The sequence below is a fragment of the Staurois parvus genome, unplaced genomic scaffold, assembly GCF_062004578.1.
Source record: "Staurois parvus isolate SC_StPar_1 unplaced genomic scaffold, SC_StPar_1.0 ptg000025l, whole genome shotgun sequence".
NCBI lineage: Eukaryota > Metazoa > Chordata > Amphibia > Anura > Ranidae > Staurois > Staurois parvus.
This window is the reverse complement of record NW_028317821.1, coordinates 10394100-10537917: the sequence shown is the minus strand read 5'-3', so window position 1 is coordinate 10537917 and position 143818 is coordinate 10394100.

Sequence of the window (143818 nt, the reverse complement as noted above, 5' to 3'; positions counted from 1 at the left end):
CGGCTGGTTCCTCACATAGGTCAATCTCCGTTTGAGGCCGATTCTTCTAGTGGGCTGGAAGAGTTGGAAATCTACTGCTGTCCCGTCTGCGTGCACTATCTCGACTGTAAAACGGGGAAAAAGGTATACCCCTTTACGGAGGACAGACAGCAGGACCTTTTTCACCAGAGCATCATCTGCATAGTGAGGTCGATCCTTCTAGTGGGCTGGAAGAGTTTGAACTCTGTACTGCTGTCTCGTCTGTGTGCGCTGTCTCGACTGTAAAACGGGGAAGAAGGTATACCCCTTTACGGAGGACAGACAGCAGGACCTTTTTGACCAGAGCATCATCAGTATAGTGAATGTGCGTTTACTGGGTGGGTCTGTAGTGAAGTCTTTAGTGTGGGGTCTGTACTGGGTATGTCAATTGAAAGGTCTGTACTGAAGTGGACTGCCCAGGGTGGATGTGTACTGTGGAGGTTTAAACTGAGGGGGGCTCTACTTGGCTTTTTTGTACTGGGAAATCTGTATTGTGGATGTGTACTGAGAGGGGATTGTACTGAAGGAGTGCTTACTGAGGAGGGTCTGTGCAAGAATGTCTTTACTGAGGAGTGTCTATACTTTGGGGGAGGGGGGGTTACTGGAGTATCAGTACTGAGGGGTATTTGTAGTGGTGGTTACTGGGGGTCTATACTAATGGAGGAGTTCTGTGATTGGGAAGAATCTATACAAGGTGGGCTTTTTTGCATAGTCTAGGTCAGTAGCCACAAGTGCACCTGTAGCTCTTCTAAAGCTTGTGCCTATCTGCCCTATATCCACTAGAGCATTATTATTTTTCAGAGTAGAGTAGGGCCTGGCCAGAAAGGGATTACTTTGACGCAGTTGGCCAGCTTAAACATGTATTGAAATACATGTGAACTAAAAATCCCTGTTGAAAGTTTTTTTAGAAAGGGTGCAGAGCAGTGGGCACAGGGTTCATTCAGAATTTCTAGTCCTTACTGAGGGGGGTCTGCATTGGAATGTGTTTACTGAGGGGAGTCTATATTTTGTGGCATCTGTACTGGGATGTCTGCTATGAGGGTTTTTTTTACTGGGGGTCTGTGCAAGTGGAGTTGTCTGTACTGGGAGTCCTGCACAGGATGATTCTCTGCTGGGAGTGTCTATTCTTAGAATGTCTGCACAGGGGCGTGTCCATAGTTAACTGCATTGAAGCACGCTACCATACTTTGCAGAGCACTGTGTTGGCAAATTATTAAGCATTTAATATCTTTGATGTGAAAGTCTTACGGAGCTTTTATACTTTTCCCACACCCCCTAGACGTTGCATCCTTCACGGCTGGTTCCTCACATAGGTCAATCTCCGTTTGAGGCCGATTCTTCTAGTGGGCTGGAAGAGTTGGAAATCTACTGCTGTCCCGTCTGCGTGCACTATCTCGACTGTAAAACGGGGAAAAAGGTATACCCCTTTACGGAGGACAGACAGCAGAACCTTTTTCACCAGAGCATCATCTGCATAGTGAGGTCGATCCTTCTAGTGGGCTGGAAGAGTTGGAACTCTGTACTGCTGTCCCGTCTGTGTGCGCTGTCTCGACTGTAAAACGGGGAAGAAGGTATACCCCTTTACGGAGGACAGACAGCAGGATCTTTTTGACCAGAGCATCATCAGTATAGTGAATGTGCGTTTACTGAGGCTTGTCTTTACTGGGTGGGTCTGTAGTGAAGTCTTTAGTGTGGGGTCTGTACTGGGTATGTCAATTGAAAGGTCTGTACTTAAGTGGACTGCCCAGGGTGGATGTGTACTGTGGAGGTTTAAACTGATGGGGGCTCTACTTGGCTTTTTTGTACTGGGAAATCTGTATTGTGGATGTGTACTGAGAGGGGACTGTACTGAAGGAGTGCTTACTGAAGAGGGTCTGTGCAAGGATGTCTTTACTGAGGAGTGTCTATACTTTGGGGGAGGGGGGGTTACTGGAGTATCAGTACTGAGGGGTATTTGTAGTGGTGGTTACTGGGGGTCTATACTAATGGAGGAGTTCTGTGATTGGGAAGAATCTATACAAGGTGGGCCTTTTTTGCATAGTCTAGGTCAGTAGCCAGAAGTGCACCTGTAGCTCTTCTACAGCTTGTGCCTATCTGCCCTATATCCACTAAAGCATTATTATTTTTCAGAGTAGAGTAGGGCCTGGCCAGAAAGGGATTACTTTGACGCAGTTGGCCAGCTTAAACATGTATTGAAATACATGTGAACTAAAAATCCCGGTTGAACGTTTTTTTTAGAAAGGGTGCAGAGCAGTGGGCACAGGGTTCATTCAGAATTTCTAGTCCTTACTGAGGGGGGTCTGCATTGGAATGTGTTTACTGAGGGGAGTCTATATTTTGTGGCATCTGTACTGGGATGTCTGCTATGAGGGTTTTTTTTACTGGGGGTCTGTGCAAGTGGAGGTGTCTGTACTGGGAGTCCTGCACAGGATGATTCTCTGCTGGGAGTGTCTATTCTTAGAATGTCTGCACAGGGGCGTGTCCATAGTTAACTGCATTGAAGCATGCTACCATACTTTGCAGAGCACTGTGTTGGCAAATTATTAAGCATTTAATATCTTTGATGTGAAAGTCTTACGGAGCTTTTATACTGTTCCCTCACCCCCTAGACGTTGCATCCTTCACGGCTGGTTCCTCACATAGGTCAATCTCCGTTTGAGGCCGATTCTTCTAGTGGGCTGGAAGAGTTGGAAATCTACTGCTGTCCCGTCTGCGTGCACTATCTCGACTGTAAAACGGGGAAAAAGGTATACCCTTTAACGGAGGACAGACAGCAGGACCTTTTTCACCAGAGGATCATCTGCATAGTGAGGTCGATCCTTCTAGTGGGCTGGAAGAGTTGGAACTCTGTACTGCTGTCCCGTCTGTGTGCGCTGTCTCGACTGTAAAACGGGGAAGAAGGTATACCCCTTTACGGAGGACAGACAGCAGGACCTTTTTGACCAGAGCATCATCAGTATAGTGAATGTGCATTTACTGAGGCTTGTCTTTACTGGGTGGGTCTGTAGTGAAGTCTTTAGTGTGGGGTCTGTACTGGGTATGTCAATTGAAAGGTCTGTACTGAAGTGGACTGCCCAGGGTGGATGTGTACTGTGGAGGTTTAAACTGAGGGGGGCTCTACTTGGCTTTTTTGTACTGGGAAATCTGTATTGTGGATGTGTACTGAGAGGGGATTGTACTGAAGGAGTGCTTACTGAGGAGGGTCTGTGCAAGGATGTCTTTACTGAGGAGTGTCTATACTTTGGGGGAGGGGGGGTTACTGGAGTATCAGTACTGAGGGGTATTTGTAGTGGTGGTTACTGGGGGTCTATACTAATGGAGGAGTTCTGTGATTGGGAAGAATCTATACAAGGTGGGCTTTTTTGCATAGTCTAGGTCAGTAGCCACAAGTGCACCTGTAGCTCTTCTAAAGCTTGTGCCTATCTGCCCTATATCCACTAGAGCATTATTATTTTTCAGAGTAGAGTAGGGCCTGGCCAGAAAGGGATTACTTTGACGCAGTTGGCCAGCTTAAACATGTATTGAAATACATGTGAACTAAAAATCCCTGTTGAAAGTTTTTTTAGAAAGGGTGCAGAGCAGTGGGCACAGGGTTCATTCAGAATTTCTAGTCCTTACTGAGGGGGGTCTGCATTGGAATGTGTTTACTGAGGGGAGTCTATATTTTGTGGCATCTGTACTGGGATGTCTGCTATGAGGGTTTTTTTTTACTGGGGGTCTGTGCAAGTGGAGTTGTCTGTACTGGGAGTCCTGCACAGGATGATTCTCTGCTGGGAGTGTCTATTCTTAGAATGTCTGCACAGGGGCGTGTCCATAGTTAACTGCATTGAAGCACGCTACCATACTTTGCAGAGCACTGTGTTGGCAAATTATTAAGCATTTAATATCTTTGATGTGAAAGTCTTACGGAGCTTTTATACTGTTCCCTCACCCCCTAGACGTTGCATCCTTCACGGCTGGTTCCTCACATAGGTCAATCTCCGTTTGAGGCCGATTCTTCTAGTGGGCTGGAAGAGTTGGAAATCTACTGCTGTCCCGTCTGCGTGCACTATCTCGACAGTAAAACGGGGAAAAAGGTATACCCCTTTACGGAGGACAGACAGCAGGACCTTTTTCACCAGAGCATCATCTGCATAGTGAGGTCGATCCTTCTAGTGGGCTGGAAGAGTTGGAACTCTGTACTGCTGTCCCGTCTGTGTGCGCTGTCTCGACTGTAAAACGGGGAAGAAGGTATACCCCTTTACGGAGGACAGACAGCAGGACCTTTTTGACCAGAGCATCATCAGTATAGTGAATGTGCGTTTACTGAGGCTTGTCTTTACTGGGTGGGTCTGTAGTGAAGTCTTTAGTGTGGGGTCTGTACTGGGTATGTCAATTGAAAGGTCTGTACTGAAGTGGACTGCCCAGGGTGGATGTGTACTGTGGAGGTTTAAACTGAAGGGGGCTCTACTTGGCTTTTTTGTACTGGGAAATCTGTATTGTGGATGTGTACTGAGAGGGGATTGTACTGAAGGAGTGCTTACTGAGGAGGGTCTGTGCAAGGATGTCTTTACTGAGGAGTGTCCATACTTTGGGGGAGGGGGGGTTACTGGAGTATCAGTACTGAGGTGTATTTGTAGTGGTGGTTACTGGGGGTCTATACTAATGGAGGAGTTCTGTGATTGGGAAGAACCTATACAAGGTGGTCCTTTTTTGCATAGTCTAGGTCAGTAGCCAGAAGTGCACCTGTTGCTCTTTTACAACTTGTGCCTATCTGCCCTATATCCACTAGAGCATTATTATTTTTCAGAGTAGAGTAGGGCCTGGCCAGAAAGGGATTACTTTGACGCAGTTGGCCAGCTTAAACATGTATTGAAATACATGTGAACTAAAAATCCCGGTTAAACATTTTTTTTAGAAAGGGTGCAGAGCAGTGGGCACAGGGTTCATTCAGAACTTCTAGTCCTTGCTGAGGGGGGTCTGCATTGGAATGTGTTTACTGAGGGGAGTCTATATTTTGTGGCATCTGTACTGGGATGTCTGCTATGAGGGTTTTTTTTACTGGGGGTCTGTGCAAGTGGAGGTGTCTGTACTGGGAGTCCTGCACAGGATGATTCTCTGCTGGGAGTGTCTATTCTTAGAATGTCTGCACAGGGGCGTGTCCATAGTTAACTGCATTGAAGCATGCTACCATACTTTGCAGAGCACTGTGTTGGCAAATTATTAAGCATTTAATATCTTTGATGTGAAAGTCTTACGGAGCTTTTATACTTTTCCCTCACCCCCTAGACGTTGCATCCTTCACGGCTGGTTCCTCACATAGGTCAATCTCCGTTTGAGGCCGATTCTTCTAGTGGGCTGGAAGAGTTGGAAATCTACTGCTGTCCCGTCTGCGTGCACTATCTCGACTGTAAAACGGGGAAAAAGGTATACCCCTTTACGGAGGACAGACAGCAGAACCTTTTTCACCAGAGCATCATCTGCATAGTGAGGTCGATCCTTCTAGTGGGCTGGAAGAGTTGGAACTCTGTACTGCTGTCCCGTCTGTGTGCGCTGTCTCGACTGTAAAACGGGGAAGAAGGTATACCCCTTTACGGAGGACAGACAGCAGGACCTTTTTGACCAGAGCATCATCAGTATAGTGAATGTGCGTTTACTGGGTGGGTCTGTAGTGAAGTCTTTAGTGTGGGGTCTGTACTGGGTATATCAATTGAAAGGTCTGTACTTAAGTGGACTGCCCAGGGTGGATGTGTACTGTGGAGGTTTAAACTGAGGGGGGCTCTACTTGGCTTTTTTGTACTGGGAAATCTGTATTGTGGATGTGTACTGAGAGGGGACTGTACTGAAGGAGTGCTTACTGAGGAGGGTCTGTGCAAGGATGTCTTTACTGAGGAGTGTCTATACTTTGGGGGAGGGGGGGTTACTGGAGTATCAGTACTGAGGGGTATTTGTAGTGGTGGTTACTGGGGGTCTATACTAATGGAGGAGTTCTGTGATTGGGAAGAATCTATACAAGGTGGGCCTTTTTTGCATAGTCTAGGTCAGTAGCCAGAAGTGCACCTGTTGCTCTTTTACAACTTGTGCCTATCTGCCCTATATCCACTAGAGCGTTATTATTTTTCAGAGTAGAGTAGGGCCTGGCCAGAAAGGGATTACTTTGACGCAGTTGGCCAGCTTAAACATGTATTGAAATACATGTGAACTAAAAATCCCGGTTAAACGTTTTTTTTAGAAAGGGTGCAGAGCAGTGGGCACAGGGTTCATTCAGAACTTCTAGTCCTTGCTGAGGGGGGTCTGCATTGGAATGTGTTTACTGAGGGGAGTCTATATTTTGTGGCATCTGTACTGGGATGTCTGCTATGAGGGTTTTTTTTACTGGGGGTCTGTGCAAGTGGAGGTGTCTGTACTGGGAGTCCTGCACAGGATGATTCTCTGCTGGGAGTGTCTATTCTTAGAATGTCTGCACAGGGGCGTGTCCATAGTTAACTGCATTGAAGCATGCTACCATACTTTGCAGAGCACTGTGTTGGCAAATTATTAAGCATTTAATATCTTTGATGTGAAAGTCTTACGGAGCTTTTATACTGTTCCCTCACCCCCTAGACGTTGCATCCTTCACGGCTGGTTCCTCACATAGGTCAATCTCCGTTTGAGGCCGATTCTTCTAGTGGGCTGGAAGAGTTGGAAATCTACTGCTGTCCCGTCTGCGTGCACTATCTCGACTGTAAAACGGGGAAAAAGGTATACCCCTTTACGGAGGACAGACAGCAGGACCTTTTTCACCAGAGCATCATCTGCATAGTGAGGTCGATCCTTCTAGTGGGCTGGAAGAGTTTGAACTCTGTACTGCTGTCTCGTCTGTGTGCGCTGTCTCGACTGTAAAACGGGGAAGAAGGTATACCCCTTTACGGAGGACAGACAGCAGGACCTTTTTGACCAGAGCATCATCAGTATAGTGAATGTGCGTTTACTGGGTGGGTCTGTAGTGAAGTCTTTAGTGTGGGGTCTGTACTGGGTATGTCAATTGAAAGGTCTGTACTGAAGTGGACTGCCCAGGGTGGATGTGTACTGTGGAGGTTTAAACTGAGGGGGGCTCTACTTGGCTTTTTTGTACTGGGAAATCTGTATTGTGGATGTGTACTGAGAGGGGATTGTACTGAAGGAGTGCTTACTGAGGAGGGTCTGTGCAAGAATGTCTTTACTGAGGAGTGTCTATACTTTGGGGGAGGGGGGGTTACTGGAGTATCAGTACTGAGGGGTATTTGTAGTGGTGGTTACTGGGGGTCTATACTAATGGAGGAGTTCTGTGATTGGGAAGAATCTATACAAGGTGGGCTTTTTTGCATAGTCTAGGTCAGTAGCCACAAGTGCACCTGTAGCTCTTCTAAAGCTTGTGCCTATCTGCCCTATATCCACTAGAGCATTATTATTTTTCAGAGTAGAGTAGGGCCTGGCCAGAAAGGGATTACTTTGACGCAGTTGGCCAGCTTAAACATGTATTGAAATACATGTGAACTAAAAATCCCTGTTGAAAGTTTTTTTAGAAAGGGTGCAGAGCAGTGGGCACAGGGTTCATTCAGAATTTCTAGTCCTTACTGAGGGGGGTCTGCATTGGAATGTGTTTACTGAGGGGAGTCTATATTTTGTGGCATCTGTACTGGGATGTCTGCTATGAGGGTTTTTTTTACTGGGGGTCTGTGCAAGTGGAGTTGTCTGTACTGGGAGTCCTGCACAGGATGATTCTCTGCTGGGAGTGTCTATTCTTAGAATGTCTGCACAGGGGCGTGTCCATAGTTAACTGCATTGAAGCACGCTACCATACTTTGCAGAGCACTGTGTTGGCAAATTATTAAGCATTTAATATCTTTGATGTGAAAGTCTTACGGAGCTTTTATACTTTTCCCACACCCCCTAGACGTTGCATCCTTCACGGCTGGTTCCTCACATAGGTCAATCTCCGTTTGAGGCCGATTCTTCTAGTGGGCTGGAAGAGTTGGAAATCTACTGCTGTCCCGTCTGCGTGCACTATCTCGACTGTAAAACGGGGAAAAAGGTATACCCCTTTACGGAGGACAGACAGCAGAACCTTTTTCACCAGAGCATCATCTGCATAGTGAGGTCGATCCTTCTAGTGGGCTGGAAGAGTTGGAACTCTGTACTGCTGTCCCGTCTGTGTGCGCTGTCTCGACTGTAAAACGGGGAAGAAGGTATACCCCTTTACGGAGGACAGACAGCAGGATCTTTTTGACCAGAGCATCATCAGTATAGTGAATGTGCGTTTACTGAGGCTTGTCTTTACTGGGTGGGTCTGTAGTGAAGTCTTTAGTGTGGGGTCTGTACTGGGTATGTCAATTGAAAGGTCTGTACTTAAGTGGACTGCCCAGGGTGGATGTGTACTGTGGAGGTTTAAACTGAGGGGGGCTCTACTTGGCTTTTTTGTACTGGGAAATCTGTATTGTGGATGTGTACTGAGAGGGGACTGTACTGAAGGAGTGCTTACTGAAGAGGGTCTGTGCAAGGATGTCTTTACTGAGGAGTGTCTATACTTTGGGGGAGGGGGGGTTACTGGAGTATCAGTACTGAGGGGTATTTGTAGTGGTGGTTACTGGGGGTCTATACTAATGGAGGAGTTCTGTGATTGGGAAGAATCTATACAAGGTGGGCCTTTTTTGCATAGTCTAGGTCAGTAGCCAGAAGTGCACCTGTAGCTCTTCTACAGCTTGTGCCTATCTGCCCTATATCCACTAAAGCATTATTATTTTTCAGAGTAGAGTAGGGCCTGGCCAGAAAGGGATTACTTTGACGCAGTTGGCCAGCTTAAACATGTATTGAAATACATGTGAACTAAAAATCCCGGTTGAACGTTTTTTTTAGAAAGGGTGCAGAGCAGTGGGCACAGGGTTCATTCAGAATTTCTAGTCCTTACTGAGGGGGGTCTGCATTGGAATGTGTTTACTGAGGGGAGTCTATATTTTGTGGCATCTGTACTGGGATGTCTGCTATGAGGGTTTTTTTTACTGGGGGTCTGTGCAAGTGGAGGTGTCTGTACTGGGAGTCCTGCACAGGATGATTCTCTGCTGGGAGTGTCTATTCTTAGAATGTCTGCACAGGGGCGTGTCCATAGTTAACTGCATTGAAGCATGCTACCATACTTTGCAGAGCACTGTGTTGGCAAATTATTAAGCATTTAATATCTTTGATGTGAAAGTCTTACGGAGCTTTTATACTGTTCCCTCACCCCCTAGACGTTGCATCCTTCACGGCTGGTTCCTCACATAGGTCAATCTCCGTTTGAGGCCGATTCTTCTAGTGGGCTGGAAGAGTTGGAAATCTACTGCTGTCCCGTCTGCGTGCACTATCTCGACTGTAAAACGGGGAAAAAGGTATACCCCTTTACGGAGGACAGACAGCAGGACCTTTTTCACCAGAGGATCATCTGCATAGTGAGGTCGATCCTTCTAGTGGGCTGGAAGAGTTGGAACTCTGTACTGCTGTCCCGTCTGTGTGCGCTGTCTCGACTGTAAAACGGGGAAGAAGGTATACCCCTTTACGGAGGACAGACAGCAGGACCTTTTTGACCAGAGCATCATCAGTATAGTGAATGTGCATTTACTGAGGCTTGTCTTTACTGGGTGGGTCTGTAGTGAAGTCTTTAGTGTGGGGTCTGTACTGGGTATGTCAATTGAAAGGTCTGTACTGAAGTGGACTGCCCAGGGTGGATGTGTACTGTGGAGGTTTAAACTGAGGGGGGCTCTACTTGGCTTTTTTGTACTGGGAAATCTGTATTGTGGATGTGTACTGAGAGGGGATTGTACTGAAGGAGTGCTTACTGAGGAGGGTCTGTGCAAGGATGTCTTTACTGAGGAGTGTCTATACTTTGGGGGAGGGGGGGTTACTGGAGTATCAGTACTGAGGGGTATTTGTAGTGGTGGTTACTGGGGGTCTATACTAATGGAGGAGTTCTGTGATTGGGAAGAATCTATACAAGGTGGGCTTTTTTGCATAGTCTAGGTCAGTAGCCACAAGTGCACCTGTAGCTCTTCTAAAGCTTGTGCCTATCTGCCCTATATCCACTAGAGCATTATTATTTTTCAGAGTAGAGTAGGGCCTGGCCAGAAAGGGATTACTTTGACGCAGTTGGCCAGCTTAAACATGTATTGAAATACATGTGAACTAAAAATCCCTGTTGAAAGTTTTTTTAGAAAGGGTGCAGAGCAGTGGGCACAGGGTTCATTCAGAATTTCTAGTCCTTACTGAGGGGGGTCTGCATTGGAATGTGTTTACTGAGGGGAGTCTATATTTTGTGGCATCTGTACTGGGATGTCTGCTATGAGGGTTTTTTTTACTGGGGGTCTGTGCAAGTGGAGTTGTCTGTACTGGGAGTCCTGCACAGGATGATTCTCTGCTGGGAGTGTCTATTCTTAGAATGTCTGCACAGGGGCGTGTCCATAGTTAACTGCATTGAAGCACGCTACCATACTTTGCAGAGCACTGTGTTGGCAAATTATTAAGCATTTAATATCTTTGATGTGAAAGTCTTACGGAGCTTTTATACTGTTCCCTCACCCCCTAGACGTTGCATCCTTCACGGCTGGTTCCTCACATAGGTCAATCTCCGTTTGAGGCCGATTCTTCTAGTGGGCTGGAAGAGTTGGAAATCTACTGCTGTCCCGTCTGCGTGCACTATCTCGACAGTAAAACGGGGAAAAAGGTATACCCCTTTACGGAGGACAGACAGCAGGACCTTTTTCACCAGAGCATCATCTGCATAGTGAGGTCGATCCTTCTAGTGGGCTGGAAGAGTTGGAACTCTGTACTGCTGTCCCGTCTGTGTGCGCTGTCTCGACTGTAAAACGGGGAAGAAGGTATACCCCTTTACGGAGGACAGACAGCAGGACCTTTTTGACCAGAGCATCATCAGTATAGTGAATGTGCGTTTACTGAGGCTTGTCTTTACTGGGTGGGTCTGTAGTGAAGTCTTTAGTGTGGGGTCTGTACTGGGTATGTCAATTGAAAGGTCTGTACTGAAGTGGACTGCCCAGGGTGGATGTGTACTGTGGAGGTTTAAACTGAGGGGGGCTCTACTTGGCTTTTTTGTACTGGGAAATCTGTATTGTGGATGTGTACTGAGAGGGGACTGTACTGAAGGAGTGCTTACTGAGGAGGGTCTGTGCAAGGATGTCTTTACTGAGGAGTGTCTATACTTTGGGGGAGGGGGGTTACTGGAGTATCAGTACTGAGGGGTATTTGTAGTGGTGGTTACTGGGGGTCTATACTAATGGAGGAGTTCTGTGATTGGGAAGAATCTATACAAGGTGGGCCTTTTTTGCATAGTCTAGGTCAGTAGCCAGAAGTGCACCTGTAGCTCTTCTACAGCTTGTGCCTATCTGCCCTATATCCACTAGAGCATTATTATTTTTCAGAGTAGAGTAGGGCCTGGCCAGAAAGGGATTACTTTGACGCAGTTGGCCAGCTTAAACATGTATTGAAATACACGTGAACTAAAAATCCCTGTTTAAAATTTTTTTAGAAAGGGTGCAGAGCAGTGGGCACAGGGTTCATTCAGAATTTCTAGCCCTTGCTGAGGGGGGTCTGCATTGGAATGTGTTTACTGAGGGGAGTCTATATTTTGTGGCATCTGTACTGGGATGTCTGCTATGAGGATTTTTTTTACTGGGGGTCTGTGCAAGTGGAGGTGTCTGTACTGGGAGTCCTGCACAGGATGATTCTCTGCTGGGAGTGTCTATTCTTAGAATGTCTGCACAGGGGCGTGTCCATAGTTAACTGCATTGAAGCACGCTACCATACTTTGCAGAGCACTGTGTTGGCAAATTATTAAGCATTTAATATCTTTGATGTGAAAGTCTTACGGAGCTTTTATACTGTTCCCTCACCCCCTAGACGTTGCATCCTTCACGGCTGGTTCCTCACATAGGTCAATCTCCGTTTGAGGCCGATTCTTCTAGTGGGCTGGAAGAGTTGGAAATCTACTGCTGTCCCGTCTGCGTGCACTATCTCGACTGTAAAACGGGGAAAAAGGTATACCCCTTTACGGAGGACAGACAGCAGAACCTTTTTCACCAGAGCATCATCTGCATAGTGAGGTCGATCCTTCTAGTGGGCTGGAAGAGTTGGAACTCTGTACTGCTGTCCCGTCTGTGTGCGCTGTCTCGACTGTAAAACGGGGAAGAAGGTATACCCCTTTACGGAGGACAGACAGCAGGACCTTTTTGACCAGAGCATCATCAGTATAGTGAATGTGCGTTTACTGAGGCTTGTCTTTACTGGGTGGGTCTGTAGTGAAGTCTTTAGTGTGGGGTCTGTACTGGGTATGTCAATTGAAAGGTCTGTACTGAAGTGGACTGCCCAGGGTGGATGTGTACTGTGGAGGTTTAAACTGAGGGGGGCTCTACTTGGCTTTTTTGTACTGGGAAATCTGTATTGTGGATGTGTACTGAGAGGGGACTGTACTGAAGGAGTGCTTACTGAGGAGGGTCTGTGCAAGGATGTCTTTACTGAGGAGTGTCTATACTTTGGGGGAGGGGGGGTTACTGGAGTATCAGTACTGAGGGGTATTTGTAGTGGTGGTTACTGGGGGTCTATACTAATGGAGGAGTTCTGTGATTGGGAAGAATCTATACAAGGTGGGCCTTTTTTGCATAGTCTAGGTCAGTAGCCAGAAGTGCACCTGTAGCTCTTCTACAGCTTGTGCCTATCTGCCCTATATCCACTAGAGCATTATTATTTTTCAGAGTAGAGTAGGGCCTGGCCAGAAAGGGATTACTTTGACGCAGTTGGCCAGCTTAAACATGTATTGAAATACATGTGAACTAAAAATCCCTGTTAAAAAGTTTTTTTTAGAAAGGGTGCAGAGCAGTGGGCACAGGGTTCATTCAGAATTTCTAGTCCTTACTGAGGGGGGTCTGCATTGGAATGTGTTTACTGAGGGGAGTCTATATTTTGTGGCATCTGTACTGGGATGTCTGCTATGAGGGGTTTTTTTTACTGGGGGTCTGTGCAAGTGGAGGTGTCTGTACTGGGAGTCCTGCACAGGATGATTCTCTGCTGGGAGTGTCTATTCTTAGAATGTCTGCACAGGGGCGTGTCCATAGTTAACTGCATTGAAGCACGCTACCATACTTTGCAGAGCACTGTGTTGGCAAATTATTAAGCATTTAATATCTTTGATGTGAAAGTCTTACGGAGCTTTTATACTGTTCCCTCACCCCCTAGACGTTGCATCCTTCACGGCTGGTTCCTCACATAGGTCAATCTCCGTTTGAGGCCGATTCTTCTAGTGGGCTGGAAGAGTTGGAAATCTACTGCTGTCCCGTCTGCGTGCACTATCTCGACTGTAAAACGGGGAAAAAGGTATACCCCTTTACGGAGGACAGACAGCAGGACCTTTTTCACCAGAGCATCATCTGCATAGTGAGGTCGATCCTTCTAGTGGGCTGGAAGAGTTGGAACTCTGTACTGCTGTCCCGTCTGTGTGCGCTGTCTCGACTGTAAAACGGGGAAGAAGGTATACCCCTTTACGGAGGACAGACAGCAGGACCTTTTTGACCAGAGCATCATCAGTATAGTGAATGTGCGTTTACTGAGGCTTGTCTTTACTGGGTGGGTCTGTAGTGAAGTCTTTAGTGTGGGGTCTGTACTGGGTATGTCAATTGAAAGGTCTGTACTGAAGTGGACTGCCCAGGGTGGATGTGTACTGTGGAGGTTTAAACTGAGGGGGGCTCTACTTGGCTTTTTTGTACTGGGAAATCTGTATTGTGGATGTGTACTGAGAGGGGACTGTACTGAAGGAGTGCTTACTGAGGAGGGTCTGTGCAAGGATGTCTTTACTGAGGAGTGTCTATACTTTGGGGGAGGGGGGGTTACTGGAGTATCAGTACTGAGGGGTATTTGTAGTGGTGGTTACTGGGGGTCTATACTAATGGAGGAGTTCTGTGATTGGGAAGAATCTATACAAGGTGGGCCTTTTTTGCATAGTCTAGGTCAGTAGCCAGAAGTGCACCTGTAGCTCTTCTACAGCTTGTGCCTATCTGCCCTATATCCACTAGAGCATTATTATTTTTCAGAGTAGAGTAGGGTCTGGCCAGAAAGGGATTGCTTTGACGCAGTTGGCCAGCTTAAACATGTATTGAAATACATGTGAACTAAAAATCCCGGTTGAACGTTTTTTTTAGAAAGGGTGCAGAGCAGTGGGCACAGGGTTCATTCAGAATTTCTAGTCCTTGCTGAGGGGGGTCTGCATTGGAATGTGTTTACTGAGGGGAGTCTATATTTTGTGGCATCTGTACTGGGATGTCTGCTATGAGGGTTTTTTTTTCTGGGGGTCTGTGCAAGTGGAGGTGTCTGTACTGGGAGTCCTGCACAGGATGATTCTCTGCTGGGAGTGTCTATTCTTAGAATGTCTGCACAGGGGCGTGTCCATAGTTAACTGCATTGAAGCATGCTACCATACTTTGCAGAGCACTGTGTTGGCAAATTATTAAGCATTTAATATCTTTGATGTGAAAGTCTTACGGAGCTTTTATACTATTCCCTCACCCCCTAGACGTTGCATCCTTCACGGCTGGTTCCTCACATAGGTCAATCTCCGTTTGAGGCCGATTCTTCTAGTGGGCTGGAAGAGTTGGAAATCTACTGCTGTCCCGTCTGCGTGCACTATCTCGACTGTAAAACGGGGAAGAAGGTATACCCCTTTACGGAGGACAGACAGCAGGACCTTTTTCACCAGAGCATCATTTGCATAGTGAGGTCGATCCTTCTAGTGGGCTGGAAGAGTTGGAACTCTGTACTGCTGTCCCGTCTGTGTGCGCTGTCTCGACTGTAAAACGGGCAAGAAAATATACCCCTTTACGGAGGACAGACAGCAGGACCTTTTTGACCAGAGCATCATCAGTATAGTGAATGTGCGTTTACTGAGGCTTGTCTTTACTGGGTGGGTCTGTAGTGAAGTCTTTAGTGTGGGGTCTGTACTGGGTATGTCAATTGAAAGGTCTGTACTGAAGTGGACTGCCCAGGGTGGATGTGTACTGTGGAGGTTTAAACTGAGGGGGGCTCTACTTGGCTTTTTTGTACTGGGAAATCTGTATTGTGGATGTGTACTGAGAGGGGACTGTACTGAAGGAGTGCTTACTGAGGAGGGTCTGTGCAAGGATGTCTTTACTGAGGAGTGTCTATACTTTGGGGGAGGGGGGTTACTGGAGTATCAGTACTGAGGGGTATTTGTAGTGGTGGTTACTGGGGGTCGATACTAATGGAGGAGTTCTGTGATTGGGAAGAATCTATACAAGGTGGGCCTTTTTTGCATAGTCTAGGTCAGTAGCCAGAAGTGCACCTGTAGCTCTTCTACAGCTTGTGCCTATCTGCCCTATATCCACTAGAGCATTATTATTTTTCATAGTAGAGTAGGGCCTGGCCAGAAAGGGATTACTTTGACGCAGTTGGCCAGCTTAAACATGTATTGAAATACATGTGAACTAAAAATCCCTGTTGAAAGTTTTTTTAGAAAGGGTGCAGAGCAGTGGGCACAGGGTTCATTCAGAATTTCTAGTCCTTGCTGAGGGGGGTCTGCATTGGAATGTGTTTACTGAGGGGAGTCTATATTTTGTGGCATCTGTACTGGGATGTCTGCTATGAGGGTTTTTTTTACTGGGGGTCTGTGCAAGTGGAGGTGTCTGTACTGGGAGTCCTGCACAGGATGATTCTCTGCTGGGAGTGTCTATTCTTAGAATGTCTGCACAGGGGCGTGTCCATAATTAACTGCATTGAAGCACGCTACCATACTTTGCAGAGCACTGTGTTGGCAAATTATTAAGCATTTAATATCTTTGATGTGAAAGTCTTACGGAGCTTTTATACTGTTCCCTCACCCCCTAGACGTTGCATCCTTCACGGCTGGTTCCTCACATAGGTCAATCTCCGTTTGAGGCCGATTCTTCTAGTGGGCTGGAAGAGTTGGAAATCTACTGCTGTCCCGTCTGCGTGCACTATCTCGACTGTAAAATGGGGAAAAAGGTATACCCCTTTACGGAGGACAGACAGCAGAACCTTTTTCACCAGAGCATCATCTGCATAGTGAGGCCGATTCTTCTAGTGGGCTGGAAGAGTTGGAAATCTACTGCTGTCCCGTCTGCGTGCACTATCTCGACTGTAAAACGGGGAAAAAGGTATACCTCTTTACGGAGGAAAGACAGCAGGACCTTTTTCACCAGAGCATCATCTGCATAGTGAGGTCGATCCTTCTAGTGGGCTGGAAGAGTTGGAACTCTGTACTGCTGTCCCGTCTGTGTGCGCTGTCTCGACTGTAAAACGGGGAAGAAGGTATACCCCTTTACGGAGGACAGACAGCAGGACCTTTTTGACCAGAGCATCATCAGTATAGTGAATGTGCGTTTACTGAGGCTTGTCTTTACTGGGTGGGTCTGTAGTGAAGTCTTTAGTGTGGGGTCTGTACTGGGTATGTCAATTGAAAGGTCTGTACTGAAGTGGACTGCCCAGGGTGGATGTGTACTGTGGAGGTTTAAACTGAGGGGGGCTCTACTTGGCTTTTTTGTACTGGGAAATCTGTATTGTGGATGTGTACTGAGAGGGGATTGTACTGAAGGAGTGCTTACTGAGGAGGGTCTGTGCAAGGATGTCTTTACTGAGGAGTGTCTATACTTTGGGGGAGGGGGGGTTACTGGAGTATCAGTACTGAGGGGTATTTGTAGTGGTGGTTACTGGGGGTCTATACTAATGGAGGAGTTCTGTGATTGGGAAGAACCTATACAAGGTGGTCCTTTTTTGCATAGTCTAGGTCAGTAGCCAGAAGTGCACCTGTTGCTCTTTTACAACTTGTGCCTATCTGCCCTATATCCACTAGAGCATTAATTTTTTTCAGAGTAGAGTAGGGCCTGGCCAGAAAGGGATTACTTTGACGCAGTTGGCCAGCTTAAACATGTATTGAAATACATGTGAACTAAAAATCCCTGTTGAAAGTTTTTTTTAGAAAGGGTGCAGAGCAGTGGGCACAGGGTTCATTCAGAATTTCTAGTCCTTGCTGAGGGGGGTCTGCATTGGAATGTGTTTACTGAGGGGAGTCTATATTTTGTGGCATCTGTACTGGGATGTCTGCTATGAGGGTTTTTTTTACTGGGGGTCTGTGCAAGTGGAGGTGTCTCTACTGGGAGTCCTGCACAGGATGATTCTCTGCTGGGAGTGTCTATTCTTAGAATGTCTGCACAGGGGCGTGTCCATAGTTAACTGCATTGAAGCATGCTACCATACTTTGCAGAGCACTGTGTTGGCAAATTATTAAGCATTTAATATCTTTGATGTGAAAGTCTTACGGAGCTTTTATACTGTTCCCTCACCCCCTAGACGTTGCATCCTTCACGGCTGGTTCCTCACATAGGTCAATCTCCGTTTGAGGCCGATTCTTCTAGTGGGCTGGAAGAGTTGGAAATCTACTGCTGTCCCGTCTGCGTGCACTATCTCGACTGTAAAACGGGGAAAAAGGTATACCCCTTTACGGAGGACAGACAGCAGAACCTTTTTCACCAGAGCATCATCTGCATAGTGAGGTCGATCCTTCTAGTGGGCTGGAAGAGTTGGAACTCTGTACTGCTGTCCCGTCTGTGTGCGCTGTCTCGACTGTAAAACGGGGAAGAAGGTATACCCCTTTACGGAGGACAGACAGCAGGACCTTTTTGACCAGAGCATCATCAGTATAGTGAATGTGCGTTTACTGAGGCTTGTCTTTACTGGGTGGGTCTGTAGTGAAGTCTTTAGTGTGGGGTCTGTACTGGGTATGTCAATTGAAAGGTCTGTACTGAAGTGGACTGCCCAGGGTGGATGTGTACTGTGGAGGTTTAAACTGAGGGGGGCTCTACTTGGCTTTTTTGTACTGGGAAATCTGTATTGTGGATGTGTACTGAGAGGGGACTGTACTGAAGGAGTGCTTACTGAGGAGGGTCTGTGCAAGGATGTCTTTACTGAGGAGTGTCTATACTTTGGGGGAGGGGGGGTATTTGTAGTGGTGGTTACTGGGGGTCTATACTAATGGAGGAGTTCTGTGATTGGGAAGAATCTATACAAGGTGGGCCTTTTTTGCATAGTCTAGGTCAGTAGCCAGAAGTGCACCTGTAGCTCTTTTACAGCTTGTGCCTATCTGCCCTATATCCACTAGAGCATTATTATTTTTCAGAGTAGAGTAGGGCCTGGCCAGAAAGGGATTACTTTGACGCAGTTGGCCAGCTTAAACATGTATTGAAATACATGTGAACTAAAAATCCCTGTTAAAAAGTTTTTTTTAGAAAGGGTGCAGAGCAGTGGGCACAGGGTTCATTCAGAATTTCTAGTCCTTACTGAGGGGGGTCTGCATTGGAATGTGTTTACTGAGGGGAGTCTATATTTTGTGGCATCTGTACTGGGATGTCTGCTATGAGGGTTTTTTTTTACTGGGGGTCTGTGCAAGTGGAGGTGTCTGTACTGGGAGTCCTGCACAGGATGATTCTCTGCTGGGAGTGTCTATTCTTAGAGTGTCTGCACAGGGGCGTGTCCATAGTTAACTGCATTGAAGCACGCTACCATACTTTGCAGAGCACTGTGTTGGCAAATTATTAAGCATTTAAAATCTTTGATGTGAAAGTCTTACGGAGCTTTTATACTTTTCCCACACCCCCTAGACGTTGCATCCTTCACGGCTGGTTCCTCACAAAGGTCAATCTCCGTTTGAGGCCGATTCTTCTAGTGGGCTGGAAGAGTTGGAAATCTACTGCTGTCCCGTCTGCGTGCACTATCTCGACTGTAAAACGGGGAAAAAGGTATACCCCTTTACGGAGGACAGACAGCAGAACCTTTTTCACCAGAGCATCATCTGCATAGTGAGGCCGATTCTTCTAGTGGGCTGGAAGAGTTGGAAATCTACTGCTGTCCCGTCTGCGTGCACTATCTCGACTGTAAAACGGGGAAAAAGGTATACCCCTTTACGGAGGACAGACAGCAGAACCTTTTTCACCAGAGCATCATCTGCATAGTGAGGTCGATCCTTCTAGTGGGCTGGAAGAGTTGGAACTCTGTACTGCTGTCCCGTCTGTGTGCGCTGTCTCGACTGTAAAACGGGGAAGAAGGTATACCCCTTTACGGAGGACAGACAGCAGGACCTTTTTGACCAGAGCATCATCAGTATAGTGAATGTGCGTTTACTGAGGCTTGTCTTTACTGGGTGGGTCTGTAGTGAAGTCTTTAGTGTGGGGTCTGTACTGGGTATGTCAATTGAAAGGTCTGTACTGAAGTGGACTGCCCAGGGTGGATGTGTACTGTGGAGGTTTAAACTGAGGGGGGCTCTACTTGGCTTTTTTGTACTGGGAAATCTGTATTGTGGATGTGTACTGAGAGGGGATTGTACTGAAGGAGTGCTTACTGAGGAGGGTCTGTGCAAGGATGTCTTTACTGAGGAGTGTCTATACTTTGGGGGAGGGGGGTTACTGGAGTATCAGTACTGAGGGGTATTTGTAGTGGTGGTTACTGGGGGTCTATACTAATGGAGGAGTTCTGTGATTGGGAAGAATCTATACAAGGTGGGCCTTTTTTGCATAGTCTAGGTCAGTAGCCAGAAGTGCACCTGTAGCTCTTCTAAAGCTTGTGCCTATCTGCCCTATATCCACTAGAGCATTATTATTTTTCAGAGTAGAGTAGGGCCTGGCCAGAAAGGGATTACTTTGACGCAGTTGGCCAGCTTAAACATGTATTGAAATACATGTGAACTAAAAATCCCTGTTAAAAAGTTTTTTTTAGAAAGGGTGCAGAGCAGTGGGCACAGGGTTCATTCAGAATTTCTAGTCCTTACTGAGGGGGGTCTGCATTGGAATGTGCTTACTGAGGGGAGTCTATATTTTGTGGCATCTGTACTGGGATGTCTGCTATGAGGGGTTTTTTTTACTGGGGGTCTGTGCAAGTGGAGGTGTCTGTACTGGGAGTCCTGCACAGGATGATTCTCTGCTGGGAGTGTCTATTCTTAGAATGTCTGCACAGGGGCGTGTCCATAGTTAACTGCATTGAAGCACGCTACCATACTTTGCAGAGCACTGTGTTGGCAAATTATTAAGCATTTAATATCTTTGATGTGAAAGTCTTACGGAGCTTTTATACTGTTCCCTCACCCCCTAGACGTTGCATCCTTCACGGCTGGTTCCTCACATAGGTCAATCTCCGTTTGAGGCCGATTCTTCTAGTGGGCTGGAAGAGTTGGAAATCTACTGCTGTCCCGTTTGCGTGCACTATCTCGACTGTAAAACGGGGAAAAAGGTATACCCCTTTACGGAGGACAGACAGCAGAACCTTTTTCACCAGAGCATCATCTGCATAGTGAGGTCGATCCTTCTAGTGGGCTGGAAGAGTTGGAACTCTGTACTGCTGTCCCGTCTGTGTGCGCTGTCTCGACTGTAAAACGGGCAAGAAAATATACCCCTTTACGGAGGACAGACAGCAGGACCTTTTTGACCAGAGCATCATCAGTATAGTGAATGTGCGTTTACTGAGGCTTGTCTTTACTGGGTGGGTCTGTAGTGAAGTCTTTAGTGTGGGGTCTGTACTGGGTATGTCAATTGAAAGGTCTGTACTGAAGTGGATTGCCCAGGGTGGATGTGTACTGTGGAGGTTTAAACTGAGGGGGGCTCTACTTGGCTTTTTTGTACTGGGAAATCTGTATTGTGGATGTGTACTGAGAGGGGACTGTACTGAAGGAGTGCTTACTGAGGAGGGTCTGTGCAAGGATGTCTTTACTGAGGAGTGTCTATACTTTGGGGGAGGGGGGGTTACTGGAGTATCAGTACTGAGGGGTATTTGTAGTGGTGGTTACTGGGGGTCTATACTAATGGAGGAGTTCTGTGATTGGGAAGAATCTATACAAGGTGGGCCTTTTTTGCATAGTCTAGGTAAGTAGCCAGAAGTGCACCTGTTGCTCTTCTAAAGCTTGTGCCTATCTGCCCTATATCCACTAGAGCATTATTATTTTTCAGAGTAGAGTAGGGCCTGGCCAGAAAGGGATTACTTTGACGCAGTTGGCCAGCTTAAACATGTATTGAAATATATGTGAACTAAAAATCCCTGTTGAAAGTTTTTTTAGAAAGGGTGCAGAGCAGTGGGGACAGGGTTCATTCAGAATTTCTAGTCCTTGCTGAGGGGGTTCTGCATTGGAATGTGTTTACTGAGGGGAGTCTATATTTTGTGGCATCTGTACTGGGATATCTGCTATGAGGGTTTTTTTTTACTGGGGGTCTGTGCAAGTGGAGGTGTCTGTACTGGGAGTCCTGCACAGGATGATTCTCTGCTGGGAGTGTCTATTCTTAGAATGTCTGCACAGGGGCGTGTCCATAGTTAACTGCATTGAAGCACGCTACCATACTTTGCAGAGCACTGTGTTGACAAATTATTAAGCATTTAATATCTTTGATGTGAAAGTCTTACGGAGCTTTTACACTTTTCCCACACCCCCTAGACGTTGCATCCTTCACGGCTGGTTCCTCACATAGGTCAATCTCCGTTTGAGGCCGATTCTTCTAGTGGGCTGGAAGAGTTGGAAATCTACTGCTGTCCCGTCTGCGTGCACTATCTCGACTGTAAAACGGGGAAAAAGGTATACCCCTTTACGGAGGACAGACAGCAGGACCTTTTTCACCAGAGCATCATCTGCATAGTGAGGTCGATCCTTCTAGTGGGCTGGAAGAGTTTGAACTCTGTACTGCTGTCCCGTCTGTGTGCGCTGTCTCGACTGTAAAACGGGGAAGAAGGTATACCCCTTTACGGAGGACAGACAGCAGGACCTTTTTGACCAGAGCATCATCAGTATAGTGAATGTGCGTTTACTGAGGCTTGTCTTTACTGGGTGGGTCTGTAGTAAAGTTTTTAGTGTGGGGTCTGTACTGGGTATGTCAATTGAAAGGTCTGTACTGAAGTGGACTGCCCAGGGTGGATGTGTACTGTGGAGGTTTAAACTGAGAGGGGCTCTACTTGGCTTTTTTGTACTGGGAAATCTGTATTGTGGATGTGTACTGAGAGGGGACTGTACTGAAGGAGTGCTTACTGAGGAGGGTCTGTGCAAGGATGTCTTTACTGAGGAATGTCTATACTTTGGGGGAGGGGGGGTTACTGGAGTATCAGTACTGAGGGGTATTTGTAGTGGTGGTTACTGGGGGTCTATACTAATGGAGGAGTTCTGTGATTGGGAAGAACCTATACAAGGTGGTCCTTTTTTGCATAGTCTAGGTCAGTAGCCAGAAGTGCACCTGTTGCTCTTTTACAACTTGTGCCTATCTGCCCTATATCCACTAGAGCGTTATTATTTTTCAGAGTAGAGTAGGGCCTGGCCAGAAAGGGATTACTTTGACGCAGTTGGCCAGCTTAAACATGTATTGAAATACATGTGAACTAAAAATCCCGGTTAAACGTTTTTTTTAGAAAGGGTGCAGAGCAGTGGGCACAGGGTTCATTCAGAACTTCTAATCCTTGCTGAGGGGGGTCTGCATTGGAATGTGTTTACTGAGGGGAGTCTATATTTTGTGGCATCTGTACTGGGATGTCTGCTATGAGGGTTTTTTTTACTGGGGGTCTGTGCAAGTGGAGGTGTCTGCACTGGGAGTCCTGCACAGGATGATTCTCTGCTGGGAGTGTCTATTCTTAGAATGTCTGCACAGGGGCGTGTCCATAGTTAACTGCATTGAAGCATGCTACCATACTTTGCAGAGCACTGTGTTGGCAAATTATTAAGCATTTAATATCTTTGATGTGAAAGTCTTACGGAGCTTTTATACTGTTCCCTCACCCCCTAGACGTTGCATCCTTCACGGCTGGTTCCTCACATAGGTCAATCTCCGTTTGAGGCCGATTCTTCTAGTGGGCTGGAAGAGTTGGAAATCTACTGCTGTCCCGTCTGCGTGCACTATCTCGACTGTAAAACGGGGAAAAAGGTATACCCCTTTACGGAGGACAGACAGCAGAACCTTTTTCACCAGAGCATCATCTGCATAGTGAGGTCGATCCTTCTAGTGGGCTGGAAGAGTTGGAACTCTGTACTGCTGTCCCGTCTGTGTGCGCTGTCTCGACTGTAAAACGGGGAAGAAGGTATACCCCTTTACGGAGGACAGACAGCAGGACCTTTTTGACCAGAGCATCATCAGTATAGTGAATGTGCGTTTACTGGGTGGGTCTGTAGTGAAGTCTTTAGTGTGGGGTCTGTACTGGGTATATCAATTGAAAGGTCTGTACTTAAGTGGACTGCCCAGGGTGGATGTGTACTGTGGAGGTTTAAACTGAGGGGGGCTCTACTTGGCTTTTTTGTACTGGGAAATCTGTATTGTGGATGTGTACTGAGAGGGGACTGTACTGAAGGAGTGCTTACTGAGGAGGGTCTGTGCAAGGATGTCTTTACTGAGGAGTGTCTATACTTTGGGGGAGGGGGGGTTACTGGAGTATCAGTACTGAGGGGTATTTGTAGTGGTGGTTACTGGGGGTCTATACTAATGGAGGAGTTCTGTGATTGGGAAGAATCTATACAAGGTGGGCCTTTTTTGCATAGACTAGGTCAGTAGCCAGAAGTGCACCTGTTGCTCTTTTACAACTTGTGCCTATCTGCCCTATATCCACTAGAGCGTTATTATTTTTCAGAGTAGAGTAGGGCCTGGCCAGAAAGGGATTACTTTGACGCAGTTGGCCAGCTTAAACATGTATTGAAATACATGTGAACTAAAAATCCCGGTTAAACGTTTTTTTTAGAAAGGGTGCAGAGCAGTGGGCACAGGGTTCATTCAGAACTTCTAGTCCTTGCTGAGGGGGGTCTGCATTGGAATGTGTTTACTGAGGGGAGTCTATATTTTGTGGCATCTGTACTGGGATGTCTGCTATGAGGGTTTTTTTTACTGGGGGTCTGTGCAAGTGGAGGTGTCTGTACTGGGAGTCCTGCACAGGATGATTCTCTGATGGGAGTGTCTATTCTTAGAATGTCTGCACAGGGGCGTGTCCATAGTTAACTGCATTGAAGCATGCTACCATACTTTGCAGAGCACTGTGTTGGCAAATTATTAAGCATTTAATATCTTTGATGTGAAAGTCTTACGGAGCTTTTATACTGTTCCCTCACCCCCTAGACGTTGCATCCTTCACGGCTGGTTCCTCACATAGGTCAATCTCCGTTTGAGGCCGATTCTTCTAGTGGGCTGGAAGAGTTGGAAATCTACTGCTGTCCCGTCTGCGTGCACTATCTCGACTGTAAAACGGGGAAAAAGGTATACCCCTTTACGGAGGACAGACAGCAGGACCTTTTTCACCAGAGCATCATCTGCATAGTGAGGTCGATCCTTCTAGTGGGCTGGAAGAGTTTGAACTCTGTACTGCTGTCTCGTCTGTGTGCGCTGTCTCGACTGTAAAACGGGGAAGAAGGTATACCCCTTTACGGAGGACAGACAGCAGGACCTTTTTGACCAGAGCATCATCAGTATAGTGAATGTGCGTTTACTGAGGCTTGTCTTTACTGGGTGGGTCTGTAGTGAAGTCTTTAGTGTGGGGTCTGTACTGGGTATGTCAATTGAAAGGTCTGTACTGAAGTGGACTGCCCAGGGTGGATGTGTACTGTGGAGGTTTAAACTGAGGGGGGCTCTACTTGGCTTTTTTGTACTGGGAAATCTGTATTGTGGATGTGTACTGAGAGGGGATTGTACTGAAGGAGTGCTTACTGAGGAGGGTCTGTGCAAGGATGTCTTTACTGAGCAGTGTCTATACTTTGGGGGAGGGGGGTTACTGGAGTATCAGTACTGAGGGGTATTTGTAGTGGTGGTTACTGGGGGTCTATACTAATGGAGGAGTTCTGTGATTGGGAAGAATCTATACAAGGTGGGCCTTTTTTGCATAGTCTAGGTCAGTAGCCAGAAGTGCACCTGTAGCTCTTCTACAGCTTGTGCCTATCTGCCCTATATCCACTAAAGCATTATTATTTTTCAGAGTAGAGTAGGGCCTGGCCAGAAAGGGATTACTTTGACGCAGTTGGCCAGCTTAAACATGTATTGAAATACATGTGAACTAAAAATCCCGGTTGAACGTTTTTTTTAGAAAGGGTGCAGAGCAGTGGGCACAGGGTTCATTCAGAATTTCTAGTCCTTGCTGAGGGGGGTCTGCATTGGAATGTGTTTACTGAGGGGAGTCTATATTTTGTGGCATCTCTACTGGGATGTCTGCTATGAGGGTTTTTTTTACTGGGGGTCTGTGCAAGTGGAGGTGTCTGTACTGGGAGTCCTGCACAGGATGATTCTCTGCTGGGAGTGTCTATTCTTAGAATGTCTGCACAGGGGCGTGTCCATAGTTAACTGCATTGAAGCATGCTACCATACTTTGCAGAGCACTGTGTTGGCAAATTATTAAGCATTTAATATCTTTGATGTGAAAGTCTTACGGAGCTTTTATACTGTTCCCTCACCCCCTAGACGTTGCATCCTTCACGGCTGGTTCCTCACATAGGTCAATCTCCGTTTGAGGCCGATTCTTCTAGTGGGCTGGAAGAGTTGGAAATCTACTGCTGTCCCGTCTGCGTGCACTATCTCGACTGTAAAACGGGGAAAAAGGTATACCCCTTTACGGAGGACAGACAGCAGGACCTTTTTCACAAGAGGATCATCTGCATAGTGAGGTCGATCCTTCTAGTGGGCTGGAAGAGTTGGATCTCTGTACTGCTGTCCCGTCTGTGTGCGCTGTCTCGACTGTAAAACTGGGAAGAAGGTATACCCCTTTACGGAGGACAGACAGCAGGACCTTTTTGACCAGAGCATCATCAGTATAGTGAATGTGCGTTTACTGAGGCTTGTCTTTACTGGGTGGGTCTGTAGTGAAGTCTTTAGTGTGGGGTCTGTACTGGGTATGTCAATTGAAAGGTCTGTACTGAAGTGGACTGCCCAGGGTGGATGTGTACTGTGGAGGTTTAAACTGAGGGGGGCTCTACTTGGCTTTTTTGTACTGGGAAACCTGTATTGTGGATGTGTACTGAGAGGGGATTGTACTGAAGGAGTGCTTACTGAGGAGGGTCTGTGCAAGGATGTCTTTACTGAGGAGTGTCTATACTTTGGGGGAGGGGGGGTTACTGGAGTATCAGTACTGAGGGGTATTTGTAGTGGTGGTTACTGGGGGTCTATACTAATGGAGGAGTTCTGTGATTGGGAAGAACCTATACAAGGTGGTCCTTTTTTGCATAGTCTAGGTCAGTAGCCAGAAGTGCACCTGTTGCTCTTTTACAACTTGTGCCTATCTGCCCTATATCCACTAGAGCATTATTATTTTTCAGAGTAGAGTAGGGCCTGGCCAGAAAGGGATTACTTTGACGCAGTTGGCCAGCTTAAACATGTATTGAAATACATGTGAACTAAAAATCCCGGTTGACCGTTTTTTTTAGAAAGGGTGCAGAGCAGTGGGCACAGGGTTCATTCAGAATTTCTAGTCCTTGCTGAGGGGGGTCTGCATTGGAATGTGTTTACTGAGGGGAGTCTATATTTTGTGGCATCTGTACTGGGATGTCTGCTATGAGGGTTTTTTTTACTGGGGGTCTGTGCAAGTGGAGGTGTCTGTACTGGGAGTCCTGCACAGGATGATTCTCTGCTGGGAGTGTCTATTCTTAGAATGTCTGCACAGGGGCGTGTCCATAGTTAACTGCATTGAAGCATGCTACCATACTTTGCAGAGCACTGTGTTGGCAAATTATTAAGCATTTAATATCTTTGATGTGAAAGTCTTACGGAGCTTTTATACTGTTCCCTCACCCCCTAGACGTTGCATCCTTCACGGCTGGTTCCTCACATAGGTCAATCTCCGTTTGAGGCCGATTCTTCTAGTGGGCTGGAAGAGTTGGAAATCTACTGCTGTCCCGTCTGCGTGCACTATCTCGACTGTAAAACGGGGAAAAAGGTATACCCCTTTACGGAGGACAGACAGCAGGACCTTTTTCACCAGAGGATCATCTGCATAGTGAGGTCGATCCTTCTAGTGGGCTGGAAGAGTTGGATCTCTGTACTGCTGTCCCGTCTGTGTGCGCTGTCTCGACTGTAAAACTGGGAAGAAGGTATACCCCTTTACGGAGGACAGACAGCAGGACCTTTTTGACCAGAGCATCATCAGTATAGTGAATGTGCGTTTACTGAGGCTTGTCTTTACTGGGTGGGTCTGTAGTGAAGTCTTTAGTGTGGGGTCTGTACTGGGTATATAAATTGAAAGGTCTGTACTTAAGTGGACTGCCCAGGGTGGATGTGTACTGTGGAGGTTTAAACTGAGGGGGGCTCTACTTGGCTTTTTTGTACTGGGAAATCTGTATTGTGGATGTGTACTGAGAGGGGACTGTACTGAAGGAGTGCTTACTGAGGAGGGTCTGTGCAAGGATGTCTTTACTGAGGAGTGTCTATACTTTGGGGGAGGGGGGGTTACTGGAGTATCAGTACTGAGGGGTATTTGTAGTGGTGGTTACTGGGGGTCTATACTAATGGAGGAGTTCTGTGATTGGGAAGAATCTATACAAGGTGGGCCTTTTTTGCATAGTCTAGGTCAGTAGCCAGAAGTGCACCTGTAGCTCTTCTACAGCTTGTGCCTATCTGCCCTATATCCACTAAAGCATTATTATTTTTCAGAGTAGAGTAGGGCCTGGCCAGAAAGGGATTACTTTGACGCAGTTGGCCAGCTTAAACATGTATTGAAATACATGTGAACTAAAAATCCCGGTTGAACGTTTTTTTTAGAAAGGGTGCAGAGCAGTGGGCACAGGGTTCATTCAGAATTTCTAGTCCTTGCTGAGGGGGGTCTGCATTGGAATGTGTTTACTGAGGGGAGTCTATATTTTGTGGCATCTGTACTGGGATGTCTGCTATGAGGGTTTTTTTTACTGGGGGTCTGTGCAAGTGGAGGTGTCTGTACTGGGAGTCCTGCACAGGATGATTCTCTGCTGGGAGTGTCTATTCTTAGAATGTCTGCACAGGGGCGTGTCCATAGTTAACTGCATTGAAGCATGCTACCATACTTTGCAGAGCACTGTGTTGGCAAATTATTAAGCATTTAATATCTTTGATGTGAAAGTCTTACGGAGCTTTTATACTGTTCCCTCACCCCCTAGACGTTGCATCCTTCACGGCTGCTTCCTCACATAGGTCAATCTCCGTTTGAGGCCGATTCTTCTAGTGGGCTGGAAGAGTTGGAAATCTACTGCTGTCCCGTCTGCGTGCACTATCTCGACTGTAAAACGGGGAAAAAGGTATACCCCTTTACGGAGGACAGACAGCAGGACCTTTTTCACCAGAGGATCATCTGCATAGTGAGGTCGATCCTTCTAGTGGGCTGGAAGAGTTGGATCTCTGTACTGCTGTCCCGTCTGTGTGCGCTGTCTCGACTGTAAAACTGGGAAGAAGGTATACCCCTTTACGGAGGACAGACAGCAGGACCTTTTTGACCAGAGCATCATCAGTATAGTGAATGTGCGTTTACTGAGGCTTGTCTTTACTGGGTGGGTCTGTAGTGAAGTCTTTAGTGTGGGGTCTGTACTGGGTATGTCAATTGAAAGGTCTGTACTGAAGTGGACTGCCCAGGGTGGATGTGTACTGTGGAGGTTTAAACTGAGGGGGGCTCTACTTGGCTTTTTTGTACTGGGAAACCTGTATTGTGGATGTGTACTGAGAGGGGATTGTACTGAAGGAGTGCTTACTGAGGAGGGTCTGTGCAAGGATGTCTTTACTGAGGAGTGTCTATACTTTGGGGGAGGGGGGGTTACTGGAGTATCAGTACTGAGGGGTATTTGTAGTGGTGGTTACTGGGGGTCTATACTAATGGAGGAGTTCTGTGATTGGGAAGAATCTATACAAGGTGGGCCTTTTTTGCATAGTCTAGGTCAGTAGCCACAAGTGCACCTGTAGCTCTTCTAAAGCTTGTGCCTATCTGCCCTATATCCACTAGAGCATTATTATTTTTCAGAGTAGAGTAGGGCCTGGCCAGAAAGGGATTACTTTGACGCAGTTGGCCAGCTTAAACATGTATTGAAATACATGTGAACTAAAAATCCCTGTTGAAAGTTTTTTTTAGAAAGGGTGCAGAGCAGTGGGCACAGGGTTCATTCAGAATTTCTAGTCCTTACTGAGGGGGGTCTGCATTGGAATGTGTTTACTGAGGGGAGTCTATATTTTGTGGCATCTGTACTGGGATGTCTGCTATGAGGGTTTTTTTTACTGGGGGTCTGTGCAAGTGGAGTTGTCTGTACTGGGAGTCCTGCACAGGATGATTCTCTGCTGGGAGTGTCTATTCTTAGAATGTCTGCACAGGGGCGTGTCCATAGTTAACTGCATTGAAGCACGCTACCATACTTTGCAGAGCACTGTGTTGGCAAATTATTAAGCATTTAATATCTTTGATGTGAAAGTCTTACGGAGCTTTTATACTTTTCCCACACCCCCTAGACGTTGCATCCTTCACGGCTGGTTCCTCACATAGGTCAATCTCCGTTTGAGGCCGATTCTTCTAGTGGGCTGGAAGAGTTGGAAATCTACTGCTGTCCCGTCTGCGTGCACTATCTCGACTGTAAAACGGGGAAAAAGGTATACCCCTTTACGGAGGACAGACAGCAGAACCTTTTTCACCAGAGCATCATCTGCATAGTGAGGTCGATCCTTCTAGTGGGCTGGAAGAGTTGGAACTCTGTACTGCTGTCCCGTCTGTGTGCGCTGTCTCGACTGTAAAACGGGGAAGAAGGTATACCCCTTTACGGAGGACAGACAGCAGGACCTTTTTGACCAGAGCATCATCAGTATAGTGAATGTGCGTTTACTGAGGCTTGTCTTTACTGGGTGGGTCTGTAGTGAAGTCTTTAGTGTGGGGTCTGTACTGGGTATGTCAATTGAAAGGTCTGTACTGAAGTGGACTGCCCAGGGTGGATGTGTACTGTGGAGGTTTAAACTGAGGGGGGCTCTACTTGGCTTTTTTGTACTGGGAAATCTGTATTGTGGATGTGTACTGAGAGGGGATTGTACTGAAGGAGTGCTTACTGAGGAGGGTCTGTGCAAGGATGTCTTTACTGAGGAGTGTCTATACTTTGGGGGAGGGGGGGTTACTGGAGTATCAGTACTGAGGGGTATTTGTAGTGGTGGTTACTGGGGGTCTATACTAATGGAGGAGTTCTGTGATTGGGAAGAATCTATACAAGGTGGGCCTTTTTTGCATAGTCTAGGTCAGTAGCCACAAGTGCACCTGTAGCTCTTCTAAAGCTTGTGCCTATCTGCCCTATATCCACTAGAGCATTATTATTTTTCAGAGTAGAGTAGGGCCTGGCCAGAAAGGGATTACTTTGACGCAGTTGGCCAGCTTAAACATGTATTGAAATACATGTGAACTAAAAATCCCTGTTGAAAGTTTTTTTTAGAAAGGGTGCAGAGCAGTGGGCACAGGGTTCATTCAGAATTTCTAGTCCTTACTGAGGGGGGTCTGCATTGGAATGTGTTTACTGAGGGGAGTCTATATTTTGTGGCATCTGTACTGGGATGTCTGCTATGAGGGTTTTTTTTACTGGGGGTCTGTGCAAGTGGAGTTGTCTGTACTGGGAGTCCTGCACAGGATGATTCTCTGCTGGGAGTGTCTATTCTTAGAATGTCTGCACAGGGGCGTGTCCATAGTTAACTGCATTGAAGCACGCTACCATACTTTGCAGAGCACTGTGTTGGCAAATTATTAAGCATTTAATATCTTTGATGTGAAAGTCTTACGGAGCTTTTATACTTTTCCCACACCCCCTAGACGTTGCATCCTTCACGGCTGGTTCCTCACATAGGTCAATCTCCGTTTGAGGCCGATTCTTCTAGTGGGCTGGAAGAGTTGGAAATCTACTGCTGTCCCGTCTGCGTGCACTATCTCGACTGTAAAACGGGGAAAAAGGTATACCCCTTTACGGAGGACAGACAGCAGAACCTTTTTCACCAGAGCATCATCTGCATAGTGAGGTCGATCCTTCTAGTGGGCTGGAAGAGTTGGAACTCTGTACTGCTGTCCCGTCTGTGTGCGCTGTCTCGACTGTAAAACGGGGAAGAAGGTATACCCCTTTACGGAGGACAGACAGCAGGACCTTTTTGACCAGAGCATCATCAGTATAGTGAATGTGCGTTTACTGGGTGGGTCTGTAGTGAAGTCTTTAGTGTGGGGTCTGTACTGGGTATATCAATTGAAAGGTCTGTACTTAAGTGGACTGCCCAGGGTGGATGTGTACTGTGGAGGTTTAAACTGAGGGGGGCTCTACTTGGCTTTTTTGTACTGGGAAATCTGTATTGTGGATGTGTACTGAGAGGGGACTGTACTGAAGGAGTGCTTACTGAGGAGGGTCTGTGCAAGGATGTCTTTACTGAGGAGTGTCTATACTTTGGGGGAGGGGGGGTTACTGGAGTATCAGTACTGAGGGGTATTTGTAGTGGTGGTTACTGGGGGTCTATACTAATGGAGGAGTTCTGTGATTGGGAAGAATCTATACAAGGTGGGCCTTTTTTGCATAGTCTAGGTCAGTAGCCACAAGTGCACCTGTAGCTCTTCTAAAGCTTGTGCCTATCTGCCCTATATCCACTAGAGCATTATTATTTTTCAGAGTAGAGTAGGGCCTGGCCAGAAAGGGATTACTTTGACGCAGTTGGCCAGCTTAAACATGTATTGAAATACATGTGAACTAAAAATCCCTGTTGAAAGTTTTTTTTAGAAAGGGTGCAGAGCAGTGGGCACAGGGTTCATTCAGAATTTCTAGTCCTTACTGAGGGGGGTCTGCATTGGAATGTGTTTACTGAGGGGAGTCTATATTTTGTGGCATCTGTACTGGGATGTCTGCTATGAGGGTTTTTTTACTGGGGGTCTGTGCAAGTGGAGTTGTCTATACTGGGAGTCCTGCACAGGATGATTCTCTGCTGGGAGTGTCTATTCTTAGAATGTCTGCACAGGGGCGTGTCCATAGTTAACTGCATTGAAGCATGCTACCATACTTTGCAGAGCACTGTGTTGGCAAATTATTAAGCATTTAATATCTTTGATGTGAAAGTCTTACGGAGCTTTTATACTTTTCCCACACCCCCTAGACGTTGCATCCTTCACGGCTGGTTCCTCACATAGGTCAATCTCCGTTTGAGGCCGATTCTTCTAGTGGGCTGGAAGAGTTGGAAATCTACTGCTGTCCCGTCTGCGTGCACTATCTCGACTGTAAAACGGGGAAAAAGGTATACCCCTTTACGGAGGACAGACAGCAGAACCTTTTTCACCAGAGCATCATCTGCATAGTGAGGTCGATCCTTCTAGTGGGCTGGAAGAGTTGGAACTCTGTACTGCTGTCCCGTCTGTGTGCGCTGTCTCGACTGTAAAACGGGGAAGAAGGTATACCCCTTTACGGAGGACAGACAGCAGGACCTTTTTGACCAGAGCATCATCAGTATAGTGAATGTGCGTTTACTGGGTGGGTCTGTAGTGAAGTCTTTAGTGTGGGGTCTGTACTGGGTATATCAATTGAAAGGTCTGTACTTAAGTGGACTGCCCAGGGTGGATGTGTACTGTGGAGGTTTAAACTGAGGGGGGCTCTACTTGGCTTTTTTGTACTGGGAAATCTGTATTGTGGATGTGTACTGAGAGGGGACTGTACTGAAGGAGTGCTTACTGAGGAGGGTCTGTGCAAGGATGTCTTTACTGAGGAGTGTCTATACTTTGGGGGAGGGGGGGTTACTGGAGTATCAGTACTGAGGGGTATTTGTAGTGGTGGTTACTGGGGGTCTATACTAATGGAGGAGTTCTGTGATTGGGAAGAATCTATACAAGGTGGGCCTTTTTTGCATAGTCTAGGTCAGTAGCCAGAAGTGCACCTGTTGCTCTTTTACAACTTGTGCCTATCTGCCCTATATCCACTAGAGCGTTATTATTTTTCAGAGTAGAGTAGGGCCTGGCCAGAAAGAGATTACTTTGACGCAGTTGGCCAGCTTAAACATGTATTGAAATACATGTGAACTAAAAATCCCGGTTAAACGTTTTTTTTAGAAAGGGTGCAGAGCAGTGGGCACAGGGTTCATTCAGAACTTCTAGTCCTTGCTGAGGGGGGTCTGCATTGGAATGTGTTTACTGAGGGGAGTCTATATTTTGTGGCATCTGTACTGGGATGTCTGCTATGAGGGTTTTTTTTACTGGGGGTCTGTGCAAGTGGAGGTGTCTGTACTGGGAGTCCTGCACAGGATGATTCTCTGCTGGGAGTGTCTATTCTTAGAATGTCTGCACAGGGGCGTGTCCATAGTTAACTGCATTGAAGCATGCTACCATACTTTGCAGAGCACTGTGTTGGCAAATTATTAAGCATTTAATATCTTTGATGTGAAAGTCTTACGGAGCTTTTATACTGTTCCCTCACCCCCTAGACGTTGCATCCTTCACGGCTGGTTCCTCACATAGGTCAATCTCCGTTTGAGGCCGATTCTTCTAGTGGGCTGGAAGAGTTGGAAATCTACTGCTGTCCCGTCTGCGTGCACTATCTCGACTGTAAAACGGGGAAAAAGGTATACCCCTTTACGGAGGACAGACAGCAGGACCTTTTTCACCAGAGCATCATCTGCATAGTGAGGTCGATCCTTCTAGTGGGCTGGAAGAGTTTGAACTCTGTACTGCTGTCTCGTCTGTGTGCGCTGTCTCGACTGTAAAACGGGGAAGAAGGTATACCCCTTTACGGAGGACAGACAGCAGGACCTTTTTGACCAGAGCATCATCAGTATAGTGAATGTGCGTTTACTGGGTGGGTCTGTAGTGAAGTCTTTAGTGTGGGGTCTGTACTGGGTATGTCAATTGAAAGGTCTGTACTGAAGTGGACTGCCCAGGGTGGATGTGTACTGTGGAGGTTTAAACTGAGGGGGGCTCTACTTGGCTTTTTTGTACTGGGAAATCTGTATTGTGGATGTGTACTGAGAGGGGATTGTACTGAAGGAGTGCTTACTGAGGAGGGTCTGTGCAAGGATGTCTTTACTGAGGAGTGTCTATACTTTGGGGGAGGGGGGGTTACTGAAGTATCAGTACTGAGGGGTATTTGTAGTGGTGGTTACTGGGGGTCTATACTAATGGAGGAGTTCTGTGATTGGGAAGAATCTATACAAGGTGGGCCTTTTTTGCATAGTCTAGGTCAGTAGCCACAAGTGCACCTGTAGCTCTTCTAAAGCTTGTGCCTATCTGCCCTATATCCACTAGAGCATTATTATTTTTCAGAGTAGAGTAGGGCCTGGCCAGAAAAGGATTACTTTGACGCAGTTGGCCAGCTTAAACATGTATTGAAATACATGTGAACTAAAAATCCCTGTTGAAAGTTTTTTTTAGAAAGGGTGCAGAGCAGTGGGCACAGGGTTCATTCAGAATTTCTAGTCCTTACTGAGGGGGGTCTGCATTGGAATGTGTTTACTGAGGGGAGTCTATATTTTGTGGCATCTGTACTGGGATGTCTGCTATGAGGGTTTTTTTACTGGGGGTCTGTGCAAGTGGAGTTGTCTGTACTGGGAGTCCTGCACAGGATGATTCTCTGCTGGGAGTGTCTATTCTTAGAATGTCTGCACAGGGGCGTGTCCATAGTTAACTGCATTGAAGCACGCTACCATACTTTGCAGAGCACTGTGTTGGCATATTATTAAGCATTTAATATCTTTGATGTGAAAGTTTTACAGAGCTTTTATACTTTTCCCACACCCCCTAGACGTTGCATCCTTCACGGCTGGTTCCTCACATAGGTCAATCTCCGTTTGAGGCCGATTCTTCTAGTGGGCTGGAAGAGTTGGAAATCTACTGCTGTCCCGTCTGCGTGCACTATCTCGACTGTAAAACGGGGAAAAAGGTATACCCCTTTACGGAGGACAGACAGCAGAACCTTTTTCACCAGAGCATCATCTGCATAGTGAGGTCGATCCTTCTAGTGGGCTGGAAGAGTTGGAACTCTGTACTGCTGTCCCGTCTGTGTGCGCTGTCTCGACTGTAAAACGGGGAAGAAGGTATACCCCTTTACGGAGGACAGACAGCAGGACCTTTTTGACCAGAGCATCATCAGTATAGTGAATGTGCGTTTACTGAGGCTTGTCTTTACTGGGTGGGTCTGTAGTGAAGTCTTTAGTGTGGGGTCTGTACTGGGTATGTCAATTGAAAGGTCTGTACTGAAGTGGACTGCCCAGGGTGGATGTGTACTGTGGAGGTTTAAACTGAGGGGGGCTCTACTTGGCTTTTTTGTACTGGGAAATCTGTATTGTGGATGTGTACTGAGAGGGGATTGTACTGAAGGAGTGCTTACTGAGGAGGGTCTGTGCAAGGATGTCTTTACTGAGGAGTGTCTATACTTTGGGGGAGGGGGGTTACTGGAGTATCAGTACTGAGGGGTATTTGTAGTGGTGGTTACTGGGGGTCTATACTAATGGAGGAGTTCTGTGATTGGGAAGAATCTATACAAGGTGGGCCTTTTTTGCATAGTCTAGGTCAGTAGCCAGAAGTGCACCTGTAGCTCTTCTACAGCTTGTGCCTATCTGCCCTATATCCACTAAAGCATTATTATTTTTCAGAGTAGAGTAGGGCCTGGCCAGAAAGGGATTACTTTGACGCAGTTGGCCAGCTTAAACATGTATTGAAATACATGTGAACTAAAAATCCCGGTTGAACGTTTTTTTTAAAAAGGGTGCAGAGCAGTGGGCACAGGGTTCATTCAGAATTTCTAGTCCTTGCTGAGGGGGGTCTGCATTGGAATGTGTTTACTGAGGGGAGTCTATATTTTGTGGCATCTGTACTGGGATGTCTGCTATGAGGGTTTTTTTTACTGGGGGTCTGTGCAAGTGGAGGTGTCTGTACTGGGAGTCCTGCACAGGATGATTCTCTGCTGGGAGTGTCTATTCTTAGAATGTCTGCACAGGGGCGTGTCCATAGTTAACTGCATTGAAGCATGCTACCATACTTTGCAGAGCACTGTGTTGGCAAATTATTAAGCATTTAATATCTTTGATGTGAAAGTCTTACGGAGCTTTTATACTGTTCCCTCACCCCCTAGACGTTGCATCCTTCACGGCTGGTTCCTCACATAGGTCAATCTCCGTTTGAGGCCGATTCTTCTAGTGGGCTGGAAGAGTTGGAAATCTACTGCTGTCCCGTCTGCGTGCACTATCTCGACTGTAAAACGGGGAAAAAGGTATACCCCTTTACGGAGGACAGACAGCAGGACCTTTTTCACCAGAGGATCATCTGCATAGTGAGGTCGATCCTTCTAGTGGGCTGGAAGAGTTGGATCTCTGTACTGCTGTCCCGTCTGTGTGCGCTGTCTCGACTGTAAAACTGGGAAGAAGGTATACCCCTTTACGGAGGACAGACAGCAGGACCTTTTTGACCAGAGCATCATCAGTATAGTGAATGTGCGTTTACTGAGGCTTGTCTTTACTGGGTGGGTCTGTAGTGAAGTCTTTAGTGTGGGGTCTGTACTGGGTATGTCAATTGAAAGGTCTGTACTGAAGTGGACTGCCCAGGGTGGATGTGTACTGTGGAGGTTTAAACTGAGGGGGGCTCTACTTGGCTTTTTTGTACTGGGAAATCTGTATTGTGGATGTGTACTGAGAGGGGATTGTACTGAAGGAGTGCTTACTGAGGAGGGTCTGTGCAAGGATGTCTTTACTGAGGAGTGTCTATACTTTGGGGGAGGGGGGGTTACTGGAGTATCAGTACTGAGGGGTATTTGTAGTGGTGGTTACTGGGGGTCTATACTAATGGAGGAGTTCTGTGATTGGGAAGAACCTATACAAGGTGGTCCTTTTTTGCATAGTCTAGGTCAGTAGCCAGAAGTGCACCTGTTGCTCTTTTACAACTTGTGCCTATCTGCCCTATATCCACTAGAGCATTATTATTTTTCAGAGTAGAGTAGGGCCTGGCCAGAAAGGGATTACTTTGACGCAGTTGGCCAGCTTAAACATGTATTGAAATACATGTGAACTAAAAATCCCGGTTAAACGTTTTTTTTAGAAAGGGTGCAGAGCAGTGGGCACAGGGTTCATTCAGAACTTCTAGTCCTTGCTGAGGGGGGTCTGCATTGGAATGTGTTTACTGAGGGGAGTCTATATTTTGTGGCATCTGTACTGGGATGTCTGTTATGAGGGTTTTTTTACTGGGGGTCTGTGCAAGTGGAGGTGTCTGTACTGGGAGTCCTGCACAGGATGATTCTCTGCTGGGAGTGTCTATTCTTAGAATGTCTGCACAGGGGCGTGTCCATAGTTAACTGCATTGAAGCATGCTACCATACTTTGCAGAGCACTGTGTTGGCAAATTATTAAGCATTTAATATCTTTGATGTGAAAGTCTTACGGAGCTTTTATACTGTTCCCTCACCCCCTAGACGTTGCATCCTTCACGGCTGGTTCCTCACATAGGTCAATCTCCGTTTGAGGCCGATTCTTCTAGTGGGCTGGAAGAGTTGGAAATCTACTGCTGTCCCGTCTGCGTGCACTATCTCGACTGTAAAACGGGGAAAAAGGTATACCCCTTTACGGAGGACAGACAGCAGAACCTTTTTCACCAGAGCATCATCTGCATAGTGAGGTCGATCCTTCTAGTGGGCTGGAAGAGTTGGAACTCTGTACTGCTGTCCCGTCTGTGTGCGCTGTCTCGACTGTAAAACGGGGAAGAAGGTATACCCCTTTACGGAGGACAGACAGCAGGACCTTTTTGACCAGAGCATCATCAGTATAGTGAATGTGCGTTTACTGGGTGGGTCTGTAGTGAAGTCTTTAGTGTGGGGTCTGTACTGGGTATATCAATTGAAAGGTCTGTACTTAAGTGGACTGCCCAGGGTGGATGTGTACTGTGGAGGTTTAAACTGAGGGGGGCTCTACTTGGCTTTTTTGTACTGGGAAATCTGTATTGTGGATGTGTACTGAGAGGGGACTGTACTGAAGGAGTGCTTACTGAGGAGGGTCTGTGCAAGGATGTCTTTACTGAGGAGTGTCTATACTTTGGGGGAGGGGGGGTTACTGGAGTATCAGTACTGAGGGGTATTTGTAGTGGTGGTTACTGGGGGTCTATACTAATGGAGGAGTTCTGTGATTGGGAAGAATCTATACAAGGTGGGCCTTTTTTGCATAGTCTAGGTCAGTAGCCAGAAGTGCACCTGTTGCTCTTTTACAACTTGTGCCTATCTGCCCTATATCCACTAGAGCGTTATTATTTTTCAGAGTAGAGTAGGGCCTGGCCAGAAAGGGATTACTTTGACGCAGTTGGCCAGCTTAAACATGTATTGAAATACATGTGAACTAAAAATCCCGGTTAAACGTTTTTTTTAGAAAGGGTGCAGAGCAGTGGGCACAGGGTTCATTCAGAACTTCTAGTCCTTGCTGAGGGGGGTCTGCATTGGAATGTGTTTACTGAGGGGAGTCTATATTTTGTGGCATCTGTACTGGGATGTCTGCTATGAGGGTTTTTTTTACTGGGGGTCTGTGCAAGTGGAGGTGTCTGTACTGGGAGTCCTGCACAGGATGATTCTCTGCTGGGAGTGTCTATTCTTAGAATGTCTGCACAGGGGCGTGTCCATAGTTAACTGCATTGAAGCATGCTACCATACTTTGCAGAGCACTGTGTTGGCAAATTATTAAGCATTTAATATCTTTGATGTGAAAGTCTTATGGAGCTTTTATACTGTTCCCTCACCCCCTAGACGTTGCATCCTTCACGGCTGGTTCCTCACATAGGTCAATCTCCGTTTGAGGCCGATTCTTCTAGTGGGCTGGAAGAGTTGGAAATCTACTGCTGTCCCGTCTGCGTGCACTATCTCGACTGTAAAACGGGGAAAAAGGTATACCCCTTTACGGAGGACAGACAGCAGGACCTTTTTCACCAGAGCATCATCTGCATAGTGAGGTCGATCCTTCTAGTGGGCTGGAAGAGTTTGAACTCTGTACTGCTGTCTCGTCTGTGTGCGCTGTCTCGACTGTAAAACGGGGAAGAAGGTATACCCCTTTACGGAGGACAGACAGCAGGACCTTTTTGACCAGAGCATCATCAGTATAGTGAATGTGCGTTTACTGGGTGGGTCTGTAGTGAAGTCTTTAGTGTGGGGTCTGTACTGGGTATGTCAATTGAAAGGTCTGTACTGAAGTGGACTGCCCAGGGTGGATGTGTACTGTGGAGGTTTAAACTGAGGGGGGCTCTACTTGGCTTTTTTGTACTGGGAAATCTGTATTGTGGATGTGTACTGAGAGGGGACTGTACTGAAGGAGTGCTTACTGAGGAGGGTCTGTGCAAGGATGTCTTTACTGAGGAGTGTCTATACTTTGGGGGAGGGGGGGTTTACTGGAGTATCAGTACTGAGGGGTATTTGTAGTGGTGGTTACTGGGGGTCTATACTAATGGAGGAGTTCTGTGATTGGGAAGAATCTATACAAGGTGGGCCTTTTTTGCATAGTCTAGGTCAGTAGCCAGAAGTGCACCTGTAGCTCTTTTACAGCTTGTGCCTACCTGCCCTATATCCACTAGAGCATTATTATTTTTCAGAGTAGAGTAGGGCCTGGCCAGAAAGGGATTACTTTGACGCAGTTGGCCAGCTTAAACATGTATTGAAATATATGTGAACTAAAAATCCCTGTTGAAAGTTTTTTTAGAAAGGGTGCAGAGCAGTGGGCACAGGGTTCATTCAGAATTTCTAGTCCTTGCTGAGGGGGGTCTGCATTGGAATGTGTTTACTGAGGGGAGTCTATATTTTGTGGCATCTGTACTGGGATGTCTGCTATGAGGATTTTTTTTACTGGGGGTCTGTGCAAGTGGAGGTGTCTGTACTGGGAGTCCTGCACAGGATGATTCTCTGCTGGGAGTGTCTATTCTTAGAATGTCTGCACAGGGGCGTGTCCATAGTTAACTGCATTGAAGCACGCTACCATACTTTGCAGAGCACTGTGTTGGCAAATTATTAAGCATTTAATATCTTTGATGTGAAAGTCTTACGGAGCTTTTATACTGTTCCCTCACCCCCTAGACGTTGCATCCTTCACGGCTGGTTCCTCACATAGGTCAATCTCCGTTTGAGGCCGATTCTTCTAGTGGGCTGGAAGAGTTGGAAATCTACTGCTGTCCCGTCTGCGTGCACTATCTCGACTGTAAAACGGGGAAAAAGGTATACCCCTTTACGGAGGACAGACAGCAGGACCTTTTTCACCAGAGCATCATCTGCATAGTGAGGTCGATCCTTCTAGTGGGCTGGAAGAGTTGGAACTCTGTACTGCTGTCCCGTCTGTGTGCGCTGTCTCGACTGTAAAACGGGGAAGAAGGTATACCCCTTTACGGAGGACAGACAGCAGGACCTTTTTGACCAGAGCATCATCAGTATAGTGAATGTGCGTTTACTGAGGCTTGTCTTTACTGGGTGGGTCTGTAGTAAAATCTTTACTGTGGGGTCTGTACTGGGTATGTCAATTGAAAGGTCTGTACTGAAGTGGACTGCCCAGGGTGGATGTGTACTGTGGAGGTTTAAACTGAGGGGGGCTCTACTTGGCTTTTTTGTACTGGGAAATCTGTATTGTGGATGTGTACTGAGAGGGGACTGTACTGAAGGAGTGCTTACTGAGGAGGGTCTGTGCAAGGATGTCTTTACTGAGGAGTGTCTATACTTTGGGGGAGGGGGGGTTACTGGAGTATCAGTACTGAGGGGTATTTGTAGTGGTGGTTACTGGGGGTCTATACTAATGGAGGAGTTCTGTGATTGGGAAGAATCTATACAAGGTGGTCCTTTTTTGCATAGTCTAGGTCAGTAGCCAGAAGTGCACCTGTTGCTCTTTTACAACTTGTGCCTATCTGCCCTATATCCACTAGAGCATTATTATTTTTCAGAGTAGAGTAGGGCCTGGCCAGAAAGGGATTACTTTGACGCAGTTGGCCAGCTTAAACATGTATTGAAATACATGTGAACTAAAAATCCCTGTTAAAAAGTTTTTTTTTAGAAAGGGTGCAGAGCAGTGGGCACAGGGTTCATTCAGAATTTCTAGTCCTTACTGAGGGGAGTCTGCATTGGAATGTGTTTACTGAGGGGAGTCTATATTTTGTGGCATCTGTACTGGGATGTCTGCTATGAGGGTTTTTTTTACTGGGGGTCTGTGCAAGTGGAGTTGTCTGTACTGGGAGTCCTGCACAGGATGATTCTCTGCTGGGAGTGTCTATTCTTAGAATGTCTGCACAGGGGCGTGTCCATAGTTAACTGCATTGAAGCACGCTACCATACTTTGCAGAGCACTGTGTTGGCAAATTATTAAGCATTTAATATCTTTGATGTGAAAGTCTTACGGAGCTTTTATACTGTTCCCTCACCCCCTAGACGTTGCATCCTTCATGGCTGGTTCCTCACATAGGTCAATCTCCATTTGAGGCCGATTCTTCTAGTGGGCTGGAAGAGTTGGAAATCTACTGCTGTCCCGTCTGCGTGCACTATCTCGACTGTAAAACGGGGAAAAAGGTATACCCCTTTACGGAGGACAGACAGCAGAACCTTTTTCACCAGAGCATCATCTGCATAGTGAGGTCGATCCTTCTAGTGGGCTGGAAGAGTTGGAACTCTGTACTGCTGTCCCGTCTGTGTGCGCTGTCTCGACTGTAAAACGGGGAAGAAGGTATACCCCTTTACGGAGGACAGACAGCAGGACCTTTTTGACCAGAGCATCATCAGTATAGTGAATGTGCGTTTACTGAGGCTTGTCTTTACTGGGTGGGTCTGTAGTGAAGTCTTTAGTGTGGGGTCTGTACTGGGTATGTCAATTGAAAGGTCTGTACTGAAGTGGACTGCCCAGGGTGGATGTGTACTGTGGAGGTTTAAACTGAGGGGGGCTCTACTTGGCTTTTTTGTACTGGGAAATCTGTATTGTGGATGTGTACTGAGAGGGGACTGTACTGAAGGAGTGCTTACTGAGGGTCTGTGCAAGGATGTCTTTACTGAGGAGTGTCTATACTTTGGGGGAGGGGGGGTTACTGGAGTATCAGTACTGAGGGGTATTTGTAGTGGTGGTTACTGGGGGTCTATACTAATGGAGGAGTTCTGTGATTGGGAAGAATCTATACAAGGTGGGCCTTTTTTGCATAGTCTAGGTCAGTAGCCAGAAGTGCACCTGTAGCTCTTCTACAGCTTGTGCCTATCTGCCCTATATCCACTAGAGCATTATTATTTTTCAGAGTAGAGTAGGGCCTGGCCAGAAAGGGATTACTTTGACGCAGTTGGCCAGCTTAAACATGTATTGAAATACACGTGAACTAAAAATCCCTGTTTAAAGTTTTTTTAGAAAGGGTGCAGAGCAGTGGGCACAGGGTTCATTCAGAATTTCTAGTCCTTGCTGAGGGGGGTCTGCATTGGAATGTGTTTACTGAGGGGAGTCTATATTTTGTGGCATCTGTACTGGGATGTCTGCTATGAGGGTTTTTTTTACTGGGGGTCTGTGCAAGTGGAGGTGTCTGTACTGGGAGTCCTGCACAGGATGATTCTCTGCTGGGAGTGTCTATTCTTAGAATGTCTGCACAGGGGCGTGTCCATAGTTAACTGCATTGAAGCACGCTACCATACTTTGCAGAGCACTGTGTTGGCAAATTATTAAGCATTTAATATCTTTGATGTGAAAGTCTTACGGAGCTTTTATACTTTTCCCACACCCCCTAGACGTTGCATCCTTCACGGCTGGTTCCTCACATAGGTCAATCTCCGTTTGAGGCCGATTCTTCTAGTGGGCTGGAAGAGTTGGAAATCTACTGCTGTCCCGTCTGCGTGCACTATCTCGACTGTAAAACGGGGAAAAAGGTATACCCCTTTACGGAGGACAGACAGCAGGACCTTTTTCACCAGAGCATCATCTGCATAGTGAGGTCGATCCTTCTAGTGGGCTGGAAGAGTTGGAACTCTGTACTGCTGTCCCGTCTGTGTGCGCTGTCTCGACTGTAAAACGGGGAAGAAGGTATACCCCTTTACGGAGGACAGACAGCAGGACCTTTTTGACCAGAGCATCATCAGTATAGTGAATGTGCGTTTACTGAGGCTTGTCTTTACTGGGTGGGTCTGTAGTGAAGTCTTTAGTGTGGGGTCTGTACTGGGTATGTCAATTGAAAGGTCTGTACTGAAGTGGACTGCCCAGGGTGGATGTGTACTGTGGAGGTTTAAACTGAGGGGGGCTCTACTTGGCTTTTTTGTACTGGGAAATCTGTATTGTGGATGTGTACTGAGAGGGGATTGTACTGAAGGAGTGCTTACTGAGGAGGGTCTGTGCAAGGATGTCTTTACTGAGGAGTGTCTATACTTTGGGGGAGGGGGGGTATTTGTAGTGGTGGTTACTGGGGGTCTATACTAATGGAGGAGTTCTGTGATTGGGAAGAATCTATACAAGGTGGGCCTTTTTTGCATAGTCTAGGTCAGTAGCCAGAAGTGCACCTGTAGCTCTTCTAAAGCTTGTGCCTATCTGCCCTATATCCACTAGAGCATTATTATTTTTCAGAGTAGAGTAGGGCCTGGCCAGAAAGGGATTACTTTGACGCAGTTGGCCAGCTTAAACATGTATTGAAATACATGTGAACTAAAAATCCCTGTTAAAAAGTTTTTTTTAGAAAGGGTGCAGAGCAGTGGGCACAGGGTTCATTCAGAATTTCTAGTCCTTACTGAGGGGGGTCTGCATTGGAATGTGTTTACTGAGGGGAGTCTATATTTTGTGGCATCTGTACTGGGATGTCTGCTATGAGGGTTTTTTTTTACTGGGGGTCTGTGCAAGTGGAGGTGTCTGTACTGGGAGTCCTGCACAGGATGATTCTCTGCTGGGAGTGTCTATTCTTAGAATGTCTGCACAGGGGCGTGTCCATAGTTAACTGCATTGAAGCACGCTACCATACTTTGCAGAGCACTGTGTTGGCAAATTATTAAGCATTTAATATCTTTGATGTGAAAGTCTTACGGAGCTTTTATACTGTTCCCTCACCCCCTAGACGTTGCATCCTTCACGGCTGGTTCCTCACATAGGTCAATCTCCGTTTGAGGCCGATTCTTCTAGTGGGCTGGAAGAGTTGGAAATCTACTGCTGTCCCGTCTGCGTGCACTATCTCGACTGTAAAACGGGGAAAAAAGTATACCCCTTTACGGAGGACAGACAGCAGGACCTTTTTCACCAGAGCATCATCTGCATAGTGAGGTCGATCCTTCTAGTGGGCTGGAAGAGTTGGAACTCTGTACTGCTGTCCCGTCTGTGTGCGCTGTCTCGACTGTAAAACGGGGAAGAAGGTATACCCCTTTACGGAGGACAGACAGCAGGACCTTTTTGACCAGAGCATCATCAGTATAGTGAATGTGCGTTTACTGAGGCTTGTCTTTACTGGGTGGGTCTGTAGTGAAGTCTTTAGTGTGGGGTCTGTACTGGGTATGTCAATTGAAAGGTCTGTACTGAAGTGGACTGCCCAGGGTGGATGTGTACTGTGGAGGTTTAAACTGAGGGGGGCTCTACTTGGCTTTTTTGTACTGGGAAATCTGTATTGTGGATGTGTACTGAGAGGGGACTGTACTGAAGGAGTGCTTACTGAGGAGGGTCTGTGCAAGGATGTCTTTACTGAGGAGTGTCTATACTTTGGGGGAGGGGGGGTTACTGGAGTATCAGTACTGAGGGGTATTTGTAGTGGTGGTTACTGGGGGTCTATACTAATGGAGGAGTTCTGTGATTGGGAAGAATCTATACAAGGTGGGCCTTTTTTGCATAGTCTAGGTCAGTAGCCAGAATTGCACCTTTAGCTCTTTTACAGCTTGTGCCTATCTGCCCTATATCCACTAGAGCATTATTATTTTTCAGAGTAGAGTAGGGCCTGGCCAGAAAGGGATTACTTTGACGCAGTTGGCCAGCTTAAACATGTATTGAAATACATGTAAACTAAAAATCCCTGTTAAAAAGTTTTTTTTAGAAAGGGTGCAGAGCAGTGGGCACAGGGTTCATTCAGAATTTCTAGTCCTTACTGAGGGGGGTCTGCATTGGAATGTGTTTACTGAGGGGAGTCTATATTTTGTGGCATCTGTACTGGGATGTCTGCTATGAGGGTTTTTTTTTTACTGGGGGTCTGTGCAAGTGGAGGTGTCTGTACTGGGAGTCCTGCACAGGATGATTCTCTGCTGGGAGTGTCTATTCTTAGAATGTCTGCACAGGGGCGTGTCCATAGTTAACTGCATTGAAGCACGCTACCATACTTTGCAGAGCACTGTGTTGGCAAATTATTAAGCATTTAATATCTTTGATGTGAAAGTCTTACGGAGCTTTTATACTGTTCCCTCACCCCCTAGACGTTGCATCCTTCACGGCTGGTTCCTCACATAGGTCAATCTCCGTTTGAGGCCGATTCTTCTAGTGGGCTGGAACAGTTGGAAATCTACTGCTGTCCCGTCTGCGTGCACTATCTCGACTGTAAAACGGGGAAAAAGGTATACCCCTTTACGGAGGACAGACAGCAGGACCTTTTTCACCAGAGCATCATCTGCATAGTGAGGTCGATCCTTCTAGTGGGCTGGAAGAGTTGGAACTCTGTACTGCTGTCCCGTCTGTGTGCGCTGTCTCGACTGTAAAACGGGGAAGAAGGTATACCCCTTTACGGAGGACAGACAGCAGGACCTTTTTGACCAGAGCATCATCAGTATAGTGAATGTGCGTTTACTGAGGCTTGTCTTTACTGGGTGGGTCTTTAGTGTGGGGTCTGTACTGGGTATGTCAATTGAAAGGTCTGTACTGAAGTGGACTGCCCAGGGTGGATGTGTACTGTGGAGGTTTAAACTGAGGGGGGCTCTACTTGGCTTTTTTGTACTGGGAAATCTGTATTGTGGATGTGTACTGAGAGGGGACTGTACAGAAGGAGTGCTTACTGAGGAGGGTCTGTGCAAGGATGTCTTTACTGAGGAGTGTCTATACTTTGGGGGAGGGGGGGTTACTGGAGTATCAGTACTGAGGGGTATTTGTAGTGGTGGTTACTGGGGGTCTATACTAATGGAGGAGTTCTGTGATTGGGAAGAATCTATACAAGGTGGGCCTTTTTTGCATAGTCTAGGTCAGTAGCCAGAAGTGCACCTGTAGCTCTTTTACAGCTTGTGCCTATCTGCCCTATATCCACTAGAGCATTATTATTTTTCAGAGTAGAGTAGGGCCTGGCCAGAAAGGGATTACTTTGACGCAGTTGGCCAGCTTAAACATGTATTGAAATACATGTGAACTAAAAATCCCTGTTAAAAAGTTTTTTTTAGAAAGGGTGCAGAGCAGTGGGCACAGGGTTCATTCAGAATTTCTAGTCCTTACTGAGGGGGGTCTGCATTGGAATGTGTTTACTGAGGGGAGTCTATATTTTGTGGCATCTGTACTGGGATGTCTGCTATGAGGGTTTTTTTTTACTGGGGGTCTGTGCAAGTGGAGGTGTCTGTACTGGGAGTCCTGCACAGGATGATTCTCTGCTGGGAGTGTCTATTCTTAGAATGTCTGCACAGGGGCGTGTCCATAGTTAACTGCATTGAAGCACGCTACCATACTTTGCAGAGCACTGTGTTGGCAAATTATTAAGCATTTAATATCTTTGATGTGAAAGTCTTATGGAGCTTTTATATTTTTCCCTCACCCCCTAGACGTTGCATCCTTCACGGCTGGTTCCTCACATAGGTCAATCTCCGTTTGAGGCCGATTCTTCTAGTGGGCTGGAAGAGTTGGAAATCTACTGCTGTCCCGTCTGCGTGCACTATCTCGACTGTAAAACGGGGAAAAAGGTATACCCCTTTACGGAGGACAGACAGCAGGACCTTTTTCACCAGAGCATCATCTGCATAGTGAGGTCGATCCTTCTAGTGGGCTGGAAGAGTTGGAACTCTGTACTGCTGTCCCGTCTGTGTGCGCTGTCTCGACTGTAAAACGGGGAAGAAGGTATACCCCTTTACGGAGGACAGACAGCAGGACCTTTTTGACCAGAGCATCATCAGTATAGTGAATGTGCGTTTACTGAGGCTTGTCTTTACTGGGTGGGTCTGTAGTGAAGTCTTTAGTGTGGGGTCTGTACTGGGTATGTCAATTGAAAGGTCTGTACTGAAGTGGACTGCCCAGGGTGATTGTGTACTGTGGAGGTTTAAACTGAGGGGGGCTCTACTTGGCTTTTTTGTACTGGGAAATCTGTATTGTGGATGTGTACTGAGAGGGGACTGTACTGAAGGAGTGCTTACTGAGGAGGGTCTGTGCAAGGATGTCTTTACTGAGGAGTGTCTATACTTTGGGGGAGGGGGGGTTACTGGAGTATCAGTACTGAGGGGTATTTGTAGTGGTGGTTACTGGGGGTCTATACTAATGGAGGAGTTCTGTGATTGGGAAGAATCTATACAAGGTGGGCCTTTTTTGCATAGTCTAGGTCAGTAGCCAGAAGTGCACCTGTAGCTCTTTTACAGCTTGTGCCTATCTGCCCTATATCCACTAGAGCATTATTATTTTTCAGAGTAGAGTAGGGCCTGGCCAGAAAGGGATTACTTTGACGCAGTTGGCCAGCTTAAACATGTATTGAAATACATGTGAACTAAAAATCCCGGTTAAATGTTTTTTTTAGAAAGGGTGCAGAGCAGTGGGCACAGGGTTCATTCAGAATTTCTAGTCCTTGCTGAGGGGGGTCTGCATTGGAATGTGTTTACTGAGGGGAGTCTATATTTTGTGGCATCTGTACTGGGATGTCTGCTATGAGGGTTTTTTTTACTGGGGGTCTGTGCAAGTGGAGGTGTCTGTACTGGGAGTCCTGCACAGGATGATTCTCTGCTGGGAGTGTCTATTTTTAGAATGTCTGCACAGGGGCGTGTCCATAGTTAACTGCATTGAAGCATGCTACCATACTTTGCAGAGCACTGTGTTGGCAAATTATTAAGCATTTAATATCTTTGATGTGAAAGTCTTACGGAGCTTTTATACTGTTCCCTCACCCCCTAGACGTTGCATCCTTCACGGCTGGTTCCTCACATAGGTCAATCTCCGTTTGAGGCCGATTCTTCTAGTGGGCTGGAAGAGTTGGAAATCTACTGCTGTCCCGTCTGCGTGCACTATCTCGACTGTAAAACGGGGAAAAAGGTATACCCCTTTACGGAGGACAGACAGCAGGACCTTTTTCACCAGAGCATCATCTGCATAGTGAGGTCGATCCTTCTAGTGGGCTGGAAGAGTTTGAACTCTGTACTGCTGTCTCGTCTGTGTGCGCTGTCTCGACTGTAAAACGGGGAAGAAGGTATACCCCTTTACGGAGGACAGACAGCAGGACCTTTTTGACCAGAGCATCATCAGTATAGTGAATGTGCGTTTACTGAGGCTTGTCTTTACTGGGTGGGTCTGTAGTAAAGTCTTTAGTGTGGGGTCTGTACTGGGTATGTCAATTGAAAGGTCTGTACGTAAGTGGACTGCCCAGGGTGGATGTGTACTGTGGAGGTTTAAACTGAGGGGGGCTCTACTTGGCTTTTTTGTACTGGGAAATCTGTATTGTGGATGTGTACTGAGAGGGGACTGTACTGAAGGAGTGCTTACTGAGAGTCTGTGCAAGGATGTCTTTACTGAGGAGTGTCTATACTTTGGGGGAGGGGGGGTTACTGGAGTATCAGTACTGAGGGGTATTTGTAGTGGTGGTTACTGGGGGTCTATACTAATGGAGGAGTTCTGTGATTGGGAAGAATCTATACAAGGTGGGCCTTTTTTGCATAGTCTAGGTCAGTAGCCAGAAGTGCACCTGTAGCTCTTCTAAAGCTTGTGCCTATCTGCCCTATATCCACTAGAGCATTATTATTTTTCAGAGTAGAGTAGGGCCTGGCCAGAAAGGGATTACTTTGACGCAGTTGGCCAGCTTAAACATGTATTGAAATACATGTGAACTAAAAATCCCTGTTAAAAAGTTTTTTTTAGAAAGGGTGCAGAGCAGTGGGCACAGGGTTCATTCAGAATTTCTAGTCCTTACTGAGGGGGGTCTGCATTGGAATGTGTTTACTGAGGGGAGTCTATATTTTGTGGCATCTGTACTGGGATGTCTGCTATGAGGGTCTTTTTTTACTGGGGGTCTGTGCAAGTGGAGGTGTCTGTACTGGGAGTCCTGCACAGGATGATTCTCTGCTGGGAGTCTCTATTCTTAGAATGTCTGCACAGGGGCGTGTCCATAGTTAACTGCATTGAAGCACGCTACCATACTTTGCAGAGCACTGTGTTGGCAAATTATTAAGCATTTAATATCTTTGATGTGAAAGTCTTACGGAGCTTTTATACTGTTCCCTCACCCCCTAGACGTTGCATCCTTCACGGCTGGTTCCTCACATAGGTCAATCTCCGTTTGAGGCCGATTCTTCTAGTGGGCTGGAAGAGTTGGAAATCTACTGCTGTCCCGTTTGCGTGCACTATCTCGACTGTAAAACGGGGAAAAAGGTATACCCCTTTACGGAGGACAGACAGCAGAACCTTTTTCACCAGAGCATCATCTGCATAGTGAGGTCGATCCTTCTAGTGGGCTGGAAGAGTTGGAACTCTGTACTGCTGTCCCGTCTGTGTGCGCTGTCTCGACTGTAAAACGGGCAAGAAAATATACCCCTTTACGGAGGACAGACAGCAGGACCTTTTTGACCAGAGCATCATCAGTATAGTGAATGTGCGTTTACTGAGGCTTGTCTTTACTGGGTGGGTCTGTAGTGAAGTCTTTAGTGTGGGGTCTGTACTGGGTATGTCAATTGAAAGGTCTGTACTGAAGTGGATTGCCCAGGGTGGATGTGTACTGTGGAGGTTTAAACTGAGGGGGGCTCTACTTGGCTTTTTTGTACTGGGAAATCTGTATTGTGGATGTGTACTGAGAGGGGACTGTACTGAAGGAGTGCTTACTGAGGAGGGTCTGTGCAAGGATGTCTTTACTGAGGAGTGTCTATACTTTGGGGGAGGGGGGGTTACTGGAGTATCAGTACTGAGGGGTATTTGTAGTGGTGGTTACTGGGGGTCTATACTAATGGAGGAGTTCTGTGATTGGGAAGAATCTATACAAGGTGGGCCTTTTTTGCATAGTCTAGGTAAGTAGCCAGAAGTGCACCTGTTGCTCTTCTAAAGCTTGTGCCTATCTGCCCTATATCCACTAGAGCATTATTATTTTTCAGAGTAGAGTAGGGCCTGGCCAGAAAGGGATTACTTTGACGCAGTTGGCCAGCTTAAACATGTATTGAAATATATGTGAACTAAAAATCCCTGTTGAAAGTTTTTTTAGAAAGGGTGCAGAGCAGTGGGGACAGGGTTCATTCAGAATTTCTAGTCCTTGCTGAGGGGGTTCTGCATTGGAATGTGTTTACTGAGGGGAGTCTATATTTTGTGGCATCTGTACTGGGATATCTGCTATGAGGGTTTTTTTTTACTGGGGGTCTGTGCAAGTGGAGGTGTCTGTACTGGGAGTCCTGCACAGGATGATTCTCTGCTGGGAGTGTCTATTCTTAGAATGTCTGCACAGGGGCGTGTCCATAGTTAACTGCATTGAAGCACGCTACCATACTTTGCAGAGCACTGTGTTGACAAATTATTAAGCATTTAATATCTTTGATGTGAAAGTCTTACGGAGCTTTTACACTTTTCCCACACCCCCTAGACGTTGCATCCTTCACGGCTGGTTCCTCACATAGGTCAATCTCCGTTTGAGGCCGATTCTTCTAGTGGGCTGGAAGAGTTGGAAATCTACTGCTGTCCCGTCTGCGTGCACTATCTCGACTGTAAAACGGGGAAAAAGGTATACCCCTTTACGGAGGACAGACAGCAGGACCTTTTTCACCAGAGCATCATCTGCATAGTGAGGTCGATCCTTCTAGTGGGCTGGAAGAGTTTGAACTCTGTACTGCTGTCCCGTCTGTGTGCGCTGTCTCGACTGTAAAACGGGGAAGAAGGTATACCCCTTTACGGAGGACAGACAGCAGGACCTTTTTGACCAGAGCATCATCAGTATAGTGAATGTGCGTTTACTGAGGCTTGTCTTTACTGGGTGGGTCTGTAGTAAAGTTTTTAGTGTGGGGTCTGTACTGGGTATGTCAATTGAAAGGTCTGTACTGAAGTGGACTGCCCAGGGTGGATGTGTACTGTGGAGGTTTAAACTGAGAGGGGCTCTACTTGGCTTTTTTGTACTGGGAAATCTGTATTGTGGATGTGTACTGAGAGGGGACTGTACTGAAGGAGTGCTTACTGAGGAGGGTCTGTGCAAGGATGTCTTTACTGAGGAATGTCTATACTTTGGGGGAGGGGGGGTTACTGGAGTATCAGTACTGAGGGGTATTTGTAGTGGTGGTTACTGGGGGTCTATACTAATGGAGGAGTTCTGTGATTGGGAAGAATCTATACAAGGTGGGCCTTTTTTGCATAGTCTAGGTCAGTAGCCAGAAGTGCACCTGTAGCTCTTCTACAGCTTGTGCCTATCTGCCCTATATCCACTAGAGCATTATTATTTTTCATAGTAGAGTAGGGCCTGGCCAGAAAGGGATTACTTTGACGCAGTTGGACAGCTTAAACATGTATTGAAATACATGTGAACTAAAAATCCCTGTTGAAAGTTTTTTTAGAAAGGGTGCAGAGCAGTGGGCACAGGGTTCATTCAGAATTTCTAGTCCTTGCTGAGGGGGGTCTGCATTGGAATGTGTTTACTGAGGGGAGTCTATATTTTGTGGCATCTGTACTGGGATGTCTGCTATGAGGGTTTTTTTTTCTGGGGGTCTGTGCAAGTGGAGGTGTCTGTACTGGGAGTCCTGCACAGGATGATTCTCTGCTGGGAGTGTCTATTCTTAGAATGTCTGCACAGGGGCGTGTCCATAGTTAACTGCATTGAAGCACGCTACCATACTTTGCAGAGCACTGTGTTGGCAAATTATTAAGCATTTAATATCTTTGATGTGAAAGTCTTACGGAGCTTTTATACTATTCCCTCACCCCCTAGACGTTGCATCCTTCACGGCTGGTTCCTCACATAGGTCAATCTCCGTTTGAGGCCGATTCTTCTAGTGGGCTGGAAGAGTTGGAAATCTACTGCTGTCCCGTCTGCGTGCACTATCTCGACTGTAAAACGGGGAAGAAGGTATACCCCTTTACGGAGGACAGACAGCAGGACCTTTTTCACCAGAGCATCATTTGCATAGTGAGGTCGATCCTTCTAGTGGGCTGGAAGAGTTGGAACTCTGTACTGCTGTCCCGTCTGTGTGCGCTGTCTCGACTGTAAAACGGGCAAGAAAATATACCCCTTTACGGAGGACAGACAGCAGGACCTTTTTGACCAGAGCATCATCAGTATAGTGAATGTGCGTTTACTGAGGCTTGTCTTTACTGGGTGGGTCTGTAGTGAAGTCTTTAGTGTGGGGTCTGTACTGGGTATGTCAATTGAAAGGTCTGTACTGAAGTGGACTGCCCAGGGTGGATGTGTACTGTGGAGGTTTAAACTGAGGGGGGCTCTACTTGGCTTTTTTGTACTGGGAAATCTGTATTGTGGATGTGTACTGAGAGGGGACTGTACTGAAGGAGTGCTTACTGAGGAGGGTCTGTGCAAGGATGTCTTTACTGAGGAGTGTCTATACTTTGGGGGAGGGGGGTTACTGGAGTATCAGTACTGAGGGGTATTTGTAGTGGTGGTTACTGGGGGTCGATACTAATGGAGGAGTTCTGTGATTGGGAAGAATCTATACAAGGTGGGCCTTTTTTGCATAGTCTAGGTCAGTAGCCAGAAGTGCACCTGTAGCTCTTCTACAGCTTGTGCCTATCTGCCCTATATCCACTAGAGCATTATTATTTTTCATAGTAGAGTAGGGCCTGGCCAGAAAGGGATTACTTTGACGCAGTTGGCCAGCTTAAACATGTATTGAAATACATGTGAACTAAAAATCCCTGTTGAAAGTTTTTTTAGAAAGGGTGCAGAGCAGTGGGCACAGGGTTCATTCAGAATTTCTAGTCCTTGCTGAGGGGGGTCTGCATTGGAATGTGTTTACTGAGGGGAGTCTATATTTTGTGGCATCTGTACTGGGATGTCTGCTATGAGGGTTTTTTTTACTGGGGGTCTGTGCAAGTGGAGGTGTCTGTACTGGGAGTCCTGCACAGGATGATTCTCTGCTGGGAGTGTCTATTCTTAGAATGTCTGCACAGGGGCGTGTCCATAATTAACTGCATTGAAGCACGCTACCATACTTTGCAGAGCACTGTGTTGGCAAATTATTAAGCATTTAATATCTTTGATGTGAAAGTCTTACGGAGCTTTTATACTGTTCCCTCACCCCCTAGACGTTGCATCCTTCACGGCTGGTTCCTCACATAGGTCAATCTCCGTTTGAGGCCGATTCTTCTAGTGGGCTGGAAGAGTTGGAAATCTACTGCTGTCCCGTCTGCGTGCACTATCTCGACTGTAAAATGGGGAAAAAGGTATACCCCTTTACGGAGGACAGACAGCAGAACCTTTTTCACCAGAGCATCATCTGCATAGTGAGGCCGATTCTTCTAGTGGGCTGGAAGAGTTGGAAATCTACTGCTGTCCCGTCTGCGTGCACTATCTCGACTGTAAAACGGGGAAAAAGGTATACCTCTTTACGGAGGAAAGACAGCAGGACCTTTTTCACCAGAGCATCATCTGCATAGTGAGGTCGATCCTTCTAGTGGGCTGGAAGAGTTGGAACTCTGTACTGCTGTCCCGTCTGTGTGCGCTGTCTCGACTGTAAAACGGGGAAGAAGGTATACCCCTTTACGGAGGACAGACAGCAGGACCTTTTTGACCAGAGCATCATCAGTATAGTGAATGTGCGTTTACTGAGGCTTGTCTTTACTGGGTGGGTCTGTAGTGAAGTCTTTAGTGTGGGGTCTGTACTGGGTATGTCAATTGAAAGGTCTGTACTGAAGTGGACTGCCCAGGGTGGATGTGTACTGTGGAGGTTTAAACTGAGGGGGGCTCTACTTGGCTTTTTTGTACTGGGAAATCTGTATTGTGGATGTGTACTGAGAGGGGATTGTACTGAAGGAGTGCTTACTGAGGAGGGTCTGTGCAAGGATGTCTTTACTGAGGAGTGTCTATACTTTGGGGGAGGGGGGGTTACTGGAGTATCAGTACTGAGGGGTATTTGTAGTGGTGGTTACTGGGGGTCTATACTAATGGAGGAGTTCTGTGATTGGGAAGAACCTATACAAGGTGGTCCTTTTTTGCATAGTCTAGGTCAGTAGCCAGAAGTGCACCTGTTGCTCTTTTACAACTTGTGCCTATCTGCCCTATATCCACTAGAGCATTAATTTTTTTCAGAGTAGAGTAGGGCCTGGCCAGAAAGGGATTACTTTGACGCAGTTGGCCAGCTTAAACATGTATTGAAATACATGTGAACTAAAAATCCCTGTTGAAAGTTTTTTTTAGAAAGGGTGCAGAGCAGTGGGCACAGGGTTCATTCAGAATTTCTAGTCCTTGCTGAGGGGGGTCTGCATTGGAATGTGTTTACTGAGGGGAGTCTATATTTTGTGGCATCTGTACTGGGATGTCTGCTATGAGGGTTTTTTTTACTGGGGGTCTGTGCAAGTGGAGGTGTCTCTACTGGGAGTCCTGCACAGGATGATTCTCTGCTGGGAGTGTCTATTCTTAGAATGTCTGCACAGGGGCGTGTCCATAGTTAACTGCATTGAAGCATGCTACCATACTTTGCAGAGCACTGTGTTGGCAAATTATTAAGCATTTAATATCTTTGATGTGAAAGTCTTACGGAGCTTTTATACTGTTCCCTCACCCCCTAGACGTTGCATCCTTCACGGCTGGTTCCTCACATAGGTCAATCTCCGTTTGAGGCCGATTCTTCTAGTGGGCTGGAAGAGTTGGAAATCTACTGCTGTCCCGTCTGCGTGCACTATCTCGACTGTAAAACGGGGAAAAAGGTATACCCCTTTACGGAGGACAGACAGCAGAACCTTTTTCACCAGAGCATCATCTGCATAGTGAGGTCGATCCTTCTAGTGGGCTGGAAGAGTTGGAACTCTGTACTGCTGTCCCGTCTGTGTGCGCTGTCTCGACTGTAAAACGGGGAAGAAGGTATACCCCTTTACGGAGGACAGACAGCAGGACCTTTTTGACCAGAGCATCATCAGTATAGTGAATGTGCGTTTACTGAGGCTTGTCTTTACTGGGTGGGTCTGTAGTGAAGTCTTTAGTGTGGGGTCTGTACTGGGTATGTCAATTGAAAGGTCTGTACTGAAGTGGACTGCCCAGGGTGGATGTGTACTGTGGAGGTTTAAACTGAGGGGGGCTCTACTTGGCTTTTTTGTACTGGGAAATCTGTATTGTGGATGTGTACTGAGAGGGGACTGTACTGAAGGAGTGCTTACTGAGGAGGGTCTGTGCAAGGATGTCTTTACTGAGGAGTGTCTATACTTTGGGGGAGGGGGGGTATTTGTAGTGGTGGTTACTGGGGGTCTATACTAATGGAGGAGTTCTGTGATTGGGAAGAATCTATACAAGGTGGGCCTTTTTTGCATAGTCTAGGTCAGTAGCCAGAAGTGCACCTGTAGCTCTTTTACAGCTTGTGCCTATCTGCCCTATATCCACTAGAGCATTATTATTTTTCAGAGTAGAGTAGGGCCTGGCCAGAAAGGGATTACTTTGACGCAGTTGGCCAGCTTAAACATGTATTGAAATACATGTGAACTAAAAATCCCTGTTAAAAAGTTTTTTTTAGAAAGGGTGCAGAGCAGTGGGCACAGGGTTCATTCAGAATTTCTAGTCCTTACTGAGGGGGGTCTGCATTGGAATGTGTTTACTGAGGGGAGTCTATATTTTGTGGCATCTGTACTGGGATGTCTGCTATGAGGGTTTTTTTTTACTGGGGGTCTGTGCAAGTGGAGGTGTCTGTACTGGGAGTCCTGCACAGGATGATTCTCTGCTGGGAGTGTCTATTCTTAGAGTGTCTGCACAGGGGCGTGTCCATAGTTAACTGCATTGAAGCACGCTACCATACTTTGCAGAGCACTGTGTTGGCAAATTATTAAGCATTTAAAATCTTTGATGTGAAAGTCTTACGGAGCTTTTATACTTTTCCCACACCCCCTAGACGTTGCATCCTTCACGGCTGGTTCCTCACAAAGGTCAATCTCCGTTTGAGGCCGATTCTTCTAGTGGGCTGGAAGAGTTGGAAATCTACTGCTGTCCCGTCTGCGTGCACTATCTCGACTGTAAAACGGGGAAAAAGGTATACCCCTTTACGGAGGACAGACAGCAGAACCTTTTTCACCAGAGCATCATCTGCATAGTGAGGCCGATTCTTCTAGTGGGCTGGAAGAGTTGGAAATCTACTGCTGTCCCGTCTGCGTGCACTATCTCGACTGTAAAACGGGGAAAAAGGTATACCCCTTTACGGAGGACAGACAGCAGAACCTTTTTCACCAGAGCATCATCTGCATAGTGAGGTCGATCCTTCTAGTGGGCTGGAAGAGTTGGAACTCTGTACTGCTGTCCCGTCTGTGTGCGCTGTCTCGACTGTAAAACGGGGAAGAAGGTATACCCCTTTACGGAGGACAGACAGCAGGACCTTTTTGACCAGAGCATCATCAGTATAGTGAATGTGCGTTTACTGAGGCTTGTCTTTACTGGGTGGGTCTGTAGTGAAGTCTTTAGTGTGGGGTCTGTACTGGGTATGTCAATTGAAAGGTCTGTACTGAAGTGGACTGCCCAGGGTGGATGTGTACTGTGGAGGTTTAAACTGAGGGGGGCTCTACTTGGCTTTTTTGTACTGGGAAATCTGTATTGTGGATGTGTACTGAGAGGGGATTGTACTGAAGGAGTGCTTACTGAGGAGGGTCTGTGCAAGGATGTCTTTACTGAGGAGTGTCTATACTTTGGGGGAGGGGGGTTACTGGAGTATCAGTACTGAGGGGTATTTGTAGTGGTGGTTACTGGGGGTCTATACTAATGGAGGAGTTCTGTGATTGGGAAGAATCTATACAAGGTGGGCCTTTTTTGCATAGTCTAGGTCAGTAGCCAGAAGTGCACCTGTAGCTCTTCTAAAGCTTGTGCCTATCTGCCCTATATCCACTAGAGCATTATTATTTTTCAGAGTAGAGTAGGGCCTGGCCAGAAAGGGATTACTTTGACGCAGTTGGCCAGCTTAAACATGTATTGAAATGCATGTGAACTAAAAATCCCTGTTAAAAAGTTTTTTTTAGAAAGGGTGCAGAGCAGTGGGCACAGGGTTCATTCAGAATTTCTAGTCCTTACTGAGGGGGGTCTGCATTGGAATGTGCTTACTGAGGGGAGTCTATATTTTGTGGCATCTGTACTGGGATGTCTGCTATGAGGGGTTTTTTTTACTGGGGGTCTGTGCAAGTGGAGGTGTCTGTACTGGGAGTCCTGCACAGGATGATTCTCTGCTGGGAGTGTCTATTCTTAGAATGTCTGCACAGGGGCGTGTCCATAGTTAACTGCATTGAAGCACGCTACCATACTTTGCAGAGCACTGTGTTGGCAAATTATTAAGCATTTAATATCTTTGATGTGAAAGTCTTACGGAGCTTTTATACTGTTCCCTCACCCCCTAGACGTTGCATCCTTCACGGCTGGTTCCTCACATAGGTCAATCTCCGTTTGAGGCCGATTCTTCTAGTGGGCTGGAAGAGTTGGAAATCTACTGCTGTCCCGTTTGCGTGCACTATCTCGACTGTAAAACGGGGAAAAAGGTATACCCCTTTACGGAGGACAGACAGCAGAACCTTTTTCACCAGAGCATCATCTGCATAGTGAGGTCGATCCTTCTAGTGGGCTGGAAGAGTTGGAACTCTGTACTGCTGTCCCGTCTGTGTGCGCTGTCTCGACTGTAAAACGGGCAAGAAAATATACCCCTTTACGGAGGACAGACAGCAGGACCTTTTTGACCAGAGCATCATCAGTATAGTGAATGTGCGTTTACTGAGGCTTGTCTTTACTGGGTGGGTCTGTAGTGAAGTCTTTAGTGTGGGGTCTGTACTGGGTATGTCAATTGAAAGGTCTGTACTGAAGTGGATTGCCCAGGGTGGATGTGTACTGTGGAGGTTTAAACTGAGGGGGGCTCTACTTGGCTTTTTTGTACTGGGAAATCTGTATTGTGGATGTGTACTGAGAGGGGACTGTACTGAAGGAGTGCTTACTGAGGAGGGTCTGTGCAAGGATGTCTTTACTGAGGAGTGTCTATACTTTGGGGGAGGGGGGGTTACTGGAGTATCAGTACTGAGGGGTATTTGTAGTGGTGGTTACTGGGGGTCTATACTAATGGAGGAGTTCTGTGATTGGGAAGAATCTATACAAGGTGGGCCTTTTTTGCATAGTCTAGGTAAGTAGCCAGAAGTGCACCTGTTGCTCTTCTAAAGCTTGTGCCTATCTGCCCTATATCCACTAGAGCATTATTATTTTTCAGAGTAGAGTAGGGCCTGGCCAGAAAGGGATTACTTTGACGCAGTTGGCCAGCTTAAACATGTATTGAAATATATGTGAACTAAAAATCCCTGTTGAAAGTTTTTTTAGAAAGGGTGCAGAGCAGTGGGGACAGGGTTCATTCAGAATTTCTAGTCCTTGCTGAGGGGGTTCTGCATTGGAATGTGTTTACTGAGGGGAGTCTATATTTTGTGGCATCTGTACTGGGATATCTGCTATGAGGGTTTTTTTTTACTGGGGGTCTGTGCAAGTGGAGGTGTCTGTACTGGGAGTCCTGCACAGGATGATTCTCTGCTGGGAGTGTCTATTCTTAGAATGTCTGCACAGGGGCGTGTCCATAGTTAACTGCATTGAAGCACGCTACCATACTTTGCAGAGCACTGTGTTGACAAATTATTAAGCATTTAATATCTTTGATGTGAAAGTCTTACGGAGCTTTTACACTTTTCCCACACCCCCTAGACGTTGCATCCTTCACGGCTGGTTCCTCACATAGGTCAATCTCCGTTTGAGGCCGATTCTTCTAGTGGGCTGGAAGAGTTGGAAATCTACTGCTGTCCCGTCTGCGTGCACTATCTCGACTGTAAAACGGGGAAAAAGGTATACCCCTTTACGGAGGACAGACAGCAGGACCTTTTTCACCAGAGCATCATCTGCATAGTGAGGTCGATCCTTCTAGTGGGCTGGAAGAGTTTGAACTCTGTACTGCTGTCCCGTCTGTGTGCGCTGTCTCGACTGTAAAACGGGGAAGAAGGTATACCCCTTTACGGAGGACAGACAGCAGGACCTTTTTGACCAGAGCATCATCAGTATAGTGAATGTGCGTTTACTGAGGCTTGTCTTTACTGGGTGGGTCTGTAGTAAAGTTTTTAGTGTGGGGTCTGTACTGGGTATGTCAATTGAAAGGTCTGTACTGAAGTGGACTGCCCAGGGTGGATGTGTACTGTGGAGGTTTAAACTGAGAGGGGCTCTACTTGGCTTTTTTGTACTGGGAAATCTGTATTGTGGATGTGTACTGAGAGGGGACTGTACTGAAGGAGTGCTTACTGAGGAGGGTCTGTGCAAGGATGTCTTTACTGAGGAATGTCTATACTTTGGGGGAGGGGGGGTTACTGGAGTATCAGTACTGAGGGGTATTTGTAGTGGTGGTTACTGGGGGTCTATACTAATGGAGGAGTTCTGTGATTGGGAAGAATCTATACAAGGTGGGCCTTTTTTGCATAGTCTAGGTCAGTAGCCAGAAGTGCACCTGTAGCTCTTCTACAGCTTGTGCCTATCTGCCCTATATCCACTAGAGCATTATTATTTTTCATAGTAGAGTAGGGCCTGGCCAGAAAGGGATTACTTTGACGCAGTTGGACAGCTTAAACATGTATTGAAATACATGTGAACTAAAAATCCCTGTTGAAAGTTTTTTTAGAAAGGGTGCAGAGCAGTGGGCACAGGGTTCATTCAGAATTTCTAGTCCTTGCTGAGGGGGGTCTGCATTGGAATGTGTTTACTGAGGGGAGTCTATATTTTGTGGCATCTGTACTGGGATGTCTGCTATGAGGGTTTTTTTTTCTGGGGGTCTGTGCAAGTGGAGGTGTCTGTACTGGGAGTCCTGCACAGGATGATTCTCTGCTGGGAGTGTCTATTCTTAGAATGTCTGCACAGGGGCGTGTCCATAGTTAACTGCATTGAAGCACGCTACCATACTTTGCAGAGCACTGTGTTGGCAAATTATTAAGCATTTAATATCTTTGATGTGAAAGTCTTACGGAGCTTTTATACTATTCCCTCACCCCCTAGACGTTGCATCCTTCACGGCTGGTTCCTCACATAGGTCAATCTCCGTTTGAGGCCGATTCTTCTAGTGGGCTGGAAGAGTTGGAAATCTACTGCTGTCCCGTCTGCGTGCACTATCTCGACTGTAAAACGGGGAAGAAGGTATACCCCTTTACGGAGGACAGACAGCAGGACCTTTTTCACCAGAGCATCATTTGCATAGTGAGGTCGATCCTTCTAGTGGGCTGGAAGAGTTGGAACTCTGTACTGCTGTCCCGTCTGTGTGCGCTGTCTCGACTGTAAAACGGGCAAGAAAATATACCCCTTTACGGAGGACAGACAGCAGGACCTTTTTGACCAGAGCATCATCAGTATAGTGAATGTGCGTTTACTGAGGCTTGTCTTTACTGGGTGGGTCTGTAGTGAAGTCTTTAGTGTGGGGTCTGTACTGGGTATGTCAATTGAAAGGTCTGTACTGAAGTGGACTGCCCAGGGTGGATGTGTACTGTGGAGGTTTAAACTGAGGGGGGCTCTACTTGGCTTTTTTGTACTGGGAAATCTGTATTGTGGATGTGTACTGAGAGGGGACTGTACTGAAGGAGTGCTTACTGAGGAGGGTCTGTGCAAGGATGTCTTTACTGAGGAGTGTCTATACTTTGGGGGAGGGGGGTTACTGGAGTATCAGTACTGAGGGGTATTTGTAGTGGTGGTTACTGGGGGTCGATACTAATGGAGGAGTTCTGTGATTGGGAAGAATCTATACAAGGTGGGCCTTTTTTGCATAGTCTAGGTCAGTAGCCAGAAGTGCACCTGTAGCTCTTCTACAGCTTGTGCCTATCTGCCCTATATCCACTAGAGCATTATTATTTTTCATAGTAGAGTAGGGCCTGGCCAGAAAGGGATTACTTTGACGCAGTTGGCCAGCTTAAACATGTATTGAAATACATGTGAACTAAAAATCCCTGTTGAAAGTTTTTTTAGAAAGGGTGCAGAGCAGTGGGCACAGGGTTCATTCAGAATTTCTAGTCCTTGCTGAGGGGGGTCTGCATTGGAATGTGTTTACTGAGGGGAGTCTATATTTTGTGGCATCTGTACTGGGATGTCTGCTATGAGGGTTTTTTTTACTGGGGGTCTGTGCAAGTGGAGGTGTCTGTACTGGGAGTCCTGCACAGGATGATTCTCTGCTGGGAGTGTCTATTCTTAGAATGTCTGCACAGGGGCGTGTCCATAATTAACTGCATTGAAGCACGCTACCATACTTTGCAGAGCACTGTGTTGGCAAATTATTAAGCATTTAATATCTTTGATGTGAAAGTCTTACGGAGCTTTTATACTGTTCCCTCACCCCCTAGACGTTGCATCCTTCACGGCTGGTTCCTCACATAGGTCAATCTCCGTTTGAGGCCGATTCTTCTAGTGGGCTGGAAGAGTTGGAAATCTACTGCTGTCCCGTCTGCGTGCACTATCTCGACTGTAAAATGGGGAAAAAGGTATACCCCTTTACGGAGGACAGACAGCAGAACCTTTTTCACCAGAGCATCATCTGCATAGTGAGGCCGATTCTTCTAGTGGGCTGGAAGAGTTGGAAATCTACTGCTGTCCCGTCTGCGTGCACTATCTCGACTGTAAAACGGGGAAAAAGGTATACCTCTTTACGGAGGAAAGACAGCAGGACCTTTTTCACCAGAGCATCATCTGCATAGTGAGGTCGATCCTTCTAGTGGGCTGGAAGAGTTGGAACTCTGTACTGCTGTCCCGTCTGTGTGCGCTGTCTCGACTGTAAAACGGGGAAGAAGGTATACCCCTTTACGGAGGACAGACAGCAGGACCTTTTTGACCAGAGCATCATCAGTATAGTGAATGTGCGTTTACTGAGGCTTGTCTTTACTGGGTGGGTCTGTAGTGAAGTCTTTAGTGTGGGGTCTGTACTGGGTATGTCAATTGAAAGGTCTGTACTGAAGTGGACTGCCCAGGGTGGATGTGTACTGTGGAGGTTTAAACTGAGGGGGGCTCTACTTGGCTTTTTTGTACTGGGAAATCTGTATTGTGGATGTGTACTGAGAGGGGATTGTACTGAAGGAGTGCTTACTGAGGAGGGTCTGTGCAAGGATGTCTTTACTGAGGAGTGTCTATACTTTGGGGGAGGGGGGGTTACTGGAGTATCAGTACTGAGGGGTATTTGTAGTGGTGGTTACTGGGGGTCTATACTAATGGAGGAGTTCTGTGATTGGGAAGAACCTATACAAGGTGGTCCTTTTTTGCATAGTCTAGGTCAGTAGCCAGAAGTGCACCTGTTGCTCTTTTACAACTTGTGCCTATCTGCCCTATATCCACTAGAGCATTAATTTTTTTCAGAGTAGAGTAGGGCCTGGCCAGAAAGGGATTACTTTGACGCAGTTGGCCAGCTTAAACATGTATTGAAATACATGTGAACTAAAAATCCCTGTTGAAAGTTTTTTTTAGAAAGGGTGCAGAGCAGTGGGCACAGGGTTCATTCAGAATTTCTAGTCCTTGCTGAGGGGGGTCTGCATTGGAATGTGTTTACTGAGGGGAGTCTATATTTTGTGGCATCTGTACTGGGATGTCTGCTATGAGGGTTTTTTTTACTGGGGGTCTGTGCAAGTGGAGGTGTCTCTACTGGGAGTCCTGCACAGGATGATTCTCTGCTGGGAGTGTCTATTCTTAGAATGTCTGCACAGGGGCGTGTCCATAGTTAACTGCATTGAAGCATGCTACCATACTTTGCAGAGCACTGTGTTGGCAAATTATTAAGCATTTAATATCTTTGATGTGAAAGTCTTACGGAGCTTTTATACTGTTCCCTCACCCCCTAGACGTTGCATCCTTCACGGCTGGTTCCTCACATAGGTCAATCTCCGTTTGAGGCCGATTCTTCTAGTGGGCTGGAAGAGTTGGAAATCTACTGCTGTCCCGTCTGCGTGCACTATCTCGACTGTAAAACGGGGAAAAAGGTATACCCCTTTACGGAGGACAGACAGCAGAACCTTTTTCACCAGAGCATCATCTGCATAGTGAGGTCGATCCTTCTAGTGGGCTGGAAGAGTTGGAACTCTGTACTGCTGTCCCGTCTGTGTGCGCTGTCTCGACTGTAAAACGGGGAAGAAGGTATACCCCTTTACGGAGGACAGACAGCAGGACCTTTTTGACCAGAGCATCATCAGTATAGTGAATGTGCGTTTACTGAGGCTTGTCTTTACTGGGTGGGTCTGTAGTGAAGTCTTTAGTGTGGGGTCTGTACTGGGTATGTCAATTGAAAGGTCTGTACTGAAGTGGACTGCCCAGGGTGGATGTGTACTGTGGAGGTTTAAACTGAGGGGGGCTCTACTTGGCTTTTTTGTACTGGGAAATCTGTATTGTGGATGTGTACTGAGAGGGGACTGTACTGAAGGAGTGCTTACTGAGGAGGGTCTGTGCAAGGATGTCTTTACTGAGGAGTGTCTATACTTTGGGGGAGGGGGGGTATTTGTAGTGGTGGTTACTGGGGGTCTATACTAATGGAGGAGTTCTGTGATTGGGAAGAATCTATACAAGGTGGGCCTTTTTTGCATAGTCTAGGTCAGTAGCCAGAAGTGCACCTGTAGCTCTTTTACAGCTTGTGCCTATCTGCCCTATATCCACTAGAGCATTATTATTTTTCAGAGTAGAGTAGGGCCTGGCCAGAAAGGGATTACTTTGACGCAGTTGGCCAGCTTAAACATGTATTGAAATACATGTGAACTAAAAATCCCTGTTAAAAAGTTTTTTTTAGAAAGGGTGCAGAGCAGTGGGCACAGGGTTCATTCAGAATTTCTAGTCCTTACTGAGGGGGGTCTGCATTGGAATGTGTTTACTGAGGGGAGTCTATATTTTGTGGCATCTGTACTGGGATGTCTGCTATGAGGGTTTTTTTTTACTGGGGGTCTGTGCAAGTGGAGGTGTCTGTACTGGGAGTCCTGCACAGGATGATTCTCTGCTGGGAGTGTCTATTCTTAGAGTGTCTGCACAGGGGCGTGTCCATAGTTAACTGCATTGAAGCACGCTACCATACTTTGCAGAGCACTGTGTTGGCAAATTATTAAGCATTTAAAATCTTTGATGTGAAAGTCTTACGGAGCTTTTATACTTTTCCCACACCCCCTAGACGTTGCATCCTTCACGGCTGGTTCCTCACAAAGGTCAATCTCCGTTTGAGGCCGATTCTTCTAGTGGGCTGGAAGAGTTGGAAATCTACTGCTGTCCCGTCTGCGTGCACTATCTCGACTGTAAAACGGGGAAAAAGGTATACCCCTTTACGGAGGACAGACAGCAGAACCTTTTTCACCAGAGCATCATCTGCATAGTGAGGCCGATTCTTCTAGTGGGCTGGAAGAGTTGGAAATCTACTGCTGTCCCGTCTGCGTGCACTATCTCGACTGTAAAACGGGGAAAAAGGTATACCCCTTTACGGAGGACAGACAGCAGAACCTTTTTCACCAGAGCATCATCTGCATAGTGAGGTCGATCCTTCTAGTGGGCTGGAAGAGTTGGAACTCTGTACTGCTGTCCCGTCTGTGTGCGCTGTCTCGACTGTAAAACGGGGAAGAAGGTATACCCCTTTACGGAGGACAGACAGCAGGACCTTTTTGACCAGAGCATCATCAGTATAGTGAATGTGCGTTTACTGAGGCTTGTCTTTACTGGGTGGGTCTGTAGTGAAGTCTTTAGTGTGGGGTCTGTACTGGGTATGTCAATTGAAAGGTCTGTACTGAAGTGGACTGCCCAGGGTGGATGTGTACTGTGGAGGTTTAAACTGAGGGGGGCTCTACTTGGCTTTTTTGTACTGGGAAATCTGTATTGTGGATGTGTACTGAGAGGGGATTGTACTGAAGGAGTGCTTACTGAGGAGGGTCTGTGCAAGGATGTCTTTACTGAGGAGTGTCTATACTTTGGGGGAGGGGGGTTACTGGAGTATCAGTACTGAGGGGTATTTGTAGTGGTGGTTACTGGGGGTCTATACTAATGGAGGAGTTCTGTGATTGGGAAGAATCTATACAAGGTGGGCCTTTTTTGCATAGTCTAGGTCAGTAGCCAGAAGTGCACCTGTAGCTCTTCTAAAGCTTGTGCCTATCTGCCCTATATCCACTAGAGCATTATTATTTTTCAGAGTAGAGTAGGGCCTGGCCAGAAAGGGATTACTTTGACGCAGTTGGCCAGCTTAAACATGTATTGAAATACATGTGAACTAAAAATCCCTGTTAAAAAGTTTTTTTTAGAAAGGGTGCAGAGCAGTGGGCACAGGGTTCATTCAGAATTTCTAGTCCTTACTGAGGGGGGTCTGCATTGGAATGTGTTTACTGAGGGGAGTCTATATTTTGTGGCATCTGTACTGGGATGTCTGCTATGAGGGGTTTTTTTTACTGGGGGTCTGTGCAAGTGGAGGTGTCTGTACTGGGAGTCCTGCACAGGATGATTCTCTGCTGGGAGTGTCTATTCTTAGAATGTCTGCACAGGGGCGTGTCCATAGTTAACTGCATTGAAGCACGCTACCATACTTTGCAGAGCACTGTGTTGGCAAATTATTAAGCATTTAATATCTTTGATGTGAAAGTCTTACGGAGCTTTTATACTGTTCCCTCACCCCCTAGACGTTGCATCCTTCACGGCTGGTTCCTCACATAGGTCAATCTCCGTTTGAGGCCGATTCTTCTAGTGGGCTGGAAGAGTTGGAAATCTACTGCTGTCCCGTCTGCGTGCACTATCTCGACTGTAAAACGGGGAAAAAGGTATACCTCTTTACGGAGGACAGACAGCAGAACCTTTTTCACCAGAGCATCATCTGCATAGTGAGGTCGATCCTTCTAGTGGGCTGGAAGAGTTGGGACTCTTTACTGCTGTCCCGTCTGTGTGCGCTGTCTCGACTGTAAAACGGGGTAGAAGGTATACCCCTTTACGGAGGACAGACAGCAGGACCTTTTTGACCAGAGCATCATCAGTATAGTGAATGTGCGTTTACTGAGGCTTGTCTTTACTGGGTAGGTCTGTAGTAAAGTCTTTAGTGTGGGGTCTGTACTGGGTATGTCAATTGAAAGGTCTGTACTGAAGTGGACTGCCCAGGGTGGATGTGTACTGTGGAGGTTTAAACTGAGGGGGGCTCTACTTGGCTTTTTTGTACTGGGAAATCTGTATTGTGGATGTGTACTGAGAGGGGACTGTACTGAAGGAGTGCTTACTGAGGAGGGTCTGTGCAAGGATGTCTTTACTGAGGAGTGTCTATACTTTGGGGGAGGGGGGGTTACTGGAGTATCAGTACTGAGGTGTATTTGTAGTGGTGGTTACTGGGGGTCTATACTAATGGAGGAGTTCTGTGATTGGGAAGAATCTATACAAGGTGGGCCTTTTTTGCATAGTCTAGGTCAGTAGCCAGAAGTGCACCTGTAGCTCTTTTACAGCTTGTGCCTATCTGCCCTATATCCACTAGAGCATTATTATTTTTCAGAGTAGAGTAGGGCCTGGCCAGAAAGGGATTACTTTGACGCAGTTGGCCAGCTTAAACATGTATTGAAATACATGTGAACTAAAAATCCCTGTTAAAAAGTTTTTTTTAGAAAGGGTGCAGAGCAGTGGGCACAGGGTTCATTCAGAATTTCTAGTCCTTGCTGAGGGGGGTCTGCATTGGAATGTGTTTACTGAGGGGAGTCTATATTTTGTGGCATCTGTACTGGGATGTCTGCTATGAGGGTTTTTTTTACTGGGGGTCTGTGCAAGTGGAGGTGTCTGTACTGGGAGTCCTGCACAGGATGATTCTCTGCTGGGAGTGTCTATTCTTAGAATGTCTGCACAGGGGCGTGTCCATAATTAACTGCATTGAAGCACGCTACCATACTTTGCAGAGCACTGTGTTGGCAAATTATTAAGCATTTAATATCTTTGATGTGAAAGTCTTACGGAGCTTTTATACTGTTCCCTCACCCCCTAGACGTTGCATCCTTCACGGCTGGTTCCTCACATAGGTCAATCTCCGTTTGAGGCCGATTCTTCTAGTGGGCTGGAAGAGTTGGAAATCTACTGCTGTCCCGTCTGCGTGCACTATCTCGACTGTAAAATGGGGAAAAAGGTATACCCCTTTACGGAGGACAGACAGCAGAACCTTTTTCACCAGAGCATCATCTGCATAGTGAGGCCGATTCTTCTAGTGGGCTGGAAGAGTTGGAAATCTACTGCTGTCCCGTCTGCGTGCACTATCTCGACTGTAAAACGGGGAAAAAGGTATACCTCTTTACGGAGGAAAGACAGCAGGACCTTTTTCACCAGAGCATCATCTGCATAGTGAGGTCGATCCTTCTAGTGGGCTGGAAGAGTTGGAACTCTGTACTGCTGTCCCGTCTGTGTGCGCTGTCTCGACTGTAAAACGGGGAAGAAGGTATACCCCTTTACGGAGGACAGACAGCAGGACCTTTTTGACCAGAGCATCATCAGTATAGTGAATGTGCGTTTACTGAGGCTTGTCTTTACTGGGTGGGTCTGTAGTGAAGTCTTTAGTGTGGGGTCTGTACTGGGTATGTCAATTGAAAGGTCTGTACTGAAGTGGACTGCCCAGGGTGGATGTGTACTGTGGAGGTTTAAACTGAGGGGGGCTCTACTTGGCTTTTTTGTACTGGGAAATCTGTATTGTGGATGTGTACTGAGAGGGGATTGTACTGAAGGAGTGCTTACTGAGGAGGGTCTGTGCAAGGATGTCTTTACTGAGGAGTGTCTATACTTTGGGGGAGGGGGGGTTACTGGAGTATCAGTACTGAGGGGTATTTGTAGTGGTGGTTACTGGGGGTCTATACTAATGGAGGAGTTCTGTGATTGGGAAGAACCTATACAAGGTGGTCCTTTTTTGCATAGTCTAGGTCAGTAGCCAGAAGTGCACCTGTTGCTCTTTTACAACTTGTGCCTATCTGCCCTATATCCACTAGAGCATTAATTTTTTTCAGAGTAGAGTAGGGCCTGGCCAGAAAGGGATTACTTTGACGCAGTTGGCCAGCTTAAACATGTATTGAAATACATGTGAACTAAAAATCCCTGTTGAAAGTTTTTTTTAGAAAGGGTGCAGAGCAGTGGGCACAGGGTTCATTCAGAATTTCTAGTCCTTGCTGAGGGGGGTCTGCATTGGAATGTGTTTACTGAGGGGAGTCTATATTTTGTGGCATCTGTACTGGGATGTCTGCTATGAGGGTTTTTTTTACTGGGGGTCTGTGCAAGTGGAGGTGTCTCTACTGGGAGTCCTGCACAGGATGATTCTCTGCTGGGAGTGTCTATTCTTAGAATGTCTGCACAGGGGCGTGTCCATAGTTAACTGCATTGAAGCATGCTACCATACTTTGCAGAGCACTGTGTTGGCAAATTATTAAGCATTTAATATCTTTGATGTGAAAGTCTTACGGAGCTTTTATACTGTTCCCTCACCCCCTAGACGTTGCATCCTTCACGGCTGGTTCCTCACATAGGTCAATCTCCGTTTGAGGCCGATTCTTCTAGTGGGCTGGAAGAGTTGGAAATCTACTGCTGTCCCGTCTGCGTGCACTATCTCGACTGTAAAACGGGGAAAAAGGTATACCCCTTTACGGAGGACAGACAGCAGAACCTTTTTCACCAGAGCATCATCTGCATAGTGAGGTCGATCCTTCTAGTGGGCTGGAAGAGTTGGAACTCTGTACTGCTGTCCCGTCTGTGTGCGCTGTCTCGACTGTAAAACGGGGAAGAAGGTATACCCCTTTACGGAGGACAGACAGCAGGACCTTTTTGACCAGAGCATCATCAGTATAGTGAATGTGCGTTTACTGAGGCTTGTCTTTACTGGGTGGGTCTGTAGTGAAGTCTTTAGTGTGGGGTCTGTACTGGGTATGTCAATTGAAAGGTCTGTACTGAAGTGGACTGCCCAGGGTGGATGTGTACTGTGGAGGTTTAAACTGAGGGGGGCTCTACTTGGCTTTTTTGTACTGGGAAATCTGTATTGTGGATGTGTACTGAGAGGGGACTGTACTGAAGGAGTGCTTACTGAGGAGGGTCTGTGCAAGGATGTCTTTACTGAGGAGTGTCTATACTTTGGGGGAGGGGGGGTATTTGTAGTGGTGGTTACTGGGGGTCTATACTAATGGAGGAGTTCTGTGATTGGGAAGAATCTATACAAGGTGGGCCTTTTTTGCATAGTCTAGGTCAGTAGCCAGAAGTGCACCTGTAGCTCTTTTACAGCTTGTGCCTATCTGCCCTATATCCACTAGAGCATTATTATTTTTCAGAGTAGAGTAGGGCCTGGCCAGAAAGGGATTACTTTGACGCAGTTGGCCAGCTTAAACATGTATTGAAATACATGTGAACTAAAAATCCCTGTTAAAAAGTTTTTTTTAGAAAGGGTGCAGAGCAGTGGGCACAGGGTTCATTCAGAATTTCTAGTCCTTACTGAGGGGGGTCTGCATTGGAATGTGTTTACTGAGGGGAGTCTATATTTTGTGGCATCTGTACTGGGATGTCTGCTATGAGGGTTTTTTTTTACTGGGGGTCTGTGCAAGTGGAGGTGTCTGTACTGGGAGTCCTGCACAGGATGATTCTCTGCTGGGAGTGTCTATTCTTAGAGTGTCTGCACAGGGGCGTGTCCATAGTTAACTGCATTGAAGCACGCTACCATACTTTGCAGAGCACTGTGTTGGCAAATTATTAAGCATTTAAAATCTTTGATGTGAAAGTCTTACGGAGCTTTTATACTTTTCCCACACCCCCTAGACGTTGCATCCTTCACGGCTGGTTCCTCACAAAGGTCAATCTCCGTTTGAGGCCGATTCTTCTAGTGGGCTGGAAGAGTTGGAAATCTACTGCTGTCCCGTCTGCGTGCACTATCTCGACTGTAAAACGGGGAAAAAGGTATACCCCTTTACGGAGGACAGACAGCAGAACCTTTTTCACCAGAGCATCATCTGCATAGTGAGGCCGATTCTTCTAGTGGGCTGGAAGAGTTGGAAATCTACTGCTGTCCCGTCTGCGTGCACTATCTCGACTGTAAAACGGGGAAAAAGGTATACCCCTTTACGGAGGACAGACAGCAGAACCTTTTTCACCAGAGCATCATCTGCATAGTGAGGTCGATCCTTCTAGTGGGCTGGAAGAGTTGGAACTCTGTACTGCTGTCCCGTCTGTGTGCGCTGTCTCGACTGTAAAACGGGGAAGAAGGTATACCCCTTTACGGAGGACAGACAGCAGGACCTTTTTGACCAGAGCATCATCAGTATAGTGAATGTGCGTTTACTGAGGCTTGTCTTTACTGGGTGGGTCTGTAGTGAAGTCTTTAGTGTGGGGTCTGTACTGGGTATGTCAATTGAAAGGTCTGTACTGAAGTGGACTGCCCAGGGTGGATGTGTACTGTGGAGGTTTAAACTGAGGGGGGCTCTACTTGGCTTTTTTGTACTGGGAAATCTGTATTGTGGATGTGTACTGAGAGGGGATTGTACTGAAGGAGTGCTTACTGAGGAGGGTCTGTGCAAGGATGTCTTTACTGAGGAGTGTCTATACTTTGGGGGAGGGGGGTTACTGGAGTATCAGTACTGAGGGGTATTTGTAGTGGTGGTTACTGGGGGTCTATACTAATGGAGGAGTTCTGTGATTGGGAAGAATCTATACAAGGTGGGCCTTTTTTGCATAGTCTAGGTCAGTAGCCAGAAGTGCACCTGTAGCTCTTCTAAAGCTTGTGCCTATCTGCCCTATATCCACTAGAGCATTATTATTTTTCAGAGTAGAGTAGGGCCTGGCCAGAAAGGGATTACTTTGACGCAGTTGGCCAGCTTAAACATGTATTGAAATGCATGTGAACTAAAAATCCCTGTTAAAAAGTTTTTTTTAGAAAGGGTGCAGAGCAGTGGGCACAGGGTTCATTCAGAATTTCTAGTCCTTACTGAGGGGGGTCTGCATTGGAATGTGCTTACTGAGGGGAGTCTATATTTTGTGGCATCTGTACTGGGATGTCTGCTATGAGGGGTTTTTTTTACTGGGGGTCTGTGCAAGTGGAGGTGTCTGTACTGGGAGTCCTGCACAGGATGATTCTCTGCTGGGAGTGTCTATTCTTAGAATGTCTGCACAGGGGCGTGTCCATAGTTAACTGCATTGAAGCACGCTACCATACTTTGCAGAGCACTGTGTTGGCAAATTATTAAGCATTTAATATCTTTGATGTGAAAGTCTTACGGAGCTTTTATACTGTTCCCTCACCCCCTAGACGTTGCATCCTTCACGGCTGGTTCCTCACATAGGTCAATCTCCGTTTGAGGCCGATTCTTCTAGTGGGCTGGAAGAGTTGGAAATCTACTGCTGTCCCGTTTGCGTGCACTATCTCGACTGTAAAACGGGGAAAAAGGTATACCCCTTTACGGAGGACAGACAGCAGAACCTTTTTCACCAGAGCATCATCTGCATAGTGAGGTCGATCCTTCTAGTGGGCTGGAAGAGTTGGAACTCTGTACTGCTGTCCCGTCTGTGTGCGCTGTCTCGACTGTAAAACGGGCAAGAAAATATACCCCTTTACGGAGGACAGACAGCAGGACCTTTTTGACCAGAGCATCATCAGTATAGTGAATGTGCGTTTACTGAGGCTTGTCTTTACTGGGTGGGTCTGTAGTGAAGTCTTTAGTGTGGGGTCTGTACTGGGTATGTCAATTGAAAGGTCTGTACTGAAGTGGATTGCCCAGGGTGGATGTGTACTGTGGAGGTTTAAACTGAGGGGGGCTCTACTTGGCTTTTTTGTACTGGGAAATCTGTATTGTGGATGTGTACTGAGAGGGGACTGTACTGAAGGAGTGCTTACTGAGGAGGGTCTGTGCAAGGATGTCTTTACTGAGGAGTGTCTATACTTTGGGGGAGGGGGGGTTACTGGAGTATCAGTACTGAGGGGTATTTGTAGTGGTGGTTACTGGGGGTCTATACTAATGGAGGAGTTCTGTGATTGGGAAGAATCTATACAAGGTGGGCCTTTTTTGCATAGTCTAGGTAAGTAGCCAGAAGTGCACCTGTTGCTCTTCTAAAGCTTGTGCCTATCTGCCCTATATCCACTAGAGCATTATTATTTTTCAGAGTAGAGTAGGGCCTGGCCAGAAAGGGATTACTTTGACGCAGTTGGCCAGCTTAAACATGTATTGAAATATATGTGAACTAAAAATCCCTGTTGAAAGTTTTTTTAGAAAGGGTGCAGAGCAGTGGGGACAGGGTTCATTCAGAATTTCTAGTCCTTGCTGAGGGGGTTCTGCATTGGAATGTGTTTACTGAGGGGAGTCTATATTTTGTGGCATCTGTACTGGGATATCTGCTATGAGGGTTTTTTTTTACTGGGGGTCTGTGCAAGTGGAGGTGTCTGTACTGGGAGTCCTGCACAGGATGATTCTCTGCTGGGAGTGTCTATTCTTAGAATGTCTGCACAGGGGCGTGTCCATAGTTAACTGCATTGAAGCACGCTACCATACTTTGCAGAGCACTGTGTTGACAAATTATTAAGCATTTAATATCTTTGATGTGAAAGTCTTACGGAGCTTTTACACTTTTCCCACACCCCCTAGACGTTGCATCCTTCACGGCTGGTTCCTCACATAGGTCAATCTCCGTTTGAGGCCGATTCTTCTAGTGGGCTGGAAGAGTTGGAAATCTACTGCTGTCCCGTCTGCGTGCACTATCTCGACTGTAAAACGGGGAAAAAGGTATACCCCTTTACGGAGGACAGACAGCAGGACCTTTTTCACCAGAGCATCATCTGCATAGTGAGGTCGATCCTTCTAGTGGGCTGGAAGAGTTTGAACTCTGTACTGCTGTCCCGTCTGTGTGCGCTGTCTCGACTGTAAAACGGGGAAGAAGGTATACCCCTTTACGGAGGACAGACAGCAGGACCTTTTTGACCAGAGCATCATCAGTATAGTGAATGTGCGTTTACTGAGGCTTGTCTTTACTGGGTGGGTCTGTAGTAAAGTTTTTAGTGTGGGGTCTGTACTGGGTATGTCAATTGAAAGGTCTGTACTGAAGTGGACTGCCCAGGGTGGATGTGTACTGTGGAGGTTTAAACTGAGAGGGGCTCTACTTGGCTTTTTTGTACTGGGAAATCTGTATTGTGGATGTGTACTGAGAGGGGACTGTACTGAAGGAGTGCTTACTGAGGAGGGTCTGTGCAAGGATGTCTTTACTGAGGAATGTCTATACTTTGGGGGAGGGGGGGTTACTGGAGTATCAGTACTGAGGGGTATTTGTAGTGGTGGTTACTGGGGGTCTATACTAATGGAGGAGTTCTGTGATTGGGAAGAATCTATACAAGGTGGGCCTTTTTTGCATAGTCTAGGTCAGTAGCCAGAAGTGCACCTGTAGCTCTTCTACAGCTTGTGCCTATCTGCCCTATATCCACTAGAGCATTATTATTTTTCATAGTAGAGTAGGGCCTGGCCAGAAAGGGATTACTTTGACGCAGTTGGACAGCTTAAACATGTATTGAAATACATGTGAACTAAAAATCCCTGTTGAAAGTTTTTTTAGAAAGGGTGCAGAGCAGTGGGCACAGGGTTCATTCAGAATTTCTAGTCCTTGCTGAGGGGGGTCTGCATTGGAATGTGTTTACTGAGGGGAGTCTATATTTTGTGGCATCTGTACTGGGATGTCTGCTATGAGGGTTTTTTTTTCTGGGGGTCTGTGCAAGTGGAGGTGTCTGTACTGGGAGTCCTGCACAGGATGATTCTCTGCTGGGAGTGTCTATTCTTAGAATGTCTGCACAGGGGCGTGTCCATAGTTAACTGCATTGAAGCACGCTACCATACTTTGCAGAGCACTGTGTTGGCAAATTATTAAGCATTTAATATCTTTGATGTGAAAGTCTTACGGAGCTTTTATACTATTCCCTCACCCCCTAGACGTTGCATCCTTCACGGCTGGTTCCTCACATAGGTCAATCTCCGTTTGAGGCCGATTCTTCTAGTGGGCTGGAAGAGTTGGAAATCTACTGCTGTCCCGTCTGCGTGCACTATCTCGACTGTAAAACGGGGAAGAAGGTATACCCCTTTACGGAGGACAGACAGCAGGACCTTTTTCACCAGAGCATCATTTGCATAGTGAGGTCGATCCTTCTAGTGGGCTGGAAGAGTTGGAACTCTGTACTGCTGTCCCGTCTGTGTGCGCTGTCTCGACTGTAAAACGGGCAAGAAAATATACCCCTTTACGGAGGACAGACAGCAGGACCTTTTTGACCAGAGCATCATCAGTATAGTGAATGTGCGTTTACTGAGGCTTGTCTTTACTGGGTGGGTCTGTAGTGAAGTCTTTAGTGTGGGGTCTGTACTGGGTATGTCAATTGAAAGGTCTGTACTGAAGTGGACTGCCCAGGGTGGATGTGTACTGTGGAGGTTTAAACTGAGGGGGGCTCTACTTGGCTTTTTTGTACTGGGAAATCTGTATTGTGGATGTGTACTGAGAGGGGACTGTACTGAAGGAGTGCTTACTGAGGAGGGTCTGTGCAAGGATGTCTTTACTGAGGAGTGTCTATACTTTGGGGGAGGGGGGTTACTGGAGTATCAGTACTGAGGGGTATTTGTAGTGGTGGTTACTGGGGGTCGATACTAATGGAGGAGTTCTGTGATTGGGAAGAATCTATACAAGGTGGGCCTTTTTTGCATAGTCTAGGTCAGTAGCCAGAAGTGCACCTGTAGCTCTTCTACAGCTTGTGCCTATCTGCCCTATATCCACTAGAGCATTATTATTTTTCATAGTAGAGTAGGGCCTGGCCAGAAAGGGATTACTTTGACGCAGTTGGCCAGCTTAAACATGTATTGAAATACATGTGAACTAAAAATCCCTGTTGAAAGTTTTTTTAGAAAGGGTGCAGAGCAGTGGGCACAGGGTTCATTCAGAATTTCTAGTCCTTGCTGAGGGGGGTCTGCATTGGAATGTGTTTACTGAGGGGAGTCTATATTTTGTGGCATCTGTACTGGGATGTCTGCTATGAGGGTTTTTTTTACTGGGGGTCTGTGCAAGTGGAGGTGTCTGTACTGGGAGTCCTGCACAGGATGATTCTCTGCTGGGAGTGTCTATTCTTAGAATGTCTGCACAGGGGCGTGTCCATAATTAACTGCATTGAAGCACGCTACCATACTTTGCAGAGCACTGTGTTGGCAAATTATTAAGCATTTAATATCTTTGATGTGAAAGTCTTACGGAGCTTTTATACTGTTCCCTCACCCCCTAGACGTTGCATCCTTCACGGCTGGTTCCTCACATAGGTCAATCTCCGTTTGAGGCCGATTCTTCTAGTGGGCTGGAAGAGTTGGAAATCTACTGCTGTCCCGTCTGCGTGCACTATCTCGACTGTAAAATGGGGAAAAAGGTATACCCCTTTACGGAGGACAGACAGCAGAACCTTTTTCACCAGAGCATCATCTGCATAGTGAGGCCGATTCTTCTAGTGGGCTGGAAGAGTTGGAAATCTACTGCTGTCCCGTCTGCGTGCACTATCTCGACTGTAAAACGGGGAAAAAGGTATACCTCTTTACGGAGGAAAGACAGCAGGACCTTTTTCACCAGAGCATCATCTGCATAGTGAGGTCGATCCTTCTAGTGGGCTGGAAGAGTTGGAACTCTGTACTGCTGTCCCGTCTGTGTGCGCTGTCTCGACTGTAAAACGGGGAAGAAGGTATACCCCTTTACGGAGGACAGACAGCAGGACCTTTTTGACCAGAGCATCATCAGTATAGTGAATGTGCGTTTACTGAGGCTTGTCTTTACTGGGTGGGTCTGTAGTGAAGTCTTTAGTGTGGGGTCTGTACTGGGTATGTCAATTGAAAGGTCTGTACTGAAGTGGACTGCCCAGGGTGGATGTGTACTGTGGAGGTTTAAACTGAGGGGGGCTCTACTTGGCTTTTTTGTACTGGGAAATCTGTATTGTGGATGTGTACTGAGAGGGGATTGTACTGAAGGAGTGCTTACTGAGGAGGGTCTGTGCAAGGATGTCTTTACTGAGGAGTGTCTATACTTTGGGGGAGGGGGGGTTACTGGAGTATCAGTACTGAGGGGTATTTGTAGTGGTGGTTACTGGGGGTCTATACTAATGGAGGAGTTCTGTGATTGGGAAGAACCTATACAAGGTGGTCCTTTTTTGCATAGTCTAGGTCAGTAGCCAGAAGTGCACCTGTTGCTCTTTTACAACTTGTGCCTATCTGCCCTATATCCACTAGAGCATTAATTTTTTTCAGAGTAGAGTAGGGCCTGGCCAGAAAGGGATTACTTTGACGCAGTTGGCCAGCTTAAACATGTATTGAAATACATGTGAACTAAAAATCCCTGTTGAAAGTTTTTTTTAGAAAGGGTGCAGAGCAGTGGGCACAGGGTTCATTCAGAATTTCTAGTCCTTGCTGAGGGGGGTCTGCATTGGAATGTGTTTACTGAGGGGAGTCTATATTTTGTGGCATCTGTACTGGGATGTCTGCTATGAGGGTTTTTTTTACTGGGGGTCTGTGCAAGTGGAGGTGTCTCTACTGGGAGTCCTGCACAGGATGATTCTCTGCTGGGAGTGTCTATTCTTAGAATGTCTGCACAGGGGCGTGTCCATAGTTAACTGCATTGAAGCATGCTACCATACTTTGCAGAGCACTGTGTTGGCAAATTATTAAGCATTTAATATCTTTGATGTGAAAGTCTTACGGAGCTTTTATACTGTTCCCTCACCCCCTAGACGTTGCATCCTTCACGGCTGGTTCCTCACATAGGTCAATCTCCGTTTGAGGCCGATTCTTCTAGTGGGCTGGAAGAGTTGGAAATCTACTGCTGTCCCGTCTGCGTGCACTATCTCGACTGTAAAACGGGGAAAAAGGTATACCCCTTTACGGAGGACAGACAGCAGAACCTTTTTCACCAGAGCATCATCTGCATAGTGAGGTCGATCCTTCTAGTGGGCTGGAAGAGTTGGAACTCTGTACTGCTGTCCCGTCTGTGTGCGCTGTCTCGACTGTAAAACGGGGAAGAAGGTATACCCCTTTACGGAGGACAGACAGCAGGACCTTTTTGACCAGAGCATCATCAGTATAGTGAATGTGCGTTTACTGAGGCTTGTCTTTACTGGGTGGGTCTGTAGTGAAGTCTTTAGTGTGGGGTCTATACTGGGTATGTCAATTGAAAGGTCTGTACTGAAGTGGACTGCCCAGGGTGGATGTGTACTGTGGAGGTTTAAACTGAGGGGGGCTCTACTTGGCTTTTTTGTACTGGGAAATCTGTATTGTGGATGTGTACTGAGAGGGGACTGTACTGAAGGAGTGCTTACTGAGGAGGGTCTGTGCAAGGATGTCTTTACTGAGGAGTGTCTATACTTTGGGGGAGGGGGGGTATTTGTAGTGGTGGTTACTGGGGGTCTATACTAATGGAGGAGTTCTGTGATTGGGAAGAATCTATACAAGGTGGGCCTTTTTTGCATAGTCTAGGTCAGTAGCCAGAAGTGCACCTGTAGCTCTTTTACAGCTTGTGCCTATCTGCCCTATATCCACTAGAGCATTATTATTTTTCAGAGTAGAGTAGGGCCTGGCCAGAAAGGGATTACTTTGACGCAGTTGGCCAGCTTAAACATGTATTGAAATACATGTGAACTAAAAATCCCTGTTAAAAAGTTTTTTTTAGAAAGGGTGCAGAGCAGTGGGCACAGGGTTCATTCAGAATTTCTAGTCCTTACTGAGGGGGGTCTGCATTGGAATGTGTTTACTGAGGGGAGTCTATATTTTGTGGCATCTGTACTGGGATGTCTGCTATGAGGGTTTTTTTTTACTGGGGGTCTGTGCAAGTGGAGGTGTCTGTACTGGGAGTCCTGCACAGGATGATTCTCTGCTGGGAGTGTCTATTCTTAGAGTGTCTGCACAGGGGCGTGTCCATAGTTAACTGCATTGAAGCACGCTACCATACTTTGCAGAGCACTGTGTTGGCAAATTATTAAGCATTTAAAATCTTTGATGTGAAAGTCTTACGGAGCTTTTATACTTTTCCCACACCCCCTAGACGTTGCATCCTTCACGGCTGGTTCCTCACAAAGGTCAATCTCCGTTTGAGGCCGATTCTTCTAGTGGGCTGGAAGAGTTGGAAATCTACTGCTGTCCCGTCTGCGTGCACTATCTCGACTGTAAAACGGGGAAAAAGGTATACCCCTTTACGGAGGACAGACAGCAGAACCTTTTTCACCAGAGCATCATCTGCATAGTGAGGCCGATTCTTCTAGTGGGCTGGAAGAGTTGGAAATCTACTGCTGTCCCGTCTGCGTGCACTATCTCGACTGTAAAACGGGGAAAAAGGTATACCCCTTTACGGAGGACAGACAGCAGAACCTTTTTCACCAGAGCATCATCTGCATAGTGAGGTCGATCCTTCTAGTGGGCTGGAAGAGTTGGAACTCTGTACTGCTGTCCCGTCTGTGTGCGCTGTCTCGACTGTAAAACGGGGAAGAAGGTATACCCCTTTACGGAGGACAGACAGCAGGACCTTTTTGACCAGAGCATCATCAGTATAGTGAATGTGCGTTTACTGAGGCTTGTCTTTACTGGGTGGGTCTGTAGTGAAGTCTTTAGTGTGGGGTCTGTACTGGGTATGTCAATTGAAAGGTCTGTACTGAAGTGGACTGCCCAGGGTGGATGTGTACTGTGGAGGTTTAAACTGAGGGGGGCTCTACTTGGCTTTTTTGTACTGGGAAATCTGTATTGTGGATGTGTACTGAGAGGGGATTGTACTGAAGGAGTGCTTACTGAGGAGGGTCTGTGCAAGGATGTCTTTACTGAGGAGTGTCTATACTTTGGGGGAGGGGGGTTACTGGAGTATCAGTACTGAGGGGTATTTGTAGTGGTGGTTACTGGGGGTCTATACTAATGGAGGAGTTCTGTGATTGGGAAGAATCTATACAAGGTGGGCCTTTTTTGCATAGTCTAGGTCAGTAGCCAGAAGTGCACCTGTAGCTCTTCTAAAGCTTGTGCCTATCTGCCCTATATCCACTAGAGCATTATTATTTTTCAGAGTAGAGTAGGGCCTGGCCAGAAAGGGATTACTTTGACGCAGTTGGCCAGCTTAAACATGTATTGAAATACATGTGAACTAAAAATCCCTGTTAAAAAGTTTTTTTTAGAAAGGGTGCAGAGCAGTGGGCACAGGGTTCATTCAGAATTTCTAGTCCTTACTGAGGGGGGTCTGCATTGGAATGTGTTTACTGAGGGGAGTCTATATTTTGTGGCATCTGTACTGGGATGTCTGCTATGAGGGGTTTTTTTTACTGGGGGTCTGTGCAAGTGGAGGTGTCTGTACTGGGAGTCCTGCACAGGATGATTCTCTGCTGGGAGTGTCTATTCTTAGAATGTCTGCACAGGGGCGTGTCCATAGTTAACTGCATTGAAGCACGCTACCATACTTTGCAGAGCACTGTGTTGGCAAATTATTAAGCATTTAATATCTTTGATGTGAAAGTCTTACGGAGCTTTTATACTGTTCCCTCACCCCCTAGACGTTGCATCCTTCACGGCTGGTTCCTCACATAGGTCAATCTCCGTTTGAGGCCGATTCTTCTAGTGGGCTGGAAGAGTTGGAAATCTACTGCTGTCCCGTCTGCGTGCACTATCTCGACTGTAAAACGGGGAAAAAGGTATACCTCTTTACGGAGGACAGACAGCAGGACCTTTTTCACCAGAGCATCGTCTGCATAATGAGGTTGATCCTTCTAGTGGGCTGGAAGAGTTGGAACTCTGTACTGCTGTCCCGTCTGTGTGCGCTGTCTCGACTGTAAAACGGGGAAGAAGGTATACCCCTTTACGGAGGACAGACAGCAGGACCTTTTTGACCAGAGCATCATCAGTATAGTGAATGTGCGTTTACTGAGGCTTGTCTTTACTGGGTGGGTCTGTAGTGAAGTCTTTAGTGTGGGGTCTGTACTGGGTATGTCAATTGAAAGGTCTGTACTGAAGTGGACTGCCCAGGGTGGATGTGTACTGTGGAGGTTTAAACTGAGGGGGGCTCTACTTGGCTTTTTTGTACTGGGAAATCTGTATTGTGGATGTGTACTGAGAGGGGATTGTACTGAAGGAGTGCTTACTGAGGAGGGTCTGTGCAAGGATGTCTTTACTGAGGAGTGTCTATACTTTGGGGGAGGGGGGGTTACTGGAGTATCAGTACTGAGGGGTATTTGTAGTGGTGGTTACTGGGGGTCTATACTAATGGAGGAGTTCTGTGATTGGGAAGAACCTATACAAGGTGGTCCTTTTTTGCATAGTCTAGGTCAGTAGCCAGAAGTGCACCTGTTGCTCTTTTACAACTTGTGCCTATCTGCCCTATATCCACTAGAGCATTATTATTTTTCAGAGTAGAGTAGGGCCTGGCCAGAAAGGGATTACTTTGACGAAGTTGGCCAGCTTAAACATGTATTGAAATACATGTGAACTAAAAATCCCTGTTAAAAAGTTTTTTTTAGAAAGGGTGCAGAGCAGTGGGCACAGGGTTCATTCAGAATTTCTAGTCCTTACTGAGGGGGGTCTGCATTGGAATGTGTTTACTGAGGGGAGTCTATATTTTGTGGCATCTGTACTGGGATGTCTGCTGAGGGTTTTTTTTACTGGGGGTCTGTGCAAGTGGAGGTGTCTGTACTGGGAGTCCTGCACAGGATGATTCTCTGCTGGGAGTGTCTATTCTTAGAATGTCTGCACAGGGGCGTGTCCATAGTTAACTGCATTGAAGCACGCTACCATACTTTGCAGAGCACTGTGTTGGCAAATTATTAAGCATTTAATATCTTTGATGTGAAAGTCTTACGGAGCTTTTATACTTTTCCCACACCCCCTAGACGTTGCATCCTTCATGGCTGGTTCCTCACATAGGTCAATCTCCGTTTGAGGCCGATTCTTCTAGTGGGCTGGAAGAGTTGGAAATCTACTGCTGTCCCGTCTGCGTGCACTATCTCGACTGTAAAACGGGGAAAAAGGTATACCCCTTTACGGAGGACAGACAGCAGAACCTTTTTCACCAGAGCATCATCTGCATAGTGAGGCCGATTCTTCTAGTGGGCTGGAAGAGTTGGAAATCTACTGCTGTCCCGTCTGCGTGCACTATCTCGACTGTAAAACGGGGAAAAAGGTATACCTCTTTACGGAGGACAGACAGCAGGACCTTTTTCACCAGAGCATCGTCTGCATAATGAGGTTGATCCTTCTAGTGGGCTGGAAGAGTTGGAACTCTGTACTGCTGTCCCGTCTGTGTGCGCTGTCTCGACTGTAAAACGGGGAAGAAGGTATACCCCTTTACGGAGGACAGACAGCAGGACCTTTTTGACCAGAGCATCATCAGTATAGTGAATGTGCGTTTACTGAGGCTTGTCTTTACTGGGTGGGTCTGTAGTAAAGTCTTTAGTGTGGGGTCTGTACTGGGTATGTCAATTGAAAGGTCTGTACTGAAGTGGACTGCCCAGGGTGGATGTGTACTGTGGAGGTTTAAACTGAGGGGGGCTCTACTTGGCTTTTTTGTACTGGGAAATCTGTATTGTGGATGTGTACTGAGAGGGGATTGTACTGAAGGAGTGCTTACTGAGGAGGGTCTGTGCAAGGATGTCTTTACTGAGGAGTGTCTATACTTTGGGGGAGGGGGGTTACTGGAGTATCAGTACTGAGGGGTATTTGTAGTGGTGGTTACTGGGGGTCTATACTAATGGAGGAGTTCTGTGATTGGGAAGAATCTATACAAGGTGGGCCTTTTTTGCATAGTCTAGGTCAGTAGCCAGAAGAGCACCTGTAGCTCTTCTAAAGCTTGTGCATATCTGCACTATATCCACTAGAGCATTATTATTTTTCAGAGTAGAGTAGGGCCTGGCCAGAAAGGGATTACTTTGACGCAGTTGGCCAGCTTAAACATGTATTGAAATATATGTGAACTAAAAATCCCTGTTGAAAGTTTTTTTAGAAAGGGTGCAGAGCAGTGGGCACAGGGTTCATTCAGAATTTCTAGTCCTTGCTGAGGGGGGTCTGCATTGGAATGTGTTTACTGAGGGGAGTCTATATTTTGTGGCATCTGTACTGGGATGTCTGCTATGAGGGTTTTTTTTACTGGGGGTCTGTGCAAGTGGGGGTGTCTGTACTGGGAGTCCTGCACAGGATGATTCTCTGCTGGGAGTGTCTATTCTTAGAATGTCTGCACAGGGGCGTGTCCATAGTTAACTGCATTGAAGCACGCTACCATACTTTGCAGAGCACTGTGTTGGCAAATTATTAAGCATTTAATATCTTTGATGTGAAAGTCTTACGGAGCTTTTATACTTTTCCCACACCCCCTAGACGTTGCATCCTTCATGGCTGGTTCCTCACATAGGTCAATCTCCGTTTGAGGCCGATTCTTCTAGTGGGCTGGAAGAGTTGGAAATCTACTGCTGTCCCGTCTGCGTGCACTATCTCGACTGTAAAATGGGGAAAAAGGTATACCTCTTTACGGAGGACAGACAGCAGAACCTTTTTCACCAGAGCATCATCTGCATAGTGAGGTCGATCCTTCTAGTGGGCTGGAAGAGTTGGAACTCTTTACTGCTGTCCCGTCTGTGTGCGCTGTCTCGACTGTAAAACGGGGAAGAAGGTATACCCCTTTACGGAGGACAGACAGCAGGACCTTTTTGACCAGAGCATCATCAGTATAGTGAATGTGCGTTTACTGAGGCTTGTCTTTACTGGGTAGGTCTGTAGTAAAGTCTTTAGTGTGGGGTCTGTACTGGGTATGTCAATTGAAAGGTCTGTACTGAAGTGGACTGCCCAGGGTGGATGTGTACTGTGGAGGTTTAAACTGAGGGGGGCTCTACTTGGCTTTTTTGTACTGGGAAATCTGTATTGTGGATGTGTACTGAGAGGGGACTGTACTGAAGGAGTGCTTACTGAGGAGGGTCTGTGCAAGGATGTCTTTACTGAGGAGTGTCTATACTTTGGGGGAGGGGGGGTTACTGGAGTATCAGTACTGAGGTGTATTTGTAGTGGTGGTTACTGGGGGTCTATACTAATGGAGGAGTTCTGTGATTGGGAAGAATCTATACAAGGTGGGCCTTTTTTGCATAGTCTAGGTCAGTAGCCAGAAGTGCACCTGTAGCTCTTTTACAGCTTGTGCCTATCTGCCCTATATCCACTAGAGCATTATTATTTTTCAGAGTAGAGTAGGGCCTGGCCAGAAAGGGATTACTTTGACGCAGTTGGCCAGCTTAAACATGTATTGAAATACATGTGAACTAAAAATCCCTGTTAAAAAGTTTTTTTTAGAAAGGGTGCAGAGCAGTGGGCACAGGGTTCATTCAGAATTTCTAGTCCTTACTGAGGGGGGTCTGCATTGGAATGTGTTTACTGAGGGGAGTCTATATTTTGTGGCATCTGTACTGGGATGTCTGCTATGAGGGTTTTTTTTTACTGGGGGTCTGTGCAAGTGGAGGTGTCTGTACTGGGAGTCCTGCACAGGATGATTCTCTGCTGGGAGTGTCTATTCTTAGAATGTCTGCACAGGGGCGTGTCCATAGTTAACTGCATTGAAGCACGCTACCATACTTTGCAGAGCACTGTGTTGGCAAATTATTAAGCATTTAATATCTTTGATGTGAAAGTCTTACGGAGCTTTTATACTGTTCCCTCACCCCCTAGACGTTGCATCCTTCACGGCTGGTTCCTCACATAGGTCAATCTCCGTTTGAGGCCGATTCTTCTAGTGGGCTGGAAGAGTTGGAAATCTACTGCTGTCCCGTCTGCGTGCACTATCTCGACTGTAAAACGGGGAAAAAGGTATACCCCTTTACGGAGGACAGACAGCAGGACCTTTTTCACCAGAGCATCATCTGCATAGTGAGGTCGATCCTTCTAGTGGGCTGGAAGAGTTGGAACTCTGTACTGCTGTCCCGTCTGTGTGCGCTGTCTCGACTGTAAAACGGGGAAGAAGGTATACCCCTTTACGGAGGACAGACAGCAGGACCTTTTTGACCAGAGCATCATCAGTATAGTGAATGTGCGTTTACTGAGGCTTGTCTTTACTGGGTGGGTCTGTAGTGAAGTCTTTAGTGTGGGGTCTGTACTGGGTATGTCAATTGAAAGGTCTGTACTGAAGTGGACTGCCCAGGGTGGATGTGTACTGTGGAGGTTTAAACTGAGGGGGGCTCTACTTGGCTTTTTTGTACTGGGAAATCTGTATTGTGGATGTGTACTGAGAGGGGATTGTACTGATGGAGTGCTTACTGAGGAGGGTCTGTGCAAGGATGTCTTTACTGAGGAGTGTCTATACTTTGGGGGAGGGGGGGTTACTGGAGTATCAGTACTGAGGGGTATTTGTAGTGGTGGTTACTGGGGGTCTATACTAATGGAGGAGTTCTGTGATTGGGAAGAACCTATACAAGGTGGTCCTTTTTTGCATAGTCTAGGTCAGTAGCCAGAAGTGCACCTGTTGCTCTTTTACAACTTGTGCCTATCTGCCCTATATCCACTAGAGCATTATTATTTTTCAATTTTTCAGAGTAGAGTAGGGCCTGGCCAGAAAGGGATTACTTTGACGCAGTTGGCCAGCTTAAACATGTATTGAAATACATGTGAACTAAAAATCCCTGTTAAAAAGTTTTTTTTAGAAAGGGTGCAGAGCAGTGGGCACAGGGTTCATTCAGAATTTCTAGTCCTTACTGAGGGGGGTCTGCATTGGAATGTGTTTACTGAGGGGAGTCTATATTTTGTGGCATCTGTACTGGGATGTCTGCTATGAGGGTTTTTTTTACTGGGGGTCTGTGCAAGTGGAGGTGTCTGTACTGGGAGTCCTGCACAGGATGATTCTCTGCTGGGAGTGTCTATTCTTAGAATGTCTGCACAGGGGCGTGTCCATAGTTAACTGCATTGAAGCACGCTACCATACTTTGCAGAGCACTGTGTTGGCAAATTATTAAGCATTTAATATCTTTGATGTGAAAGTCTTACGGAGCTTTTATACTGTTCCCTCACCCCCTAGACGTTGCATCCTTCACGGCTGGTTCCTCACATAGGTCAATCTCCGTTTGAGGCCGATTCTTCTAGTGGGCTGGAAGAGTTGGAAATCTACTGCTGTCCCGTCTGCGTGCACTATCTCGACTGTAAAACGGGGAAGAAGGTATACCCCTTTACGGAGGACAGACAGCAGGACCTTTTTCACCAGAGCATCATTTGCATAGTGAGGTCGATCCTTCTAGTGGGCTGGAAGAGTTGGAACTCTGTACTGCTGTCCCATCTGTGTGCGCTGTCTCGACTGTAAAACGGGGAAGAAGGTATACCCCTTTACGGAGGACAGACAGCAGGACCTTTTTGACCAGGGCATCATCAGTATAGTGAATGTGCGTTTACTGAGGCTTGTCTTTACTGGGTGGGTCTGTAGTGAAGTCTTTAGTGTGGGGTCTGTACTGGGTATGTCAATTGAAAGGTCTGTACTGAAGTGGACTGCCCAGGGTGGATGTGTACTGTGGAGGTTTAAACTGAGGGGGGCTCTACTTGGCTTTTTTGTACTGGGAAATCTGTATTGTGGATGTGTACTGAGAGGGGATTGTACTGAAGGAGTGCTTACTGAGGAGGGTCTGTGCAAGGATGTCTTTACTGAGGAGTGTCTATACTTTGGGGGAGGGGGGGTTACTGGAGTATCAGTACTGAGGGGTATTTGTAGTGGTGGTTACTGGGTGTCTATACTAATGGAGGAGTTCTGTGATTGGGAAGAATCTATACAAGGTGGGCCTTTTTTGCATAGTCTAGGTCAGTAGCCAGAAGTGCACCTGTAGCTCTTTTACAGCTTGTGCCTATCTGCCCTATATCCACTAGAGCATTATTATTTTTCAGAGTAGAGTAGGGCCTGGCCAGAAAGGGATTACTTTGACGCAGTTGGCCAGCTTAAACATGTATTGAAATACATGTGAACTAAAAATCCCTGTTAAAAAGTTTTTTTTAGAAAGGGTGCAGAGCAGTGGGCACAGGGTTCATTCAGAATTTCTAGTCCTTACTGAGGGGGGTCTGCATTGGAATGTGTTTACTGAGGGGAGTCTATATTTTGTGGCATCTGTACTGGGATGTCTGCTATGAGGGTTTTTTTTACTGGGGGTCTGTGCAAATGGAGTTGTCTGTACTGGGAGTCCTGCACAGGATGATTCTCTGCTGGGAGTGTCTATTCTTAGAATGTCTGCACAGGGGCGTGTCCATAGTTAACTGCATTGAAGCACGCTACCATACTTTGCAGAGCACTGTGTTGGCAAATTATTAAGCATTTAATATCTTTGATGTGAAAGTCTTACGGAGCTTTTATACTTTTCCCACACCCCCTAGACGTTGCATCCTTCACGGCTGGTTCCTCACATAGGTCAATCTCCGTTTGAGGCCGATTCTTCTAGTGGGCTGGAAGAGTTGGAAATCTACTGCTGTCCCATCTGCGTGCACTATCTCGACTGTAAAACGGGGAAAAAGGTATACCCCTTTACGGAGGACAGACAGCAGAACCTTTTTCACCAGAGCATCATCTGCATAGTGAGGTCGATCCTTCTAGTGGGCTGGAAGAGTTGGAACTCTGTACTGCTGTCCCGTCTGTGTGCGCTGTCTCGACTGTAAAACGGGGAAGAAGGTATACCCCTTTACGGAGGACAGACAGCAGGACCTTTTTGACCAGAGCATCATCAGTATAGTGAATGTGCGTTTACTGAGGCTTGTCTTTACTGGGTGGGTCTGTAGTAAAGTCTTTAGTGTGGGGTCTGTACTGGGTATGTCAATTGAAAGGTCTGTACTGAAGTGGACTGCCCAGGGTGGATGTGTACTGTGGAGGTTTAAACTGAGGGGGGCTCTACTTGGCTTTTTTGTACTGGGAAATCTGTATTGTGGATGTGTACTGAGAGGGGATTGTACTGAAGGAGTGCTTACTGAGGAGGGTCTGTGCAAGGATGTCTTTACTGAGGAGTGTCTATACTTTGGGGGAGGGGGGTTACTGGAGTATCAGTACTGAGGGGTATTTGTAGTGGTGGTTACTGGGGGTCTATACTAATGGAGGAGTTCTGTGATTGGGAAGAATCTATACAAGGTGGGCCTTTTTTGCATAGTCTAGGTCAGTAGCCAGAAGTGCACCTGTAGCTCTTCTAAAGCTTGTGCCTATCTGCCCTATATCCACTAGAGCATTATTATTTTTCAGAGTAGAGTAGGGCCTGGCCAGAAAGGGATTACTTTGACGCAGTTGGCCAGCTTAAACATGTATTGAAATATATGTGAACTAAAAATCCCTGTTGAAAGTTTTTTTAGAAAGGGTGCAGAGCAGTGGGCACAGGGTTCATTCAGAATTTCTAGTCCTTGCTGAGGGGGGTCTGCATTGGAATGTGTTTACTGAGGGGAGTCTATATTTTGTGGCATCTGTACTGGGATGTCTGCTATGAGGGTTTTTTTTACTGGGGGTCTGTGCAAGTGGAGGTGTCTGTACTGGGAGTCCTGCACAGGATGATTCTCTGCTGGGAGTGTCTATTCTTAGAATGTCTGCACAGGGGCGTGTCCATAGTTAACTGCATTGAAGCACGCTACCATACTTTGCAGAGCACTGTGTTGGCAAATTATTAAGCATTTAATATCTTTGATGTGAAAGTCTTACGGAGCTTTTATACTTTTCCCACACCCCCTAGACGTTGCATCCTTCATGGCTGGTTCCTCACATAGGTCAATCTCCGTTTGAGGCCGATTCTTCTAGTGGGCTGGAAGAGTTGGAAATCTACTGCTGTCCCGTCTGCGTGCACTATCTCGACTGTAAAACGGGGAAAAAGGTATACCTCTTTACGGAGGACAGACAGCAGAACCTTTTTCACCAGAGCATCATCTGCATAGTGAGGTCGATCCTTCTAGTGGGCTGGAAGAGTTGGGACTCTTTACTGCTGTCCCGTCTGTGTGCGCTGTCTCGACTGTAAAACGGGGTAGAAGGTATACCCCTTTACGGAGGACAGACAGCAGGACCTTTTTGACCAGAGCATCATCAGTATAGTGAATGTGCGTTTACTGAGGCTTGTCTTTACTGGGTAGGTCTGTAGTAAAGTCTTTAGTGTGGGGTCTGTACTGGGTATGTCAATTGAAAGGTCTGTACTGAAGTGGACTGCCCAGGGTGGATGTGTACTGTGGAGGTTTAAACTGAGGGGGGCTCTACTTGGCTTTTTTGTACTGGGAAATCTGTATTGTGGATGTGTACTGAGAGGGGACTGTACTGAAGGAGTGCTTACTGAGGAGGGTCTGTGCAAGGATGTCTTTACTGAGGAGTGTCTATACTTTGGGGGAGGGGGGGTTACTGGAGTATCAGTACTGAGGTGTATTTGTAGTGGTGGTTACTGGGGGTCTATACTAATGGAGGAGTTCTGTGATTGGGAAGAATCTATACAAGGTGGGCCTTTTTTGCATAGTCTAGGTCAGTAGCCAGAAGTGCACCTGTAGCTCTTTTACAGCTTGTGCCTATCTGCCCTATATCCACTAGAGCATTATTATTTTTCAGAGTAGAGTAGGGCCTGGCCAGAAAGGGATTACTTTGACGCAGTTGGCCAGCTTAAACATGTATTGAAATACATGTGAACTAAAAATCCCTGTTAAAAAGTTTTTTTTAGAAAGGGTGCAGAGCAGTGGGCACAGGGTTCATTCAGAATTTCTAGTCCTTACTGAGGGGTGTCTGCATTGGAATGTGTTTACTGAGGGGAGTCTATATTTTGTGGCATCTGTACTGGGATGTCTGCTATGAGGGTTTTTTTTTACTGGGGGTCTGTGCAAGTGGAGGTGTCTGTACTGGGAGTCCTGCACAGGATGATTCTCTGCTGGGAGTGTCTATTCTTAGAATGTCTGCACAGGGGCGTGTCCATAGTTAACTGCATTGAAGCACGCTACCATACTTTGCAGAGCACTGTGTTGGCAAATTATTAAGCATTTAATATCTTTGATGTGAAAGTCTTACGGAGCTTTTATACTGTTCCCTCACCCCCTAGACGTTGCATCCTTCACGGCTGGTTCCTCACATAGGTCAATCTCCGTTTGAGACCGATTCTTCTAGTGGGCTGGAAGAGTTGGAAATCTACTGCTGTCCCGTCTGCGTGCACTATCTCGACTGTAAAACGGGGAAAAAGGTATACCCCTTTACGGAGGACAGACAGCAGGACCTTTTTCACCAGAGCATCATCTGCATAGTGAGGTCGATCCTTCTAGTGGGCTGGAAGAGTTGGAACTCTGTACTGCTGTCCCGTCTGTGTGCGCTGTCTCGACTGTAAAACGGGGAAGAAGGTATACCCCTTTACGGAGGACAGACAGCAGGACCTTTTTGACCAGAGCATCATCAGTATAGTGAATGTGCGTTTACTGAGGCTTGTCTTTACTGGGTGGGTCTGTAGTGAAGTCTTTAGTGTGGGGTCTGTACTGGGTATGTCAATTGAAAGGTCTGTACTGAAGTGGACTGCCCAGGGTGGATGTGTACTGTGGAGGTTTAAACTGAGGGGGGCTCTACTTGGCTTTTTTGTACTGGGAAATCTGTATTGTGGATGTGTACTGAGAGGGGACTGTACTGAAGGAGTGCTTACTGAGGAGGGTCTGTGCAAGGATGTCTTTACTGAGGAGTGTCTATACTTTGGGGGAGGGGGGGTATTTGTAGTGGTGGTTACTGGGGGTCTATACTAATGGAGGAGTTCTGTGATTGGGAAGAATCTATACAAGGTGGGCCTTTTTTGCATAGTCTAGGTCAGTAGCCAGAAGTGCACCTGTAGCTCTTCTAAAGCTTGTGCCTATCTGCCCTATATCCACTAGAGCATTATTATTTTTCAGAGTAGAGTAGGGCCTGGCCAGAAAGGGATTACTTTGACGCAGTTGGCCAGCTTAAACATGTATTGAAATATATGTGAACTAAAAATCCCTGTTGAAAGTTTTTTTTAGAAAGGGTGCAGAGCAGTGGGCACAGGGTTCATTCAGAATTTCTAGTCCTTGCTGAGGGGGGTCTGCATTGGAATGTGTTTACTGAGGGGAGTCTATATTTTGTGGCATCTGTACTGGGATGTCTGCTATGAGGGTTTTTTTTACTGGGGGTCTGTGCAAGTGGAGGTGTCTGTACTGGGAGTCCTGCACAGGATGATTCTCTGCTGGGAGTGTCTATTCTTAGAATGTCTGCACAGGGGCGTGTCCATAGTTAACTGCATTGAAGCACGCTACCATACTTTGCAGAGCACTGTGTTGGCAAATTATTAAGCATTTAATATCTTTGATGTGAAAGTCTTACGGAGCTTTTATACTTTTCCCACACCCCCTAGACGTTGCATCCTTCATGGCTGGTTCCTCACATAGGTCAATCTCCGTTTGAGGCCGATTCTTCTAGTGGGCTGGAAGAGTTGGAAATCTACTGCTGTCCCGTCTGCGTGCACTATCTCGACTGTAAAACGGGGAAAAAGGTATACCCCTTTACGGAGGACAGACAGCAGAACCTTTTTCACCAGAGCATCATCTGCATAGTGAGGTCGATCCTTCTAGTGGGCTGGAAGAGTTGGAACTCTGTACTGCTGTCCCGTCTGTGTGCGCTGTCTCGACTGTAAAACGGGGAAGAAGGTATACCCCTTTACGGAGGACAGACAGCAGGACCTTTTTGACCAGAGCATCATCAGTATAGTGAATGTGCGTTTACTGAGGCTTGTCTTTACTGGGTGGGTCTGTAGTGAAGTCTTTAGTGTGGGGTCTGTACTGGGTATGTCAATTGAAAGGTCTGTACTGAAGTGGACTGCCCAGGGTGGATGTGTACTGTGGAGATTTAAACTGAGGGGGGCTCTACTTGGCTTTTTTGTACTGGGAAATCTGTATTGTGGATGTGTACTGAGAGGGGATTGTACTGAAGGAGTGCTTACTGAGGAGGGTCTGTGCAAGGATGTCTTTACTGAGGAGTGTCTATACTTTGGGGGAGGGGGGGTTACTGGAGTATCAGTACTGAGGGGTATTTGTAGTGGTGGTTACTGGGGGTCTATACTAATGGAGGAGTTCTGTGATTGGGAAGAACCTATACAAGGTGGTCCTTTTTTGCATAGTCTAGGTCAGTAGCCAGAAGTGCACCTGTTGCTCTTTTACAACTTGTGCCTATCTGCCCTATATCCACTAGAGCATTATTATTTTTCAGAGTAGAGTAGGGCCTGGCCAGAAAGGGATTACTTTGACGCAGTTGGCCAGCTTAAACATGTATTGAAATACATGTGAACTAAAAATCCCTGTTAAAAAGTTTTTTTTAGAAAGGGTGCAGAGCAGTGGGCACAGGGTTCATTCAGAATTTCTAGTCCTTACTGAGGGGGGTCTGCATTGGAATGTGTTTACTGAGGGGAGTCTATATTTTGTGGCATCTGTACTGGGATGTCTGCTATGAGGGTTTTTTTTACTGGGGGTCTGTGCAAGTGGAGGTGTCTGTACTGGGAGTCCTGCACAGGATGATTCTCTGCTGGGAGTGTCTATTCTTAGAATGTCTGCACAGGGGCGTGTCCATAGTTAACTGCATTGAAGCACGCTACCATACTTTGCAGAGCACTGTGTTGGCAAATTATTAAGCATTTAATATCTTTGATGTGAAAGTCTTACGGAGCTTTTATACTGTTCCCTCACCCCCTAGACGTTGCATCCTTCACGGCTGGTTCCTCACATAGGTCAATCTCCGTTTGAGGCCGATTCTTCTAGTGGGCTGGAAGAGTTGGAAATCTACTGCTGTCCCGTCTGCGTGCACTATCTCGACTGTAAAACGGGGAAAAAGGTATACCCCTTTACGGAGGACACAGCAGGACCTTTTTCACCAGAGCATCATCTGCATAGTGAGGTCGATCCTTCTAGTGGGCAGGAAGAGTTGGAACTCTGTACTGCTGTCCCGTCTGTGTGCGCTGTCTCGACTGTAAAACGGGGAAGAAGGTATACCCCTTTACGGAGGACAGACAGCAGGACCTTTTTGACCAGAGCATCATCAGTATAGTGAATGTGCGTTTACTGAGGCTTGTCTTTACTGGGTGGGTCTGTAGTGAAGTCTTTAGTGTGGGGTCTGTACTGGGTATGTCAATTGAAAGGTCTGTACTGAAGTGGACTGCCCAGGGTGGATGTGTACTGTGGAGGTTTAAACTGAGGGGGGCTCTACTTGGCTTTTTTGTACTGGGAAATCTGTATTGTGGATGTGTACTGAGAGGGGACTGTACTGAAGGAGTGCTTACTGAGGAGGGTCTGTGCAAGGATGTCTTTACTGAGGAGTGTGTATACTTTGGGGGAGGGGGGTTACTGGAGTATCAGTACTGAGGGGTATTTGTAGTGGTGGTTACTGGTGGTCTATACTAATGGAGGAGTTCTGTGATTGGGAAGAATCTATACAAGGTGGGCCTTTTTTGCATAGTCTAGGTCAGTAGCCAGAAGTGCACCTGTAGCTCTTTTACAGCTTGTGCCTATCTGCACTATATCCACTAGAGCATTATTATTTTTCAGAGTAGAGTAGGGCCTGGCCAGAAAGGGATTACTTTGACGCAGTTGGCCAGCTTAAACATGTATTGAAATACATGTGAACTAAAAATCCCTGTTAAAAAGTTTTTTTTAGAAAGGGTGCAGAGCAGTGGGCACAGGGTTCATTCAGAATTTCTAGTCCTTACTGAGGGGGGTCTGCATTGGAATGTGTTTACTGAGGGGAGTCTATATTTTGTGGCATCTGTACTGGGATGTCTGCTATGAGGGGTTTTTTTTTACTGGGGGTCTGTGCAAGTGGAGGTGTCTGTACTGGGAGTCCTGCACAGGATGATTCTCTGCTGGGAGTGTCTATTCTTAGAATGTCTGCACAGGGGCGTGTCCATAGTTAACTGCATTGAAGCACGCTACCATACTTTGCAGAGCACTGTGTTGGCAAATTATTAAGCATTTAATATCTTTGATGTGAAAGTCTTACGGAGCTTTTATACTGTTCCCTCACCCCCTAGACGTTGCATCCTTCACGGCTGGTTCCTCACATAGGTCAATCTCCGTTTGAGGCCGATTCTTCTAGTGGGCTGGAAGAGTTGGAAATCTACTGCTGTCCCGTCTGCGTGCACTATCTCGACTGTAAAACGGGGAAAAAGGTATACCCCTTTACGGAGGACAGACAGCAGGACCTTTTTCACCAGAGCATCATCTGCATAGTGAGGTCGATCCTTCTAGTGGGCTGGAAGAGTTGGAACTCTGTACTGCTGTCCCGTCTGTGTGCGCTGTCTCGACTGTAAAACGGGGAAGAAGGTATACCCCTTTACGGAGGACAGACAGCAGGACCTTTTTGACCAGAGCATCATCAGTATAGTGAATGTGCGTTTACTGAGGCTTGTCTTTACTGGGTGGGTCTGTAGTGAAGTCTTTAGTGTGGGGTCTGTACTGGGTATGTCAATTGAAAGGTCTGTACTGAAGTGGACTGCCCAGGGTGGATGTGTACTGTGGAGGTTTAAACTGAGGGGGGCTCTACTTGGCTTTTTTGTACTGGGAAATCTGTATTGTGGATGTGTACTGAGAGGGGACTGTACTGAAGGAGTGCTTACTGAGGAGGGTCTGTGCAAGGATGTCTTTACTGAGGAGTGTCTATACTTTGGGGGAGGGGGGGTTACTGGAGTATCAGTACTGAGGGGTATTTGTAGTGGTGGTTACTGGGGGTCTATACTAATGGAGGAGTTCTGTGATTGGGAAGAATCTATACAAGGTGGGCCTTTTTTGCATAGTCTAGGTCAGTAGCCAGAAGTGCACCTGTAGCTCTTTTACAGCTTGTGCCTATCTGCCCTATATCCACTAGAGCATTATTATTTTTCAGAGTAGAGTAGGGCCTGGCCAGAAAGGGATTACTTTGACGCAGTTGGCCAGCTTAAACATGTATTGAAATACATGTGAACTAAAAATCCCTGTTAAAAAGTTTTTTTTAGAAAGGGTGCAGAGCAGTGGGCACAGGGTTCATTCAGAATTTCTAGTCCTTACTGAGGGGGGTCTGCATTGGAATGTGTTTACTGAGGGGAGTCTATATTTTGTGGCATCTGTACTGGGATGTCTGCTATGAGGGGTTTTTTTTACTGGGGGTCTGTGCAAGTGGAGGTGTCTGTACTGGGAGTCCTGCACAGGATGATTCTCTGCTGGGAGTGTCTATTCTTAGAATGTCTGCACAGGGGCGTGTCCATAGTTAACTGCATTGAAGCACGCTACCATACTTTGCAGAGCACTGTGTTGGCAAATTATTAAGCATTTAATATCTTTGATGTGAAAGTCTTACGGAGCTTTTATACTGTTCCCTCACCCCCTAGACGTTGCATCCTTCACGGCTGGTTCCTCACATAGGTCAATCTCCGTTTGAGGCCGATTCTTCTAGTGGGCTGGAAGAGTTGGAAATCTACTGCTGTCCCGTCTGCGTGCACTATCTCGACTGTAAAACGGGGAAAAAGGTATACCCCTTTACGGAGGACACAGCAGGACCTTTTTCACCAGAGCATCATCTGCATAGTGAGGTCGATCCTTCTAGTGGGCAGGAAGAGTTGGAACTCTGTACTGCTGTCCCGTCTGTGTGCGCTGTCTCGACTGTAAAACGGGGAAGAAGGTATACCCCTTTACGGAGGACAGACAGCAGGACCTTTTTGACCAGAGCATCATCAGTATAGTGAATGTGCGTTTACTGAGGCTTGTCTTTACTGGGTGGGTCTGTAGTGAAGTCTTTAGTGTGGGGTCTGTACTGGGTATGTCAATTGAAAGGTCTGTACTGAAGTGGACTGCCCAGGGTGGATGTGTACTGTGGAGGTTTAAACTGAGGGGGGCTCTACTTGGCTTTTTTGTACTGGGAAATCTGTATTGTGGATGTGTACTGAGAGGGGACTGTACTGAAGGAGTGCTTACTGAGGAGGGTCTGTGCAAGGATGTCTTTACTGAGGAGTGTGTATACTTTGGGGGAGGGGGGTTACTGGAGTATCAGTACTGAGGGGTATTTGTAGTGGTGGTTACTGGGGGTCTATACTAATGGAGGAGTTCTGTGATTGGGAAGAATCTATACAAGGTGGGCCTTTTTTGCATAGTCTAGGTCAGTAGCCAGAAGTGCACCTGTAGCTCTTTTACAGCTTGTGCCTATCTGCACTATATCCACTAGAGCATTATTATTTTTCAGAGTAGAGTAGGGCCTGGCCAGAAAGGGATTACTTTGACGCAGTTGGCCAGCTTAAACATGTATTGAAATACATGTGAACTAAAAATCCCTGTTAAAAAGTTTTTTTTAGAAAGGGTGCAGAGCAGTGGGCACAGGGTTCATTCAGAATTTCTAGTCCTTACTGAGGGGGGTCTGCATTGGAATGTGTTTACTGAGGGGAGTCTATATTTTGTGGCATCTGTACTGGGATGTCTGCTATGAGGGTTTTTTTTTACTGGGGGTCTGTGCAAGTGGAGGTGTCTGTACTGGGAGTCCTGCACAGGATGATTCTCTGCTGGGAGTGTCTATTCTTAGAATGTCTGCACAGGGGCGTGTCCATAGTTAACTGCATTGAAGCACGCTACCATACTTTGCAGAGCACTGTGTTGGCAAATTATTAAGCATTTAATATCTTTGATGTGAAAGTCTTACGGAGCTTTTATACTTTTCCCACACCCCCTAGACGTTGCATCCTTCATGGCTGGTTCCTCACATAGGTCAATCTCCGTTTGAGGCCGATTCTTCTAGTGGGCTGGAAGAGTTGGAAATCTACTGCTGTCCCGTCTGCGTGCACTATCTCGACTGTAAAACGGGGAAAAAGGTATACCCCTTTACGGAGGACAGACAGCAGAACCTTTTTCACCAGAGCATCATCTGCATAGTGAGGCCGATTCTTCTAGTGGGCTGGAAGAGTTGGAAATCTACTGCTGTCCCGTCTGCGTGCACTATCTCGACTGTAAAACGGGGAAAAAGGTATACCTCTTTACGGAGGACAGACAGCAGGACCTTTTTCACCAGAGCATCATCTGCATAGTGAGGTCGATCCTTCTAGTGGGCTGGAAGAGTTGGAACTCTGTACTGCTGTCCCGTCTGTGTGCGCTGTCTCGACTGTAAAACGGGGAAGAAGGTATACCCCTTTACGGAGGACAGACAGCAGGACCTTTTTGACCAGAGCATCATCAGTATAGTGAATGTGCGTTTACTGAGGCTTGTCTTTACTGGGTGGGTCTGTAGTGAAGTCTTTAGTGTGGGGTCTGTACTGGGTATGTCAATTGAAAGGTCTGTACTGAAGTGGACTGCCCAGGGTGGATGTGTACTGTGGAGGTTTAAACTGAGGGGGGCTCTACTTGGCTTTTTTGTACTGGGAAATCTGTATTGTGGATGTGTACTGAGAGGGGACTGTACTGAAGGAGTGCTTACTGAGGAGGGTCTGTGCAAGGATGTCTTTACTGAGGAGTGTCTATACTTTGGGGGAGGGGGGGTTACTGGAGTATCAGTACTGAGGGGTATTTGTAGTGGTGGTTGCTGGGGGTCTATACTAATGGAGGAGTTCTGTGATTGGGAAGAATCTATACAAGGTGGGCCTTTTTTGCATAGTCTAGGTCAGTAGCCAGAAGTGCACCTGTTGCTCTTTTACAACTTGTGCCTATCTGCCCTATATCCACTAGAGCATTATTATTTTTCAGAGTAGAGTAGGGCCTGGCCAGAAAGGGATTACTTTGATGCAGTTGGCCAGCTTAAACATGTATTGAAATACATGTGAACTAAAAATCCCTGTTAAAAAGTTGTTTTTTAGAAAGGGCGCAGAGCAGTGGGCACAGGGTTCATTCAGAATTTCTAGTCCTTACTGAGGGGGGTCTGCATTGGAATGTGTTTACTGAGGGGAGTCTATATTTTGTGGCATCTGTACTGGGATGTCTGCTATGAGGGTTTTTTTTTACTGGGGGTCTGTGCAAGTGGAGGTGTCTGTACTGGGAGTCCTGCACAGGATGATTCTCTGCTGGGAGTGTCTATTCTTAGAATGTCTGCACAGGGGCGTGTCCATAGTTAACTGCATTGAAGCACGCTACCATACTTTGCAGAGCACTGTGTTGGCAAATTATTAAGCATTTAATATCTTTGATGTGAAAGTCTTACGGAGCTTTTATACTGTTCCCTCACCCCCTAGACGTTGCATCCTTCACGGCTGGTTCCTCACATAGGTCAATCTCCGTTTGAGGCCGATTCTTCTAGTGGGCTGGAAGAGTTGGAAATCTACTGCTGTCCCGTCTGCGTGCACTATCTCGACTGTAAAACGGGGAAAAAGGTATACCCCTTTACGGAGGACAGACAGCAGGACCTTTTTCACCAGAGCATCATCTGCATAGTGAGGTCGATCCTTCTAGTGGGCTGGAAGAGTTTGAACTCTGTACTGCTGTCTCGTCTGTGTGCGCTGTCTCGACTGTAAAACGGGGAAGAAGGTATACCCCTTTACGGAGGACAGACAGCAGGACCTTTTTGACCAGAGCATCATAAGTATAGTGAATGTGCGTTTACTGAGGCTTGTCTTTACTGGGTGGGTCTGTAGTGAAGTCTTTAGTGTGGGGTCTGTACTGGGTATGTCAATTGAAAGGTCTGTACTGAAGTGGACTGCCCAGGGTGGATGTGTACTGTGGAGGTTTAAACTGAGGGGGGCTCTACTTGGCTTTTTTGTACTGGGAAATCTGTATTGTGGATGTGTACTGAGAGGGGATTGTACTGAAGGAGTGCTTACTGAGGAGGGTCTGTGCAAGGATGTCTTTACTGAGGAGTGTCTATACTTTGGGGGAGGGGGGGTTACTGGAGTATCAGTACTGAGGGGTATTTGTAGTGGTGGTTACTGGGGGTCTATACTAATGGAGGAGTTCTGTGATTGGGAAGAACCTATACAAGGTGGTCCTTTTTTGCATAGTCTAGGTCAGTAGCCAGATGTGCACCTGTTGCTCTTCTAAAGCTTGTGCCTATCTGCCCTATATCCACTAGAGCGTTATTATTTTTCAGAGTAGAGTAGGGCCTGGCCAGAAAGGGATTACTTTGACGCAGTTGGCCAGCTTAAACATGTATTGAAATACATGTGAACTAAAAATCCCTGTTGAAAGTTTTTTTAGAAAGGGTGCAGAGCAGTGGGCACAGGGTTCATTCAGAATTTCTAGTCCTTGCTGAGGGGGGTCTGCATTGGAATGTGTTTACTGAGGGGAGTCTATATTTTGTGGCATCTGTACTGGGATGTCTGCTATGAGGGTTTTTTTTTACTGGGGGTCTGTGCAAGTGGAGGTGTCTGTACTGGGAGTCCTGCACAGGATGATTCTCTGCTGGGAGTGTCTATTCTTAGAATGTCTGCACAGGGGCGTGTCCATAGTTAACTGCATTGAAGCACGCTACCATACTTTGCAGAGCACTGTGTTGGCAAATTATTAAGCATTTAATATCTTTGATGTGAAAGTCTTACGGAGCTTTTATACTGTTCCCTCACCCCCTAGACGTTGCATCCTTCACGGCTGGTTCCTCACATAGGTCAATCTCCGTTTGAGGCCGATTCTTCTAGTGGGCTGGAAGAGTTGGAAATCTACTGCTGTCCCGTCTGCGTGCACTATCTCGACTGTAAAACGGGGAAAAAGGTATACCCCTTTACGGAGGACAGACAGCAGGACCTTTTTCACCAGAGCATCATCTGCATAGTGAGGTCGATCCTTCTAGTGGGCTGGAAGAGTTGGAACTCTGTACTGCTGTCCCGTCTGTGTGCGCTGTCTCGACTGTAAAACGGGGAAGAAGGTATACCCCTTTACGGAGGACAGACAGCAGGACCTTTTTGACCAGAGCATCATCAGTATAGTGAATGTGCGTTTACTGAGGCTTGTCTTTACTGGGTGGGTCTGTAGTGAAGTCTTTAGTGTGGGGTCTGTACTGGGTATGTCAATTGAAAGGTCTGTACTGAAGTGGACTGCCCAGGGTGGATGTGTACTGTGGAGGTTTAAACTGAGGGGGGCTCTACTTGGCTTTTTTGTACTGGGAAATCTGTATTGTGGATGTGTACTGAGAGGGGACTGTACTGAAGGAGTGCTTACTGAGGAGGGTCTGTGCAAGGATGTCTTTACTGAGGAGTGTCTATACTTTGGGGGAGGGGGGGTTACTGGAGTATCAGTACTGAGGGGTATTTGTAGTGGTGGTTACTGGGGGTCTATACTAATGGAGGAGTTCTGTGATTGGGAAGAATCTATACAAGGTGGGCCTTTTTTGCATAGTCTAGGTCAGTAGCCAGAAGTGCACCTGTAGCTCTTTTACAGCTTGTGCCTATCTGCCCTATATCCACTAGAGCATTATTATTTTTCAGAGTAGGGCCTGGCCAGAAAGGGATTACTTTGACGCAGTTGGCCAGCTTAAACATGTATTGAAATACATGTGAACTAAAAATCCCGGTTAAATGTTTTTTTTAGAAAGGGTGCAGAGCAGTGGGCACAGGGTTCATTCAGAATTTCTAGTCCTTGCTGAGGGGGGTCTGCATTGGAATGTGTTTACTGAGGGGAGTCTATATTTTGTGGCATCTGTACTGGGATGTCTGCTATGAGGGTTTTTTTTACTGGGGGTCTGTGCAAGTGGAGGTGTCTGTACTGGGAGTCCTGCACAGGATGATTCTCTGCTGGGAGTGTCTATTTTTAGAATGTCTGCACAGGGGCGTGTCCATAGTTAACTGCATTGAAGCATGCTACCATACTTTGCAGAGCACTGTGTTGGCAAATTATTAAGCATTTAATATCTTTGATGTGAAAGTCTTACGGAGCTTTTATACTGTTCCCTCACCCCCTAGACGTTGCATCCTTCACGGCTGGTTCCTCACATAGGTCAATCTCCGTTTGAGGCCGATTCTTCTAGTGGGCTGGAAGAGTTGGAAATCTACTGCTGTCCCGTCTGCGTGCACTATCTTGACTGTAAAACGGGGAAAAGGGTATACCCCTTTACGGAGGACAGACAGCAGGACCTTTTTCACCAGAGCATCATCTGCATAGTGAGGTCGATCCTTCTAGTGGGCTGGAAGAGTTTGAACTCTGTACTGCTGTCTCGTCTGTGTGCGCTGTCTCGACTGTAAAACGGGGAAGAAGGTATACCCCTTTACGGAGGACAGACAGCAGGACCTTTTTGACCAGAGCATCATCCGTATAGTGAATGTGCGTTTACTGAGGCTTGTTTTTACTGGGTGGGTCTGTAGTAATGTCTTTAGTGTGGGGTCTGTACTGGGTATGTCAATTGAAAGGTCTGTACTGAAGTGGACTGCCCAGGGTGGATGTGTACTGTGGAGGTTTAAACTGAGGGGGGCTCTACTTGGCTTTTTTGTACTGGGAAATCTGTATTGTGGATGTGTACTGAGAGGGGACTGTACTGAAGGAGTGCTTACTGAGGAGGGTCTGTGCAAGGATGTCTTTACTGAGGAGTGTCTATACTTTGGGGGAGGGGGGGTTACTGGAGTATCAGTACTGAGGGGTATTTGTAGTGGTGGTTACTGGGGGTCTATACTAATGGAGGAGTTCTGTGATTGGGAAGAATCTATACAAGGTGGGCCTTTTTTGCATAGTCTAGGTCAGTAGCCAGAAGTGCACCTGTAGCTCTTTTACAGCTTGTGCCTATCTGCCCTATATCCACTAGAGCATTATTATTTTTCAGAGTAGAGTAGGGCCTGGCCAGAAAGGGATTACTTTGACGCAGTTGGCCAGCTTAAACATGTATTGAAATACATGTGAACTAAAAATCCCTGTTAAAAAGTTTTTTTTAGAAAGGGTGCAGAGCAGTGGGCACAGGGTTCATTCAGAATTTCTAGTCCTTACTGAGGGGGGTCTGCATTGGAATGTGTTTACTGAGGGGAGTCTATATTTTGTGGCATCTGTACTGGGATGTCTGCTATGAGGGTTTTTTTTTTACTGGGGGTCTGTGCAAGTGGAGGTGTCTGTACTGGGAGTCCTGCACAGGATGATTCTCTGCTGGGAGTGTCTATTCTTAGAATGTCTGCACAGGGGCGTGTCCATAGTTAACTGCATTGAAGCACGCTACCATACTTTGCAGAGCACTGTGTTGGCAAATTATTAAGCATTTAATATCTTTGATGTGAAAGTCTTACGGAGCTTTTATACTGTTCCCTCACCCCCTAGACGTTGCATCCTTCACGGCTGGTTCCTCACATAGGTCAATCTCCGTTTGAGGCCGATTCTTCTAGTGGGCTGGAAGAGTTGGAAATCTACTGCTGTCCCGTCTGCGTGCACTATCTCGACTGTAAAACGGGGAAAAAGGTATACCCCTTTACGGAGGACACAGCAGGACCTTTTTCACCAGAGCATCATCTGCATAGTGAGGTCGATCCTTCTAGTGGGCTGGAAGAGTTGGAACTCTGTACTGCTGTCCCGTCTGTGTGCGCTGTCTCGACTGTAAAACGGGGAAGAAGGTATACCCCTTTACGGAGGACAGACAGCAGGACCTTTTTGACCAGAGCATCATCAGTATAGTGAATGTGCGTTTACTGAGGCTTGTCTTTACTGGGTGGGTGGGTCTGTAGTGAAGTCTTTAGTGTGGGGTCTGTACTGGGTATGTCAATTGAAAGGTCTGTACTGAAGTGGACTGCCCAGGGTGGATGTGTACTGTGGAGGTTTAAACTGAGGGGGGCTCTACTTGGCTTTTTTGTACTGGGAAATCTGTATTGTGGATGTGTACTGAGAGGGGACTGTACTGAAGGAGTGCTTACTGAGGAGGGTCTGTGCAAGGATGTCTTTACTGAGGAGTGTCTATACTTTGGGGGAGGGGGGGTTACTGGAGTATCAGTACTGAGGGGTATTTGTAGTGGTGGTTACTGGGGGTCTATACTAATGGAGGAGTTCTGTGATTGGGAAGAATCTATACAAGGTGGGCCTTTTTTGCATAGTCTAGGTCAGTAGCCAGAAGTGCACCTGTAGCTCTTTTACAGCTTGTGCCTATCTGCCCTATATCCAGTAGAGCATTATTATTTTTCAGAGTAGAGTAGGGCCTGGCCAGAAAGGGATTACTTTGACGCAGTTGGCCAGCTTAAACATGTATTGAAATACATGTGAACTAAAAATCCCTGTTAAAAAGTTTTTTTTAGAAAGGGTGCAGAGCAGTGGGCACAGGGTTCATTCAGAATTTCTAGTCCTTACTGAGGGGGGTCTGCATTGGAATGTGTTTACTGAGGGGAGTCTATATTTTGTGGCATCTGTACTGGGATGTCTGCTATGAGGGTTTTTTTTTACTGGGGGTCTGTGCAAGTGGAGTTGTCTGTACTGGGAGTCCTGCACAGGATGATTCTCTGCTGGGAGTGTCTATTCTTAGAATGTCTGCACAGGGGCGTGTCCATAGTTAACTGCATTGAAGCACGCTACCATACTTTGCAGAGCACTGTGTTGGCAAATTATTAAGCATTTAATATCTTTGATGTGAAAGTCTTACGGAGCTTTTATACTTTTCCCACACCCCCTAGACGTTGCATCTTTCACGGCTGGTTCCTCACATAGGTCAATCTCCGTTTGAGGCCGATTCTTCTAGTGGGCTGGAAGAGTTGGAAATCTACTGCTGTCCCGTCTGCGTGCACTATCTCGACTGTAAAACGGGGAAAAAGGTATACCCCTTTACGGAGGACAGACAGCAGAACCTTTTTCACCAGAGCATCATCTGCATAGTGAGGTCGATCCTTCTAGTGGGCTGGAAGAGTTGGAACTCTGTACTGCTGTCCCGTCTGTGTGCGCTGTCTCGACTGTAAAACGGGGAAGAAGGTATACCCCTTTACGGAGGACAGACAGCAGGACCTTTTTGACCAGAGCATCATCAGTATAGTGAATGTGCGTTTACTGAGGCTTGTCTTTACTGGGTGGGTCTGTAGTGAAGTCTTTAGTGTGGGGTCTGTACTGGGTATGTCAATTGAAAGGTCTGTACTGAAGTGGACTGCCCAGGGTGGATGTGTACTGTGGAGGTTTAAACTGAGGGGGGCTCTACTTGGCTTTTTTGTACTGGGAAATCTGTATTGTGGATGTGTACTGAGAGGGGACTGTACTGAAGGAGTGCTTACTGAGGAGGGTCTGTGCAAGGATGTCTTTACTGAGGAGTGTCTATACTTTGGGGGAGGGGGGGTTACTGGAGTATCAGTACTGAGGTGTATTTGTAGTGGTGGTTACTGGGGGTCTATACTAATGGAGGAGTTCTGTGATTGGGAAGAATCTATACAAGGTGGGCCTTTTTTGCATAGTCTAGGTCAGTAGCCAGAAGTGCACCTGTAGCTCTTTTACAGCTTGTGCCTATCTGCCCTATATCCACTAGAGCATTATTATTTTTCAGAGTAGAGTAGGGCCTGGCCAGAAAGGGATTACTTTGACGCAGTTGGCCAGCTTAAACATGTATTGAAATATATGTGAACTAAAAATCCCTGTTGAAAGTTTTTTTAGAAAGGGTGCAGAGCAGTGGGCACAGGGTTCATTCAGAATTTCTAGTCCTTGCTGAGGGGGGTCTGCATTGGAATGTGTTTACTGAGGGGAGTCTATATTTTGTGGCATCTGTACTGGGATGTCTGCTATGAGGGGTTTTTTTTACTGGGGGTCTGTGCAAGTGGAGGTGTCTGTACTGGGAGTCCTGCACAGGATGATTCTCTGCTGGGAGTGTCTATTCTTAGAATGTCTGCACAGGGGCGTGTCCATAGTTAACTGCATTGAAGCACGCTACCATACTTTGCAGAGCACTGTGTTGGCAAATTATTAAGCATTTAATATCTTTGATGTGAAAGTCTTACGGAGCTTTTATACTTTTCCCACACCCCCTAGACGTTGCATCCTTCACGGCTGGTTCCTCACATAGGTCAATCTCCGTTTGAGGCCGATTCTTCTAGTGGGCTGGAAGAGTTGGAAATCTACTGCTGTCCCGTCTGCGTGCACTATCTCGACTGTAAAACGGGGAAAAAGGTATACCTCTTTACGGAGGACAGACAGCAGGACCTTTTTCACCAGAGCATCATCTGCATAGTGAGGTCGATCCTTCTAGTGTGCTGGAAGAGTTGGAACTCTGTACTGCTGTCCCGTCTGTGTGCGCTGTCTCGACTGTAAAACGGGGAAGAAGGTATACCCCTTTACGGAGGACAGACAGCAGGACCTTTTTGACCAGAGCATCATCAGTATAGTGAATGTGCGTTTACTGAGGCTTGTCTTTACTGGGTGGGTCTGTAGTGAAGTCTTTAGTGTGGGGTCTGTACTGGGTATGTCAATTGAAAGGTCTGTACTGAAGTGGACTGCCCAGGGTGGATGTGTACTGTGGAGGTTTAAACTGAGGGGGGCTCTACTTGGCTTTTTTGTACTGGGAAATCTGTATTGTGGATGTGTACTGAGAGGGGACTGTACTGAAGGAGTGCTTACTGAGGAGGGTCTGTGCAAGGATGTCTTTACTGAGGAGTGTCTATACTTTGGGGGAGGGGGGGTTACTGGAGTATCAGTACTGAGGGGTATTTGTAGTGGTGGTTACTGGGGGTCTATACTAATGGAGGAGTTCTGTGATTGGGAAGAATCTATACAAGGTGGGCCTTTTTTGCATAGTCTAGGTCAGTAGCCAGAAGTGCACCTGTTGCTCTTTTACAACTTGTGCCTATCTGCCCTATATCCACTAGAGCATTATTATTTTTCAGAGTAGAGTAGGGCCTGGCCAGAAAGGGATTACTTTGACGCAGTTGGCCAGCTTAAACATGTATTGAAATACATGTGAACTAAAAATCCCGGTTGAACGTTTTTTTTAGAAAGGGTGCAGAGCAGTGGGCACAGGGTTCATTCAGAATTTCTAGTCCTTACTGAGGGGGGTCTGCATTGGAATGTGTTTACTGAGGGGAGTCTATATTTTGTGGCATCTGTACTGGGATGTCTGCTATGAGGGTTTTTTTTACTGGGGGTCTGTGCAAGTGGAGGTGTCTGTACTGGGAGTCCTGCACAGGATGATTCTCTGCTGGGAGTGTCTATTCTTAGAATGTCTGCACAGGGGCGTGTCCATAGTTAACTGCATTGAAGCACGCTACCATACTTTGCAGAGCACTGTGTTGGCAAATTATTAAGCATTTAATATCTTTGATGTGAAAGTCTTACGGAGCTTTTATACTGTTCCCTCACCCCCTAGACGTTGCATCCTTCACGGCTGGTTCCTCACATAGGTCAATCTCCGTTTGAGGCCGATTCTTCTAGTGGGCTGGAAGAGTTGGAAATCTACTGCTGTCCCGTCTGCGTGCACTATCTCGACTGTAAAACGGGGAAAAAGGTATACCCCTTTACGGAGGACAGACAGCAGGACCTTTTTCACCAGAGCATCATCTGCATAGTGAGGTCGATCCTTCTAGTGGGCTGGAAGAGTTGGAACTCTGTACTGCTGTCCCGTCTGTGTGCGCTGTCTCGACTGTAAAACGGGGAAGAAGGTATACCCCTTTACGGAGGACAGACAGCAGGACCTTTTTGACCAGAGCATCATCAGTATAGTGAATGTGCGTTTACTGAGGCTTGTCTTTACTGGGTGGGTCTGTAGTGAAGTCTTTAGTGTGGGGTCTGTACTGGGTATGTCAATTGAAAGGTCTGTACTGAAGTGGACTGCCCAGGGTGGATGTGTACTGTGGAGGTTTAAACTGAGGGGGGCTCTACTTGGCTTTTTTGTACTGGAAAATCTGTATTGTGGATGTGTACTGAGAGGGGATTGTACTGAAGGAGTGCTTACTGAGGAGGGTCTGTGCAAGGATGTCTTTACTGAGGAGTGTCTATACTTTGGGGGAGGGGGGGTATTTGTAGTGGTGGTTACTGGGGGTCTATACTAATGGAGGAGTTCTGTGATTGGGAAGAATCTATACAAGGTGGGCCTTTTTTGCATAGTCTAGGTCAGTAGCCAGAAGTGCACCTGTAGCTCTTCTAAAGCTTGTGCCTATCTGCCCTATATCCACTAGAGCATTATTATTTTTCAGAGTAGAGTAGGGCCTGGCCAGAAAGGGATTACTTTGACGCAGTTGGCCAGCTTAAACATGTATTGAAATATATGTGAACTAAAAATCCCTGTTGAAAGTTTTTTTAGAAAGGGTGCAGAGCAGTGGGCACAGGGTTCATTCAGAATTTCTAGTCCTTACTGAGGGGGGTCTGCATTGGAATGTGTTTACTGAGGGGAGTCTATATTTTGTGGCATCTGTACTGGGATGTCTGCTATGAGGGTTTTTTTTACTGGGGGTCTGTGCAAGTGGAGGTGTCTGTACTGGGAGTCCTGCACAGGATGATTCTCTGCTGGGAGTGTCTATTCTTAGAATGTCTGCACAGGGGCGTGTCCATAGTTAACTGCATTGAAGCACGCTACCATACTTTGCAGAGCACTGTGTTGGCAAATTATTAAGCATTTAATATCTTTGATGTGAAAGTCTTACGGAGCTTTTATACTGTTCCCTCACCCCCTAGACGTTGCATCCTTCACGGCTGGTTCCTCACATAGGTCAATCTCCGTTTGAGGCCGATTCTTCTAGTGGGCTGGAAGAGTTGGAAATCTACTGCTGTCCCGTCTGCGTGCACTATCTCGACTGTAAAACGGGGAAAAAGGTATACCCCTTTACGGAGGACAGACAGCAGGACCTTTTTCACCAGAGCATCATCTGCATAGTGAGGTCGATCCTTCTAGTGGGCTGGAAGAGTTGGAACTCTGTACTGCTGTCCCGTCTGTGTGCGCTGTCTCGACTGTAAAACGGGGAAGAAGGTATACCCCTTTACGGAGGACAGACAGCAGGACCTTTTTGACCAGAGCATCATCAGTATAGTGAATGTGCGTTTACTGAGGCTTGTCTTTACTGGGTGGGTCTGTAGTGAAGTCTTTAGTGTGGGGTCTGTACTGGGTATGTCAATTGAAAGGTCTGTACTGAAGTGGACTGCCCAGGGTGGATGTGTACTGTGGAGGTTTAAACTGAGGGGGGCTCTACTTGGCTTTTTTGTACTGGAAAATCTGTATTGTGGATGTGTACTGAGAGGGGATTGTACTGAAGGAGTGCTTACTGAGGAGGGTCTGTGCAAGGATGTCTTTACTGAGGAGTGTCTATACTTTGGGGGAGGGGGGGTTACTGGAGTATCAGTACTGAGGGGTATTTGTAGTGGTGGTTACTGGGGGTCTATACTAATGGAGGAGTTCTGTGATTGGGAAGAATCTATACAAGGTGGGCCTTTTTTGCATAGTCTAGGTCAGTAGCCAGAAGTGCACCTGTAGCTCTTCTACAGCTTGTGCCTATCTGCCCTATATCCACTAGAGCATTATTATTTTTCAGAGTAGAGTAGGGCCTGGCCAGAAAGGGATTACTTTGACGCAGTTGGCCAGCTTAAACATGTATTGAAATACACGTGAACTAAAAATCCCTGTATAAAGTTTTTTTAGAAAGGGTGCAGAGCAGTGGGCACAGGGTTCATTCAGAATTTCTAGCCCTTGCTGAGGGGGGTCTGCATTGGAATGTGTTTACTGAGGGGAGTCTATATTTTGTGGCATCTGTACTGGGATGTCTGCTATGAGGATTTTTTTTACTGGGGGTCTGTGCAAGTGGAGGTGTCTGTACTGGGAGTCCTGCACAGGATGATTCTCTGCTGGGAGTGTCTATTCTTAGAATGTCTGCACAGGGGCGTGTCCATAGTTAACTGCATTGAAGCACGCTACCATACTTTGCAGAGCACTGTGTTGGCAAATTATTAAGCATTTAATATCTTTGATGTGAAAGTCTTACGGAGCTTTTATACTTTTCCCACACCCCCTAGACGTTGCATCCTTCATGGCTGGTTCCTCACATAGGTCAATCTCCGTTTGAGGCCGATTCTTCTAGTGGGCTGGAAGAGTTGGAAATCTACTGCTGTCCCGTCTGCGTGCACTATCTCGACTGTAAAACGGGGAAAAAGGTATACCCCTTTACGGAGGACAGACAGCAGAACCTTTTTCACCAGAGCATCATCTGCATAGTGAGGCCGATTCTTCTAGTGGGCTGGAAGAGTTGGAAATCTACTGCTGTCCCGTCTGCGTGCACTATCTCGACTGTAAAACGGGGAAAAAGGTATACCTCTTTACGGAGGACAGACAGCAGGACCTTTTTCACCAGAGCATCATCTGCATAGTGAGGTCGATCCTTCTAGTGGGCTGGAAGAGTTGGAACTCTGTACTGCTGTCCCGTCTGTGTGCGCTGTCTCGACTGTAAAACGGGGAAGAAGGTATACCCCTTTACGGAGGACAGACAGCAGGACCTTTTTGACCAGAGCATCATCAGTATAGTGAATGTGCGTTTACTGAGGCTTGTCTTTACTGGGTGGGTCTGTAGTGAAGTCTTTAGTGTGGGGTCTGTACTGGGTATGTCAATTGAAAGGTCTGTACTGAAGTGGACTGCCCAGGGTGGATGTGTACTGTGGAGGTTTAAACTGAGGGGGGCTCTACTTGGCTTTTTTGTACTGGGAAATCTGTATTGTGGATGTGTACTGAGAGGGGACTGTACTGAAGGAGTGCTTACTGAGGAGGGTCTGTGCAAGGATGTCTTTACTGAGGAGTGTCTATACTTTGGGGGAGGGGGGGTTACTGGAGTATCAGTACTGAGGGGTATTTGTAGTGGTGGTTGCTGGGGGTCTATACTAATGGAGGAGTTCTGTGATTGGGAAGAATCTATACAAGGTGGGCCTTTTTTGCATAGTCTAGGTCAGTAGCCAGAAGTGCACCTGTTGCTCTTTTACAACTTGTGCCTATCTGCCCTATATCCACTAGAGCATTATTATTTTTCAGAGTAGAGTAGGGCCTGGCCAGAAAGGGATTACTTTGATGCAGTTGGCCAGCTTAAACATGTATTGAAATACATGTGAACTAAAAATCCCTGTTAAAAAGTTGTTTTTTAGAAAGGGCGCAGAGCAGTGGGCACAGGGTTCATTCAGAATTTCTAGTCCTTACTGAGGGGGGTCTGCATTGGAATGTGTTTACTGAGGGGAGTCTATATTTTGTGGCATCTGTACTGGGATGTCTGCTATGAGGGTTTTTTTTTACTGGGGGTCTGTGCAAGTGGAGGTGTCTGTACTGGGAGTCCTGCACAGGATGATTCTCTGCTGGGAGTGTCTATTCTTAGAATGTCTGCACAGGGGCGTGTCCATAGTTAACTGCATTGAAGCACGCTACCATACTTTGCAGAGCACTGTGTTGGCAAATTATTAAGCATTTAATATCTTTGATGTGAAAGTCTTACGGAGCTTTTATACTGTTCCCTCACCCCCTAGACGTTGCATCCTTCACGGCTGGTTCCTCACATAGGTCAATCTCCGTTTGAGGCCGATTCTTCTAGTGGGCTGGAAGAGTTGGAAATCTACTGCTGTCCCGTCTGCGTGCACTATCTCGACTGTAAAACGGGGAAAAAGGTATACCCCTTTACGGAGGACAGACAGCAGAACCTTTTTCACCAGAGCATCATCTGCATAGTGAGGCCGATTCTTCTAGTGGGCTGGAAGAGTTGGAAATCTACTGCTGTCCCGTCTGCGTGCACTATCTCGACTGTAAAACGGGGAAAAAGGTATACCTCTTTACGGAGGACAGACAGCAGGACCTTTTTCACCAGAGCATCATCTGCATAGTGAGGTCGATCCTTCTAGTGGGCTGGAAGAGTTGGAACTCTGTACTGCTGTCCCGTCTGTGTGCGCTGTCTCGACTGTAAAACGGGGAAGAAGGTATACCCCTTTACGGAGGACAGACAGCAGGACCTTTTTGACCAGAGCATCATCAGTATAGTGAATGTGCGTTTACTGAGGCTTGTCTTTACTGGGTGGGTCTGTAGTGAAGTCTTTAGTGTGGGGTCTGTACTGGGTATGTCAATTGAAAGGTCTGTACTGAAGTGGACTGCCCAGGGTGGATGTGTACTGTGGAGGTTTAAACTGAGGGGGGCTCTACTTGGCTTTTTTGTACTGGGAAATCTGTATTGTGGATGTGTACTGAGAGGGGACTGTACTGAAGGAGTGCTTACTGAGGAGGGTCTGTGCAAGGATGTCTTTACTGAGGAGTGTCTATACTTTGGGGGAGGGGGGGTTACTGGAGTATCAGTACTGAGGGGTATTTGTAGTGGTGGTTGCTGGGGGTCTATACTAATGGAGGAGTTCTGTGATTGGGAAGAATCTATACAAGGTGGGCCTTTTTTGCATAGTCTAGGTCAGTAGCCAGAAGTGCACCTGTTGCTCTTTTACAACTTGTGCCTATCTGCCCTATATCCACTAGAGCATTATTATTTTTCAGAGTAGAGTAGGGCTTGGCCAGAAAGGGATTACTTTGATGCAGTTGGCCAGCTTAAACATGTATTGAAATACATGTGAACTAAAAATCCCTGTTAAAAAGTTGTTTTTTAGAAAGGGCGCAGAGCAGTGGGCACAGGGTTCATTCAGAATTTCTAGTCCTTACTGAGGGGGGTCTGCATTGGAATGTGTTTACTGAGGGGAGTCTATATTTTGTGGCATCTGTACTGGGATGTCTGCTATGAGGGTTTTTTTTTACTGGGGGTCTGTGCAAGTGGAGGTGTCTGTACTGGGAGTCCTGCACAGGATGATTCTCTGCTGGGAGTGTCTATTCTTAGAATGTCTGCACAGGGGCGTGTCCATAGTTAACTGCATTGAAGCACGCTACCATACTTTGCAGAGCACTGTGTTGGCAAATTATTAAGCATTTAATATCTTTGATGTGAAAGTCTTACGGAGCTTTTATACTGTTCCCTCACCCCCTAGACGTTGCATCCTTCACGGCTGGTTCCTCACATAGGTCAATCTCCGTTTGAGGCCGATTCTTCTAGTGGGCTGGAAGAGTTGGAAATCTACTGCTGTCCCGTCTGCGTGCACTATCTCGACTGTAAAACGGGGAAAAAGGTATACCCCTTTACGGAGGACAGACAGCAGGACCTTTTTCACCAGAGCATCATCTGCATAGTGAGGTCGATCCTTCTAGTGGGCTGGAAGAGTTTGAACTCTGTACTGCTGTCTCGTCTGTGTGCGCTGTCTCGACTGTAAAACGGGGAAGAAGGTATACCCCTTTACGGAGGACAGACAGCAGGACCTTTTTGACCAGAGCATCATAAGTATAGTGAATGTGCGTTTACTGAGGCTTGTCTTTACTGGGTGGGTCTGTAGTGAAGTCTTTAGTGTGGGGTCTGTACTGGGTATGTCAATTGAAAGGTCTGTACTGAAGTGGACTGCCCAGGGTGGATGTGTACTGTGGAGGTTTAAACTGAGGGGGGCTCTACTTGGCTTTTTTGTACTGGGAAATCTGTATTGTGGATGTGTACTGAGAGGGGATTGTACTGAAGGAGTGCTTACTGAGGAGGGTCTGTGCAAGGATGTCTTTACTTAGGAGTGTCTATACTTTGGGGGAGGGGGGGTTACTGGAGTATCAGTACTGAGGGGTATTTGTAGTGGTGGTTACTGGGGGTCTATACTAATGGAGGAGTTCTGTGATTGGGAAGAACCTATACAAGGTGGTCCTTTTTTGCATAGTCTAGGTCAGTAGCCAGATGTGCACCTGTTGCTCTTCTAAAGCTTGTGCCTATCTGCCCTATATCCACTAGAGCGTTATTATTTTTCAGAGTAGAGTAGGGCCTGGCCAGAAAGGGATTACTTTGACGCAGTTGGCCAGCTTAAACATGTATTGAAATACATGTGAACTAAAAATCCCTGTTGAAAGTTTTTTTAGAAAGGGTGCAGAGCAGTGGGCACAGGGTTCATTCAGAATTTCTAGTCCTTGCTGAGGGGGGTCTGCATTGGAATGTGTTTACTGAGGGGAGTCTATATTTTGTGGCATCTGTACTGGGATGTCTGCTATGAGGGTTTTTTTTTACTGGGGGTCTGTGCAAGTGGAGGTGTCTGTACTGGGAGTCCTGCACAGGATGATTCTCTGCTGGGAGTGTCTATTCTTAGAATGTCTGCACAGGGGCGTGTCCATAGTTAACTGCATTGAAGCACGCTACCATACTTTGCAGAGCACTGTGTTGGCAAATTATTAAGCATTTAATATCTTTGATGTGAAAGTCTTACGGAGCTTTTATACTGTTCCCTCACCCCCTAGACGTTGCATCCTTCACGGCTGGTTCCTCACATAGGTCAATCTCCGTTTGAGGCCGATTCTTCTAGTGGGCTGGAAGAGTTGGAAATCTACTGCTGTCCCGTCTGCGTGCACTATCTCGACTGTAAAACGGGGAAAAAGGTATACCCCTTTACGGAGGACAGACAGCAGGACCTTTTTCACCAGAGCATCATCTGCATAGTGAGGTCGATCCTTCTAGTGGGCTGGAAGAGTTGGAACTCTGTACTGCTGTCCCGTCTGTGTGCGCTGTCTCGACTGTAAAACGGGGAAGAAGGTATACCCCTTTACGGAGGACAGACAGCAGGACCTTTTTGACCAGAGCATCATCAGTATAGTGAATGTGCGTTTACTGAGGCTTGTCTTTACTGGGTGGGTCTGTAGTGAAGTCTTTAGTGTGGGGTCTGTACTGGGTATGTCAATTGAAAGGTCTGTACTGAAGTGGACTGCCCAGGGTGGATGTGTACTGTGGAGGTTTAAACTGAGGGGGGCTCTACTTGGCTTTTTTGTACTGGGAAATCTGTATTGTGGATGTGTACTGAGAGGGGACTGTACTGAAGGAGTGCTTACTGAGGAGGGTCTGTGCAAGGATGTCTTTACTGAGGAGTGTCTATACTTTGGGGGAGGGGGGGTTACTGGAGTATCAGTACTGAGGGGTATTTGTAGTGGTGGTTACTGGGGGTCTATACTAATGGAGGAGTTCTGTGATTGGGAAGAATCTATACAAGGTGGGCCTTTTTTGCATAGTCTAGGTCAGTAGCCAGAAGTGCACCTGTAGCTCTTTTACAGCTTGTGCCTATCTGCCCTATATCCACTAGAGCATTATTATTTTTCAGAGTAGGGCCTGGCCAGAAAGGGATTACTTTGACGCAGTTGGCCAGCTTAAACATGTATTGAAATACATGTGAACTAAAAATCCCGGTTAAATGTTTTTTTTAGAAAGGGTGCAGAGCAGTGGGCACAGGGTTCATTCAGAATTTCTAGTCCTTGCTGAGGGGGGTCTGCATTGGAATGTGTTTACTGAGGGGAGTCTATATTTTGTGGCATCTGTACTGGGATGTCTGCTATGAGGGTTTTTTTTACTGGGGGTCTGTGCAAGTGGAGGTGTCTGTACTGGGAGTCCTGCACAGGATGATTCTCTGCTGGGAGTGTCTATTTTTAGAATGTCTGCACAGGGGCGTGTCCATAGTTAACTGCATTGAAGCATGCTACCATACTTTGCAGAGCACTGTGTTGGCAAATTATTAAGCATTTAATATCTTTGATGTGAAAGTCTTACGGAGCTTTTATACTGTTCCCTCACCCCCTAGACGTTGCATCCTTCACGGCTGGTTCCTCACATAGGTCAATCTCCGTTTGAGGCCGATTCTTCTAGTGGGCTGGAAGAGTTGGAAATCTACTGCTGTCCCGTCTGCGTGCACTATCTTGACTGTAAAACGGGGAAAAAGGTATACCCCTTTACGGAGGACAGACAGCAGGACCTTTTTCACCAGAGCATCATCTGCATAGTGAGGTCGATCCTTCTAGTGGGCTGGAAGAGTTTGAACTCTGTACTGCTGTCTCGTCTGTGTGCGCTGTCTCGACTGTAAAACGGGGAAGAAGGTATACCCCTTTACGGAGGACAGACAGCAGGACCTTTTTGACCAGAGCATCATCCGTATAGTGAATGTGCGTTTACTGAGGCTTGTCTTTACTGGGTGGGTCTGTAGTAATGTCTTTAGTGTGGGGTCTGTACTGGGTATGTCAATTGAAAGGTCTGTACTGAAGTGGACTGCCCAGGGTGGATGTGTACTGTGGAGGTTTAAACTGAGGGGGGCTCTACTTGGCTTTTTTGTACTGGGAAATCTGTATTGTGGATGTGTACTGAGAGGGGACTGTACTGAAGGAGTGCTTACTGAGGAGGGTCTGTGCAAGGATGTCTTTACTGAGGAGTGTCTATACTTTGGGGGAGGGGGGGTTACTGGAGTATCAGTACTGAGGGGTATTTGTAGTGGTGGTTACTGGGGGTCTATACTAATGGAGGAGTTCTGTGATTGGGAAGAATCTATACAAGGTGGGCCTTTTTTGCATAGTCTAGGTCAGTAGCCAGAAGTGCACCTGTAGCTCTTTTACAGCTTGTGCCTATCTGCCCTATATCCACTAGAGCATTATTATTTTTCAGAGTAGAGTAGGGCCTGGCCAGAAAGGGATTACTTTGACGCAGTTGGCCAGCTTAAACATGTATTGAAATACATGTGAACTAAAAATCCCTGTTAAAAAGTTTTTTTTAGAAAGGGTGCAGAGCAGTGGGCACAGGGTTCATTCAGAATTTCTAGTCCTTACTGAGGGGGGTCTGCATTGGAATGTGTTTACTGAGGGGAGTCTATATTTTGTGGCATCTGTACTGGGATGTCTGCTATGAGGGTTTTTTTTTTACTGGGGGTCTGTGCAAGTGGAGGTGTCTGTACTGGGAGTCCTGCACAGGATGATTCTCTGCTGGGAGTGTCTATTCTTAGAATGTCTGCACAGGGGCGTGTCCATAGTTAACTGCATTGAAGCACGCTACCATACTTTGCAGAGCACTGTGTTGGCAAATTATTAAGCATTTAATATCTTTGATGTGAAAGTCTTACGGAGCTTTTATACTGTTCCCTCACCCCCTAGACGTTGCATCCTTCACGGCTGGTTCCTCACATAGGTCAATCTCCGTTTGAGGCCGATTCTTCTAGTGGGCTGGAAGAGTTGGAAATCTACTGCTGTCCCGTCTGCGTGCACTATCTCGACTGTAAAACGGGGAAAAAGGTATACCCCTTTACGGAGGACACAGCAGGACCTTTTTCACCAGAGCATCATCTGCATAGTGAGGTCGATCCTTCTAGTGGGCTGGAAGAGTTGGAACTCTGTACTGCTGTCCCGTCTGTGTGCGCTGTCTCGACTGTAAAACGGGGAAGAAGGTATACCCCTTTACGGAGGACAGACAGCAGGACCTTTTTGACCAGAGCATCATCAGTATAGTGAATGTGCGTTTACTGAGGCTTGTCTTTACTGGGTGGGTGGGTCTGTAGTGAAGTCTTTAGTGTGGGGTCTGTACTGGGTATGTCAATTGAAAGGTCTGTACTGAAGTGGACTGCCCAGGGTGGATGTGTACTGTGGAGGTTTAAACTGAGGGGGGCTCTACTTGGCTTTTTTGTACTGGGAAATCTGTATTGTGGATGTGTACTGAGAGGGGACTGTACTGAAGGAGTGCTTACTGAGGAGGGTCTGTGCAAGGATGTCTTTACTGAGGAGTGTCTATACTTTGGGGGAGGGGGGGTTACTGGAGTATCAGTACTGAGGGGTATTTGTAGTGGTGGTTACTGGGGGTCTATACTAATGGAGGAGTTCTGTGATTGGGAAGAATCTATACAAGGTGGGCCTTTTTTGCATAGTCTAGGTCAGTAGCCAGAAGTGCACCTGTAGCTCTTTTACAGCTTGTGCCTATATGCCCTATATCCAGTAGAGCATTATTATTTTTCAGAGTAGAGTAGGGCCTGGCCAGAAAGGGATTACTTTGACGCAGTTGGCCAGCTTAAACATGTATTGAAATACATGTGAACTAAAAATCCCTGTTAAAAAGTTTTTTTTAGAAAGGGTGCAGAGCAGTGGGCACAGGGTTCATTCAGAATTTCTAGTCCTTACTGAGGGGGGTCTGCATTGGAATGTGTTTACTGAGGGGAGTCTATATTTTGTGGCATCTGTACTGGGATGTCTGCTATGAGGGTTTTTTTTTACTGGGGGTCTGTGCAAGTGGAGTTGTCTGTACTGGGAGTCCTGCACAGGATGATTCTCTGCTGGGAGTGTCTATTCTTAGAATGTCTGCACAGGGGCGTGTCCATAGTTAACTGCATTGAAGCACGCTACCATACTTTGCAGAGCACTGTGTTGGCAAATTATTAAGCATTTAATATCTTTGATGTGAAAGTCTTACGGAGCTTTTATACTTTTCCCACACCCCCTAGACGTTGCATCTTTCACGGCTGGTTCCTCACATAGGTCAATCTCCGTTTGAGGCCGATTCTTCTAGTGGGCTGGAAGAGTTGGAAATCTACTGCTGTCCCGTCTGCGTGCACTATCTCGACTGTAAAACGGGGAAAAAGGTATACCCCTTTACGGAGGACAGACAGCAGAACCTTTTTCACCAGAGCATCATCTGCATAGTGAGGTCGATCCTTCTAGTGGGCTGGAAGAGTTGGAACTCTGTACTGCTGTCCCGTCTGTGTGCGCTGTCTCGACTGTAAAACGGGGAAGAAGGTATACCCCTTTACGGAGGACAGACAGCAGGACCTTTTTGACCAGAGCATCATCAGTATAGTGAATGTGCGTTTACTGAGGCTTGTCTTTACTGGGTGGGTCTGTAGTGAAGTCTTTAGTGTGGGGTCTGTACTGGGTATGTCAATTGAAAGGTCTGTACTGAAGTGGACTGCCCAGGGTGGATGTGTACTGTGGAGGTTTAAACTGAGGGGGGCTCTACTTGGCTTTTTTGTACTGGGAAATCTGTATTGTGGATGTGTACTGAGAGGGGACTGTACTGAAGGAGTGCTTACTGAGGAGGGTCTGTGCAAGGATGTCTTTACTGAGGAGTGTCTATACTTTGGGGGAGGGGGGGTTACTGGAGTATCAGTACTGAGGGGTATTTGTAGTGGTGGTTACTGGGGGTCTATACTAATGGAGGAGTTCTGTGATTGGGAAGAATCTATACAAGGTGGGCCTTTTTTGCATAGTCTAGGTCAGTAGCCAGAAGTGCACCTGTTGCTCTTTTACAACTTGTGCCTATCTGCCCTATATCCACTAGAGCATTATTATTTTTCAGAGTAGAGTAGGGCCTGGCCAGAAAGGGATTACTTTGACGCAGTTGGCCAGCTTAAACATGTATTGAAATACATGTGAACTAAAAATCCCTGTTAAAAAGTTTTTTTTAGAAAGGGTGCAGAGCAGTGGGCACAGGGTTCATTCAGAATTTCTAGTCCTTACTGAGGGGGGTCTGCATTGGAATGTGTTTACTGAGGGGAGTCTATATTTTGTGGCATCTGTACTGGGATGTCTGCTATGAGGGTTTTTTTTTACTGGGGGTCTGTGCAAGTGGAGGTGTCTGTACTGGGAGTCCTGCACAGGATGATTCTCTGCTGGGAGTGTCTATTCTTAGAATGTCTGCACAGGGGCGTGTCCATAGTTAACTGCATTGAAGCACGCTACCATACTTTGCAGAGCACTGTGTTGGCAAATTATTAAGCATTTAATATCTTTGATGTGAAAGTCTTACGGAGCTTTTATACTGTTCCCTCACCCCCTAGACGTTGCATCCTTCACGGCTGGTTCCTCACATAGGTCAATCTCCGTTTGAGGCCGATTCTTCTAGTGGGCTGGAAGAGTTGGAAATCTACTGCTGTCCCGTCTGCGTGCACTATCTCGACTGTAAAACGGGGAAAAAGGTATACCCCTTTACGGAGGACAGACAGCAGGACCTTTTTCACCAGAGCATCATCTGCATAGTGAGGTCGATCCTTCTAGTGGGCTGGAAGAGTTGGAACTCTGTACTGCTGTCCCGTCTGTGTGCTCTGTCTCGACTGTAAAACGGGGAAGAAGGTATACCCCTTTACGGAGGACAGACAGCAGGACCTTTTTGACCAGAGCATCATCAGTATAGTGAATGTGCGTTTACTGAGGCTTGTCTTTACTGGGTGGGTCTGTAGTGAAGTCTTTAGTGTGGGGTCTGTACTGGGTATGTCAATTGAAAGGTCTGTACTGAAGTGGACTGCCCAGGGTGGATGTGTACTGTGGAGGTTTAAACTGAGGGGGGCTCTACTTGGCTTTTTTGTACTGGGAAATCTGTATTGTGGATGTGTACTGAGAGGGGACTGTACTGAAGGAGTGCTTACTGAGGAGGGTCTGTGCAAGGATGTCTTTACTGAGGAGTGTCTATACTTTGGGGGAGGGGGGGTTACTGGAGTATCAGTACTGAGGGGTATTTGTAGTGGTGGTTACTGGGGGTCTATACTAATGGAGGAGTTCTGTGATTGGGAAGAATCTATACAAGGTGGGCCTTTTTTGCATAGTCTAGGTCAGTAGCCAGAAGTGCACCTGTTGCTCTTTTACAACTTGTGCCTATCTGCCCTATATCCACTAGAGCATTATTATTTTTCAGAGTAGAGTAGGGCCTGGCCAGAAAGGGATTACTTTGACGCAGTTGTCCAGCTTAAACATGTATTGAAATACACGTGAACTAAAAATCCCTGTTTAAAGTTTTTTTAGAAAGGGTGCAGAGCAGTGGGCACAGGGTTCATTCAGAATTTCTAGCCCTTGCTGAGGGGGGTCTGCATTGGAATGTGTTTACTGAGGGGAGTCTATATTTTGTGGCATCTGTACTGGGATGTCTGCTATGAGGGTTTTTTTTTACTGGGGGTCTGTGCAAGTGGAGGTGTCTGTACTGGGAGTCCTGCACAGGATGATTCTCTGCTGGGAGTGTCTATTCTTAGAATGTCTGCACAGGGGCGTGTCCATAGTTAACTGCATTGAAGCACGCTACCATACTTTGCAGAGCACTGTGTTGGCAAATTATTAAGCATTTAATATCTTTGATGTGAAAGTCTTACGGAGCTTTTATACTGTTCCCTCACCCCCTAGACGTTGCATCCTTCACGGCTGGTTCCTCACATAGGTCAATCTCCGTTTGAGGCCGATTCTTCTAGTGGGCTGGAAGAGTTGGAAATCTACTGCTGTCCCGTCTGCGTGCACTATCTCGACTGTAAAACGGGGAAAAAGGTATACCCCTTTACGGAGGACAGACAGCAGAACCTTTTTCACCAGAGCATCATCTGCATAGTGAGGTCGATCCTTCTAGTGGGCTGGAAGAGTTGGAACTCTGTACTGCTGTCCCGTCTGTGTGCGCTGTCTCGACTGTAAAACGGGGAAGAAGGTATACCCCTTTACGGAGGACAGACAGCAGGACCTTTTTGACCAGAGCATCATCAGTATAGTGAATGTGCGTTTACTGAGGCTTGTCTTTACTGGGTGGGTCTGTAGTGAAGTCTTTAGTGTGGGGTCTGTACTGGGTATGTCAATTGAAAGGTCTGTACTGAAGTGGACTGCCCAGGGTGGATGTGTACTGTGGAGGTTTAAACTGAGGGGGGCTCTACTTGGCTTTTTTGTACTGGGAAATCTGTATTGTGGATGTGTACTGAGAGGGGATTGTACTGAAGGAGTGCTTACTGAGGAGGGTCTGTGCAAGGATGTCTTTACTGAGGAGTGTCTATACTTTGGGGGAGGGGGGGTATTTGTAGTGGTGGTTACTGGGGGTCTATACTAATGGAGGAGTTCTGTGATTGGGAAGAATCTATACAAGGTGGGCCTTTTTTGCATAGTCTAGGTCAGTAGCCAGAAGTGCACCTGTAGCTCTTCTAAAGCTTGTGCCTATCTGCCCTATATCCACTAGAGCATTATTATTTTTCAGAGTAGAGTAGGGCCTGGCCAGAAAGGGATTACTTTGACGCAGTTGGCCAGCTTAAACATGTATTGAAATACATGTGAACTAAAAATCCCTGTTAAAAAGTTTTTTTTAGAAAGGGTGCAGAGCAGTGGGCACAGGGTTCATTCAGAATTTCTAGTCCTTACTGAGGGGGGTCTGCATTGGAATGTGTTTACTGAGGGGAGTCTATATTTTGTGGCATCTGTACTGGGATGTCTGCTATGAGGGTTTTTTTTTACTGGGGGTCTGTGCAAGTGGAGTTGTCTGTACTGGGAGTCCTGCACAGGATGATTCTCTGCTGGGAGTGTCTATTCTTAGAATGTCTGCACAGGGGCGTGTCCATAGTTAACTGCATTGAAGCACGCTACCATACTTTGCAGAGCACTGTGTTGGCAAATTATTAAGCATTTAATATCTTTGATGTGAAAGTCTTACGGAGCTTTTATACTTTTCCCACACCCCCTAGACGTTGCATCTTTCACGGCTGGTTCCTCACATAGGTCAATCTCCGTTTGAGGCCGATTCTTCTAGTGGGCTGGAAGAGTTGGAAATCTACTGCTGTCCCGTCTGCGTGCACTATCTCGACTGTAAAACGGGGAAAAAGGTATACCCCTTTACGGAGGACAGACAGCAGAACCTTTTTCACCAGAGCATCATCTGCATAGTGAGGTCGATCCTTCTAGTGGGCTGGAAGAGTTGGAACTCTGTACTGCTGTCCCGTCTGTGTGCGCTGTCTCGACTGTAAAACGGGGAAGAAGGTATACCCCTTTACGGAGGACAGACAGCAGGACCTTTTTGACCAGAGCATCATCAGTATAGTGAATGTGCGTTTACTGAGGCTTGTCTTTACTGGGTGGGTCTGTAGTGAAGTCTTTAGTGTGGGGTCTGTACTGGGTATGTCAATTGAAAGGTCTGTACTGAAGTGGACTGCCCAGGGTGGATGTGTACTGTGGAGGTTTAAACTGAGGGGGGCTCTACTTGGCTTTTTTGTACTGGGAAATCTGTATTGTGGATGTGTACTGAGAGGGGACTGTACTGAAGGAGTGCTTACTGAGGAGGGTCTGTGCAAGGATGTCTTTACTGAGGAGTGTCTATACTTTGGGGGAGGGGGGGTTACTGGAGTATCAGTACTGAGGGGTATTTGTAGTGGTGGTTACTGGGGGTCTATACTAATGGAGGAGTTCTGTGATTGGGAAGAATCTATACAAGGTGGGCCTTTTTTGCATAGTCTAGGTCAGTAGCCAGAAGTGCACCTGTTGCTCTTTTACAACTTGTGCCTATCTGCCCTATATCCACTAGAGCATTATTATTTTTCAGAGTAGAGTAGGGCCTGGCCAGAAAGGGATTACTTTGACGCAGTTGGCCAGCTTAAACATGTATTGAAATACATGTGAACTAAAAATCCCGGTTGAACGTTTTTTTTTAGAAAGGGTGCAGAGCAGTGGGCACAGGGTTCATTCAGAATTTCTAGTCCTTACTGAGGGGGGTCTGCATTGGAATGTGTTTACTGAGGGGAGTCTATATTTTGTGGCATCTGTACTGGGATGTCTGCTATGAGGGTTTTTTTTTACTGGGGGTCTGTGCAAGTGGAGGTGTCTGTACTGGGAGTCCTGCACAGGATGATTCTCTGCTGGGAGTGTCTATTCTTAGAATGTCTGCACAGGGGCGTGTCCATAGTTAACTGCATTGAAGCACGCTACCATACTTTGCAGAGCACTGTGTTGGCAAATTATTAAGCATTTAATATCTTTGATGTGAAAGTCTTACGGAGCTTTTATACTGTTCCCTCACCCCCTAGACGTTGCATCCTTCACGGCTGGTTCCTCACATAGGTCAATCTCCGTTTGAGGCCGATTCTTCTAGTGGGCTGGAAGAGTTGGAAATCTACTGCTGTCCCGTCTGCGTGCACTATCTCGACTGTAAAACGGGGAAAAAGGTATACCCCTTTACGGAGGACAGACAGCAGGACCTTTTTCACCAGAGCATCATCTGCATAGTGAGGTCGATCCTTCTAGTGGGCTGGAAGAGTTGGAACTCTGTACTGCTGTCCCGTCTGTGTGCTCTGTCTCGACTGTAAAACGGGGAAGAAGGTATACCCCTTTACGGAGGACAGACAGCAGGACCTTTTTGACCAGAGCATCATCAGTATAGTGAATGTGCGTTTACTGAGGCTTGTCTTTACTGGGTGGGTCTGTAGTGAAGTCTTTAGTGTGGGGTCTGTACTGGGTATGTCAATTGAAAGGTCTGTACTGAAGTGGACTGCCCAGGGTGGATGTGTACTGTGGAGGTTTAAACTGAGGGGGGCTCTACTTGGCTTTTTTGTACTGGGAAATCTGTATTGTGGATGTGTACTGAGAGGGGACTGTACTGAAGGAGTGCTTACTGAGGAGGGTCTGTGCAAGGATGTCTTTACTGAGGAGTGTCTATACTTTGGGGGAGGGGGGGTTACTGGAGTATCAGTACTGAGGGGTATTTGTAGTGGTGGTTACTGGGGGTCTATACTAATGGAGGAGTTCTGTGATTGGGAAGAATCTATACAAGGTGGGCCTTTTTTGCATAGTCTAGGTCAGTAGCCAGAAGTGCACCTGTTGCTCTTTTACAACTTGTGCCTATCTGCCCTATATCCACTAGAGCATTATTATTTTTCAGAGTAGAGTAGGGCCTGGCCAGAAAGGGATTACTTTGACGCAGTTGTCCAGCTTAAACATGTATTGAAATACACGTGAACTAAAAATCCCTGTTTAAAGTTTTTTTAGAAAGGGTGCAGAGCAGTGGGCACAGGGTTCATTCAGAATTTCTAGCCCTTGCTGAGGGGGGTCTGCATTGGAATGTGTTTACTGAGGGGAGTCTATATTTTGTGGCATCTGTACTGGGATGTCTGCTATGAGGGTTTTTTTTTACTGGGGGTCTGTGCAAGTGGAGGTGTCTGTACTGGGAGTCCTGCACAGGATGATTCTCTGCTGGGAGTGTCTATTCTTAGAATGTCTGCACAGGGGCGTGTCCATAGTTAACTGCATTGAAGCACGCTACCATACTTTGCAGAGCACTGTGTTGGCAAATTATTAAGCATTTAATATCTTTGATGTGAAAGTCTTACGGAGCTTTTATACTGTTCCCTCACCCCCTAGACGTTGCATCCTTCACGGCTGGTTCCTCACATAGGTCAATCTCCGTTTGAGGCCGATTCTTCTAGTGGGCTGGAAGAGTTGGAAATCTACTGCTGTCCCGTCTGCGTGCACTATCTCGACTGTAAAACGGGGAAAAAGGTATACCCCTTTACAGAGGACAGACAGCAGGACCTTTTTCACCAGAGCATCATCTGCATAGTGAGGTCGATCCTTCTAGTGGGCTGGAAGAGTTGGAACTCTGTACTGCTGTCCCGTCTGTGTGCGCTGTCTCGACTGTAAAACGGGGAAGAAGGTATACCCCTTTACGGAGGACAGACAGCAGGACCTTTTTGACCAGAGCATCATCAGTATAGTGAATGTGCGTTTACTGAGGCTTGTCTTTACTGGGTGGGTCTGTAGTGAAGTCTTTAGTGTGGGGTCTGTACTGGGTATGTCAATTGAAAGGTCTGTACTGAAGTGGACTGCCCAGGGTGGATGTGTACTGTGGAGGTTTAAACTGAGGGGGGCTCTACTTGGCTTTTTTGTACTGGGAAATCTGTATTGTGGATGTGTACTGAGAGGGGATTGTACTGAAGGAGTGCTTACTGAGGAGGGTCTGTGCAAGGATGTCTTTACTGAGGAGTGTCTATACTTTGGGGGAGGGGGGGTATTTGTAGTGGTGGTTACTGGGGGTCTATACTAATGGAGGAGTTCTGTGATTGGGAAGAATCTATACAAGGTGGGCCTTTTTTGCATAGTCTAGGTCAGTAGCCAGAAGTGCACCTGTAGCTCTTCTAAAGCTTGTGCCTATCTGCCCTATATCCACTAGAGCATTATTATTTTTCAGAGTAGAGTAGGGCCTGGCCAGAAAGGGATTACTTTGACGCAGTTGGCCAGCTTAAACATGTATTGAAATATATGTGAACTAAAAATCCCTGTTGAAAGTTTTTTTAGAAAGGGTGCAGAGCAGTGGGCACAGGGTTCATTCAGAATTTCTAGTCCTTGCTGAGGGGGGTCTGCATTGGAATGTGTTTACTGAGGGGAGTCTATATTTTGTGGCATCTGTACTGGGATGTCTGCTATGAGGGTTTTTTTTTACTGGGGGTCTGTGCAAGTGGAGGTGTCTGTACTGGGAGTCCTGCACAGGATGATTCTCTGCTGGGAGTGTCTATTCTTAGAATGTCTGCACAGGGGCGTGTCCATAGTTAACTGCATTGAAGCACGCTACCATACTTTGCAGAGCACTGTGTTGGCAAATTATTAAGCATTTAATATCTTTGATGTGAAAGTCTTACGGAGCTTTTATACTTTTCCCACACCCCCTAGACGTTGCATCCTTCACGGCTGGTTCCTCACATAGGTCAATCTCCGTTTGAGGCCGATTCTTCTAGTGGGCTGGAAGAGTTGGAAATCTACTGCTGTCCCGTCTGCGTGCACTATCTCGACTGTAAAACGGGGAAAAAGGTATACCTCTTTACGGAGGACAGACAGCAGGACCTTTTTCACCAGAGCATCATCTGCATAGTGAGGTCGATCCTTCTAGTGGGCTGGAAGAGTTGGAACTCTGTACTGCTGTCCCGTCTGTGTGCGCTGTCTCGACTGTAAAACGGGGAAGAAGGTATACCCCTTTACGGAGGACAGACAGCAGGACCTTTTTGACCAGAGCATCATCAGTATAGTGAATGTGCGTTTACTGAGGCTTGTCTTTACTGGGTGGGTCTGTAGTGAAGTCTTTAGTGTGGGGTCTGTACTGGGTATGTCAATTGAAAGGTCTGTACTGAAGTGGACTGCCCAGGGTGGATGTGTACTGTGGAGGTTTAAACTGAGGGGGGCTCTACTTGGCTTTTTTGTACTGGGAAATCTGTATTGTGGATGTGTACTGAGAGGGGACTGTACTGAAGGAGTGCTTACTGAGGAGGGTCTGTGCAAGGATGTCTTTACTGAGGAGTGTCTATACTTTGGGGGAGGGGGGGTTACTGGAGTATCAGTACTGAGGTGTATTTGTAGTGGTGGTTACTGGGGGTCTATACTAATGGAGGAGTTCTGTGATTGGGAAGAATCTATACAAGGTGGGCCTTTTTTGCATAGTCTAGGTCAGTAGCCAGAAGTGCACCTGTTGCTCTTTTACAACTTGTGCCTATCTGCCCTATATCCACTAGAGCATTATTATTTTTCAGAGTAGAGTAGGGCCTGGCCAGAAAGGGATTACTTTGACGCAGTTGGCCAGCTTAAACATGTATTGAAATACATGTGAACTAAAAATCCCGGTTGAACGTTTTTTTTAGAAAGGGTGCAGAGCAGTGGGCACAGGGTTCATTCAGAATTTCTAGTCCTTACTGAGGGGGGTCTGCATTGGAATGTGTTTACTGAGGGGAGTCTATATTTTGTGGCATCTGTACTGGGATGTCTGCTATGAGGGTTTTTTTTACTGGGGGTCTGTGCAAGTGGAGGTGTCTGTACTGGGAGTCCTGCACAGGATGATTCTCTGCTGGGAGTGTCTATTCTTAGAATGTCTGCACAGGGGCGTGTCCATAGTTAACTGCATTGAAGCACGCTACCATACTTTGCAGAGCACTGTGTTGGCAAATTATTAAGCATTTAATATCTTTGATGTGAAAGTCTTACGGAGCTTTTATACTGTTCCCTCACCCCCTAGACGTTGCATCCTTCACGGCTGGTTCCTCACATAGGTCAATCTCCGTTTGAGGCCGATTCTTCTAGTGGGCTGGAAGAGTTGGAAATCTACTGCTGTCCCGTCTGCGTGCACTATCTCGACTGTAAAACGGGGAAAAAGGTATACCCCTTTACGGAGGACAGACAGCAGGACCTTTTTCACCAGAGCATCATCTGCATAGTGAGGTCGATCCTTCTAGTGGGCTGGAAGAGTTGGAACTCTGTACTGCTGTCCCGTCTGTGTGCGCTGTCTCGACTGTAAAACGGGGAAGAAGGTATACCCCTTTACGGAGGACAGACAGCAGGACCTTTTTGACCAGAGCATCATCAGTATAGTGAATGTGCGTTTACTGAGGCTTGTCTTTACTGGGTGGGTCTGTAGTGAAGTCTTTAGTGTGGGGTCTGTACTGGGTATGTCAATTGAAAGGTCTGTACTGAAGTGGACTGCCCAGGGTGGATGTGTACTGTGGAGGTTTAAACTGAGGGGGGCTCTACTTGGCTTTTTTGTACTGGAAAATCTGTATTGTGGATGTGTACTGAGAGGGGATTGTACTGAAGGAGTGCTTACTGAGGAGGGTCTGTGCAAGGATGTCTTTACTGAGGAGTGTCTATACTTTGGGGGAGGGGGGGTATTTGTAGTGGTGGTTACTGGGGGTCTATACTAATGGAGGAGTTCTGTGATTGGGAAGAATCTATACAAGGTGGGCCTTTTTTGCATAGTCTAGGTCAGTAGCCAGAAGTGCACCTGTAGCTCTTCTAAAGCTTGTGCCTATCTGCCCTATATCCACTAGAGCATTATTATTTTTCAGAGTAGAGTAGGGCCTGGCCAGAAAGGGATTACTTTGACGCAGTTGGCCAGCTTAAACATGTATTGAAATATATGTGAACTAAAAATCCCTGTTGAAAGTTTTTTTAGAAAGGGTGCAGAGCAGTGGGCACAGGGTTCATTCAGAATTTCTAGTCCTTACTGAGGGGGGTCTGCATTGGAATGTGTTTACTGAGGGGAGTCTATATTTTGTGGCATCTGTACTGGGATGTCTGCTATGAGGGTTTTTTTTACTGGGGGTCTGTGCAAGTGGAGGTGTCTGTACTGGGAGTCCTGCACAGGATGATTCTCTGCTGGGAGTGTCTATTCTTAGAATGTCTGCACAGGGGCGTGTCCATAGTTAACTGCATTGAAGCACGCTACCATACTTTGCAGAGCACTGTGTTGGCAAATTATTAAGCATTTAATATCTTTGATGTGAAAGTCTTACGGAGCTTTTATACTGTTCCCTCACCCCCTAGACGTTGCATCCTTCACGGCTGGTTCCTCACATAGGTCAATCTCCGTTTGAGGCCGATTCTTCTAGTGGGCTGGAAGAGTTGGAAATCTACTGCTGTCCCGTCTGCGTGCACTATCTCGACTGTAAAACGGGGAAAAAGGTATACCCCTTTACGGAGGACAGACAGCAGGACCTTTTTCACCAGAGCATCATCTGCATAGTGAGGTCGATCCTTCTAGTGGGCTGGAAGAGTTGGAACTCTGTACTGCTGTCCCGTCTGTGTGCGCTGTCTCGACTGTAAAACGGGGAAGAAGGTATACCCCTTTACGGAGGACAGACAGCAGGACCTTTTTGACCAGAGCATCATCAGTATAGTGAATGTGCGTTTACTGAGGCTTGTCTTTACTGGGTGGGTCTGTAGTGAAGTCTTTAGTGTGGGGTCTGTACTGGGTATGTCAATTGAAAGGTCTGTACTGAAGTGGACTGCCCAGGGTGGATGTGTACTGTGGAGGTTTAAACTGAGGGGGGCTCTACTTGGCTTTTTTGTACTGGAAAATCTGTATTGTGGATGTGTACTGAGAGGGGATTGTACTGAAGGAGTGCTTACTGAGGAGGGTCTGTGCAAGGATGTCTTTACTGAGGAGTGTCTATACTTTGGGGGAGGGGGGGTTACTGGAGTATCAGTACTGAGGGGTATTTGTAGTGGTGGTTACTGGGGGTCTATACTAATGGAGGAGTTCTGTGATTGGGAAGAATCTATACAAGGTGGGCCTTTTTTGCATAGTCTAGGTCAGTAGCCAGAAGTGCACCTGTAGCTCTTCTACAGCTTGTGCCTATCTGCCCTATATCCACTAGAGCATTATTATTTTTCAGAGTAGAGTAGGGCCTGGCCAGAAAGGGATTACTTTGACGCAGTTGGCCAGCTTAAACATGTATTGAAATACACGTGAACTAAAAATCCCTGTATAAAGTTTTTTTAGAAAGGGTGCAGAGCAGTGGGCACAGGGTTCATTCAGAATTTCTAGCCCTTGCTGAGGGGGGTCTGCATTGGAATGTGTTTACTGAGGGGAGTCTATATTTTGTGGCATCTGTACTGGGATGTCTGCTATGAGGATTTTTTTTACTGGGGGTCTGTGCAAGTGGAGGTGTCTGTACTGGGAGTCCTGCACAGGATGATTCTCTGCTGGGAGTGTCTATTCTTAGAATGTCTGCACAGGGGCGTGTCCATAGTTAACTGCATTGAAGCACGCTACCATACTTTGCAGAGCACTGTGTTGGCAAATTATTAAGCATTTAATATCTTTGATGTGAAAGTCTTACGGAGCTTTTATACTTTTCCCACACCCCCTAGACGTTGCATCCTTCATGGCTGGTTCCTCACATAGGTCAATCTCCGTTTGAGGCCGATTCTTCTAGTGGGCTGGAAGAGTTGGAAATCTACTGCTGTCCCGTCTGCGTGCACTATCTCGACTGTAAAACGGAGAAAAAGGTATACCCCTTTACGGAGGACAGACAGCAGAACCTTTTTCACCAGAGCATCATCTGCATAGTGAGGTCGATCCTTCTAGTGGGCTGGAAGAGTTGGAACTCTGTACTGCTGTCCCGTCTGTGTGCGCTGTCTCGACTGTAAAACGGGGAAGAAGGTATACCCCTTTACGGAGGACAGACAGCAGGACCTTTTTGACCAGAGCATCATCAGTATAGTGAATGTGCGTTTACTGAGGCTTGTCTTTACTGGGTGGGTCTGTAGTAAAGTCTTTAGTGTGGGGTCTGTACTGGATATGTCAATTGAAAGGTCTGTACTTAAGTGGACTGCCCAGGGTGGATGTGTACTGTGGAGGTTTAAACTGAGGGGGGCTCTACTTGGCTTTTTTGTACTGGGAAATCTGTATTGTGGATGTGTACTGAGAGGGGACTGTACTGAAGGAGTGCTTACTGAGGAGGGTCTGTGCAAGGATGTCTTTACTGAGGAGTGTCTATACTTTGGGGGAGGGGGGGTTACTGGAGTATCAGTACTGAGGGGTATTTGTAGTGGTGGTTACTGGGGGTCTATACTAATGGAGGAGTTCTGTGATTGGGAAGAATCTATACAAGGTGGGCCTTTTTTGCATAGTCTAGGTCAGTAGCCAGAAGTGCACCTGTAGCTCTTCTACAGCTTGTGCCTATCTGCCCTATATCCACTAGAGCATTATTATTTTTCAGAGTAGAGTAGGGCCTGGCCAGAAAGGGATTACTTTGACGCAGTTGGCCAGCTTAAACATGTATTGAAATACACGTGAACTAAAAATCTCTGTATAAAGTTTTTTTAGAAAGGGTGCAGAGCAGTGGGCACAGGGTTCATTCAGAATTTCTAGCCCTTGCTGAGGGGGGTCTGCATTGGAATGTGTTTACTGAGGGGAGTCTATATTTTGTGGCATCTGTACTGGGATGTCTGCTATGAGGATTTTTTTTACTGGGGGTCTGTGCAAGTGGAGGTGTCTGTACTGGGAGTCCTGCACAGGATGATTCTCTGCTGGGAGTGTCTATTCTTAGAATGTCTGCACAGGGGCGTGTCCATAGTTAACTGCATTGAAGCACGCTACCATACTTTGCAGAGCACTGTGTTGGCAAATTATTAAGCATTTAATATCTTTGATGTGAAAGTCTTACGGAGCTTTTATACTGTTCCCTCACCCCCTAGACGTTGCATCCTTCACGGCTGGTTCCTCACATAGGTCAATCTCCGTTTGAGGCCGATTCTTCTAGTGGGCTGGAAGAGTTGGAAATCTACTGCTGTCCCGTCTGCGTGCACTATCTCGACTGTAAAACGGGGAAAAAGGTATACCCCTTTACGGAGGACAGACAGCAGGACCTTTTTCACCAGAGCATCATCTGCATAGTGAGGTCGATCCTTCTAGTGGGCTGGAAGAGTTGGAACTCTGTACTGCTGTCCCGTCTGTGTGCGCTGTCTCGACTGTAAAACGGGGAAGAAGGTATACCCCTTTACGGAGGACAGACAGCAGGACCTTTTTGACCAGAGCATCATCAGTATAGTGAATGTGCGTTTACTGAGGCTTGTCTTTACTGGGTGGGTCTGTAGTGAAGTCTTTAGTGTGGGGTCTGTACTGGGTATGTAAATTGAAAGGTCTGTACTGAAGAGGACTGCCCAGGGTGGATGTGTACTGTGGAGGTTTAAACTGAGGGGGGCTCTACTTGGCTTTTTTGTACTGGGAAATCTGTATTGTGGATGTGTACTGAGAGGGGACTGTACTGAAGGAGTGCTTACTGAGGAGGGTCTGTGCAAGGATGTCTTTACTGAGGAGTGTCTATACTTTGGGGGAGGGGGGGTTACTGGAGTATCAGTACTGAGGGGTATTTGTAGTGGTGGTTACTGGGGGTCTATACTAATGGAGGAGTTCTGTGATTGGGAAGAACCTATACAAGGTGGTCCTTTTTTGCATAGTCTAGGTCAGTAGCCAGAAGTGCACCTGTTGCTCTTCTAAAGCTTGTGCCTATCTGCCCTTTATCCACTAGAGCATTATTATTTTTCAGAGTAGAGTAGGGCCTGGCCAGAAAGGGATTACTTTGACGCAGTTGGCCAGCTTAAACATGTATTGAAATATATGTGAACTAAAAATCCCTGTTGAAAGTTTTTTTAGAAAGGGTGCAGAGCAGTGGGCACAGGGTTCATTCAGAATTTCTAGTCCTTGCTGAGGGGGGTCTGCATTGGAATGTGTTTACTGAGGGGAGTCTATATTTTGTGGCATCTGTACTGGGATGTCTGCTATGAGGGTTTTTTTTACTGGGGGTCTGTGCAAGTGGAGGTGTCTGTACTGGGAGTCCTGCACAGGATGATTCTCTGCTGGGAGTGTCTATTCTTAGAATGTCTGCACAGGGGCGTGTCCATAGTTAACTGCATTGAAGCACGCTACCATACTTTGCAGAGCACTGTGTTGGCAAATTATTAAGCATTTAATATCTTTGATGTGAAAGTCTTACGGAGCTTTTATACTTTTCCCACACCCCCTAGACGTTGCATCCTTCATGGCTGGTTCCTCACATAGGTCAATCTCCGTTTGAGGCCGATTCTTCTAGTGGGCTGGAAGAGTTGGAAATCTACTGCTGTCCCGTCTGCGTGCACTATCTCGACTGTAAAACGGGGAAAAAGGTATACCTCTTTACGGAGGACAGACAGCAGAACCTTTTTCACCAGAGCATCATCTGCATAGTGAGGTCGATCCTTCTAGTGGGCTGGAAGAGTTGGAACTCTGTACTGCTGTCCCGTCTGTGTGCGCTGTCTCGACTGTAAAACGGGGAAGAAGGTATACCCCTTTACGGAGGACAGACAGCAGGACCTTTTTGACCAGAGCATCATCAGTATAGTGAATGTGCGTTTACCGAGGCTCGTCTTTACTGGGTGGGTCTGTAGTGACGTCTTTAGTGTGGGGTCTGTACTGGGTATGTCAATTGAAAGGTCTGTACTGAAGTGGACTGCCCAGGGTGGATGTGTACTGTGGAGGTTTAAACTGAGGGGGGCTCTACTTGGCTTTTTTGTACTGGGAAATCTGTATTGTGGATGTGTACTGAGAGGGGACTGTACTGAAGGAGTGCTTACTGAGGAGGGTCTGTGCAAGGATGTCTTTACTGAGGAGTGTCTATACTTTGGGGGAGGGGGGGTTACTGGAGTATCAGTACTGAGGGGTATTTGTAGTGGTGGTTACTGGGGGTCTATACTAATGGAGGAGTTCTGTGATTGGGAAGAATCTATACAAGGTGGGCCTTTTTTGCATAGTCTAGGTCAGTAGCCAGAAGTGCACCTGTTGCTCTTTTACAACTTGTGCCTATCTGCCCTATATCCACTAGAGCATTATTATTTTTCAGAGTAGAGTAGGGCCTGGCCAGAAAGGGATTACTTTGACGCAGTTGGCCAGCTTAAACATGTATTGAAATACATGTGAACTAAAAATCCCTGTTAAAAAGTTTTTTTTAGAAAGGGTGCAGAGCAGTGGGCACAGGGTTCATTCAGAATTTCTAGCCCTTGCTGAGGGGGGTCTGCATTGGAATGTGTTTACTGAGGGGGGTCTGCATTGGAATGTGTTTACTGAGGGGAGTCTATATTTTGTGGCATCTGTACTGGGATGTCTGCTATGAGGATTTTTTTTACTGGGGGTCTGTGCAAGTGGAGGTGTCTGTACTGGGAGTCCTGCACGGGATGATTCTCTGCTGGGAGTGTCTATTCTTAGAATGTCTGCACAGGGGCGTGTCCATAGTTAACTGCATTGAAGCACGCTACCATACTTTGCAGAGCACTGTGTTGGCAAATTATTAAGCATTTAATATCTTTGATGTGAAAGTCTTACGGAGCTTTTATACTGTTCCCTCACCCCCTAGACGTTGCATCCTTCACGGCTGGTTCCTCACATAGGTCAATCTCCGTTTGAGGCCGATTCTTCTAGTGGGCTGGAAGAGTTGGAAATCTACTGCTGTCCCGTCTGCGTGCACTATCTCGACTGTAAAACGGGGAAAAAGGTATACCCCTTTACGGAGGACAGACAGCAGGACCTTTTTCACCAGAGCATCATCTGCATAGTGAGTTCGATCCTTCTAGTGGGCTGGAAGAGTTGGAACTCTGTACTGCTGTCCCGTCTGTGTGCGCTGTCTCGACTGTAAAACGGGCAAGAAGGTATACCCCTTTACGGAGGACAGACAGCAGGACCTTTTTGACCAGAGCATCATCAGTATAGTGAATGTGCGTTTACTGAGGCTTGTCTTTACTGGGTGGGTCTGTAGTGAAGTCTTTAGTGTGGGGTCTGTACTGGGTATGTCAATTGAAAGGTCTGTACTGAAGTGGACTGCCCAGGGTGGATGTGTACTGTGGAGGTTTAAACTGAGGGGGGCTCTACTTGGCTTTTTTGTACTGGGAAATCTGTATTGTGGATGTGTACTGAGAGGGGATTGTACTGAAGGAGTGCTTACTGAGGAGGGTCTGTGCAAGGATGTCTTTACTGAGGAGTGTCTATACTTTGGGGGAGGGGGGGTTACTGGAGTATCAGTACTGAGGGGTATTTGTAGTGGTGGTTACTGGGGGTCTATACTAATGGAGGAGTTCTGTGATTGGGAAGAACCTATACAAGGTGGTCCTTTTTTGCATAGTCTAGGTCAGTAGCCAGAAGTGCACCTGTTGCTCTTCTAAAGCTTGTGCCTATCTGCCCTATATCCACTAGAGCATTATTATTTTTCAGAGTAGAGTAGGGCCTGGCCAGAAAGGGATTAATTTGACGCAGTTGGCCAGCTTAAACATGTATTGAAATATATGTGAACTAAAAATCCCTGTTGAAAGTTTTTTTAGAAAGGGTGCAGAGCAGTGGGCACAGGGTTCATTCAGAATTTCTAGTCCTTGCTGAGGGGGGTCTGCATTGGAATGTGTTTACTGAGGGGAGTCTATATTTTGTGGCATCTGTACTGGGATGTCTGCTATGAGGGTTTTTTTTACTGGGGGTCTGTGCAAGTGGAGGTGTCTGTACTGGGAGTCCTGCACAGAATGATTCTCTGCTGGGAGTGTCTATTCTTAGAATGTCTGCACAGGGGCGTGTCCATAGTTAACTGCATTGAAGCACGCTACCATACTTTGCAGAGCACTGTGTTAGCCAATTATTAAGCATTTAATATCTTTGATGTGAAAGTCTTACGGAGCTTTTATACTTTTCCCACACCCCCTAGACGTTGCATCCTTCATGGCTGGTAACTCACATAGGTCAATCTCCGTTTGAGGCCGATTCTTCTAGTGGGCTGGAAGAGTTGGAAATCTACTGCTGTCCCGTCTGCGTGCACTATCTCGACTGTAAAACGGGGAAAAAGGTATACCCCTTTACGGAGGACAGACAGCAGGACCTTTTTCACCAGAGCATCATCTGCATAGTGAGGTCGATCCTTCTAGTGGGCTGGAAGAGTTTGAACTCTGTACTGCTGTCTCGTCTGTGTGCGCTGTCTCGACTGTAAAACGGGGAAGAAGGTATACCCCTTTACGGAGGACAGACAGTAGGACCTTTTTGACCAGAGCATCATCCGTATAGTGAATGTGCGTTTACTGAGGCTTGTCTTTACTGCTTGGGTCTGTAGTAATGTCTTTAGTGTGGGGTCTGTACTGGGTATGTCAATTGAAAGGTCTGTACTTAAGTGGACTGCCCAGGGTGGATGTGTACTGTGGAGGTTTAAACTGAGGGGGGCTCTACTTGGCTTTTTTGTACTGGGAAATCTGTATTGTGGATGTGTACTGAGAGGGGACTGTACTGAAGGAGTGCTTACTGAGGGTCTGTGCAAGGATGTCTTTACTGAGGAGTGTCTATACTTTGGGGGAGGGGGGGTTACTGGAGTATCAGTACTGAGGGGTATTTGTAGTGGTGGTTACTGGGGGTCTATACTAATGGAGGAGTTCTGTGATTGGGAAGAATCTATACAAGGTGGGCCTTTTTTGCATAGTCTAGGTCAGTAGCCAGAAGTGCACCTGTAGCTCTTCTACAGCTTGTGCCTATCTGCCCTATATCCACTAGAGCATTATTATTTTTCAGAGTAGAGTAGGGCCTGGCCAGAAAGGGATTACTTTGACGCAGTTGGCCAGCTTAAACATGTATTGAAATACACGTGAACTAAAAATCCCTGTTTAAAGTTTTTTTAGAAAGGGTGCAGAGCAGTGGGCACAGGGTTCATTCAGAATTTCTAGTCCTTGCTGAGGGGGGTCTGCATTGGAATGTGTTTACTGAGGGGAGTCTATATTTTGTGGCATCTGTACTGGGATGTCTGCTATGAGGGTTTTTTTTACTGGGGGTCTGTGCAAGTGGAGGTGTCTGTACTGGGAGTCCTGCACAGGATGATTCTCTGCTGGGAGTGTCTATTCTTAGAATGTCTGCACAGGGGCGTGTCCATAGTTAACTGCATTGAAGCACGCTACCATACTTTGCAGAGCACTGTGTTGGCAAATTATTAAGCATTTAATATCTTTGATGTGAAAGTCTTACGGAGCTTTTATACTTTTCCCACACCCCCTAGACGTTGCATCCTTCACGGCTGGTTCCTCACATAGGTCAATCTCCGTTTGAGGCCGATTCTTCTAGTGGGCTGGAAGAGTTGGAAATCTACTGCTGTCCCGTCTGCGTGCACTATCTCGACTGTAAAACGGGGAAAAAGGTATACCTCTTTACGGAGGACAGACAGCAGGACCTTTTTCACCAGAGCATCATCTGCATAGTGAGGTCGATCCTTCTAGTGGGCTGGAAGAGTTGGAACTCTGTACTGCTGTCCCGTCTGTGTGCGCTGTCTCGACTGTAAAACGGGGAAGAAGGTATACCCCTTTACGGAGGACAGACAGCAGGACCTTTTTGACCAGAGCATCATCAGTATAGTGAATGTGCGTTTACTGAGGCTTGTCTTTACTGGGTGGGTCTGTAGTGAAGTCTTTAGTGTGGGGTCTGTACTGGGTATGTCAATTGAAAGGTCTGTACTGAAGTGGACTGCCCAGGGTGGATGTGTACTGTGGAGGTTTAAACTGAGGGGGGCTCTACTTGGCTTTTTTGTACTGGGAAATCTGTATTGTGGATGTGTACTGAGAGGGGACTGTACTGAAGGAGTGCTTACTGAGGAGGGTCTGTGCAAGGATGTCTTTACTGAGGAGTGTCTATACTTTGGGGGAGGGGGGGTTACTGGAGTATCAGTACTGAGGGGTATTTGTAGTGGTGGTTACTGGGGGTCTATACTAATGGAGGAGTTCTGTGATTGGGAAGAATCTATACAAGGTGGGCCTTTTTTGCATAGTCTAGGTCAGTAGCCAGAAGTGCACCTGTTGCTCTTTTACAACTTGTGCCTATCTGCCCTATATCCACTAGAGCATTATTATTTTTCAGAGTAGAGTAGGGCCTGGCCAGAAAGGGATTACTTTGACGCAGTTGGCCAGCTTAAACATGTATTGAAATACATGTGAACTAAAAATCCCTGTTAAAAAGTTTTTTTTAGAAAGGGTGCAGAGCAGTGGGCACAGGGTTCATTCAGAATTTCTAGTCCTTACTGAGGGGGGTCTGCATTGGAATGTGTTTACTGAGGGGAGTCTATATTTTGTGGCATCTGTACTGGGATGTCTGCTATGAGGGTTTTTTTTTACTGGGGGTCTGTGCAAGTGGAGGTGTCTGTACTGGGAGTCCTGCACAGGATGATTCTCTGCTGGGAGTGTCTATTCTTAGAATGTCTGCACAGGGGCGTGTCCATAGTTAACTGCATTGAAGCACGCTACCATACTTTGCAGAGCACTGTGTTGGCAAATTATTAAGCATTTAATATCTTTGATGTGAAAGTCTTACGGAGCTTTTATACTTTTCCCACACCCCCTAGACGTTGCATCCTTCACGGCTGGTTCCTCACATAGGTCAATCTCCGTTTGAGGCCGATTCTTCTAGTGGGCTGGAAGAGTTGGAAATCTACTGCTGTCCCGTCTGCGTGCACTATCTCGACTGTAAAACGGGGAAAAAGGTATACCTCTTTACGGAGGACAGACAGCAGGACCTTTTTCACCAGAGCATCATCTGCATAGTGAGGTCGATCCTTCTAGTGGGCTGGAAGAGTTGGAACTCTGTACTGCTGTCCCGTCTGTGTGCGCTGTCTCGACTGTAAAACGGGGAAGAAGGTATACCCCTTTACGGAGGACAGACAACAGGACCTTTTTGACCAGAGCATCATCAGTATAGTGAATGTGCGTTTACTGAGGCTTGTCTTTACTGGGTGGGTCTGTAGTGAAGTCTTTAGTGTGGGGTCTGTACTGGGTATGTCAATTGAAAGGTCTGTACTGAAGTGGACTGCCCAGGGTGGATGTGTACTGTGGAGGTTTAAACTGAGGGGGGCTCTACTTGGCTTTTTTGTACTGGGAAATCTGTATTGTGGATGTGTACTGAGAGGGGACTGTACTGAAGGAGTGCTTACTGAGGGTCTGTGCAAGGATGTCTTTACTGAGGAGTGTCTATACTTTGGGGGAGGGGGGGTTACTGGAGTATCAGTACTGAGGGGTATTTGTAGTGGTGGTTACTGGGGGTCTATACTAATGGAGGAGTTCTGTGATTGGGAAGAATCTATACAAGGTGGGCCTTTTTTGCATAGTCTAGGTCAGTAGCCAGAAGTGCACCTGTAGCTCTTCTACAGCTTGTGCCTATCTGCCCTATATCCACTAGAGCATTATTATTTTTCAGAGTAGAGTAGGGCCTGGCCAGAAAGGGATTACTTTGACGCAGTTGGCCAGCTTAAACATGTATTGAAATACACGTGAACTAAAAATCCCTGTTTAAAGTTTTTTTAGAAAGGGTGCAGAGCAGTGGGCACAGGGTTCATTCAGAATTTCTAGTCCTTGCTGAGGGGGGTCTGCATTGGAATGTGTTTACTGAGGGGAGTCTATATTTTGTGGCATCTGTACTGGGATGTCTGCTATGAGGGTTTTTTTTACTGGGGGTCTGTGCAAGTGGAGGTGTCTGTACTGGGAGTCCTGCACAGGATGATTCTCTGCTGGGAGTGTCTATTCTTAGAATGTCTGCACAGGGGCGTGTCCATAGTTAACTGCATTGAAGCATGCTACCATACTTTGCAGAGCACTGTGTTGGCAAATTATTAAGCATTTAATATCTTTGATGTGAAAGTCTTACGGAGCTTTTATACTGTTCCCTCACCCCCTAGACGTTGCATCCTTCACGGCTGGTTCCTCACATAGGTCAATCTCCGTTTGAGGCCGATTCTTCTAGTGGGCTGGAAGAGTTGGAAATCTACTGCTGTCCCGTCTGCGTGCACTATCTCGACTGTAAAACGGGGAAAAAGGTATACCCCTTTACGGAGGACAGACAGCAGGACCTTTTTCACCAGAGCATCATCTGCATAGTGAGGTCGATCCTTCTAGTGGGCTGGAAGAGTTGGAACTCTGTACTGCTGTCCCGTCTGTGTGCGCTGTCTCGACTGTAAAACGGGGAAGAAGGTATACCCCTTTACGGAGGACAGACAACAGGACCTTTTTGACCAGAGCATCATCAGTATAGTGAATGTGCGTTTACTGAGGCTTGTCTTTACTGGGTGGGTCTGTAGTGAAGTCTTTAGTGTGGGGTCTGTACTGGGTATGTCAATTGAAAGGTCTGTACTGAAGTGGACTGCCCAGGGTGGATGTGTACTGTGGAGGTTTAAACTGAGGGGGGCTCTACTTGGCTTTTTTGTACTGGGAAATCTGTATTGTGGATGTGTACTGAGAGGGGACTGTACTGAAGGAGTGCTTACTGAGGAGGGTCTGTGCAAGGATGTCTTTACTGAGGAGTGTCTATACTTTGGGGGAGGGGGATTACTGGAGTATCAGTACTGAGGGGTATTTGTTGTGGTGGTTACTGGGGGTCTATACTAATGGAGGAGTTCTGTGATTGGGAAGAATCTATACAAGGTGGGCCTTTTTTGCATAGTCTAGGTCAGTAGCCAGAAGTGCACCTGTAGCTCTTCTACAGCTTGTGCCTATCTGCCCTATATCCACTAGAGCATTATTATTTTTCATAGTAGAGTAGGGCCTGGCCAGAAAGGGATAACTTTGACGCAGTTGGCCAGCTTAAACATGTATTGAAATACATGTGAACTAAAAATCCCTGTTGAAAGTTTTTTTAGAAAGGGTGCAGAGCAGTGGGCACAGGGTTCATTCAGAATTTCTAGTCCTTGCTGAGGGGGGTCTGCATTGGAATGTGTTTACTGAGGGGAGTCTATATTTTGTGGCATCTGTACTGGGATGTCTGCTATGAGGGTTTTTTTTACTGGGGGTCTGTGCAAGTGGAGGTGTCTGTACTGGGAGTCCTGCACAGGATGATTCTGTGCTGGGAGTGTCTATTCTTAGAATGTCTGCACAGGGGCGTGTCCATAGTTAACTGCATTGAAGCACGCTACCATACTTTGCAGAGCACTGTGTTGGCAAATTATTAAGCATTTAATATCTTTGATGTGAAAGTCTTACGGAGCTTTTATACTTTTCCCACACCCCCTAGACGTTGCATCCTTCACGGCTGGTTCCTCACATAGGTCAATCTCCGTTTGAGGCCGATTCTTCTAGTGGGCTGGAAGAGTTGGAAATCTACTGCTGTCCCGTCTGCGTGCACTATCTCGACTGTAAAACGGGGAAAAAGGTATATCTCTTTACGGAGGACACACAGCAGGACCTTTTTCACCAGAGCATCATCTGCATAGTGAGGTCGATCCTTCTAGTGGGCTGGAAGAGTTGGAACTCTGTACTGCTGTCCCGTCTGTGTGCGCTGTCTCGACTGTAAAACGGGGAAGAAGGTATACCCCTTTACGGAGGACAGACAGCAGGACCTTTTTGACCAGAGCATCATCAGTATAGTGAATGTGCGTTTACTGAGGCTTGTCTTTACTGGGTGGGTCTGTAGTGAAGTCTTTAGTGTGGGGTCTGTACTGGGTATGTCAATTGAAAGGTCTGTACTGAAGTGGACTGCCCAGGGTGGATGTGTACTGTGGAGGTTTAAACTGAGGGGGGCTCTACTTGGCTTTTTTGTACTGGGAAATCTGTATTGTGGATGTGTACTGAGAGGGGACTGTACTGAAGGAGTGCTTACTGAGGAGGGTCTGTGCAAGGATGTCTTTACTGAGGAGTGTCTATACTTTGGGGGAGGGGGGGTTACTGGAGTATCAGTACTGAGGGGTATTTGTAGTGGTGGTTACTGGGGGTCTATACTAATGGAGGAGTTCTGTGATTGGGAAGAATCTATACAAGGTGGGCCTTTTTTGCATAGTCTAGGTCAGTAGCCAGAAGTGCACCTGTTGCTCTTTTACAACTTGTGCCTATCTGCCCTATATCCACTAGAGCATTATTATTTTTCAGAGTAGAGTAGGGCCTGGCCAGAAAGGGATTACTTTGACGCAGTTGGCCAGCTTAAACATGTATTGAAATACATGTGAACTAAAAATCCCTGTTAAAAAGTTTTTTTTAGAAAGGGTGCAGAGCAGTGGGCACAGGGTTCATTCAGAATTTCTAGTCCTTACTGAGGGGGGTCTGCATTGGAATGTGTTTACTGAGGGGAGTCTATATTTTGTGGCATCTGTACTGGGATGTCTGCTATGAGCGTTTTTTTTTACTGGGGGTCTGTGCAAGTGGAGGTGTCTGTACTGGGAGTCCTGCACAGGATGATTCTCTGCTGGGAGTGTCTATTCTTAGAATGTCTGCACAGGGGCGTGTCCATAGTTAACTGCATTGAAGCACGCTACCATACTTTGCAGAGCACTGTGTTGGCAAATTATTAAGCATTTAATATCTTTGATGTGAAAGTCTTACGGAGCTTTTATACTTTTCCCACACCCCCTAGACGTTGCATCCTTCACGGCTGGTTCCTCACATAGGTCAATCTCCGTTTGAGGCCGATTCTTCTAGTGGGCTGGAAGAGTTGGAAATCTACTGCTGTCCCGTCTGCGTGCACTATCTCGACTGTAAAACGGGGAAAAAGGTATACCTCTTTACGGAGGACAGACAGCAGGACCTTTTTCACCAGAGCATCATCTGCATAGTGAGGTCGATCCTTCTAGTGGGCTGGAAGAGTTGGAACTCTGTACTGCTGTCCCGTCTGTGTGCGCTGTCTCGACTGTAAAACGGGGAAGAAGGTATACCCCTTTACGGAGGACAGACAGCAGGACCTTTTTCACCAGAGCATCATCTGCATAGTGAGGTCGATCCTTCTAGTGGGCTGGAAGAGTTGGAACTCTGTACTGCTGTCCCGTCTGTGTGCGCTGTCTCGACTGTAAAACGGGGAAGAAGGTATACCCCTTTACGGAGGACAGACAGCAGGACCTTTTTGACCAGAGCATCATCAGTATAGTGAATGTGCGTTTACTGAGGCTTGTCTTTACTGGGTGGGTCTGTAGTGAAGTCTTTAGTGTGGGGTCTGTACTGGGTATGTCAATTGAAAGGTCTGTACTGAAGTGGACTGCCCAGGGTGGATGTGTACTGTGGAGGTTTAAACTGAGGGGGGCTCTACTTGGCTTTTTTGTACTGGGAAATCTGTATTGTGGATGTGTACTGAGAGGGGACTGTACTGAAGGAGTGCTTACTGAGGAGGGTCTGTGCAAGGATGTCTTTACTGAGGAGTGTCTATACTTTGGGGGAGGGGGGGTTACTGGAGTATCAGTACTGAGGGGTATTTGTAGTGGTGGTTACTGGGGGTCTATACTAATGGAGGAGTTCTGTGATTGGGAAGAATCTATACAAGGTGGGCCTTTTTTGCATAGTCTAGGTCAGTAGCCAGAAGTGCACCTGTTGCTCTTTTACAACTTGTGCCTATCTGCCCTATATCCACTAGAGCATTATTATTTTTCAGAGTAGAGTAGGGCCTGGCCAGAAAGGGATTACTTTGACGCAGTTGGCCAGCTTAAACATGTATTGAAATACATGTGAACTAAAAATCCCTGTTAAAAAGTTTTTTTTAGAAAGGGTGCAGAGCAGTGGGCACAGGGTTCATTCAGAATTTCTAGTCCTTACTGAGGGGGGTCTGCATTGGAATGTGTTTACTGAGGGGAGTCTATATTTTGTGGCATCTGTACTGGGATGTCTGCTATGAGGGTTTTTTTTTACTGGGGGTCTGTGCAAGTGGAGGTGTCTGTACTGGGAGTCCTGCACAGGATGATTCTCTGCTGGGAGTGTCTATTCTTAGAATGTCTGCACAGGGGCGTGTCCATAGTTAACTGCATTGAAGCACGCTACCATACTTTGCAGAGCACTGTGTTGGCAAATTATTAAGCATTTAATATCTTTGATGTGAAAGTCTTACGGAGCTTTTATACTTTTCCCACACCCCCTAGACGTTGCATCCTTCACGGCTGGTTCCTCACATAGGTCAATCTCCGTTTGAGGCCGATTCTTCTAGTGGGCTGGAAGAGTTGGAAATCTACTGCTGTCCCGTCTGCGTGCACTATCTCGACTGTAAAACGGGGAAAAAGGTATACCTCTTTACGGAGGACAGACAGCAGGACCTTTTTCACCAGAGCATCATCTGCATAGTGAGGTCGATCCTTCTAGTGGGCTGGAAGAGTTGGAACTCTGTACTGCTGTCCCGTCTGTGTGCGCTGTCTCGACTGTAAAACGGGGAAGAAGGTATACCCCTTTACGGAGGACAGACAGCAGGACCTTTTTGACCAGAGCATCATCAGTATAGTGAATGTGCGTTTACTGAGGCTTGTCTTTACTGGGTGGGTCTGTAGTGAAGTCTTTAGTGTGGGGTCTGTACTGGGTATGTCAATTGAAAGGTCTGTACTGAAGTGGACTGCCCAGGGTGGATGTGTACTGTGGAGGTTTAAACTGAGGGGGGCTCTACTTGGCTTTTTTGTACTGGGAAATCTGTATTGTGGATGTGTACTGAGAGGGGACTGAACTGAAGGAGTGCTTACTGAGGAGGGTCTGTGCAAGGATGTCTTTACTGAGGAGTGTCTATACTATGGGGGAGGGGCGGTTACTGGAGTATCAGTACTGAGGGGTATTTGTAGTGGTGGTTACTGGGGGTCTATACTAATGGAGGAGTTCTGTGATTGGGAAGAATCTATACAAGGTGGGCCTTTTTTGCATAGTCTAGGTCAGTAGCCAGAAGTGCACCTGTTGCTCTTTTACAACTTGTGCCTATCTGCCCTATATCCAGTAGAGCATTATTATTTTTCAGAGTAGAGTAGGGCCTGGCCAGAAAGGGATTACTTTGACGCAGTTGGCCAGCTTAAACATGTATTGAAATACATGTGAACTAAAATCCCGGTTGAACGTTTTTTTTAGAAAGGGTGCAGAGCAGTGGGCACAGGGTTCATTCAGAATTTCTAGTCCTTGCTGAGGGGGGTCTGCATTGGAATGTGTTTACTGAGGGGAGTCTATATTTTGTGGCATCTGTACTGGGATGTCTGCTATGAGGGTTTTTTTACTGGGGGTCTGTGCAAGTGGAGGTGTCTCTACTGGGAGTCCTGCACAGGATGATTCTCTGCTGGGAGTGTCTATTCTTAGAATGTCTGCACAGGGGCGTGTCCATAGTTAACTGCATTGAAGCATGCTACCATACTTTGCAGAGCACTGTGTTGGCAAATTATTAAGCATTTAATATCTTTGATGTGAAAGTCTTACGGAGCTTTTATACTGTTCCCTCACCCCCTAGACGTTGCATCCTTCACGGCTGGTTCCTCACATAGGTCAATCTCCGTTTGAGGCCGATTCTTCTAGTGGGCTGGAAGAGTTGGAAATCTACTGCTGTCCCGTCTGCGTGCACTATCTTGACTGTAAAATGGGCAAAAAGGTATACCCCTTTACGGAGGACAGACAGCAGGACCTTTTTCACCAGAGCATCATCTGCATAGTGAGGTCGATCCTTCTAGTGGGCTGGAAGAGTTGGAACTCTGTACTGCTGTCCCGTCTGTGTGCGCTGTCTCGACTGTAAAACGGGGAAGAAGGTATACCCCTTTACGGAGGACAGACAGCAGGACCTTTTTGACCAGAGCATCATCAGTATAGTGAATGTGCGTTTACTGAGGCTTGTCTTTACTGGGTGGGTCTGTAGTAAAGTCTTTAGTGTGGGGTCTGTACTGGGTATGTCAATTGAAAGGTCTGTACTGAAGTGGACTGCCCAGGGTGGATGTGTACTGTGGAGGTTTAAACTGAGGGGGGCTCTACTTGGCTTTTTTGTACTGGGAAATCTGTATTGTGGATGTGTACTGAGAGGGGACTGTACTGAAGGAGTGCTTACTGAGGAGGGTCTGTGCAAGGATGTCTTTACTGAGGAGTGTCTATACTTTGGGGGAGGGGGGTTACTGGAGTATCAGTACTGAGGGGTATTTGTAGTGGTGGTTACTGGGGGTCTATACTAATGGAGGAGTTCTGTGATTGGGAAGAATCTATACAAGGTGGGCCTTTTTTGCATAGTCTAGGTCAGTAGCCAGAAGTGCACCTGTAGCTCTTTTACAGCTTGTGCCTATCTGCCCTATATCCACTAGAGCATTATTATTTTTCAGAGTAGAGTAGGGCCTGGCCAGAAAGGGATTAATTTGACGCAGTTAGCCAGCTTAAACATGTATTGAAATACATGTGAACTAAAAATCCCTGTTGAAAGTTTTTTTAG